General features: G+C 34.9%; 11 protein-coding genes, 1 long non-coding RNA gene, 2 other non-coding genes and 1 pseudogene across 24 annotated transcripts; 9 read left to right on the top strand and 6 right to left on the bottom strand.

Annotated features, from left to right (window-relative positions):
- The first annotated feature begins 933 nt into the window (after nucleotides 1-933).
- LOC113693893 (uncharacterized) lies at nucleotides 934-6,540 on the top strand. Of its 3 annotated transcripts, none has more exons than XR_011815966.1 (9): nucleotides 934-1,113; nucleotides 1,253-1,310; nucleotides 1,553-1,595; nucleotides 1,771-1,880; nucleotides 2,257-2,307; nucleotides 3,236-3,377; nucleotides 4,760-4,835; nucleotides 5,154-5,197; nucleotides 5,424-6,023. XR_011815966.1 is itself a non-coding variant. In XM_072053241.1 (9 exons), the coding sequence occupies exon 9, from the start codon at nucleotides 6,127-6,129 to the stop codon at nucleotides 6,271-6,273; it is 147 nt and encodes a 48-aa protein (XP_071909342.1). In that variant the 5' UTR covers nucleotides 961-1,113; nucleotides 1,253-1,310; nucleotides 1,553-1,595; nucleotides 1,771-1,880; nucleotides 2,257-2,307; nucleotides 3,236-3,377; nucleotides 4,760-4,835; nucleotides 5,154-5,197; nucleotides 5,413-6,126; the 3' UTR covers nucleotides 6,274-6,540. The 3 variants fall into 3 exon arrangements, 1 of the variants encoding a protein (XP_071909342.1); XM_072053241.1 differs by having other exon boundaries at nucleotides 961-1,113; nucleotides 5,413-6,540; XR_003449183.2 differs by lacking the exon at nucleotides 5,424-6,023 and having other exon boundaries at nucleotides 3,233-3,377; nucleotides 5,154-5,382.
- A 16,733-nt stretch (nucleotides 6,541-23,273) lies between these two features.
- Nucleotides 23,274-25,141, top strand: LOC113691399 (uncharacterized protein At3g28850-like). Its single transcript, XM_027209522.2, has one exon. The coding sequence runs from the start codon at nucleotides 23,721-23,723 to the stop codon at nucleotides 24,930-24,932; it is 1,212 nt and encodes a 403-aa protein (XP_027065323.2). The 5' UTR covers nucleotides 23,274-23,720; the 3' UTR covers nucleotides 24,933-25,141.
- Nucleotides 25,142-35,919: 10,778 nt separating this feature from the next.
- LOC113694167 (DNA-directed RNA polymerase V subunit 5A) lies at nucleotides 35,920-42,105 on the top strand. Its single transcript, XM_027213031.2, has 5 exons — nucleotides 35,920-35,953; nucleotides 36,455-36,778; nucleotides 39,566-39,742; nucleotides 40,944-41,057; nucleotides 41,823-42,105. Exons 2-5 carry the CDS (start codon nucleotides 36,509-36,511, stop codon nucleotides 41,946-41,948), a joined length of 687 nt encoding a protein of 228 aa, XP_027068832.1. The 5' UTR covers nucleotides 35,920-35,953; nucleotides 36,455-36,508; the 3' UTR covers nucleotides 41,949-42,105.
- A 1,180-nt stretch (nucleotides 42,106-43,285) lies between these two features.
- On the top strand, nucleotides 43,286-48,334 carry LOC113691276 (AUGMIN subunit 1). 2 transcript variants are annotated; one of them, XM_027209362.2, is made up of 7 exons: nucleotides 43,286-43,421; nucleotides 43,889-44,191; nucleotides 44,485-44,617; nucleotides 44,700-44,834; nucleotides 44,961-45,084; nucleotides 47,754-47,891; nucleotides 47,973-48,334. In XM_027209362.2, exons 2-7 carry the CDS (start codon nucleotides 43,912-43,914, stop codon nucleotides 48,078-48,080), a joined length of 918 nt encoding a protein of 305 aa, XP_027065163.1. In that variant the 5' UTR covers nucleotides 43,286-43,421; nucleotides 43,889-43,911; the 3' UTR covers nucleotides 48,081-48,334. The 2 variants fall into 2 exon arrangements, with proteins under 2 accessions (XP_027065163.1, XP_027065164.1); XM_027209363.2 differs by lacking the exon at nucleotides 43,286-43,421 and adding an exon at nucleotides 43,563-43,650.
- Nucleotides 48,335-49,951: 1,617 nt separating this feature from the next.
- On the top strand, nucleotides 49,952-51,577 carry LOC113691743 (uncharacterized). The gene is made up of 2 exons (XM_027210036.2): nucleotides 49,952-50,272; nucleotides 50,728-51,577. Exons 1-2 carry the CDS (start codon nucleotides 50,123-50,125, stop codon nucleotides 51,370-51,372), a joined length of 795 nt encoding a protein of 264 aa, XP_027065837.1. The 5' UTR covers nucleotides 49,952-50,122; the 3' UTR covers nucleotides 51,373-51,577.
- A 14,148-nt stretch (nucleotides 51,578-65,725) lies between these two features.
- On the bottom strand, nucleotides 65,726-66,894 carry LOC113692502 (uncharacterized). Its single transcript, XM_027210915.2, has 3 exons — nucleotides 66,324-66,894; nucleotides 66,139-66,189; nucleotides 65,726-66,044 (listed from the first exon to the last, which is right to left on the bottom strand). Exons 1-3 carry the CDS (start codon nucleotides 66,783-66,785, stop codon nucleotides 65,994-65,996), a joined length of 564 nt encoding a protein of 187 aa, XP_027066716.1. The 5' UTR covers nucleotides 66,786-66,894; the 3' UTR covers nucleotides 65,726-65,993.
- A 310-nt stretch (nucleotides 66,895-67,204) lies between these two features.
- On the top strand, nucleotides 67,205-67,278 carry TRNAI-AAU (transfer RNA isoleucine (anticodon AAU)). Its single transcript has one exon. It is a non-coding gene; the product is annotated as a tRNA-Ile (tRNA).
- A 2,735-nt stretch (nucleotides 67,279-70,013) lies between these two features.
- On the top strand, nucleotides 70,014-75,400 carry LOC113693103 (mitochondrial fission 1 protein A-like). Its single transcript, XM_027211682.2, has 5 exons — nucleotides 70,014-70,097; nucleotides 71,255-71,393; nucleotides 74,711-74,832; nucleotides 74,972-75,035; nucleotides 75,121-75,400. Exons 1-5 carry the CDS (start codon nucleotides 70,014-70,016, stop codon nucleotides 75,207-75,209), a joined length of 498 nt encoding a protein of 165 aa, XP_027067483.1. The 3' UTR covers nucleotides 75,210-75,400.
- Nucleotides 75,401-75,733: 333 nt separating this feature from the next.
- Nucleotides 75,734-77,127, bottom strand: LOC113692211 (uncharacterized). Its single transcript, XM_027210580.2, has 2 exons — nucleotides 76,721-77,127; nucleotides 75,734-76,618 (listed from the first exon to the last, which is right to left on the bottom strand). The coding sequence occupies exons 1-2, from the start codon at nucleotides 76,868-76,870 to the stop codon at nucleotides 75,968-75,970; spliced, it is 801 nt and encodes a 266-aa protein (XP_027066381.1). The 5' UTR covers nucleotides 76,871-77,127; the 3' UTR covers nucleotides 75,734-75,967.
- Nucleotides 77,128-77,642: 515 nt separating this feature from the next.
- On the bottom strand, nucleotides 77,643-78,785 carry LOC113693102 (uncharacterized; annotated as a pseudogene).
- An 867-nt stretch (nucleotides 78,786-79,652) lies between these two features.
- Nucleotides 79,653-82,320, top strand: LOC113717937 (uncharacterized). The gene is made up of 3 exons (XR_003454561.2): nucleotides 79,653-79,792; nucleotides 81,200-81,344; nucleotides 81,869-82,320. It is a non-coding gene; the product is annotated as an uncharacterized lncRNA (long non-coding RNA).
- A 1,344-nt stretch (nucleotides 82,321-83,664) lies between these two features.
- Nucleotides 83,665-87,153, bottom strand: LOC113692126 (uncharacterized). Of its 2 annotated transcripts, none has more exons than XM_027210493.2 (3): nucleotides 86,527-87,153; nucleotides 84,662-84,907; nucleotides 83,665-84,564 (listed from the first exon to the last, which is right to left on the bottom strand). In XM_027210493.2, exons 2-3 carry the CDS (start codon nucleotides 84,809-84,811, stop codon nucleotides 83,923-83,925), a joined length of 792 nt encoding a protein of 263 aa, XP_027066294.1. In that variant the 5' UTR covers nucleotides 84,812-84,907; nucleotides 86,527-87,153; the 3' UTR covers nucleotides 83,665-83,922. The 2 variants fall into 2 exon arrangements, with proteins under 2 accessions (XP_027066294.1, XP_071909341.1); XM_072053240.1 differs by having other exon boundaries at nucleotides 87,022-87,153.
- Nucleotides 87,154-90,081: 2,928 nt separating this feature from the next.
- LOC113691961 (uncharacterized) lies at nucleotides 90,082-91,898 on the bottom strand. The gene is made up of 2 exons (XM_027210292.2): nucleotides 91,484-91,898; nucleotides 90,082-90,861 (listed from the first exon to the last, which is right to left on the bottom strand). Exons 1-2 carry the CDS (start codon nucleotides 91,631-91,633, stop codon nucleotides 90,217-90,219), a joined length of 795 nt encoding a protein of 264 aa, XP_027066093.1. The 5' UTR covers nucleotides 91,634-91,898; the 3' UTR covers nucleotides 90,082-90,216.
- A 2,066-nt stretch (nucleotides 91,899-93,964) lies between these two features.
- On the bottom strand, nucleotides 93,965-105,919 carry LOC113693609 (protein FAR1-RELATED SEQUENCE 5). 7 transcript variants are annotated; one of them, XM_027212162.2, is made up of 8 exons: nucleotides 105,623-105,919; nucleotides 100,211-100,466; nucleotides 97,448-99,534; nucleotides 97,284-97,355; nucleotides 97,119-97,187; nucleotides 96,893-96,955; nucleotides 96,696-96,782; nucleotides 93,965-95,660 (listed from the first exon to the last, which is right to left on the bottom strand). In XM_027212162.2, the coding sequence occupies exons 2-8, from the start codon at nucleotides 100,233-100,235 to the stop codon at nucleotides 95,643-95,645; spliced, it is 2,421 nt and encodes an 806-aa protein (XP_027067963.1). In that variant the 5' UTR covers nucleotides 100,236-100,466; nucleotides 105,623-105,919; the 3' UTR covers nucleotides 93,965-95,642. The 7 variants fall into 7 exon arrangements, with proteins under 7 accessions (XP_027067963.1, XP_071909340.1, XP_027067957.1 ...); XM_072053239.1 differs by lacking the exon at nucleotides 93,965-95,660 and adding an exon at nucleotides 96,399-96,589 and having other exon boundaries at nucleotides 105,623-105,918; XM_027212156.2 differs by lacking the exon at nucleotides 93,965-95,660 and having other exon boundaries at nucleotides 96,399-96,782.
- A 35,904-nt stretch (nucleotides 105,920-141,823) lies between these two features.
- LOC113694363 (small nucleolar RNA R71) lies at nucleotides 141,824-141,930 on the top strand. Its single transcript, XR_003449320.1, has one exon. It is a non-coding gene; the product is annotated as a small nucleolar RNA R71 (small nucleolar RNA).
- The last annotated feature ends 377 nt before the right edge of the window (nucleotides 141,931-142,307 follow it).

Here is a 142,307-nt window from a genome sequence, read left to right as displayed (position 1 = left end):
CCACCTACACCAACAAACGGTAGTTAAACTCAATCTTTCCAGAAAAATTTTTGCAACTACGAAAAGGGCCGCAAATAGCAACAATTTCATTATTTTCTCTTTGCAACTTGTTTCTTCCACCTTTGCCTCCAACTTTCTTATCCTCTTCATCAATCTTCTTATGTGTCTCATTAATTTATCGCACCTCTTACAACTGCTTGTATCGTACCACTTGAAATAGCCACAGTTGCCGCCACTATTATGCTGTCGAACCTCAATCATTACTTATTCAAAATTTACATTTTTTGAAATAAAAAAGCAATAGAAATCAGGTAGACACTTACTTTGTAGTAAGCGCAACCATAGAATCTCTTTCTTGGATATTTAGCCGTCCACTTAGTCTTCACTCTCGCTGGTAAACCGCAATTACAAGTTGGTGGTTTTGCCATGGAGATGAAACTTAGGTTTAGGGTTTGCTTTTGATGAAGGAGAGACGGAGAATTTTGGGGATCATTCGTCCCTTATATTTTGATCAACAGATAAGTGGTTTAACTTTTTTATCCTTTATAAGTTGGGTACCTGATATGCGCGTGACACGTCCCAACCAAAAATCGTTCGAAAAAATGAAAAAGGACTTAAATTGATCCTTTTTTTTATTTGCTAAGAACTAAAAGTGATCATTTGCGATATCAATGACTAAATTTTCACATTTACAATATATGAGGGACTATTTGTGCAATTCTCCCTATCAATAATGACCCGAATCAGTAAAGTTATTAACATATCTAGTCTATTGGGGAATGTCATTGTTTTCAATTGGGTTGTGATTGCTGACGTGGCGCGCTGCTATTGGTTGATTGGTGGTCGTCCACCCGTGCGAATTTCCAATTGATGGTCGCCCGTTCTCACGCGTGAATTCTTTTGTTTGCTTGCTCTGGCGTTTAGCAATTCTTTTGTTTCCTTTTGTGCGGGTCTTTGACCACCGGGTAAACTAGCAAGGGAGAAGTCTCCCTCAATTCCTCAATTCTTGGCTTTTGCAACAAAGCTGTTGGTTGAAGAGTGGCAGAGCTGGTCAATCCACATCAATCACCTCAATCCGTCAATCTGTTGTACCAGAAGCTTCTTTCTCATATGGTTTCCTCCTGTTCTTCTCTCTTGAGTTTTCATCTTCCTCTCAAATCCACCGTTTTTCCATTTTTGTTCTGTATACATTTTCCCCCCCTTGATTAAATTTTCTCTCATTCTCTGATAAGTTTCATATTTTTTGTCACAGGTTGAGAGGTCAGACTATCAACTAAACCATGAAGAAATGTGGAGATTGTTCTCTAAAGGTGAACACTTTCTCTGTGATTTTTTGGACATTTTCTCCGGATTTTTTCCCTTATATCTCTGTAATAAATCTTTTCTGGCCAAGGTATTTGTTGGATAAATAAGAAAGGAAAAAAGGATGCAATCTTTCTGTGTTCAATGGCTGCTTTCTTTCCCGAGATTTGTTATCAACAGATGTGATTTTCTTAGATCTTCAAAAAATCACGTCTAATTATTTTTCGTTTGTGATGTTGCGATGTTGCAGGTATGAAATTTGGAGATTTTCTCCATCGTCGTCATGCTATTTTGTAAGTTTTTCCCCCCTTTTGAAGTCCCTTTTCCTTTCTTATCCTTCGTTTTCTCTGATCGACAACAACAAAACCAAAGATCTGGTTGGGATTTTTTGCTTCAATTCAAAATCTCCTTCGTTTTCTGTTTTTTTTGTCATTTTTCTGATATTTCTATTTTCTTGGCTAAAAGCAGCAAATCTCTTTTTCCCCATCTCCTTCGTGTCCTTTTGTGAAACAATGAGGAATGGGAAGGTCAATATTTCATCTCCACTATCTGATGTGAATTTCTAGAATGCATATATGGTACTTTTCTTCCCCTTTCATCTCTGTTTCATTTTTGTTTTATCATTGATTATTAATTTTTAATTAGAAGAAAAACTTTTAATATCGTATGAGATGATGAATAATTGAAGATTAGCTAGCTTTTAGATATTTATTTACTTAATTGTTTATACCTCTTTGGTGTTTTGTTCTTCCATTTTTGCCTTTCTTGGAGGAAAAATGGCCACCCATGAAAAACAACTGCTAAGGGAAAACATAAGTTTTGTTGCATCATTCTGATTTAATTTTTTTCCCTTCCACTCCCAGTTTAGGATTTGATGGACGATGTTTTTTTTTCTCTCTTTTTTTTGTTCTTTTGGTGTTACTTTTCTGAGTATATTATTGGTTGTTGTTACAGGAAGGAATATGAAGATTTGAAGTTGACATCTCGAAGAAGTAGTTAAAGCTGGTAATATTTATTTGTGTTATACTATTTATACTATAAACCATAGTCTGTTTCTATAAACAGTTTCTCTCACCTAATTTAGTTTATTTTTGTTTATTGAGATTTTTGTCAGAGAAAGGATAAAGGTGAAAGTGATTGGAAGAATGAGCAACTTTCTTCCAGTGTTTTGTGTTTTGGCCTTTATTGTGTTTGTCAAAGTAAATTAGATACGAGTATCTTTTTCTTCTCTATCTTCATTTTTTCCCTTGGCTGGTGAACATGATGAATTTGTTATTTAAACTACTTGGTATTCTTGGTAATGTCAAGATTTGGGAAGCTGCTTGATGAAATCTTTATTTCATAGTCGATTTTTCTGGTTTTGTGGTTTTGACTTGCAAAGTGAAATCATTATTATGTCTGACTTCCTTGAAGATGTTTTCATCAGTTCATGATTCATGAGATACATGGTTATATGAATTAGATAAATGGAGTTTCAAAAGCAAAATCCATGTTATCTACTATGAAGATACCATCTTTCCTCTTTTAAATTACTAAAGAAATTTGGCAAGATCTTTGGCTGGAAAAAATATGTTCAGAAAATAGTATCCCTGTGCTTCACTTTGACCTTTGATGTTGGACCCAATTTTACATTTTTAGAAAAAAAAGAAAAATTGGAAAATAATGCATAAAAACTTCTCTAGAATTTGCTTCCACATATATATACAGTATTTTGTTCCCTTTGGGGAAATTTCATTGGTGACATTATTTTATTGTTTGATTTAGGTTGGTAAGACTTGTTTTTATGCTCTCTCAATAGATTTCTCCTCTTGTTTCTGTTGTCGCCATTTTTTTTGTGAAATCTTCTTTCTTCTAAGCAACTTTAAAGGTTCTTTTCTTTATATGAATATGTTATTATTGGGGTACATCTAATCTTATCCTACTTTTGTAGCAGGAAATGACCATACTTTGGGTTTTGTTACCAGTGGATCTGCTCCATTGCATGGTGCTACTCAGACAAGTGCCTCACCCTGGTCTTCAGCATCAATGATATTTCCTCCAGCCCTAGGCATGCCTTTAAATGCTGAATGGAATGGGTATCAGATAGTTTGTTTCTGACATCACTTCTCTATTGTACACTGCATTTGTCTACTTGATGACATTTATTATAAGATTCATGTGTTGAATGTTCATCTGATGTTCAAATTGTGGGTAGTATTTGACAGATGGTGTTATCTTTGCTTGCTGAATACCGTATATGAATTTCATCTGATAAATTTGAAAATCTGTCACTGTTTCCAATTTGTGCTTGTCAATGTGTAAGGTTTAACGTATGAGGTAATAGTGTAGTGAACAAGTGCTTTCTTAGTTATAATTGAGATGAAGAAACTAATTCTTATCTTTTTGTGCCACGGTAGACTATCTTTTTACTCACCTTTACTGTGATAAAGATCTTCAGAGGCTGTGTTTCTTTTTTTTCAAGACTTTGAAGTTAATTGAAGTTAATAATGATTGTTGTACTCTGCATCTCTTTTGAAAATTGACAATAGGCTTGCTTTGCTGTTTCATAGGTAATTTTCTTTTATACGTATTTCATAGGTATTTTGTAGGTAATTTTCTTTTATTTTTTTTTGGATTTGGATTAATATCGTTTGATTAAAGTCTGAAATGTCATTCTTGCTTTGCTAAGCATGCTATCTATAGAACTTATTCAATGCTTGGCTTAAAACCTCAGGCTGTTAACAGTTGAAGTAGTTAATTTCAAACCATGTGAAATGTGTGAAGTATGTCCCAATAGACAATGATTAACAAACTAATGTTGACTGTGACAATCAGGGAATAGTGAACTTGATGAATCTGCTTTGAAACTTGTGTTCTTAATAATATTGAGATTAGCAAAACTTTATGACCAACGTTGGACTAATTTTGAGATTTTACAAAAAATGAAAAATTGGAAAGCAACTCAGAGAAACTTTTTTGTTATTTGCCTTCCCTATATATTTAGAGTTTTGTGTTCCATTTTAGGGATTTTTAATAGTCACATGTGCTTGTGTCTTCTTTCTATGGGAATAGAATAGATATCAAAAGTTTGATTAAATAAGTTGTTGCAAAAACTCAACAATCCATGTAAACCCTGCGAATATTCAATAGGAGCAACCTTGAAACATAATTGAATACCAATTTTTTAGATGAATATTGCCTTCACTATTTTTCTTTACACCTGAAAATTTTTATAGATTCTTGATGCTAGAGTAATATGAACTTTATTGGGAATAAAAGCTGAATTACATGACATTATTTAGAGTTGCATGTATTTTGGTTTTTGGATTGGAGTATGTCATTAGAATATAAAGATATCGTCTCTGGAGAAGTTTCTGCTTCATTTTTACATTTTAGGATCTTCTTGGCCTATTTGTTTGCATGATTTTATTTCCTTTTTCACCTTATCTTCCATTGGCATTTTGTGTAAATTGCGCAGCTGCATGATCAAGTTGTGGAAAAGTTTACTTGCATACCATCTCCAAGGATCTGGCACATCTAATAGTTTCACTTTGGTGAGCACTCGAGTTACCAAGCAAGACACTTTAGGTTACCTATAAGAATTTTTTCATTTCTTGACTTTGACAACTACTGTACCAAAAAAAAAAGAAAAAAGAAAAGTTTCTTGCTTGTGAAATGGGTTAAAAAAATACAAGGGGTAACAAATTTTTTATGAGAGTATTAGTAACCAAAAGTGCAAATGTTTGTTGAATTTGTCCTGTACTTGTTGGCATTATTCAAGTCCCTTGATTTATTTTTAACTTGGTTTTACAGCAGTAAACTAATTTCGACGGATTATATCTTACTTTCTTTTTTGTTATAATACATGGCAGGTTCTTCAGCAGTTTCTTTCGAAATTGCTCATTACACTTCTGGGGTGAGTACGAACTACAGAAAGTTTTTGTTTTTGGTTAAGTTAAAATATGTATTTATCGGAATCATGGAAGTTCAAGTTCATGTTTCGAGATTCTACAAGATTAATTTTATTGTTTTATCTATTTATTATGAATTCCTTGACTATGAACAATCTATATTTATTGTGTATATTATTGTACTTTTCAATGACATAGTTTCCCATTTTTTGATCCTTAGTTGCGTTGCAGGCATTTTGTAAACAGGGCATAACTGGGCACATAAATTTTAGAATTGTCCACCGCGCATTTGCGCGGTGATCTCCTCCCAGTCCTTTAATAAACACCAGAATCAAAAGAAGAAGACACATCCAAAAATGAGTCGTAACCCGTGAGTGCCAACCGGCCCAACACCAAGTCCCAATCAAGCATATCAATTAAACCACAGGCAGCCACAACCGAAATTGCCCGTAATTTCTGCGAGCGACCAGTGTCTTTCTTAAGAATGATCATTCCTTCAATTCTATCCATTACCAAATCAATATTGTTCCGCAGAGAGCTAGCGGTGTTTTTAGCTGAAAATATTTGCAGGGGACCAGCTTTTTCCTTGACAGAGTTCTGAATTGATATTTGGGAGTGGATATGAGATGGGTTTGCATTGTTTCATCTATCCAATGAAGGAAAAGTATAATTGAAGGTTGATGGTTTCGTGGGTTTTTCGTGAATTGGGGAAGAGTTGCTGAATTGTTGAGAACCTCTCGAATTCAACATATTTGAATTTCATTCGGGAATTAGGGTAGAGAAGAAAAGGGGTTCATGGGATTTTGATGAATTTTCATATAGAGAAGGAAATTGAAGGTGTCGGTTGGACGAGAAAGTTGGAATCTTGCGTTTTGGTTTACTTTCGAATTTCCAAATAATCGGGGATTTGAAGGAAGAGGACGACTTCAGAATTATGGCGGTGCCATGGAGTATCACATTTTGGTTAGCGAATCTAATATGGACAGCATTGAGTGGTTGGGTGATGTCTTGCTTGTCAGTTGCTGATGAGATTGCTAGCTCTCTCAGAAATGGAGATATTGGTCCTTTCCATGTTGGTTGATCAAAGAATTGTATATCCAAATCAAGTCCCTTTTCTGGTTTGTTTCCCCAGATGTTCATATTATATCTTTGTAATCAAATCAGCTTAGTCCAGTATGTCTTTTTGGGATTTGGGTGGGTCTAAGATAGTGACACTGGTTCTTCATTGCGCTTTCGATTGATGGAAGAGTCAGGGTGGGTTATTTTTGGTATATACTGTGAAATTGACTATGATCAGAGAGTACTGTACCTTATTTCATGCTAATCCAAATTTTGCTGATTCTAAATATACATGGCTTGTTCAAGGGTTTAAATTGTACGGAGAATATCTTTGATATTATGTTTGGTTTGGTGGTCTAAAATAGAGAAACTGGTTGCTGATTTGGTTTAATTGATAGACTAATGGTGTCAGGGTTGGTATTTGTATAAAATCTGAAAAACGCTTATGATCAAAGAGTTTTGCACCATGTTTGATGCTAATTAAAGCTTTGCTGTTTCTGAGTATATACGGCTTGTTCAAGGGTTTAATGTGTATCAAAAGTATCTTTGATACTCTGTTTGGTTTTCCTTGCATATAACCATTAGTTGTGCTTGTAATCATCTTCTTGGCTGAATAAGGTTTTGTGAATTATTTAAGAGACAGTTTGAATATTTGTCATTTGTTAATTGGCTTAGGGTCCTTAGCGATTGCTGGCTGTATCTCTCTCAATGGAATATAAATCATCCATTATTGCAATTTGGAGAGTGGAATGAGAAAACTTGAACACCACAACATCAATACATGGAGTTTGAACCCACACTCTCTTGTTTTGCTGGTAGTACTAGTGGTAGTTGTAGTTCTCTATATGTGAGCTGGTGATATTGGTCCTACAATCTTGTTGATTGGAGAATCTAATAGCAGGCTCAACCATCTATATTCTGAACTTGCTGATGTCAATCATTTGAAATTTTTAATCTTGTGATTCTGGTATTTGAATGTGAGCTTCAACTGGATTTTCCATAAATCTGGCTGAGAATCATTGGATTTGCTGATATCTTGAGTTAGAGGCGAAACTTAAAGAAGTAAATTTAGCATGAAGGCATAAAAGAATGCAGGTTGATTGCATTCTCGAGTCTGCTGTTGTTATTGAAAGGTAATAAAAACAAGAACCGTGAATGCCATGCTGTGCCATCATGCTTGGACACCAAACTAAAGTTTCCATCTTGCTTGGACATCGGGAGAGCTTGTTCCAGCTATTGTGGTTTCTTACAGAATGCATCTCAGAGCAAAACTGCTTGTTCAACTGTTTGCATTGGTTTTATCCGTAAATTGATTTTGTAGAGATTTTCACATAGACTGACTTCTGTAGAGCAGAAACTTGACGTTATGGTATTTATTGCCATGGAAATGCCAAATTTGTTGCAATTAGAGTGGCAGCTTTCGGGAATTGAGGCTTCTTTCTGGAAGATGATGATAGTACTAGTTAAGTTTCTCCCAATCTTCTAAGTAATCTTCTTCTGAAACTCTTTAAACAAGTAAGAGCCCATTTTATTCCTGCGTAAGCTAGCTAATCCAACCTGCTCACCTCAGACTTGCAATGCTCACCACACAAAATGCTTTTTGTCTGTTTGTGTCCACACAATGTGATCCAGATGGAATGGTTGTGTTTTATTGTGGCATTGTGCAGCATTTTATTATGAGGAAATCTTCTTTATGCTATACTGTGATTCTGATTATCAGTTGTTTCATTTTGTTTTCATTGTAATTATAACTTATTAGACAACTAATGCAATACTGGAAATGCTTTCTTTGATTCCTTAGTTGAACCTAAAAGTTGATTTCATTTTCTGGATAACCCCTTCTTTGGATGCAATAGTCTTGCAGATTGCAGAGCATGCACCTGAAGCGTGTGGCAATTATCTTTCAAGCGGTACCTGACTGACACTCTGTTATTTGACCCAAAAAATTAGACTGATACTCTGTTCAGGTAGCCTCATTTCTGTTGGACATGTACTCAGTGCAATCAGTATGTTTATCAATCTAGGCATGTCTGTGTTTGAGTTAAAAAATTACTGAGAGGTGGGGGATGGGCAAGGAATTTTTGGTAAGAAAAAAAAACCAAAGTGAAACAATAAAGACATCTGGGATGGATCTGCAAGTAGTTTAAGACTATTTACTTCAATATGTGGACAGCAGTCTCTGAAACTATAGGGTACTGCACATTCAAATACTGGCAGGCCATCTTAACACATGCCGCAGAAGTCACATTAAATCTTGTACTTAATCAATCTATTCTTGGAACAAAAGTGGGAGGATGCGGGTGCTTATTCATTTGAAGGATCGGTCCAAAATTGATATGTGAAAGGTTGTTGAGCAAGTATCTGGCTTGAAAAGATTTGGTTGCATTTTTGACGTTTGACAGTGGTTTTTACCACCAAAACCTCCAGGTATTCCATTCTCGTTGATTTCGTATTAGAATTCCTCTATATGAACTTGTAAGGGGCGGCCAATCAAGAAGAGGGAACATACAATCCCATTTATGATTCTAGGGAAACACGGCAAGAGAGCCGATCCCCAGTATAAATGGAAACTACAGCATGATTATCCTAATGGATTCCAACTTCTGGAGGATGAGTTTTGAGCATGGAAACAGGGGATGCCAGTTGGCTATCATGCAACGTTGAAGATCACAAAAAGACTAAGCACATGACAAAGGCAAATCTTCTTACGTGGAAAATCAGGTAAATTTCTTGCTTATTACCAGTTATGGTGCACTTGACATGGAGGAGGATTCTGCACCCCGCAAAGAAGTCAAGCCAGTTCAGTGTATAGATCATTGCGCGGCAGCAGTTACATTTGATCTGCATCAGTGGCCGTTAACCGTTCATCATTCTGGTAGGAAAGATGTTTGCTAGCGCAAAGCGCTTATGACCCCATATGGTTTGACTTGACATTCTTGCACTCGATAGGCACAGTTTGTTTTTTCTTTCTGGCATTTTTCAATAGTATGACCGATGATAGCACCTTAACAGTTAAACTTTCTGCCGGAATTTGCGGATTGGTTCAACAATTATGACAGACAATTGAAGCTTTTCCAAAGTGAGATGCTGCTTGAAACTTGGGGTGCCTCAATGGAAGTACTGGAGGGGTGTTAGAAGAAACACGGAAGCTTCGATCATAATTCTATTATGTTTATTAATTGCACTAAACCGTCCTCCAAACATTTTTAGAGTCTCTATGTTCCAAACCCTTATCTTGGACAAAATGCAATGAAGATGTGAACATAATGTTGGCTAGTATAGACTAAATCCTCCTAAATTATCATCTAGTCTTTACTTTGCTCTGCAGTTCTTTTGATTGTCACACTTAACCCCCTTCAATTTTCAATTTGATTCAAATGCAGTTCATTTCTTTGGTCGTCCATCAATTAATTGAAAAAAATTGATTCTTGCTATCAAAATCTCTCCTAGATTCAACATAATCTAGCATTAGCTTTGGCTTATTGGTCATTACAGGTCTAGTGCAGAATAGTGGAGTAGAAAACACCTAATCAGTTTCAAGCTAACAGTTCCATTTACCCTTTCACGAATGTCTTCAAGCTTGCTCTTTGTGTGTCTAGGTATTTTTAAGCAAATTAATCTTGCCAACTAAATGATACAAATTTGAATGACTAGTTAACAAGTAGCATTTTAAATTCTAATCCTTTTAAAAAGAAATTTAGACTTTGATTAACTATAAAGGATGCAAACGAAAAGGAAAATATTCTGTAAAAAATGATAAAATGTGTAAAGATTGAGATATTAGGAGACACCACAATTTACCTCAAAAAAGGTTTAATAGCAAGTTGCCCCTTGCAATGTGAGTTGAGTAGCAAAGTATCTCCTTTGATTAGAAATTGTACAAACTGCCTCCTGCACACAAATGGTCAAACATGTGGATTGAAATTTTTGTGTATGAGAGATGAGAAAAGACAATCACACCCTTGGATACGTGTTGTTTTATAGTTTTATCCTTAGAGAATGGTTTTATCATATTTTTTCTGCTAAACGACATAGTAGTGTTCAAAAATGGTAATACAATTGCAGAGGCATATAATATAAGAATCACATAAATTATTTTTTCTAAATTTTTTTTAGTTTATTATGATAATTCAAGATATTTAAATATTATCATAAAAATAATGGTATATATTTAAACATCAAACAGAATAATTGACAAGGAAAAAAAGAAAAAATGTATAAATATATAATTTTATTTTTTTGTGGTAAGAAATCTATTAATAAATAGATTAATTTTACTAATATTCAACAGTTGAATAATACCAATATTTTACATATACATAATAGCAGTGTTTAAAAATATACTGGTGTTTTCTAAGAAAAAATTTTTAATATCATAAATTATGATAAGTAACTAATATATGTATTTTCTAAAATTATTTATATAATTTCCCTGACTATTTACATCTAATTATATTTACATCTGTAAATATAATTTCCCTAACTATTTATATTATTTAATTATGGCCGAAGGCTCAAGACGTTGTAGGTAACTGTTAATCTTCCGATTACCTAGGATAAGCTCCCTTGATGAGTATCCTTCTCAGGAGTATTATCCATAACTATCGGATAATAAGGAAATTATTAGGTTGATTATTATCCAACACAAAGAGATAAATCCTAAGTTCCTAACTCTTTGTTAGTTATCTAAAAGAACTCTATCAATACTGAGCATGGACTCATAAAAGGTACATTCAGTAGGATCTACATTATAAATTTATCTCATTCTTAGACCACATTTGGGGTTGCAGTGATTTTGGTAAAAAAAAAAAAAAAACTTTTAGGTGTTAAAAGTACTTTTAAGGCGTTTGGTGAATATCATCCCATAAAATTAGGAGCAAAATTTTTGGTGTTAAGAGCACTTTTAGCAAAAGCTCAAATTTGATACTTTTAGAGTAACTTTTGTGATTTAAAATAAAATATTAAATTTAATCATTTTATCCTATATTATAAACTAAATAAAGAGATAAATACATTTAAAAATTTTCAAATCATGCATTATTCAATACTATAAATACTTATTAAATTATATCTCCAAATAGTATACTTAAAAGAATTTAAATACTTAAATAAGTACTTTTATTAAAAGCCCAATTGGGAAAATACTTCTCAATAAACTACTGCAACCTCAAATGGCTTTTATAATTCAGAATTAACTTGAGCATCAGAGTGATTTGGGAGAGTTAGTCCCAATCCTCTTCTTCCTTTGCAGGTCTTTAGGCTAGTTTGGACTGCCTTGCTGACATGATCTCCTAAGTCACATCAGTTTGGTACAATTGTTTTTTCAGCTTTTACAATAGGCAACGAATTAACCTAGGAGTAGTTGGCCACCAAGAAAGATTTAAAGCTCTTCTTGGGTGTATATCAAGAGATCAAATTTTCTTACCTACATTCTAAAAATTCAGGTTTCCCAAAAATGTTGTCAGTGGGTGCCTACGTACCCCCTTTGGACTGGTGGTGATTCATCCCCCTCCGAATTGTTCTTAGGCTTTTCCAGATCCCCCATCCCCTTAGTATAGACTAATATAGATCCGTCTGGGCCGGTGTGATTCAATCCCATTCGGATTGTCCTTGGATCTCTTCAAGTCCCCCTCCCCTTAGTATATAATAGTAGTGTAGATTTATCGTGTCAAGCAAAAAAAAGAGACAACCAATTTCCTAATAGGAGAATTGAATAGTCTAACTTAGGCATTTATTTTGCAAAGTTGATCAGTCATCACTTGGAAAAAAAATGCAAAAATTGATTACTGTGACATTATCTCTCCCCTCTTTGTCCATAGACTATTATCTATTTGGAAACTGATTACTGTGACACTATCACTTTGGAAAAAAATGCAATTTCTTTTTTCTTAAGGTTCAAGGGATGATTATATCTCCCCTCTTTGTCCATAGATTAACACAAGTTACAGAATCAAAATTTTGGGACTCTAAATTCTGTGATTTACTCTTAAAACAATTTTGCAATTATCCTTGGGTTAATAAAATACTAGAAGAAGTCATAGATTTTAGGCATACATTTTTCATTTATTCATGCATATATCCCTTTCTATACATATCTGTTTATCTGTTTCTTTTGCAGCTTCGTCTCCCTTTATTCTTTACTTTTCATTTTGAGAACGGCATGAAGGTTCTTTCTTGGGGATGATTTCAGAAACCTCCCTTAAGATTAGGCCTAATCTCACCTAGCACCCCTGTGGTTTCAAAATTAGCACTTAACTCCCTTGTCATATCGAGGGGACAAAATATCTCCATCAATTAGAGTTAAATGATGAAATTACTTTGCAAATTATCATGATAAAATGAATTGGAATAATGGGAAAAAAACTATGAAACAAAGTGTGTAAATAGTCACAAGAAATTGGTGATTGGCGCCAATTTTTGGTATTGTAGCAATTATCAGCGGGAAACTTTGGAACCATAAGAATGACATATCAAAAGGGAAGTGCAGAGGTGTTGGAGTTGAAACTTCACTTGTTGCTTCTTGCTCTCTATTCGAACAAAGAGAACAGGGATAAGAACCAAGAACACTACAACCTTACACATAGTGATTGAACTCCTTAATATCATACATGATCAACCCATGAGATTGTTCAAACATCTGCTTGTTGTATACACCCATCCTCTAGTAGGAAAATCAGTTACAAAATCCATCTCTATGTTTGTGTAATTTGTGTTATCAATAAGAGTAAACTTCCTGATTGCAGACTGATCCAAATGTCAATCTTTTGCTTAAGATGATATATGTTATTAGGAGTTTGGTTACTAGGATGTTACTTGTCTGAAAACTCTAGAAAAATATCAAACAAAGTTATGTTTGCTATTGTATATGCAACCTCTATAATGTTTTGTTTATGTGCTAAAGTCAGTGCAATACTTGTTTATGATATGCTTGACTTATTGTACATGCTTGCATTTCACAAAATCTGAACATTTGTATTAAATGTGGGATGGGATTTATCATCACACATGATATTGTTATCCATTATATGGATAGAAAATGCAGAATTTCTAATGTCAACCCTGATAAGTACTCTTATATTGAACTCCTTAATGATGTTGCTGAAAAGGCATTAAATCAGTTTCCTGGGAATCTAAATATGCTATGCATATATGGTGTGTAATCTCTAGAGATTTGGGTTTCTTGGATGTCATTGATGATGAGTCAGTGTTGGAAATGTTCAACCTACATGAAAATGACCTAATTATTAACCTTCACTTGTTGGACATAAATATATTTCCCCCTCCAGAAGTTAACAACATAGAAGGAAATAATTATGGGGCTGACCAAGAGAACTTGGGAATACAAGATAATGCAGTGGTACATTTGGATGACATGGTTAGCAATAGGGATGAATATGGGGAATATGGGGACTATGATTCAAGTTCTTATGACTCTTGGACATATCATTTGAAGAATGAGTTACATGACATTCAAGATGATGATGATGCTTCACTTTGTTTTGAAAATAATAGTGATGCAGGCTTTTCAGATTTTAGAAAATGAAGATAGAGGTGTTGTGACTGATACTAAATCTGATAAAGAACCAGATTATATGAAAGCTATAATGAAGTCCAAAATGTGAACTTATAATCCCAGAGATGAAATTGAATTTGAGAAGGGGATGCTTTTTATTGATCTTGATGGCTTTAGGGTTGTTCTAAAAGATTACGTCATACAAAAAAACTTTCCATTAGTGAGATTGAAGAATGAAAAAATCAGAATGACTACCAAATGTGGTGCACAAGGTTGCAATTAGAGAATACATGCATTCCAATTGCTGACTTTATCACTTTCATGATGAAATCTTACAATCCTGAGCACACATGTGTAATGAATAAAAAGAATGATGAAGTAATCTCTGATTGGATTGCAGTGAAATTAGCTGATGTATTGAGAGAGTATCCTCATATGACAACTGAGGGAGTATCTGCTGAGATGCTGAAATTTGGTATTAAACCAAGTAAGAACCAAGTGTATAGAGCAAAAAATAGAGCTTTAGAGATTGCTCAAGGATTACATGAAAAATCCTATAGCAAACTGCCAAAATATGCTGAGTTGGTTATGCAAAACAACCCTAAAAGTATTGTAAAAGTCCACTATGATAGGCTTAATTTATTAATAGAACCAAGGTTTGTTAGAATGTTCATCAGTTTCAAGGCACAAAAAGATGGTTTCTTGGCTGGTTGTAGGCTCTTTGTAGGCTTTGATGGTTGTCATCTGAAAAGAATGTTTAGTGGTGTTTTCTTGACTGCTGTGACATTAGATGGAAACAACAGCGTCCTTCCTATTGCTTATGCAGTTATTGAATGCAAGAACAAAGAGTGTTGGAGCTGATTTTTCTATTATTTTCATGAGCATTTTCGATCTTTTGGCAATGATATCCCATTGACTTTCATGAGTGATAGGCAGAAGGTACATTGAATATTTTTGCCATCATATTCTATCTTTATTTTATTACTTACATTAACAATCAACATGTAGTAACTCATTGATGGCTTTGTTAGTAGGAATTGAACATTGCTTATGAAGAACAAGTACTATCTACAGAAGCAAGATATTGCTGTTGGGCTTGGGTTTTATCCCATAAAACGGTTGGTGGGATAAAATCCAAACCTAATAATTGCTGTTGGCACATATATAACAATTTCAAGATTCGATTCCTTGATTTACTTCTTAGAACCTATTTTTGGCAAGCATCAAAAAGTTTTGATTTAGTGGGGTATAATGAGGCCATGGAAAGGATTCAAAACTTAAACATTGAAGTTTAAAGGTGCTTGAACCAGATTTCAAAGTCAAGTTGGGCAAGACATGCCTTCTTTCTCCAAATCAAATGTAACCATGTCACAAACAACTTCACTGAATCATTTAATTTTGGGTTGAAAAACTCAGTGGAACACCTATATTGACACTTGTTGATGGGTTGAGAAGCAAGGTAATGAAGAAACTTCATAAGAGGTATGAAAGAGCACGCACATGGTCCAAACTATTACCTCAAAGATACTGAAGAAACTGAAAAACACTGTTGAAAAAGCTCGAAAATATCAATTGATGACAGCTGGTGAGTTCATCTTTGAAGTGTCTGATCTGGGCAGGACATACATAGTTAAACTACAAGAGAGAACATGTGATTGTGGGGCCTTTCAAATCACTGAAATGCCATGCAAGCATGCTGCACTGGAAATAATGTATAGGAGAGATAACTTAGACAACTACTGTGATGCAGCATTTGGCTCTAGGAAGTACAAGAACACAAACTCATCAATGATCACGCTTAATCCCCATGAGAAAAATTGGCCTCCAATGGAAGAAATGACCCTTGTAACACTTGAGCTACCAATCATTAAAAGGGTACTAGGTAGACTAAGAAGAAATCAAAGAACGGGTCCTGATGAAGCTACTTCTCACTCTTCAACAAGAAGATTAGCTACTCTTAAATGTTCTAAGTGTCTACAATTTGGTCATAACAAAAGGACATGCAAAGGAGAGCATGTGACTGCAAATTCCAGCAACTCTACAAATCAGAATCAGGTATAACATATTAATGTAATATGCGCTTTGACATGTATGAATAATAACTAAAACACTAATATTCATTTTAGACTGCTACTAGGAGAGGAAAATTAGGAAGAGGCACAGCTAACACAGACTTATCAGGAGCTAGAGTTTGGGTAATAAATGTTGCAATTGTCATTCAATATGTTTGAGTCTTTGACATGCCTCATCTAAATGTTAAGTAATTTGTGTGTGACATATTTCAACAGGAACTTGCACAAGGAAGTGTGCCAATTTCTGTATCAAGTCAAGGAAGTAATCCCAGTCCTTCTAGTCAACCAATTTCACTGAATATACATTTCAGTGGTGCAACCAAAAAGGCAAGCACAGTTTTGATTCTAACATTTGAGTGTTTTACAATATGCCTAACATCTAAGTGGTTCGTATACTCATTTCAGAGAGGAAGACCTGTAAAGAAAAATAAGACAGCTGCATCGAATGACAATGCACAAAGCCGTGCAAATGCACCATATCCATCAGGAAATCAAGCTGTGATAGGTTTTAGAGCTATTCCCACTGGAGGATCACAATCTGAAACTTCCATGAGCATTAAGATTGCTACAGCTGTGGCCTTTGAGAGTTAAGTAGTAGCTTCAGTTTGAGGTTCTAAGTAGTGTTGTTTCCTCTACTTATTAATAGAGGAAAGTAGTAGTAATTATATGGTAAATTCAGGTTCTGACTTTTAGAATCTAATAGTGATGCTTTTGTCTAAGTGTTGCACTATGATATTACTGTAAATTTCTTGCACCACTTGTATCTTTTGTACATGCAAGTACATCTGACTGTGTGGCTTGTTGACATTGCAATATTCACCATCTAAACAACTAGTTGTAGATGGTGTTATAGACTAAACTGGATTGCAATGTGACCTAATATTGTTGTAAAGTTCAGTAAAAATCTGCAATCCTATCCATCTTTTAAGTGGTTAAAAGATGGCTATTTTCTTTTGTCATGGATTGCTACTTATTAGACTGTGTAATATATCCTTGATACTTTGATAACAAGGCTATAATGACAAGGTTATCTTTAGTAGTATTTTTCTATTATAGTTGGTTCTTATCTGATTGTTTGTGGTGTTTGAACTTGCACTTTGTTTTCTATTAACTAATTGAACAAAGAGGTTGGCTTGTGCTCTTGGACAGCAAAATTAATCTTTTTATTGCTTCTGTAATGGACGTGTTGTATGTACCATTTTTTGGCTTATTATATGGATATATGTTGTATACGTCAGGAAACATATATACATTGCTTCATTACCAACTATAAACAAGTCTTCTTTGTCACAACCTTGCTGTTTTACTGAATTTGTATTAACATAAAAGTATTGGCAGGCCATAGGTATGCAGTTTTTCACATAATGAGTCACTTAGTGTTCTCGGGTATTAAAATCTAATTAACTACACCCTGCTGCTGCATTTTTGTCCTACACATAGAGCAAGGATAATCCTACATTTCATAGTCCTATCTAATTGCTTGAAAAATGAGAATGAAAACATATGTAGTCAGGAGAACAAAATTTATCATCAGTAATATAGTGAACCAGGAATTCGGTTGCTCCAGCCTTCCATTTTGCACACATCTTCCATTATTGATTGTTGAATCGACTTGTCAGCATTGGCTAGAAACCTCATCAATTTCATTGCCTTCATACCACTAGAAATAATTGCATCTAGAGCAGCAAAAATATTGCTTGTTTGGATTTCTTTCACTTTCCGAAATCCTTATTGTCGCCTTCCTATTGTAACCATAATATCGATTCCTGATAGTAAAAGATGTTAGAGAATTATATGACAGCCCTTCTATGGTGGAACTTGCCATGAAAAATGCATCAAGTTCTTTTCCCAATTTCCTATTTCAATCTTCAAGAAAGCTAATAGACCTGTGTGGTTTTTTTGCTCTTTTGTTCTTGCCTTTATACTACAATTTGATAGAGGAAAGTAGTTGTTGCAGTAACGGCTACTTCACTATTTAACTTATGCAACCTGAAACTAAAATTTTGCCTTATTTCACTTACACCCCCTCATTTTTTTATTCTTTGTGTTTTCTACTAATTGTGGTAATTTTTTCATATAAGGGACATCATAAGAGTATATATGAAAGTAAATTCTTCTCTCTTATGTAAACTGAATTATTTATTGGTAAATTATACCTTAGGGGCTAACAAATTTACACAAAATATCAATCAAAGGGAGCTAAGTGCTAATTTTGATATCACCGTGGGGCTAGGTGAGATTAAGCCTAACCTCAGGGGAGGTTTCTGAAATTATCCCCTTTCTTGAGAAGAATGAAGTTTTGCAAGGATTTAGGGAATGAGAAATTCTGAGATGCGGCGATGAGCCTCTTGAGTCAAGTGGCCACTAGGGGTGGCAATAGGGTGGGGGTAGGGGAAATAACTCCCCTTGTCCCCAGCCCCTTGCCCCCCACCCCCCGCCCCGTTTCCCCCGCGGGGGAAATCAATTTATCATAAATGTTTATTTACAATAATATAATTGTAAACAATGTTAAATAAGATTAAAAAGCTATCAAGATGGAAGTAAAGCATAACAAGTCAAGTTACATTCAGTGCGGAGGAAGGGAACCGATCGAAATAAAAAATGGTTAGGAGCAAAATAGGTTGGAATTGGATAGCTTAGTCTTTGGCCAGGGGGGCGGGCGTTAGAAACAAATCAACAGTAGTCCAAGAAATTTCTTCAGTTGTTGCGGCGGCCGTTGACACTGACTAGCGTTGTACTTGTAAGTAAGGATGCAAATTTAGGAAATTTAGGATTGTATTATATATATATATATATATATATATTATTGTATACGGGGGATGGGGCTGGGGATGGGGCGGGTGTATGTTTCCCCACCCCTGCCCCATTTTAAGGCGGGGGGAAATATTTTACCCCCGCCCCATTTCTACCCCGCGAGCACCTGCCCCTATTGACATCCTTAGTGGTCACCATCCCACTGAATATACTGACGTGGATCAGGGCAAACCGACACTCCGGTAGATCCACAAGACCTATTCTTATCAAAGTTGTACTGGCCTCCAATTCCACAACAAGCCTTTAATAACGTTGTTCAATCGAACCTTTACATAGACAAGCAAGAAAAATCAATCTCATTAAAATCTGCTCAATTTGTTGTGAGGTTTAGAGTCACTCTGGACAAAGAAAAAAATCATTTTAAAAAGTCCGTTCTATTTGCATTCTTTTAGCTTCCATGTATACAGTGCAATTAAGAACCTAAATCAAATCTTTTTAATATTGAAATTGAAATGAATCTAAGCCCATTTGCATTGCTACTTTTTTGAGTTTTTGTAGAAAAAATATATTGTAATGATGTAATATATGTGAAGTAAAAGTTGATTAAGAAATATTTTCACGAAAAACGTAAAAAGTTTTTTAGTAGAAAATGGCAATCTAAATAAGTTTCTCACCAAGGGCGGGTCCATTGCGAAGAATGTATTCGAAGGCAGTGTAATAATCAGCACAGATGATGATTACACTTGGAAATTCCAACCTGAGCAAATTCAAAGCCTTTTTGAGAAGATTATTGAAGTATATGGAGAGCTCTTTATGTTCCTCAAGCAGCCCTGACCATCCTTGGCATCGTTATGGAATAAAACCAAGTTGATAGGGAGGCACCCCAGAGGAAATGCTCCAGGAACTACAATTTTTGTTGCACCAAGCCGTATTATCTCCTGTATTGCACCACATATACAGAAATAGAACGATCAATCATATGTACGGGGAAATATATGTGGAGTATGTGACACTAGGTAGACATAACCTCTTAGCATGATATGCCAGCGCCAGGTGTAAGGTGCTAGCAATGACAGAGCCAACGGAGACTGAGCGTCCCCTAAGTTTTGAAAATTTTAATTCATAGTTTGTAAATATATGTACAAAACAAAGTTAACCTCCCTAGTTTTTTACAATTTTATTTTATATTATAAGAGTTTATATATGTGTGTGTATGTGTGTGCGAATTAGCCACTTTTAAATTAAATTTTTCTTCAGAAAAAAGTTATTTATTTTTTATTGTGCTAGTTATTTAACTTTCAACAAAGTAAACATATAATTGATGATCCATAGTAAATTGACCTAATTTGATATATTATAATAAAAAGACTCAATTCATAATTATCAATGAGTTAAAACAAAAATATTTACTTTATTAGCTTATATACAAATATACAATTTAACCCAATTGATTAGACTCGTTTTGACTCTTCTTGTGCCAACTGCAACTACAGAATGGGTATTTTCAATTATAAAGACAATCAAGACAAAGTTCCGAAACGAGATAGAAGATAATTTTTAAAATGATTGCCTAATTGTGTGTATAGAAAAGAAAGGTGTTGAAAAATTTAGCACTGATTCGATCATAGATAAATTTACTTCTATAAAACAACATAAAACTCAATTTACATTTAAGAAAAGAGGTTGAAATTGCAAGGTATGTTAACATAAGTTTTATCTTTTTTAATTGAAAATAGTTATATTTGTATTGCATAGCTATATGTGTGTGTGTGTGTGTGTGTATTGCACAAGCGACATATTAGAGCATTTTCTCATAATGTGCAACTTGAATGGTTGTGATATTATAAGATATTTAATCAAAATTTATTTCTTGTCATAATTTTTGTTATAGTTATGATGCATATTTATGAAATAGACATATCTTTATAATCAAAGTTAATTTTTGACATTTTTGATGTTGTATATTTAAATAGATAAAAATTATTTTAAATATAACAAATTAAAATAATTTTATTAGAAAAAATTTTAGCCCCTATATTTAAATTAGAAAAATATCATGGCTCCGTCACTAGATGCTAGCTAGGCAAATGAAGAGGAACTTTATTGACACCTAACTCATGCGCACATGTACCTACAATTCTCCTCGTACCTGCACGCATGAGTTAGGTCTTGCATGTGATCATACTGTATACTACAATAAGAAAAATATTACACATTGCTAATTATTTGCACATATAAACCCGGCTAATTCTTTAAATTATAGCTAAAAAAATCAGTAAATTATTATTCTGACAAATGTATGTTCTCAAATTATACCTACCTTGCTGACTAAGCACGGCAGGTGTCTCACACCTTTTTTTTTTAAATGGCCAATAGTTGTCCAAGAATTGCAACAACCAGGCTGCCGTGCTTTGTTCTTGACAACAACCAGGCATGCCATGGTTACAAAGCACGGCAGCCTTAAGTTTTTTTTTTCCTTTTTATAACATACATATAAAAGGGCGAATGCCATGGCTCAAAACGGATTGTTGTTTTGCTGATGTGGCCAATCATTATTGGCTGGAGAGTGTTCGTCAAAAAATATGTGTGCGCGCGTGTTTTTTTATAAAATCAACCAAATAGACAAAGAGGCAAGATTTGCCAAGATTCTCCGGTGGCGTGCACGTTACTCATCTATCTTCTGCCATTTATTAATTTTTTTTTGCTTTCAGATTTGGTGAGGCGCTGGGCTCGGGAAAGAGAGACATCAGAACTCAGAAGAATGCCTTTCCTCCTTTCTTTCTTTCAATGTGTTGTCTCTCTTGCCCAAAAAACCCTCTTCATCTCTTTCTCGTTCCTATTATTTATCACTAAGGATGCCACGAAGGATTTGCTGTTTCCTCCTTTACAGCATTTTTTGTGATGTGATGTATGCAAAACAAAAAAATAGTTGAGAATATAAAAAAGATGAATTTGAAAATGTATTTATGATACAAACAGAGCATTATTTGAAAAAATTTAGCTATCCAAACACTTTTGGTGGAGTTTGTGGAGTGTCCAAACTTAGGAAGGAGAGCACCCTACGCCAAATTATCGGGGTGCTTTTACAACAATGTTTCAAGCTATTTCTTTTTTATATAAAATGTAATTTTTCCTTGCAAATTAGTTATGAATTATGATGAGAAGTTCATTCGCAAGTCTATCCTGAATATTGTAACAAAAGGCTTGGTGCTCGTTACAATAATCTAAGGTGATCCCTTGCTTTTTAAAAGGTTGATAGGAAAAATTAATATAAATTTTGCCTTGGATATATACAATAATGTTTTTCACTTCTAATACTTCATGAGATTTAGCTTTAAAATATTCCAAAGAGATTCTGCAAGAACATATTATCACACATGAGTTGAATTGAAAAAACAGCTAACGAAATCTGGTTAGAATATGCCTTTCGTAACATTTCTTTATTTCCTTTTCCTTAATGTATATTTCCAAAGTCTCATGAGTTCATGGTTTAAAAAATGGAGTTTGAAGATTGAAGAAATGAATGCTTGAACAAAAAAAACAAGATCTTAAAGCAGACGTTACTTTCTCAAAACTACCAAGCAGCAACTCATTTAGTAAGCTGTCTTCGTCAAGTCTTCTTGGGATCCTTGGGGCCTCCACTTGGCTCTTCAACTTCCCCAGCAAGTCCAGGGTATGACAGTGGTCACTTGGGTGCAAGCAGAAAAGCTTTTAATTTGTGTCAAAAGTGAGGCTCAAGGCAGGTCAACCGTCCTTAAACGATATAATTCTCGTAAAATTTCACAACATAGATACAATTATTATGCACGAGAGTCGTATGAACAATAATAAAATATTATACTTTTTTTTATAAAGATGTATAAATATTTAAAAAGGGATTATAGTTTATACAAATAATAATATTACACACTATTATTTAAGAATGGTTGACTTGACAACCGTCGCTATTTCAATTCCGTCGAAAGTGTCTATACTAAAGACTAAACAAAACAATATATATATATATATATATATATATATATATATATATATATTCCCACGCGTTGTTGGTGAATCATGATGATTGAACAAGTTCGGAGCCAATAATTTGTAGCTTCTTAACTATTCCAACAAATGAGTAAATTAAGAGCATAGAAATTTTCTTCTGAATAGAACATTAGATGGGTAAATGGTTTAGAAAAGGAGATCATTTTGAGAGCAAACTAAGAATTCGTTTGGGTTGCATTTTTCTAGATTTTTTTGTAGAAAAATTAATATAACGATTTGATATATGTGAGGTAAAAAGGTGATAGGAAAATGTGTTCATAGAAAACTGTGAGAAAAGGAACAAAAAAAGTAAGTTATTTTTTCTTTTATAGTATATGTTTGTTTAGCTAGAAAATTAGAAAGTTTTCCTGCACTTCCTCTTAAACTTCTTTTCCTTGGTAACCAACCGTGTACTGCCAAAATTTTTTTTTTTTTCCTTCATCTCATTTTTCTCACACGGGTTTGCCTCTATTCAAACAAAGTTAAAAACAAATTAGAGATATTCAAACATAATTTGATTTTACTACTTATTTACCATATCTTTTAGTCACATAATTATTTCAAACCAAAAAATGTTAATTAAGAAAAGGAGGAGTAATTGCGTAGCACAATGAAACTGGCAACTTGAAGAAGGAAGATGAGAAAAGCAACAAATGTAACCGGCGCAGACCCTAATCCAAAGTCCAAACCGCGTTTTCCTGATTTCATTCCTCCACGGTCTACAGTGCATTAATTTCTTTTGCTTCTTTCCATCATCTTCCCCACTGGTCTCCATTTCGTCCTTTCGATTCTTGACAATCTCCCCTCACCCACCTATACCCGTCCAAAACCCACATCTGAAAATCTCTCAATCCACCTTTTATCCACAGAAAATTACGTCAAAACCCCAAAAAGTAGGAGAGAGAAAAGCAATAATTGTGTTGTCTGGTAGCACTGGAGCAGCACTATAGGCAGAGAGGAAGAAGCACCGAAAGATACTGCTTTTGTTACTTTTTGTATACTTGTAAAACAGGCCAAATTTTATTGTCTCCATCTCTATTAATTCTTTGATTTCAAACTGAAAAATCCTATCCCTATTTGATTGGCAAGCAAGCTTTGAAAAATATGGGCTGTTCTGCTTCTATTCCCCAAGCTTTTATCTCAAGAGATCAGCCTCAGCAAAGTCAGTCCTCAAATTTTTCATCTTCCTCACTTTCTCAATCACCTCATTCTAATTTCTCTTCTTCAACCCCGGTTTCAAGAACTCTCTCCCTTCCCACCCCATTGGTCCACCATCTTCCTCTTTGCAAAGGGGATACTAACCATTTGGTTTCTCTCACATCAACCACCTATGGTTCTCTAGTCCTCGTTGACCCTCCAAAGCCTAATTTTGATGCTGAAGATTTTGTGAATTCGACGGTGACTGCCCAGATTGTTAAACCTCCAAATGTAAATGATTCTGGCGACCCTTTATCCCCTGACTCGGTTATCAACACTTGGGAGCTCATGGAAGGCCTCGACGAGTTAGATTTTGATGTGGTTGATCCTCCTGGTGAATCCCCTAAAAAGCCCATTCTGTGTAGCAAGTCTAAGACTTTTGATTTGGGGTCTATGACGAAAGATTTTGATGCAAATGAGTTGGAAAGGAGTTATGAGTTTGTTGAGCATTCGGATTCCAAGCCATTGTGGCAGCATTTGTCTGAGGAGTCTTTGCTGGCTAAGTTAGACCCCAATGTGGTTTCGAGTTATCGAAAAGCGTTATTGAGTAAACAATTTGGGGGAAAAGAAGCAAAAGAGTGGTTGAAATCTGGAAAGATTCAGCCTATTGGGTCACCTAATAGTACTTCATTCTGTTCCAAAAGGAGTGATATTTATTTGTCAGGAGCTGAGGATAGGGTTGTGTTGTACTATACTAGTTTGAGAGGGATTAGGAAGACTTATGAAGAATGCTGCACTGTTAGAATGATTTTTAGGGGGTTTAGAGTGTGTGTTGATGAAAGAGATATGTCAATGGATTCTTCGTATAGGAAGGAGTTGCAAAGTCTGCTGGGAGGGAAGACAGTGACCTTGCCCCAAGTGTTTATTAAGGGAATGTACATTGGTGGAGCAGAGGAAATTAAGGAACTTCATGAGGAAGGGGAACTGGCTGTACTTTTGGATGGTATTCCGGTGAAGGATTCTCGTTTTGTCTGCGAGAGCTGTGGAGATGCAAGATTTGTACCGTGTTCAACTTGTAATGGAAGTCGGAAGATCTTTGAAGAGGAGGAAGGAAAATTGAGAAGGTGTTTTGATTGTAATGAGAACGGGTTGGTTAGGTGCCCCAGCTGCTGTCCCTGAATGCTACATATGGCCGATGTTGCCTGTTTGTTATGAGGTCATTTAGACAATTGTCCTGCTAATGAATTGTATGTATATCTGTCATTGGAGGATTTGTTCTAGAATTGTTCTTTTTTAGCTGTCTATATTGTTTAGCTGTTGCGTATTCTTGTTCATTGCCTCTGTGAACTGTGTTATTTATTAAATAAAGACACAACCTTGTTCGCTTCTCTTTTCTCTCTTTTTTGGTTTATTGAGAAGGTTAATGTTGCTTGAAAATGTTCTCTGACATGCGGAATGAGTTTAGTTGGAGAAATTAGCAAGCAAATGAGCATTGGTATCATGCTGCAATTTCAAATGACATTTGGTTTAGACTGAGCTGTTAAATGAATTTCACAGGATATGAGTCACTTTAACTCCTATATCCTCCAAGTCATAACAAACATCAGAATACCACAATGCAATTTGAAAGGTCAAATTTCATCCTCATTCTCACCAAGGGATGCACAAATCTTGGTACAGATTGCTTACAATTTTGATCTGCAGTAATAAATTTGTTGAGTATATATTAAAACATCTACTGGTTGAAAGATTTACCAAGCTGACAGCACTGGCAGAAGCAAGAATGCGTGAGTTTCTGAAGGCAAAGTTTCTCGGTTCTCAGAGGTTTGCCTGGAAATCTTTTGAGGAATAATTGGACTATGGTGTAGTTTAAGATTTTGATTTTTTCTTCTAATTGGCCATTGTTAAGAGCCTGTAAATGGTTAGATTCATTTTCCACACACATAGAGTTGAATACCTTGCGCAAGAAGGTAAACTCCTTGCATTTCTTTTTTGGCTTTATTCTCTTTACCAAAGACGTGCTTTTGTTCAACATCTTTTACAGGTTTCACATATTTGTAAGTCTAATATCCTTTTGGGTCAATGAATGTCAAATTGTGCATGGAACATAACGCAAATCAATTACCACTGATGCAGAATGTTGTCATTACTGTCTGTCTGTTCTACATTCTATCCTGTTGCATATATGCTTTACTTCTCAAGTTTCAACTTTTCTGTTCTGTGAGGAGTTTAAACAAGCTAGGCTATACCTACACTTGGGCATGGCATACAGCATTTACATGAATCTTATTCCCCTTTTCTCAAAATTTGACCAGTGACTGTGCTTTCATCAAAAGCTTAATGAGCAAAGCAGGCTGCTGTTGGTGCTGCCCCATTCTTTATTCCTTCATCCTTGTGTCATGATTAGGTAGACAATGAGTAAAATTTTTCTTTGTTGTCTGTTGCATGGTGTCAAACTTACCAACTTATAGTGAAGGCCTTCTCACATATGTTGGCTGGTTTGCTTCAAGCACTTTTTACAGATGTTGGTTGCCAAATTTTGTTCTTGGCCTGTCTTTTTTCTGTATCATTTGCCTCTTGATGCCTTTTTTTAGGTACTTAATCCTTGTTTGACATGCATAGTAATTCTTGAATATTTTCATAATCTATGAGGCATTCCAATTTTTAGAAATTCTTTAATATGTTCGTAAACTTCGTTGATTGTTTTTTATTTAGCTTACTCTTCCTCACTTCTCCTGACATCAGCTATTATGTGAAAAATTGTTTATTTGTCATCAATAATGAAATTAAATTAGTTCTTTGAAAGCTTGCATTCAGATCGTTGTCCTTTTCCTTTGCCCTAATGTGGTAAAAGCTAAAGGTCCTTGGTATGATTGCATCCCTGATACTTGAAATCTTTTGAGTTGGCTGAAATGAAATGAGCTGTGAATTTTTACCTTTGGAAGTTGAGATTTCCAGGTTAGTTCTCTTACCTTTTCCTGTTTACGTTTTTCAATCTATGAATGTTTTGAGTCAATATTGGCCTCCAAGTTACTCCTATACGCATCTTTGCTTTTCATTACTCATTGCTCATGTACAACCAAGAAATTTTTGTAAATTTTACTTCAATTAAGTGTCATGTCTGTTAGATTTATCGTATTTTTCCCTTTTAGCTCCCAAAGCTTTTGGAATATATGACTTCTTATAAAAAAAACATGGCTGAATATGCATTGTATAACACCTCACTAACATCATTATGAAACCCAAAATCTCACCAACACGTTCATCTGGCTGCACTGAGTGTAGCCACTGCAACTCTTCTTTGCAAGACTCCGGTCTTTGTCCATGGCTACTCTGTTTGAGATCTGCTCTAAATTTCCTTTTTTCTCTAGCTTTTTTTTTTTTTTTTTTCTAATTGTTCCTCACCATATTGTAAAATGCATTTTATTGATGCCATATATATATATATATACGAACTGGACGTAAATTAAACAAATTAAAAGGCCAAAAACCTTTAAGTTGGTAAAAAAATTGGTGCATTAGCCACCTTATCATGAAATTTGACAGATCAAAAGCGCATACAAACAGAAGGGGTAACTTCCTAAAAGTCCCCCCTTCAACTGTGTTCCATGCTCACATTACCCTCTGGTCTTTCAAGTGAATCATTTCCTCCATTTTTCAATCTGGTGTTATCAGTCATTTTTATGATTTTCCAGACTGAAAAGATAGCCTAGATAAGATAACAATTGATCATTCTTCCAAAGATGCCCCTAATCAGTAACCACTGGATAGCGAATTTATTGTCTTATACACTCGGGAAAATCAAGCAAAACCAACAGTCAGCTTCTCCAAGGCAGTATAGGGTTGTCTCACCACTAGATTTATTGTTCATGCACGAGCTTGAACAGCTGGTAATCTGGAACTTCCAACGTTGGTTCTTTAGGTATGGTATTGCGTAGTTATAGTAACTGCTCTGGACATCTTAGACCTGGGTTTCCTTCCTCTTGGATTTTTTTTGTCTCACATAAATCCTTTTCTATTGAAAGCTGATGCAGCCCATCTTACAAGTAAAATGTCATAAAGCAATAGAAGAAACATAAGTGCACACATAACAGTTGCTTTACACTCATTCATATTGCAACACCATGTATTCACAAAGAAATTCATTTAAGTTGCAATACCATGCTTATGCTAAGATATAGGGATGGGATATTGGCATGGTGCTGGTTGTTAGATTGCATTGGAGGAGACATTATCAGTTGCATGGGGTTTAGCTGTGTACTCAGATTGGGAGAAGATGTGGTTGGCAATATGCATAGGCGGAGCTTGTGCTGTTCTGTATTTTGTCAAGGAGCAAGGCAGGGGTGGCCAACTAGAGTTGTTGAATCTTATGTTTGCGTTGGCTGGTTTACCTTTAAAAGGTGGAAGTTGCAGGATGATGGTTAAGCTGGGGATTTTGGGGCAAGAAGTTTGTTTTGGAGTCGAGATGGCACCCTGGTAGCTTGGCTTTGAGGAGAAAAATGGCCAACTGTTATTGGGGCAGCACAATGATTATATCATGGTGCCTTGGGAAGGTGTAAAAGGAGGAGGCTTGAGTGATGAAGATGCAGTGCATTCCAGGTGAAAATGCTTCGCTATATTCTTAGCTACAGAAAAATTTACTTGTCAGGCAGGCTTGCCTTTTTGGTTATAAACAGTCGTTTAGAGAAATGTCCACATCTCTGTTGCAGTTTATCATTAAGAACTCTGTATTTTTATTGATAAATAGCTCTTAGAAAAATCTTTGCATATTCTCTTTTGGTTAGTAAATCAGCAACTTTTTAAATTAGTCAACAAATAAGCAGTAAAACGTCTGTGTTAACAGGTATTTTGGGAGGAAAACATCTAGTCACTGTATTATGAGTGACCAACTAGTATTTATAGGAGTACAAACCTAACAAATTATTTACAAGAATACCCTTACTAATTTATTATCTACAAGAATACTTATATTCTCTTAACACTCCCCCTCAAGTTGGAGCATATATATCATAAGCACCCAACTTGTTACAAATGTATTTCACCCTAGAGCCCCCTAAACTCTTGGTAAACACATCAGCCAATTGATCTACAGACGGTACATGAGATGTCTTGATGATCCCGTCAAGTAATTTCTCTCGAATGAAATGACAATCAACTTCAATATGTTTTGTCCTTTGATGAAACACTGGATTAGACGCAATATGAACAGCCGCCTGATTATGACACACTAAATTCATAGGCTGTTTATGCTCAAACCCAAGTTCCAGTAACATGCTTTTCAACCAAACCAACTCACACACAGTGTGAGCCATAGCGCGGTATTCAGATTCTGCACTTGATCTGGATACAACTGTTTGCTTCTTACTCTTCCACGACACTAAATTACTACCAACAAACACACAATATCCTGTAGTCGATCTTCGATCTGAAGCAGAACCAGCCCAATCTGCATCACTACATCCTTCAATATCAGTGTGTCCATGATTTTGATACAGCAACCCTTTTTCAGGAGCACTCTTAAGATACCTGAGAATCTGTATAACAACATCCTAATGACTAGTACGAGGGGTATCAAGAAATTGACTCACAACACTCACTGCAAACGAAATGTCAGGTCTCGTTACAGTGAGATAATTTAATTTACCCACAAATTTTCGATATTGCTTAGGATCATCAAATAATGCACTTTGATCTCCTGCTAATTTCACATTGGAATTCATAGGAGTATCCACAGGTCGGCAACCTAACATCCCAACCTCACTCAACATATCGAGTACATATTTTCTTTGACATAAATAAATCCATATTTAGACCGAACTACCTCAATACCCAAAAAATACTGTAGATGACCTAAATCCTTTGTCTGAAAGTTTGCCTGCAGATTGGATTTAAGTTTCTGGATCCCCACAACATCATCACCTGTAATCACAATGTCATCCACATAAACAACTAATAAAATTTTACCAGCATTAGAATGTCGATAAAATACAGAGTGATCTACTCCACATCTTGTCAGACCGAACTCCATGACAACACTACTAAACCGGCCAAACCAAGCCCTCGGAGACTGTTTCAATCCATATAAGGATTTTTTCAAACGACAAACCAACCGCGGATTCTCCCCCTGAACAACAAATCCAGGAGGTTGTTCCATATATACCTCTTCTTCCAAATCTCCATGCAGAAATGCATTTTTCACATCTAACTGATGCAATGGCCAATTATAAGTTGCTACCAAAGAGATAAGAAGACGAACAGAGGTAATCTTTGCAACAGGAGAAAATGTTTCTAAGTAGTCTACTCCATACACCTGAGTAAATCCTCTAGCTACCAGCCGAGCCTTCAATCTATCAATAGAACTATTAGGCTGCACTTTTATAGTGTACACCCATTTACAACCAACAACAGGCTTACCTGAAGGACGAGGGACAAGATCCCAAGTACCATTTTGTTCCAAAGCAGACATCTCTTCTTGCATAGCTAATCTCCAATCAGGATGATTAAGAGCATATGTAATAGACTTAGGAATGGAGATAGAATCAAGAGAAGCAACAAAAGAAGAATATGACATAGAGAGACGAGAATAAGAAATAAAATTAGAAATAGGATGGGAAGTACAATGTCTCTTACCTTTGCGTAAAGCAATAGGAAGATCTAACTCAGAGGAGGGCGTCATACATGAATTTGAAGATTGAGAGTTAATTGGTGAAGTGCGTGGCATATCAGGAACTTTCTCAACCATGGAACGACGAGAGTAAACTTGAAAATGAGGACGAGATAATCGAGCTATGGAATCTAGTGGACTAGACAACTCAAGTAATAAAGGGGAAGGGACTGGTAAAACAGGAGAGAAAAAAGAGGGACACTGGTCTAATTCACAAGACATACTTTGTTTGATAAAATACGGAGTGGATTCAAAGAAAGTAACATCAGCACAAGTAAAAAATCGATTTAAAACTGGATTGTAACATCTATACCCTTTTTGCGCTCGTGCATAACCTAAGAAAATACACTTAATAGCACGAGAATCTAATTTATCCACCCCGGGAGCAAGCTGATGAACACACACATCCAAAAATATGAGGAGGCAATTTAAACACAGGTTCATGAGGAAAAAAAATGGAGTGAGGTAATTGACCTCCAAGAATATTAGATGGCATGCGATTAATTAAATAACATGCAGTTAGAACTGCATCACTCCAAAATTGTTTGGGTACATTCATGTGCAACAACAGTGCTCGAGCAATTTCGATTAAATGTCCAATTTTTCTTTCAGCAACTCCATTCTGTTGTGGAGTGTGAGGATAAGAGGACCGATGAATAATACCAGACTTAGTCATAAAGGTATTAAAAGGAGTGAAAAAATACTCTTTCGCATTATCATTGCGAAGTATACGTACAGGCACACCAAATTGATTCTTTATTTCTGTAACAAATGCACAAAAAATAGAATATAATTCTGAACGATCTTTCATTAAATAAAGCCATGTAACTCTGAAAAAATCATCAACAAAAACTACAAAATATTTAAAACCTAACTTTGAAGTGACTCGACTAGAATCCCAAACATCAGAATGAACTAACAAAAAGGGTTCAGAAACCCGTTTATTGACTCTAGGAGCAAAAGAAACACGATGATGCTTTCCTAACTGACAAGACTTACATTCTAACGAAGATAATTGATTCAAAGTAGGAACCAACTTTTTCAAATTTTGTAAAGACGGATGACCTAAACGACAGTGAATTTCAAGAGGAGAAACAGTAGCAGGACATGCTATCGGACCATTGAAATTGAGAAAATAAAGACCATTATGCTCATGCCCTCCACCAATCGTTCTCTTTGTTTTCAAATCCTGAATGACAACAGAATCAAGAGAAAAAGTAACTGTACACTGTAGAAATTTAGTGAGCTTACTAACAGACATTAGATTAAATGACAAATTGGATACGTAAAGAATAGAAGACAGCGGAAGTGATGGATTAATTTCTACAGTGTCTAGTCCTTTAACTTTAGTGGTAGATCCATCAGCTAAAGTAACATGAGAAAAGGGAGTAGACTCTTGAAAATTAGAAAAAATTTTAGAGGTACCTGACATATGATTAGTAGCTCCGGAATCAATAATCCATGAGTCATTACCTTTTTGTGCTAAAGAAGCAGAGGGAAGAGATGCGTGATTTGTAATTTGGTACTGTAAGAATTTAACATAATCTTCCTCGGATATAGTAACAGTTTTCTGGGACCCATGTGCTGAAGAACTTGATTCAACTTGATCAGTGGTAACCCCATTAGCAAAACTTTCAACCATAGCGAATAGTACTTCAAACAAAACAGCAATCAAAATTCGCGATGAACAGTGCGTCGTGAACAGTGCGCGTGAATAGTACCGCGTGAACAGTGCGCGATGAACAGTATGCGCGATGAACAGTACCGCGTGAACAGTGTACGATGAACAGTATCGCGTCAAAACTTTTGCTAGATATTTAACCCTAACCCTAGGACTTTTGCTCTGATACCATGTTAACAGGTATCTTGGGAAGAAAACATCTAGTCACTGTATTATGAGTGACCAACTAGTATTTATAGGAGTATAAACCTAACAAACTATTTATAAGAATACCCTTACTAATTTATTATCTACAAGAATACTTATATTCTCTTAACAGTCTGCATTTAGGTTTTGATTTGGTTCAAAGTAATGAATTTTCAATAAAAAGAACTTTTACTGTGTCTATCACATAAAATGTCTGATTTGGTCCCACTCATTTAATAATCTACCTTTCTGTGCTTTAAATTTTCTATAGCTTGTTTCTAAACATATCAAGTGATCCAATTGGTGCATTATTTGTAATCATTTGGCATGCTTCTTTGACTTATCAATGCAATGTCTTAATATTTGACGCGTCTTTAGATTATTGACTTGCTTCTTGAAGCCATGAAGTGCTGGCTTAATTAAGTGACCGAGTCAAACATAGGCTTCTTAAGAATTCCAACATAAAGGAGCAACTCATTGGTGTTATGATAAACAAATCTCTATCTCTTTTATGTGTCTTACAGATACTTTGGCTGAAAAACCTATGACAATTGTTAGATATGTCGAAACTTCATATTACCCTATTCTTCTTTCATGGTGAGGTAAGAAAAACCTAGCCCCTCTCTTGGTATGAAAAACTAGTTTCTTATAACTATGTATTAGGAGTTTGGTCCCTAAAAGCTTCTCCACTGAACTTTCTTTAAGTCTCATTCTACATTAAATGAAACAACATCACTTATTTTAAAGGAGCTGATTCTGATCTTCAACTTGATTTACATAATATCATTCATCGCCAAAAGTACATTCTTCAAAAGCCTCTGGTTGGTATGGCCCCTGTAATCTTTCTTCAAGCAATATTAAATGATTCACAGCAAATTTCCGCTAACCTTCAACACCATGAAAATTGTAATTCTGAATATCTTGGCTTCTATCTGCAACCTCCTGACCTGACCTGATATTATGATGCCCCTTTTCTTTGAAGCTAGTTAGTTGTATATGCATGCCTTGAGTCATCTTGAAGTTTGTGATTCAAAGATAGACTTTGGGAGTTTTAGGAATAGGGACCTCAATTTACCGGTCAGACATCTCACCTGAAACTTTTTTTCCAACTAATAAATATCTACACAACAATGCAATGGCTCGAGATTATCAACTCCAAAAGGAGCAGATCTTGAATGTAAATCTGCTTGTGAAATCACTAGGGGATTAGTTACATAATTATGTGTTTGCTCTCGTCTGTCAATATGAATGTCTCTTGTATTCTGTATATATCTATTCAGTGGTATCTGCAGTGTGCAAAATGCCTTATGTAGCTCAATGTTTTGGGCCTCTTTCCACAGCTAAATGTCTTTGAAATTTATTAGTTACATGCTTTTTTAACACAGAGCTACACATCTTAATGTGTTTTTCCACTTGCGCTTGTTCATTTCCAACATAATGTAGGAAAGTTCATGCAATTGCCATTGAAGTCAAGGTCTCATAACCATTGGAGATGCTGTCTTCGGATCAAATCTATGTATCGATGGCGACATTGTCGCCAAGGCGCTCCAAGTTAACAGGAAGATCATGCAAGAAATCCCAGTCCAGGTTATAGGGCAACAGTGTGGAAGTCAAATATGAAGTTCTTTTTACCACTTTTTTTGATCATTGATTGTCTGTTCTTCTATTTCTTGTTGCAGATAAATACTCCATCAATATGGAGAAGGTCAGATGTCTGGCCTTTGATTGTAGTGGTTACTTCTGTTGATGGGATTAGAATCCATGCTTTACCACTCCACCATTCCTGAACCAGTTTTTCTGTATATGTTACAGAGAAGTAAAAATAATTCCCATTCCCAACTGGTGGCAATTTCTCAAATGTTCATTTCTACATGTTTGCAAGGTGACTGATTTCAGAATTGGTTATATGGCTTGAAAATGGTTATGCATGATGCTATACTTGACCAAAATTGTTAATAAGGGCTGATATGGCTTATTTTTGAATTTAGAGGACGAAAATAGGGATTAAATCAAACTTCAAAATTTCTTTTTTTGGAGAAACATGGCAATAATAGTAAATTATTAATCATTTCAGCAACAAAAGGACAATGTTGACATAAGACTCTTTTTTTTTTATGCAAGATTTTGATTGTAATTAATTAAAATGAAGTCTGTTTGTTGTTGGATTTGAATGGAGGCATCTTTATTAGTATCATATTTATTTGCTACTTATGCTGACATTTTTTTTTTTTTTTGTCAACAAGCCTAAATTATATTTTGTGATCAACTTTTTCTGTGTCAACAAAAGCCAAGCACATGTATGTAAAAATAATAATAATAACAAAATGAATCGGTACACATTTGTCCCTCAATGAAAAGTGGGGTATGCGCTGGAAAAATAATTGGAGGGGGCCAAGTAAAAGTTGAGGGTAAAATTCGTTAAATGTTCTTTAAAAGGTTATATTATAGCCATATTCTAAAAAGGATAAAAAAAATAAGGTGCAAAGACAATTTTAAATAATCAACTCTATCGTACCTAATTAGAGGTGTCAATCGAGTCTTATGAGTCGGATTTTGAAAAGTTAAAACTCAACTCACAGACCAAAATATAATTTTCGGGCTTTTGAACTTGGGCTTCAAGTTTGTTGTGTGAAACTCATACATGGTTCATCAAAATACAAGAGTTTCAGGCCTAATTTGGGTCCGATACAAGCTCACAACTAATCTATAATTTTATACATGGCGTATACATAATATTTATTTTGTTTAATCAATATATATATATTATATAAATTATGTACATTATAATGTATAATTATTAAATAATATACATCACAGTGAATTAAAAAAATAAGTACTTATGTACTTAATTGGTTGGGTTGACATTTAATCGAATCGAGCCTCATTAAGTATAAAGTCAACTCACAATTTAATTTAATTGGGGCTCATTTTGAAGTTTAAACTCAACCAAACCTAATGAAGTGTAAGGCTTGATTTTAATTATTTCAAGTTGATTGTTGTTGATCTAACCCTATTGATAGCTCTATACTTAACCTTATTCCATCCTTTTGCCCAAAAAAAAAAAGAAATATTATCTCACTAGCTCTATACTTAACCTTATTCCATCCTTTTGCAAAAAGAAAAAAAGAAATATTATCTCACTTATCCTAAATGTTTAGGCACAGATAATTTTTAGATTTTATAGAAATATTTTTTATATTTATATATGTCTTTTATTATATAAACACATCGTTATAACATGTTGTTTCACTTTCATAGTTAATATCATTAAAAAAATTTTATTACTGTATTATAAATATATTTTTAATCATCATTTTATCTTTTCAATCAATTTTTTTAATCACACACCCACCTTATCAATAAAAATACTACAGTATTATTTTTACAAACAAAACAAAACTTGAATTTTTTTTCCAAATCATTCCAAACAAACTAGTATTGCGATGCTAGTAAGAGTAGTAAAAAAAAAAAAAAATCAAAATCACAATGTATATAATGCTAGTACGGTAGTACCTAGTGACAGTCTCAAAATGCTAGGTAAATTCTTTTTTTTTTTTTTTTTTTAACCTTTTGTCCATTTTCCGACCACGGTCTCTGGTTTTAACTTTTAAGGCCAAGGGCTTAAACCCTACGCTCAATTCTCATTACTGCAAGAGATCACCGGCACAGGCAAGCTCCCTCACTTTCTCCTTCTCCCAACATCTTTCGTTCTGCTTCTTTCTCTCCAATGTGTTGCCTTTTTGTGTATCATTTTATCTCCAGCAAGATAAAAGCATTTTTTTGTTTTGGTTTCTTGAAAGTTAGATATTAGTTGCTACAATCCCTTAATTGGTTGATTGTTTAGTTTCTAATCTGTTTTTGGTATGGAAATGCATTAGTTTAGTTTTGGGAAGAGAGTGTAATCTGCTTGAATATGTTTATGGTATTTGTGCCTGCGACAAAATTACTCTAATTCTTGATGATACACGGTCTAATGGCATAAAAATCTAAGAGGGTTTAGTGTGACTTCTGCTAATGGTAATTATTTATCTGGTTAAATGTTTACTTTATTTAGCTGTTAATTCGAAGAGGTTCATTGACAATTGAAATAAGGATAAGGTGGAAATCCCTATTATAATTGCCCTTGTCGAACTGCCCTGAGTTTAATGGTTAATGCTTTCTTGCATTCAGGAAGAAGAAAAAAAGAGCACAACTTGCCTAGCTGAAAACCCGGTGAGAAAAGCTATGGATGTCGGTGGGAAAATGGAAATGGATGTAGATGGGGAGAGTTACCCGAGGTGTTTGAGTAGCTATATCGATGAGGGTAGCATAGAGTCTCATAGGTACTACTTGTCACGCCGAACTGTGCTGGAAATGCTTAGGGACCGTGGTTTTCTCGTACCCAATTCGGAGATTGGACTCTCTCTTCAAGACTTCCGTAATAACTACGGCCAACAGCCTGACATTGATCGCCTGAGAATCTCTGCTCTTCACAAGGATGACCCTTCTAACAAGGTCAGATTTTGAGTTCTGGTATCTTTCAAGTTGTGAAACGTTTGCCTATTGTTAGGTTGCTAACATTCATGATGAAATGTCAATAATGAATTCCTAGTCTGTCTGTGACAAGTTATTAGTTCTTGATCTGTTATATTTCAAAAATCTAGAACTCAAGACTTGCGTGGTTTTTGTTTTTGTTAAAGTCTAGCACCTTTAGATGAAAATTGTTTCTTTTTTTTTTTTTTCCCTCATTGTTGTCCTATCAACTGTGCTTCTTTTCCTGTTATTTTCTCTGGCTCTAATCAACATGGCGAATAAAGCTCTTCATTTATCACATTCACCAATCTGTTATTGCTCCTTGTGAAAAGGTTACCCTGCTCGTAGATATTTGCGCCTGAGTTTTTCAATGTCAGATATTGATGTAGACCGATTCAGTCACCTCGGAATTGCATGAACAGCCATACTGGCATGATTTTTGTACATGATATTGTTTTGCTCTATGCTGTCTACACTACCAATTTAAATTGAAGGAAGTACTCAAAGTATTGCTTTGTTAGAGTTTAACAGTTTTTTTTTTTTTTTTTTTTGTAAAACCTATGTTACCAAGTCTCATTAAATGTCTTTCATAACGAGAAAGGTCTGACAGCCAAAATAATAAGAAGATGAAAAGGACTCATATTTTACAGAGATGGTTGGCTGGACATGAGAAATGCTCTTAAGACAGTTGCCAAGAAAGGAAAAGCAATTCTCTGAGCCTTGAGGAATCACCAATGCTGCTTAGGTTAGAATGGTTATGTAGGTTTTGATTTCTTAATGTATCTGAGAACATCAAAGTTGTGCTTGAGAACTATATTCTTCAAATTTTACTGGAATTAAAAGGGTTCACACATGTCATAGAAATTTTAGTGCCTTCAAGATAAGTTATAATTTTCTTCACCGTCTTTCTAATGGAATTCAAATTTGGCCCATCAAATGTCTGAAATATTGGATATATTCCATTTGCTGGAATGCTGGATATATCTGTTTAAATTATTATTATTATTTCCTTTGAAATCTTGGTCTTATGATTCTTTCCAATTTGTACAGTTTCAACTTTGCGTATACTCCTCCATCTGAATGAATTATGGTAGTGTTATCCCTGAATCTAGCCATCCAATTTGAGGACCTAATTGAGGTGGAATCTTGAGGGTTTATTTGAGATTCGATTGAATCTAAGCTCATTAATTTAAGCCCTAAACCTGCTGTCATAAAATAATAACAATGACATGCAGTAAATGGAATCCTGTGATGAATTTACCGGTATAGCAATTAAGCTATGCATGCAGGCTGAAGAGAGTTGGAAAAACTGGAGTTGGCACTCACAGAAAAAGATAGAAGTTAAACAGATAGCTGGGGATGTCTTGACTTAGTTTGATAGACCAGCTAAACCTCTAGAATCCTTCTTATTGGTTTCTGCAATAGAGTCCATGAAGACCTACTGTTGATACACTTGATGTTTGTGAGGTTAAAACATAGCCTGCAGCTCATGATCTTCCAGAAAAGATCATTGGTTCTTCCTCTATGAATTCTGAGATTGACAAGATGGGTGAATGGAAATGCTAAATGAAGGTTGCAATGAAATCACTGAAGAGATTGGAGATTTAGTAACTGATTTAAGATATGAATGCCCTGAAGATAACAAAGATGCATTACAAGATTGCAAATGCTCAATTAACAGCTCTCTGCGATTCAGACAGCACATTTTTCTTGTGACCTCGTACCCAAGTCACACTTGAAATATGTTTCAAGAAAAAGAATTGGAAGTAGCCACTGCAGAATCATGAGTGCAGCACTTTTAAGCAAGTTCTGTGTGTTTTATCTGTTCCAGAAATTTGTTCACTCATCCCACAGAAGTTCCATTCAGAAAATGACATGTTAAATGTTTCGAACTGTCTTTAACTACAGCATAGGAAAGCCTACCTCAGTTTTTCTACTTCTGGTTCTTTAACATCAGGTCTGATTCTTACTATTTTCAGAATTAGCATTTATCTGGAACTGGAGAAGAACATCTGTGGTCCTGATGCTTTGATATGTGACTGAAGCAGACAATGGCATCTATGTCAATGTGGCATGGTCTGAAATGGCTGATTGTCAGGAGTCAAATAGTACCATGGACATATTGCGAAGTCCCCCTAGTTACTTTGCACACGATGTCCGCCTAGTTACTTTGCACCTTTCTTTTCTTTTGATTATAGCCCTTTCTTGGTATTTTTTGTTCGAGTGATAGAAATCTCGACTTGGTTAATGGTTAGTGGAAATTGAAGTAATTATAAGGAATGTTTTTTCATGCATTTTCTTTTGTTTTTATTCATTTCAGTTGCTCTTTATGTGAGTTTAAAAAACAAAGTAGTTTTTGATATGTATCTGATTGCTAGTTTTAAATTCGAAATTCCTTTGCTTCTTCTTGTTGTTTCTTTAGCTCTTCACGTTTTATATGCTCAATCTTCAAGCCTCTTAGGAACTGAAATAGGAGGGATAATGTGGTTCCATGTGTGTGTGTCTATCTCTTTCTGATTTGGCTATTCTGCATTTGATGATAGGTCAAGATTGGGAGAAGTAGAAGTGTACTCCCCTTTTCTTGACATGCCTTGGACAAATTCTTGAATATGCCCTTAAACAGCACTGCCTCTGGTTTCTTTATAGATTTAAGATGCTGAAGTTAAGATTATTATTTGGTCGAATGTTGTCTGCTTCTTTTATATTTAGAAATTATGTACCATCATCAAATTGGGATACCTATTGAGATCTTTGAATTCTTGAATGCAGATTCTAGTCCTTTTCTGTGGGCCTAATGTGGTGAAAGTAAATGTAATTCGTGGTATTGCAAACCAAATCATGAACAAAGACACTCTAAGTAGGCTGATACTAATTGTGCAAAATCACATAACCAGCCAGGCTATGAAAGCTGTGGATCTCTTGCCTTTCAAAGTTGAGATTTTCCAGGTTGGTTGCCTTCTTTTCACTGTTTGCATTTACCATTTATGTTTGAATATATTGGTATTTGGGAATGCTTGGCCTTTGAGCTGCTGCTGTCAATATGCTTGCGTACCCTCTCCTCAAGGAACCTGTGAAATGAAGGAACTTTCCAGCAAAAAAATTTAGAGCACTTGGAGGTTTATGCTTTCCATGTGATTTATGATACTTTTCCATTTTACGTTAGAATGTACTAATTACTCAAGGAAGCTCTAAGCATGTTCAAAGCTGTTTTAAGACTATACATGATTTTGTCATTCATTTGGTGTAAGGTGAGTTTGGATTTTGTGGATAAAAATTGGAATATACAGGCTTGGAGAGGGAAAAAGAAAAAGAAACAGACCGTGCATTCATATCGTGAAAGTTGCTTGTGCCAATGAATCAGCATGCTATAGCCACTACAACTTTGCATTGCAATCATCTTCCAGTCTTTATTACTTGCTACTCTATTTGGTACTTGCCTATAATTCCAGTTTCCTCCATGCTCTCTTTGTCGTCTGCAACCATTTTTTCAACTCTAAGCCTCTGATAGAGCAGTGAGTAATATATGTCACTCCCTTTTTGTGATTTTAGAAAGTGCATCAAAGAATTCGGCAACCCTTGTATTTGTTCCTGAATGTTTTTTTTCCAAAATAATTGGGCTTTTAAATTATTAGGGCTGTTGTCAGTTCTTCGTTTTCATCCTCTACCTGTCTCTTTGTTCTGAAGCCAACAACTCTATTTGAACGGACCCAACCAGGTATAGTCAAAAATCGAACTTGTTGGGTAAGCTTATTTATATGTGCGAGTCTTGCATACTCTATTCTAGCATTGTTAATAGCTATAATTGGGAAAAGTATTTAAAACTTCTTAGAGTTGAATGTTACTTTGTTTTGGTGTGAATGACTTTCCAAGATGATAAAGAGGGAGATATTTCAGTGGCCACTGCTTTCTTATATTGATATCTAGAACTGACACTCTCCTATGACCAGATGTTCTTGCAAAAAGCTAAGTTGGTTATTTGAAAACAATACAAGATACACTTAAATGTGCTTCTTTCATCTCCCAAGAGTCCCAGACAAAGCAAGACGTTGATCAAAGTGGAAGCCTCATTTACTCAATGATTTGAATATGTATTATGATTTTTGACTAATAATCCATGTCATGCGGCTAATATCTTGCCATGCCTCAGATTACTGACTTGCTTGTCAATGTCACCAAGCACGTTTTGAAGCCAAAGCATCAACTGCTAACTGAAGAAGAGAAACAAAGGCTTCTTGAGAAGTATAACATAGAGGACAAACAGGTTGGTGTTATTATGGAAGTGATATAGAATTTGTTTTCTTATAGTTTTACATCTCTAGGTGCAGAACATGGTTCTTGCAGCATGTTGTGGCAGCAACATTTTCTTAAAGTTTCAGAAATGTGCTGCAACCTTTCAAGTTCTTTGATGGTATAGTGAGAAACCAATGTTTCTTGGTATTAATGTACCCCCGGGTTCTAATTTGTAAAATTATCTGGTTGACTTATCTTGATGTTCATTCTGAATAAATGATGTACTTCGTCATCAACCTAGAAATGCTGATTCTGCTCATACATATTTGATTGATAAGATTTATTGATCCCCAAGTCACATTTTCTGAGAGCTTCTCTGGAGACAATGTTTGTATCTTTCCATACATCTAAGTTGTTTATTATTCTCCACTTTTTATCATTTTGTGGATCTTTATTTGGTTTTCTGCCTATTCTTTTATCAGCATCTGCTTCTTTATTAAGTACTCTTATTGAAATATTCCAATCTTTTCAAAGGGCATATGGTTCATAACATCTGATATTCATTTCTTCTTTCCTCAGACAAGATTTTCGATTCCCGGACTAGTTGTATATGCTTTCTGAAAACGTTAAAAATACTTCCAATGTGAAGTTTTTGTCTGAGATTTCACCTGAGGCAGCTTCATCTTCCCCCACCCCCACCCCCCCAAAAAAACCAAAAAAAAAAAAAATCTGAGGCAGCTGTTATTTCATTCTTAAATCGGAATTTCTCTGACATATCCACTAAACCATTTTTCAGCTCCCGCGGATGTTGCAAAAAGATGCAATCGCTCGATACTATGGACTTGAAAAGGGGCAGGTGTTGAAGGTTACCTACAATAACGAGATCACTGAGACGCACGTTACCTACAGATGTGTTTGGTGATCATAGATGTTGAGCTCAATCTTGCCCTGAATGTTTGTAGAGATGCTATCTGTAGACTGCTAAATATTACTGTAATAGTCCTGTAAATTCTTCTAAGTGCTGCAGAAAGTTTATCAACTCTTATGTACTGTTAATGTTTTAATTGCAGATTCCTCTCTCTCTCTCTCTCTTTCTTTTAACTATGGATTGTTCTATTTGCTTTTGCTGCTTTTTTCTTTTTTATATCCATTCCTTTACTTCCATCAGGCGATTTAACTGGATGGCGATATCTTTCTGTTAACTATTAGCTGGTTAGTAAAGGCTGATTTGAGCATGTTGTTGCTAGGTTATATTTGGACTGGGAAGATTCATATGGAAGTTCCTTGTATTGTTTATGAGATTGAAAGGTATCGAAGTATTTGATCTTGTTAATGGTGATCAAAATCTTTTATCAGAAGTCTTAGCGAAAACGGCCATGCAGTACACAATTTCAATTTTTCTGCAGGACAGTTCAGAGGCGAAATGTGAGGATTGTTGCTCCAAGATGAAAGTCTGCAAAATTATGCCTGGTTAGGAGCTGCCTCAAACCAGTCCAACGGCCTAATCTGTAATGTATCTCCCATGAGCCTAATTTGTTTCCACACGTCCAACGGCCTTATCTGTTGTTGTACATGTAACTACAAACTGGCAACATTTTTCATACAGATTTACAATAAGAACTGAACAAACCAGTACTAGCTTCACTAAGGCTTTTGAGCTGTTAAATTAAAGAATGACGTTAACGGGAAAATCTATCCTTCAATAATGAACTGGACAAACCAATAATGCTTTGCTAATCCTTGGAGATGATTAATGTTAGAGATTTTTAACAATTGGTTGGACTAACTTGTGATTAAGAATTAAAGCTCATTGGTCTATGGTCTTAGCTAAAAAAAAAGAAGGATAAAAGAGTTAAATTTCTTGATTTGAAAGCTAGCAATCACTCTTTGTTCTTAAAAAGAAAATAAAAAGTTTAATTATCGCCCTAAATTGTAATAATAAAAGTAATTTTGTATTAGTCTATCTTAACAAACACCATATAATAATATAAATGTAACTGACTATAAAAATAACTTGTTCGGAACGTAAAATACAAATATTTTGAAAAATTCTTCAAATTATAGATAGGACAAGCGTACAACTCTCTTCCACTGTTATGAAAATAGCTTGGCATAAAATTTGAAGATAATACCTAAAAAAAAGAAACAAAATTCGTGATAAAATACGTTTTATGGATTCAAGACCAAAGTCTGATTTTTCAAAAAAATCAGAGACTATTTCAGCAATTTTCTCAAAAGCAAAGGTTGTGCTCTGTGAAAAGCCGTTTAAAATAATCTCTGAAGCCGGCATTTCTCACTTCAAATCCACTCAATAGACTTCTTCATCAAGTCGCTCCCTCTCCCTCTCGCTCTCTCCCTCTCTCTGTCTCTGCAAATGTGTGCAGATTTTCTTTTGGTCAGTAACTTTATGTATATTTGGGGTTCATATGATTAAGAACCCAAATTTCATCTTAAAAACTTCATTTTTACTCAAAATTTCCCGGACCCATTTGAGAAAACCTCAAAAGTAACCTTCCAAGTCCACCTCATTTCCCCATAGTTGGCCTCTTCTCATGAATTTTTTTTCTTTGATTAGTCATTTGTTACTGACTCAAAGTCCCTGCTTAAGGAATTCAACAGCATTAGTACTTACTTCTTTTTTTTTTTTTTTTGATATGTTAGATCGTATAATGTGGTTGTTCCATAGTAATTCAAAAGTTAAAACATGGTTTTTTCTTTTTTTTTTTTGGGAAAAAGCATTTCAGATAACTAATCCCAAAAATGGGTTTTTGCATCTTAACTTTTAAACAGCTATTTGTCCCATAAATTTCCGATCTTGATTTCTCTGATTTCTAATTTGTTAATTTTATTTTGTTCTTATAGGTCTGAGGGGAAAAAGAAGAGAAATGAGTGAAATTGTTGGTGGAGGAGATCCTTCGCCCTCTGTTACATCAGAAGCATCAAAGAATAGCAGTAGTGGGTTCGATGCGAATCGAATTGCTGAAGTGAAATCATGGCTTGAATCCCAATTCAGTGCAGTTGGAAAAGAAGTCCCTGAATTTGAGTACACCCCTAGAAGCATTGCTCATTTGCACAACATTGCCACCATTTCCCAAGCCAAAACTCAAGCTGCTTCTATTGTTGCCAATGACTTTCGCCAGAAAGCAACTGAATATCGCGCCCAAGGTCCTTGATTCTTCGACATATGCTTTTGTTATGCCTTCATTTAATTTCTTAAATTTCTATTCCATGTTTATATATAATTACAGTAAATTTTGTGTTCTTGTAGTTTTAGATATCATATTATAAACCAGTGTTGTTAATTTAACGATGATGTTTAACTGTGTGCAGCCATGCTTGTAATAGGAAGTATTGTTTACTGACCTTCACAGTCAGAAATAGAAGGAAAATGGCTGCATTAGTCTTTGGGACGTTGTTTCATTTTATTGGCTCTAATGTTTATTGTTCTGTGATTGTAGCTGCGAGGATACGAGAGATATTGGAGCATGTGGGTTTGGCTCAAGAGAGTTTACCATCAAATGTGGTGTCCTCTGCACAAGTTCTTGCCAGTGTAGCTAATTTACTGAATATCAGAGATACTGAATTAAGTAGGTGAGTTTTTTTTTCCCAATTTAATTCAATTATGTATTCCATTTTAAGTGCCAATGAGCTTATCTTGTGGGGGAAATTTTAGTTTCCTTGTAGCAATGGCAGATCTTTCCTTAAGGAAAACTGCTGTAGAAGAGAAGAGGTCTAAAGTGCAGCAGGAGTCAAAAGTACTCCTCGATTTTACTCGCAAGGCAATCTCAAGGTTGACTTATTTAAAAAGGTATATCTTCTTATGCACCATCTGGACAAAATTTAGGTTCCTTTGCTTGGATTTTCTCTAGGAGCAATAGTCAATGTTGAGCTTTGTGGTCAATTTGTACATTCCTAATCCTGTGTTTGTTTGTAGAATACTTGCACAACTGGAAGACGATATAGCTCCCTGTGAAGCAGAAATGGAAAGTCGCAGAACAAATTTGGCTATTATGGACTCGAAAGAGCGCCAGTATGAGAAACAGTTTTCTAACTGCAAGGTAGTATCTTCTTTAGGGAACTTTACCATTTCTAAATGTTAGATAAGTTTTCTTTTATGGTTAATAGATGAGATGATTATGTGATGCTTTTCCAATGTGGTTTCTACCTGGCTTATGAGACTGCATTTTCTAATTTCCTTTTTATTTATTAATGTATCTATTTGCTGGATGTCACAAAAATTTTCAATGGCGGTTGGCGAGCTATATCTCTGTGGAATGGCAGCTGATATTTTGGTTAATCCTACTTTGTGTACAAAGCCTCTATATTCGGAATAACGCCAGCATGTATTTTGCTTTTTAATTATTTTTGTACGAATACCTCTTTTCCTAATCTTGTCTGTACTTTTTAAATCACGTGAAATTGGAAAACGAGTTTAGGGTCGATGCAGTGGGATTTTTGAAATTTTAGCTATAAATTAAGGGGCAATGAAATTCTCACAGCCTTTTTAGCTTCTTGCACACCCCTACTAGGTGTTTTGCTTAGTTTACATGCTTGTCATTTGGTGTCAAAAATCACTTAAATGATGTGCAAGAAGCTAAAATGGGTGAGTGTTTGATACCTGCTGGAATCCAGAACTTTGGGCTTACTGGTGCATTTTGCGATGATATTGAATAATTCTGGTGAAACGCTCTTAGCCTTTTGTAGAAGGGGAATCAGGGAGCTGCTTGAATTATAGTTGTATATCTTTCCAGAAAGTAAGAGTGGATACAGGGCACCAAACACTGTTACCTTCTTTGATCAGCATATTTAAATGATTCTTAGTGTGCTTTATATTGGTCTTATAAGTTTGTAGTCTTCGTTGGGGGACAGAATGTAAATTGGTTAAAAAGGTGCATAGAAGTTATGTGGATTATGGGTTAGATGAGATTCACAGTTTTTTCAGGATCAAAATTCTTGGAATTTGTTGTGTATAGAGCAGGATATTTCTGATTTTCTGCTTGGAAAACTTTTGCTTGATATTTCTTAGGGTTATGATGTAATTGTTTCCATGTTCCAAGGATTTGCTCTTAGCATATAAATTACTCTGGCATATTCAATTAAAAGAGGCAAATAATCAGTGCTGTTTGGTAGAGCAGTGAAAAGAAATGGGAGATGATAAGATGAATAGCCTTCTATTGGGTGGGAGATGGAATCTGTTAAGGTTTTGGTATGGCATCAGGTGTAGTTGACCTAAGAATTTCAGAATTTTTGAGGATAAAGTGCCAATCCTGTCTGTTTTCATAGTAAGAGAGGGCGTCTTGTTGATTTTCAACAAGTTTTGTGGTAATGGCTGCTAACGTTGGTAGATAATGTCTGATATTACTTGGCTGCTTTGATTTGGAGCTTGGGGTTGGTACGAGTAGTTAGCTGTTAGCATTAGATTCTGTCTTCTTTGTTAAATCTTCTTTTCAAGCTGTTAGATGAGTAAAAGTAAATAGTTTATTTGACAGTCTTTGCCTAAATCTAAAGCTTCTGTAGTAGTTTCGTTATCCTTCCAAGTGAAGAACTCTAAAGGAACAAGAGATAAATGATGGCCAGGGATTTACTATAAAGCCGTTATTGATGATAGGAGAGGATATGGTAAGAACCATATGACATATTTAGGTGACAATCCTCTCATGGAAAGGTGGCCTTCTTGGCCTTGGAAGCTTCAGGTAACACTAATTTAAATGTTGCAACTGTCTGGTAACCAAAATGAATACTTGTGTTTTGCTTTAACCTACATAACTGATTTATAATATTTCTACGTGTTTTTGTCAACAGTTATTGTATCATAGTCTTTAATTTCATGAGTTCTTGCAAATTAAACTGAAAGTTTCAGGAAGCAAAAAGATATTTTCTTCATGTTAAAATCTAAATCTTCTTTTAAGATGTGTAAGAAACAGATCTTTTTGCTTAATCTTATAGGGCCTTTTAGGTATTTGTTTATGCTAAGCTGACACATGTCATCTCAATACTTTACTTCTGTAGCATAAGATCAACTGCATTGGCTTTTAGTGTTGAGTGACCTGCAACCATATAGTTGAGGTAGGCTATATTCAGTTGATTCATGATTTGTGCTTGAACTGTAGGTTTAGACATGTTTCTTTAGGTGCATTAATGTGGAAAATATTGCTGATTTTAGTACTCTTTGTTCTGTTCCTTTTTCCTCATTGATATGAACTGTAGTCAAGGCATACTCTATAGGCAAGTGAGTGCTGATAAGTTGATACATTTTAGGTGTTAGTGTAATTTATCGTTAACTGGTATGAAATACCAGTTTCTTGCTCTTACTCAAAGGTGTTAGAACCAAAAGATACACAAGTTTACGGTGTTTTGGTCAAACTATTATCTGTAATGTTTCATATTATATGTGTCATTGTTTGTAAATTTTGCCTTTGAGAATTTGGTATATGTCCTTCTGAGGTTTCATGTGTTATTGAGATAACGAACATCATCTTTGGATTTGGTTCTGTTTTGAAGTTGCATCCTTCCTAGTTGTCCAACAGTAAATAATATAAATGGAAAATATATGCTAATTTTGCTTTCTCTTAGTTCTTCTTTGCCTTCTTTGAGTGATTTCTTATTCTCACCTACCAATAAAAGTAACCTTGTAAGTACGACTAAGCACCAGACCAGAGACTTGACCAAATCATAGGATTTTGTGCAGGTGGTACTTTTATCTTAGAATTTTACATTTGTAATGCAGGCGATGCTCAATCGTGTGGGATACAGTCCAGAGATAAGTCATGGAGTTTTGGCCGAAATGGCAGAGCATAGAAAGGAATTGGAGAGAAAAACAAAACCTATACTTGACACCTTGAGAAGCTATCAAGACTTGCCGCCTGTAAGCTCATCTTTTTATCTAATGATTTTATATAGTTGCAATTATGCGTTCTCCTCTTACGTTTTGATTATTTTTTCACAGGATAAAGCATTGGCTGTATTAGCTATTGAGGATAAAAAGAGGCAATATGCTGCCGCCGAGAAGTACCTTGAAGAAGTCTTGCAGTCTGCCCTGGCTTCTAGCGGGTGACTTTTATGTGTATGTTCCCAAAGTAATTGCTTATTAAGTTCTATTTGTTTTTAAATAGAGGGAAAGGACTGCTGTTTTGTTCTGTAAAGGTGTTTTTAATCGTATTATGGGAGAAGCTGTGATTGAATGGAGATAATTCATGTCAAATGATTAGAAAGATGCACAGTATGAAAGTAAAGAAATCTTTACTGCAATGAAATTGTGTATGCTTCATGATTATCCAATTCGCCATGTTCGAAGTTTTTGGCAGACAATTCAACATCTTCCTCTTAAGTGAGGCTTTATTCTGTCTTGTTTACTGTGTTACTAATCTTTTGCTTTTGAATCTGATTCAAGTTTGGCTCGTGTTTCTGGGTTTGCAGCAAATAATAATTTGCTAGAATGTTATAAACATGGCAATGCCACCTTACCTTGTGTATTGTAGAGGCCATATTGGGTTCATTCGGAGCAAAGACTATTTGGAAAATTTTGTGGGATTATTTATTTTGGCATTTTTATGATATCATGTGTTGTGATGCATTATTATACATACATAAGAAGGACAGCATTTTGGCATATAATACAGCAGCAATCAAGAGAGTAAAAGAATGTTTTGTCTGTAAATAACCACTTGTCCATTTCTCTGTACCTCATTTAAACTGCATAGGTCTCAATATGAGTACTAACAGAAATCCTAAATCTGTGATACCTAACATAAGTTGTGATCAAGATGACTGAAAACTTTGAACCCGATGATTCTCACTCTGGTATTCTTATTGAAGACGTCATTTTTTTTGCTTGCACAATTTCTTGGCTTGGGAGATTTCTTGGGCTCTTAGAAATAACAGTAAGGTTGCTCGCCTTTTAGCTAAGTATGCATTATCAATCCCAGATTATTGTATGTGGACTGACTCTCCACCTTGTTTTATTATCTCTGTTCTTGAAGCAGATTTAGTTTGATATTAATAAAATGTTTCGCTCTTTCTATCCAAAAAAAAAAAGAAAAAAGGGTTGTGAAGAGTTCTTTGCAATCACAGAAACAGCAGTGACTTGTTCACGCGGAAAACTTTAGGATACAGACAAAGAGCCGCCATGACTTTGACCTACCAGGTGCCTTGAGACCTTTTAATTACCACTTCCACTAAACTTGCATCCTAACATTCAAGTCTAACCTTACTAATGCTCGCAATTGACAATAAGGTCCATTAGCAGTTAGTTTTATTTAGATTGTTACTGCTATTTATTATGAAATTAGTGGGTTTGACAATTTTTTTTTTTGGAAATATTTCTATCAGTCAAAAAATTAATTATTACACTTTTAATTGCCTATTTTTTTTTTCTTAGTCAACCGGCAACATCTACACTATCCCAACTCTACCACACTCATTGAATTTATTCAATTGTAGAGTGCAGGGTTTGAATCCTCCTCGACTCATAATCCAAAGAGGGATTTTAAATTCCTTGTAGTGGCCAACTTGTTTGAGGTTTGAAATCCCCAACCTATAGTTCAAAGAAAAATTTTAAATCAATTATCAGATACTTGAAAGGGATTAAATTACCACCGAATAAAATTAATGTATTATGCATCTTAAAAAAAAAAGCCACGTTAAGTAGCAATTTCAAGATGCAAGATTTGAAACCTTCATTTCCTATTTGGCTAGGTCTAAGAAAAAGTCACATTGTTATAAAAAAAAAAAAAGAAAAGAAAAAGTCACATTAAATAACAGTCATTAAAGATAAAATTTTGAACCATGACGTTCCACTTGCCTCTGTGGTGGTCAAGTCAGCTCGAAGGTTGCCTAAGCGAACTTTGCTTCGTTTTAGTACCCTTTGACCTCCAACTGCTTCGTACGACTATTTTGGATAGCGATGGCACCTGAAGAACATAAACCAATTGGTTAGGCCAATCAAATTCAAAGATCAACACGCGGTTAAGCAAGTCCGAATCTAGCGTTTGCCACTATAAAAGGGCCACAGAGGCTTGCAACTCATCTCACTCATCAGACAGCAAAAGAATACTAGCATTTGCATATAAGTTAACCCCCCACCACCGATCCACAGAGATGGCAGAGCGGTTTGTTAAGCAGGCGAAGGAGTACTCTGCCAGCCGGCCGATATATCCTGAGGAGCTCTTCCAGTTTGTTGCCTCCAAGACACCTTGTCACGACCTTGTCTGGGATGCTGGGACAGGAAGTGGCCAGGCTGCAACATCTGTAAGACCACTTTCCTCCCCTTATTTCTAATTTGTGTACGAGAATTAGCCTCATGGCTTCAAGGATTCCCAAGTTTTTAAACAAATTTCATATGTTAGAGATTTTGTTATTTGGACTCACTGATAATTTTTTTTTTTTAGATTCTTACGGCATTTCACCAGTTCAACCTATTGTTTTAGGGAAAAAATTTTGTTGAATTTCAATAGATACCTCATTGTTGATGGGCATGATTCTGGAAAACTCAATTTTAGAAGTAGACAAATTCCCCTAAAGTGGTCCTCCCGGTTACCTTCTTGAAAGCTCAATTTGAAGGTTTTGTCTGATGGGATTATAGAACCATATGAAATATGAACTGATATGGTAAACTAATTTCTAAGGTAATAATTCCCAAATTTGTGAACAAAACTTTAATCATGTGAATGTGGCTTTGAATAATATTGGTGAATTTTTATCAGTTGGCCAGGATATACAAGAATGTGGTAGCCACAGATACAAGCCCAACGCAACTGGAACATGCTGTGAAGCTTCCAAATATTAAATACCATTGCACCTCTCCGAAGATGTCTATAGCTGAGCTTAAGCAAAGTATTGCAGCAGAATCAAGTGTTGATCTAGTGACCATTGCTACGGCTATTCATTGGTTTGATCTTCCATCTTTCTACCAACAAGTCAAGTGCGTTCTGAAAAAGCCCAATGGAGTAATTGCAGCATGGTCCTATACTCTGCCACGGATCAACAAAAATCTTGACACCCTTTTAACTAAATTGTATTACGTTGGTGCTGCTCCATTTGGGGGGCCACCGGCCAAGTTGATAATGGAGGAAAATTACAGGACCATTGACTTCCCATTTGAGCCAGTGGATGGACTTGAAAACACAGGGCCACTTGAGCTTAAAATGGAAAAATTGATCGATTTGGATGGGTATTTTACTTTGATAAAATCATGGTCTGCATACCAAGCTGCAAAAGAAAATGGGGTTGAGCTCTTGGGTGAAGATTTGGTGAAAGATTTTACCCTTGCTTGGAATGAAGATGGCAAACAAGAAAAGATTGCTACTTGGCCTGTTTATATGAGGATCGGGAAAGTTGGGAACCAGTAGTATTGGATGACTAACTGGAAAGAAAGCTCTGAAAGGTTCTCTCTAATGCATGACACGTTCTTTTTTACTAATTGGATGCAGTACTAGTCTATTAGCTTGCGTTTTGCAATAACTCTGGAAAAGAGATTTGTTTTTCCTGTTCTTTGTAATGTTATTGTGTTTCCCTTTGTAATAAATTTTGCCTTTGTTATAGGCGGTTTACCTATTCATTTTCTTTTGTAAACCAGCATATAATATCTTGTTAGCCAATCAAAAGAGACGATTGATTTTCTAATGTGGTGAATTTTAGATCGATTCAGTTGGTAGAGGAATGAATAGTTCAAGAATTCAAAGCTTCCCAAGTTCCATCTGTGTATCGTTATATGTAAGCCCTCGAAGTTCAGGAAAATCCATACCCTCCTGTTCCTTCAAAAGTACAAGCAACAAACTGACTTCAATTTTCAATTCCGTCAAAGTTGAAAATCTTGATGATTTACTCAATTAATTCGGATTCATGAAATAGTAAGCAAAATCATGTGTAGAGTTCCAGACTTTGAAATATTAACTAAAAGCGATTTTGTTGCTCAAACTGCTTTGTATTGTTAGCATGGCCGGATGAATGAAATTATGTACCTAAAATGGCCCAAAATGCCAACGACTGCCATCCATTGTCATTCGAACAAAGTATGTAAATTTGTCACCAATAAAAATCGATACAGGATACCTGGAACAGATTAGATGACATAGGGTCTATTCTCGATTGATTATTTTAATTGATTATAGATTCTGTTTTTAGGTAATAAGTTTTTGTGATATTTTTAGTTACTTTTGTATTTTGATTATAAATTTTTTAATTACTAAAAATGGTTAATTCGAAAATCACCCATGATTAGATAACATAGGATCTGTTTTCGATTGATTGTTTTAACTGAATATAGATTCTGTTTTTAGATAATCGATTTTTGTGATATTTTTTGTGTTTTGATTATAAATTTTTTAATTACTAAAAAAGGTTAATTCCAAAATCACCCAAAGAGTAGCTTTTGCTGATTTTGATTTTGCTGTATAATTAGTTTCCATAATTAAGTGATATAATATATAAAGCAACCGAGAACAAGACCATAAAGTATTAAGGGGAAAAACAAAGCAAGAAGAGAATCTTCATTGTTTGCTAAGCAAAGCCTGACGGTACCAATACGAGTTGATGGAAAGCAAAGCCTATGAAGTTGCAATTACAGTTGAATGGAACATAATTTCCTTCATTATCTGCTAAGTAAAGACTTAGGCTTAGTTTGGGAGTTTAGGATAGAAAAGAAAAGAAGGGAAAGCTTAAGTTACGAAAGAAGAGAAGAGAAGGGAAGAGATTGTTATGTTGTTTGGGAGTTTTGAGAATTAGTGGAATGATTTTGGACATAAAAGTCATTAAATATTTATCAAAACCTTTTTATGGACAAAATAGGCATTTTAAAAAAAATATCAAGCTTTCTCCAAACTTTCTTCCCATTTCTTTCCGATTTGGGAGGAAGCATTTTCTTAACTATTCATCTTTCCATTTCTTTTCTTTTCTTTTCTATTTAAAACTAACAAATGAAGCAAAAGTAAACTTTCTCTTCTTTCCCTTTCTTTTCTATCCAAATCTTCCACTCCCAAACGAACCCTTAGAGTGGCATATTATAAATGCCAGTATCTGTAGTAATTGGGATTATCTTCCGAGATAACTCCCCCTTCCTTGAACCCTCTGTCTGGTGAAATATACTTATAGCTGAGGTTTTGGCCGTCGAGTATTTCTCTGACAAGAAGTGATTGACATGACACTTTATAGACTATGACAAGTCTATCCTCCTGCTATAATAGACCTAGAACCGACCTATCGCTACACTCTGTTCTATCCATAGTTATTAAACCCGACCCGAGGAGGAACCCGGTAAAAGAAGTGGATCAACGGGTTACTGGTTCAACTAGTGGGTGAGTGGTCCAACCAGTGGGTCACTAAATATACTTAAATATTATATTTTATAATTTTTAATATGGTTGAAACTATAATAAACTATGTCATGGTAAATACTCAGTTAGTCCAATTTATTATAAAATCATTAATTCTTATAAGAATTAACAAAATCTAAATTTAATTAGTAATCCACCAAATTTCAAGTATAACATTTTATCTAAGTGTAGTTATCTAGTTTATTTACGAATTTAAAGTGCAAAAAGTTATTAAGAATAATATTTGTCTTTAAAATGAATTGTGTAATATGCTATTTTAAATTCATTCATAACTTATAGAATTTGGGGAATAATAAAATTTTATTAAATGATTCTAAACAAATTTTGTTTTGAAGAAATAAAATAAGAATAAAGGTGTAATATATAATATAGAAGGGCTAAACAAGAACCCAATGACTTGCTGGTTCAGTGGTGAGCGCGTTTCATTCTTGTGGTTGAAGTCCAAGATTCGATTCTCCAGTGCAACATCTTCTAAAAATTTTTAATTCTCCAGTTCTCTAGTGCAACATCTTCTAAAAATTTTTAACACAACAACTGGAATCTTACAAAACCGTTTGGTTCAACCAAATTGATCGGTTGAATTGCCGGTCCGTTGACAAGTCAACTGGTTTCTTGCACAAACGATCCAATTAACAACCCAGCCCGATTTCATGGCCGGTTCATCGGGTTAATCGGTTAAACCGTCAGGCCGGGCCGGATTGATAACTATGGTCCTATCACAATAGCTCTTGTCCTAAGGGTGTTCCCCAGCTCTATTCTAAATATCCCCTCTACTTCATTTCCAAAGTTAACTACTACCAAACCTTCGAATTGATTTTATATTTTCGAATTGTAAACACTCGCTAACTTAAGTATCAGAATTGAACCGGAGAACCAGTCCTATCTTTATTGCTTACTATGCAGGAAACTCGCATTGAGATTAGCCGATCTTGAAAGATCTCGGGAATCTGGATCTAGACTCTACATTATCCATAAAAGCAATGACCATAAAACTAGACTAGGAGTTTGTGAAAACCATGTCAAAGTTCCACTCAAATTTATAACTCCTAAATTTCTAGTAAAAGTCTCCTCTCTTTTTCAGTATCTAGCCTGTGCAGACCAAGGATTTTACTCAACCAAAGAAGGAGCAATTGTGCTATCAAAAGTAGGGTGATTCTATCATCACTTTTGAGTATCGTACCTTCAAATTAAATTCATTGTTAAATATACCAAGAAGTATTTTTGGCCCTAGATTGTAACAATTTCTAATACTAATAGATGAACTATTTTTATCATCTAAATACACAAATTGAGGAAATGCTAGTTTGAAGGCACCACATAATTTTTTTCTTATGAAAACAATTTTTGTTTTCTAGCCAGTGATCCCTTTCGGACTTTTATTCTATCTAATTCAACCTCTCTAGACCACAAGGGACGGCTCAAATTTCAAATCTTACTGTTCTTGTACCCTTTTTTTTTTTAAAAAAAAATTTCCTTATTAACAAAACAGGATTTAAGAAAGGGTTAATCACAAAAACTCCCCCAAAGGTATGGCCACTTTTGTACTTTATCCCCTAACATTAATTTTTTCTCATTTTATCCCCTAAACCATTAGTCAATTCTAACATTGTGTAATGATGATTGCAAAAAGACATTTACGCTCCTAAGAGCTAACTACGACATATCTCCTTAAATTATAGCTTGTTTTGCACTTCATCCCCTAACATCATTTTTTTAAGGTTAATCGCACTTTATCTCCTTTACATATGGGTCATTTCTCAATTTACCTCCCATTGTTTGTCCTCAGTTTACCCTAAAGACTAACGGTCAACCTCAATGGAGATAAACCAAATAATGAAAAAATAGTAATATCCTTAAGAAAATAATGAACAACCCAAAATGCCCATATGTCTAGGTTTATAAAGGGATAAAGACAAGTTTCCAAAATTACCCTGGAATAATGGAGGAGGGAAATTTCCCTCCATCTGGCACATGGGACAAAAAAAAAGAAATTCGTAAGACAAAATGTTCCCTATCTTTTGTCATTGTCGGTCATCTTTTCTCTCTTCTCTATCAGCCATTTTTTCTTTGGCTGAATCCTTAGCAAAACCTCCATTAAAGAACTTGAAAATTCACCAGAATATTGAATGGAAAAATCGGTCAATCGATGAACTTGTGTAGCAGAGGTAGAATTGAATTTGAAATGGAAGTAGATTGTAGCAAGGGCAGCCCTTAAGGTTCGGCTTTGCTATTTTTTCTTGATCTTAGAAACTTTTAGTTTTTAACCAATTGTATTGTAGAGAAACAACAATAGCAAGGTAAGGGTTTTTTTAGTGGCTTCATGGCCTTTAATATGGTAGACAATTATTGTTTGAATCATCTGTTGCTGTGGTCCCTTGTTTTGTTGTTTTGTCATTGTCGGGTTATGATGAAAACGATGGATTTTTGGCAACTTTTGTCTTTTTTAATTATTAATTTGCTGGATTATTTGTTTACTTTGGTTGGTTATACGTCGACTGTTAAATAGACAAACTAGGATTTTTTTTATGGGGACAATAAAAGATGTATGCTTTATATTACCTGTGCATGCACTAAACAATTGCCTTTATCTGTGTGATTACAAAAAAATGGATTTTAAAACCTATGTTTTAGAGGTTCACTATGGGGGCCATTTTGCCCATGTCCCAAATTTACAATATGTGGGGGGAGAAGTTGCTAATTTTGATGATGTTGGCCCTGATTTGATGTCAATTTTTGAGTTAAGAGATGCTTTTAAAGAAGTTGGAATTTCACATGAAACATCAGTGTATTACAGGGTTGGGAATCTTGACCTTCAGTTTGGTCTTAGACTGTTAAACAGTGACCAAACAGTTCTAGAAATGTTTGTGACAAATAGAACTCAAACTATCATACAACTTTATGTTGGTGAGATCCCTGAAGAAGATATGCATACTGATGAAATTATTGTAGAAGATAATATTGAGATTGATGGTGAACAAAATCTAAATCCTAATACTGAACAACCCCAAAATAATGAGGCCGAAAGTGATACTTCAGATGCTTCACATGAAGCTGAAGGGGATAGTTGTAGGGAATTTGAATATGACTCTGACTTTGATTTTTTCCTAAATGGGGATGGTTTAAATGATGCATGTGATCCTATAGATGAGGTAAAGAGGGATGTTGGTGAAGTAGATTGTCACCTAAAACAACCTGATTATGCTAAGTACATGGAACTGATTAGTGAAGAATATAATACATACATTAACTCCAAAGTGAAAGGAAAAATGGTCGATAATGAAGATATTAGTGATGATGAAATGCTTAAACCAATTTATGATTCAAATGATGAAGCCATGGAGCATGAATTTCCTGAGTTTAACAGGGAAAGGGATCTAAAAAATCCTGAGTTGACTGTAGACAGAATTCTCACCAACATTTATGATTTTAGAGCTGCAGTTAGAATGTATTCAATTTTGAATGGATTTGAAGATACCTTCACTAAGAATGACAAAGATAAAGCTATAGTTATATGTGCAAATAATTGTCGATGGAGAATATATCCTAGTGGCTATAATAGAAGCAAAGTTACACTCCAAGTGAAGTCCATTAAAGGCCTACCTGATGAATGTCCATGGTCTTACAAGAACAAGAGTGCAAATTCTAGGTGGCTGTCTAAGATGTTTATGGAGGAGATTGCTGACCATCCGTGTATGAAAGTAAAAGGGTACAAGAAGAGCATAAAAAAGAAGTATAACCTCAATTGTACAAACTCTCAAATGAATAGAGCAAAGGAGAATGCAAAGGAAGCAGTCAAAGGGTCATGTGCAAAGCAGTATGCAAGATTAAGAGACTATTGTGCTATACTCCTTAGAAAAAATCCAGGTTTAGTGGCATTTATTGTAACTAAAAAATCCCAACTTTGTAAAAGCCCAATCTTCAAAAGAATGTTTGTGATGTTTACTGCACAAAAGGAAGGTTTTGTAAATGCATGTAGGGCTGTAATAGGGCTGGATGCATGTCACCTTAAGGGGATCATGGGAGGACAACTTATGTCTGCAATTGGTAGGAATGCTATTACCTAGATGTTCCCAATTGCAATTGCTCTTGTTGAGTCTGAGTGCCAAGATAGTTGGGGTGGTTTTTGGACAGCCTTACTGATGCCATTGGAACTCCACTTGAAAGAGGTTGGGTATTTTTGTCAGATAGACAAAAGGTCAGCACCACTGCAATCTATTTTATTTTCATTTATTCCTTGCTCACTCATGTCACTAATTATGTGATTTATTTTTTTATGTCAGGGATTAAATCCTGGAGTGGAGCATCGATTCTGTGTTAGACACATGTATGCTAACTTCAAGCTAAAATTCAAGGATAAGCATCTAAGAGATATAATGTGGGCAATAGTCAGGGCTTATTTGCCCAGTCACTATGAAAGCAAAATGAGAGAGTTTCAAACAGTAGCATCAAAAGAACATGCATGGCTTAGTTCCATACTAGCTAACCTGTGGGCCAGACTCACCTTGTCTCCAAGGGTAAAATGTGACATTTTAAGTCATAACATGTGAGAATTTCAATCAATACATTAAGGATGTTAGGGAGGAGCCGGTTTTGACTATGTTTGAAGCTCTTCGAAGGCAGATAATATGCAGGTTTCAAGAAAAAAAAGACTGGATTCAGAAGGTGAAGTCTCACATTTGTTCGAGAATTTGTTAGAAAATTGAAGAGAGGAAAAAACAATTAGCTCAGTTTGATGCACTTGTGTCTACAAGAGAGGTTTATGAGGTAACTAGTATAGCATGAACTTTTGTTGTTTATGCAGTTCAAAGGTCTTGCACATGCAATGAGTGGGATATGATAGAAATTCCATGTGTCCATACATGTGTTGGACTTATGCAAGACAACAAAAGTCCATAAGCATATGTTGATAGTTACTACTCAGTGGAAACATATAAAAAGGCATATGCTGGAGTTATTATGCCTATGCCAGACCAAGCAAATTGGATGAACACATGCAATTATTCATTACTCCCACCTCATAGGAGGATAGCCCTGGGTAGACCTAAGAAAGTTAGAAGAAAGGCTCCATTAGAGGACTTACATGTTGAAAAACTGTTTAAAATAGGGCTACCAATTCACTGTATTCATTGTGGTCATACTGACCACAATACCAGAAGTTTCAAGGTCACCGGCTATTCATTTGTAAGGCAAAGGAAACCAGCGAATGCACAAGTAACTTCAATCAATATATGCTTGTTGGGTTTTCTCTGCTTACATCTGACTGTCACTTTTTGGTGTGTTGTAAGGTATAAGGACCTACTAAACAAGGATGGAGAGCTGGTAGGGGCTACTCTAGAAATAATGTTGAGCCTGTTTTGATTCCAAGTATTAGGAGAAGTGCTGATATAACTAATTCTACTACTGTAAAAGGCCCAACTAGAGCTAAAATGAGAGATAAAGATACAGACAGAGGTAAGGGTAGGGGTTCGGATCACAACACTGGCCCACTATGTGGTATTGGACGTTGGAATGGCCAAAGGGTATCAACAAGTAAAACATATATCCCATTTGACTCTAAGGTAGTGAGTTCCTTTTTTATTTGCATTTATAATTGAATTGGTTACATTTGCACTGATTAAAGAATATTTTTATTATGCAGATTCCAAGTACTTCAAAGACTGGCCAATCCCCCCCAACCCAACTGGTAAGCCTACATTTTAAAATTTTGTATGCATGGCCATTTTATACGTGCTCACTTATTTATTGCTATTGATGATACAGTGGACAATAACACCAACATCTGGTGCCAATTTAAGTACAACTACTACTGTTGCTACCATCAACTTACCAAGTACAAGTTCAAAAGCAAAAACTACAGCAACAACTAAAGACCATGAACCAATTCGGGTGATGCTAAAACTGGAAGTTCAAAAAGCAATTCAGGTGATGCTAAAACTAGAATGGTGAGTTCAAATCTTTTGACCATGTTTACATGCTACCCCTAGTAGTAGTTTGATGCACTAAGATACCCCTTATCCATGACTATAGGTTCAAACCAAGAGTACTAGATTTGGAGAAGCTGTGTTCTCTAGCCAAGGATCTTCAATTGCAACTAGACGTTCAATAGTTGTGCACATACCTGGATGTGTAGTGCAGTGAAATCAAGTTACTGTTTTTGTCATTACTAGTACTTGATTGCTTGTTTTGCAACAATGTTAGAAATGAGCCTATGTTTTTTGCTTTTGCCATTATTTGGGCATGTTCTACTATCATGTTTTGGTTAGGTTCTACTAAAATGGCCTTTGTTTGGGTGCTTTTGTTTGGGTGGCCATGTGGACATATGCTAAGATGTAATCTGATGTGCAAAATGCTTTTAACCTAATATAATCTTTATATATATATATATATATATATATATATATATATATATATATATATTTAGATAAAACAAATTTTTCTTGCCTTTTGGTTCAAAAATAGAGTACATATACATAATGCTAGCAATCAAAAATGTAATGGCTAGTGTTTTTCTCCATGATAAAGATTGAGCAGCTTTGACAATCATGTATTGTTGCTGTAGCTGTTGGTTTTCAGCTTTTAATATATAGACTTCTATTGCTAAGGCTTCATATCTGCTTTTCAATTTTTCATGCTCATTTGCCAATTCTTCATGATCCCTTTACAAATACATAAGTTTCTCCTTTTGCCCCAACAGTCTAGATTGCAGCGCTGCACTTCTTTTGCTTTGCTAAAAACTTCAGGATCTACCCATGAAAAGTGCCCACATGCATCTAGTTCTAAATAAAAAGAAAATATAGCTGTCTAAAACTCTTTCTGACTTATTCATGTACAGAGCAAAATTAAAGACAATAATAACAGATTATTAATGAACAATTCTTACATTGTAATTTGAGCAGCTGTAAAATCTTCTTTCCGGATTTTCAAATGTCCAAGAGGTGTACAATGGTGCCTCTTTACCACATCCACACATTTTTTGGGGTGATCTTTCAACGTTATTTGAAACACTTTGTGACATTTTTATGATGCTTTCGGTTGACAAAGAAAAATTTTAGGAGTTGTTGGATCTGCTAAAATGAAAGAAAAAAAATAGGCTGCAACTGGATAAAAACATGAGAGGGAAAAAATAGGCTAAAAAGTATTAGACACCCCCTTTTATAACTCATTGAGGGACATTTTAGTCATCCAAAACAAACGGCTCTCTTCCAATGGCAATTTTGGCATCTTGAAGTTTTTAACGGTGTAATTGCTTAGCTAGACTGACGAAGGGGGTAAACTGAGGAAAAACAAATGTTGAGGGGGTAAATTGAGAAATGGCCCATACTTAAAGGGGATAAAGTGCAATTAACCCTTTTTTTTTATCAATTTGTTTATTTATTACTAAAATCATTAATGAACTCCAATATTTGATAACATCCAGAACAATTAATATCTAAAAAATAAATATTCCTAACACAATAATAAAATATAATAATTTATATATATATGGTCCTAGTTAAATTTCATTCCATAATTGCACTTTTTTTAGATTCATGAGAATATCTTGCTAGTATGATTCAATAGTAGGAAAAAAAATTTATTATTAAAAAATTAAAATATGAAAATTATTTTTAAAAGTCTAAAAATGATCCGCATATTGTTAGTTTTCCTTAGTAATGTGCATATGGCTAAACTTTTTTTTAATAGCTAGACCATTTTTATATGGAAGTATACATATTTTTTTATTGATAATACTAAAAAAGAGAAATATGGTTAATTTCCAGAGTTGTTATTTTAATATATACTTATATGCTATTAAAATTTATTTGAATTACTAAATTTTTCTTTTTTTTTTTTTGCATCTAAAAAGTTTATGTTGAGTGATACAAAATATTAGAGTTGACTAATGGTTTTAAGGACTAATAGACAAATTAAGAGAAAAATGATATAAGCCAATAAAGTACAAAATAGCTATAATTTAGGAGAATTTACTGTAGTTAGCCCTTAGGGTATGAATGTCTTTTTGACATTTCCGTTATGTAATGTTAGAGTTGACTAATGATTTATGGGGTAAAGTGAGAAAAAAATAACGCTAGGAGGTAAAGTGCAAACTGGTTAAATCGTACGGGGAGTTTTCATAATTAGCCCTTTAAAAAGCCGGCTGAGTAGCAAGCGGAAATGCAGACAGATGCATTCAAGTAAATTTCGAGTTCCCCACTCAAGAGCCAGAGTGATTTCAGATTGAGGGATTGAGTATAGGATTAATCACATTTTATCCCCTTTAAGAATACTCCATTTTTCAGTTTATCCCCTAACCTTTAATTTTGCTCACTTAACCCCCTTTAGGACAAAATTGCCCTTGTATTATTTTGGCTTTCCATTTACCTTGTTTTCCTTTCTTTTTTATTTAATTCTTCCTCTTTCCCACAAAAATCTTCACCTTAATGATTGAAATTAAAAAAGAGGAATTGCAGATATCTATATTCTCCTTAAATGATTAAAAAAATATTCAAATCACTTTCCTAAAATACAATTTTTTTAGTCTTTTAATTATTTTAATTTTGGATTTTTCTCTTTCTTTTCTAGGTTCTCATTTTATTCCCAAGAAAATATTTTAAGATGAAATTGTGACCTGATTAATAATCATCAATTGAAATTTGTGACACGTGGCATCATACAAAAAATCAAAATTTAGTTTTTGATGTCTCTTAAACTTTCACCTAAAAATATGCAATTACAAACTCAAAACAAAAATTTTCGTTGAAATGGAATTTTTATTGGAAAGGATGAAAAAGAGAAGCAAGAGAAAAAGAAATAAAAGAAAGGAAAACAATTTCATCTTATAATATTTTCTTAAGAATAAAATGAGAAATTAGAAAGAAAAGAGGAAAATCCAAAATTAAAAGAATTGAAAGACTAAAAAAATTGTATTTTAGGAAAGTGATTTGAATATTTTTTTAATCATTTAAGGAGAAAATAGATCTCTGCAATTCCTCTTTTTTAATTTCAATCATTAAGGTGAAAATTTTTGTGGGAAAGAGGAAGAATTAAATAAAGAAGAAAGAGCAAAAGAAATAAAAGAAAGGCAAACAAGATAAATGAAAAGTTAAAATAATGCAAGGGTAATTTTGTCCTAAAGGGGGTTAAGTGAGCAAAATTAAAGGTTAGGGGATAAATTGAGAAATGAGGTATTCTTTTAAGGGGATAAAATGTGATTAACCCTTGAGTATAATTGTGTCAAGTTTATGGAAGCAGAAAGAAATTGCAATTGCCCAAAGTGAGCATGGGCCAAAACTGTATAGGGCAAAATAAGAGAGGTCTTTTGCTGAAACACTCAAGCCCATAATCTGACGGCTATTTTTGAAATTTGCCGCCAGACACGAGCTCCTCTGTTTCTTCCACTTTCCTAAATCCAACCGGTTTCGTATAGTATTTAAGGATTCTGTTCATTGTTACTCTAAACTACAGGCCGCAACGAAATCAAGAACATAGTGATCATATCATCGAGGGTTACATTCCTTGATCTTGGAATAGCAAACTACCCGAAGGGAGCGATAAACTTCATCATTATTCATATCATCCAAAACTAGTTTCTTCTTCCTTCTTTGATCCCTAGCAAGTAGTAACAAAGTAGTTATATCTTGGTTTTCTTCAGAAAACTATCTGGTTTGATTCTTGGGTTTGGGAGATTTGGACCTCTAGAAGTACAATCATTCTTGGGTTGGTTGGTTTTTGTTGTTACCATCGCACATGGGAGTAGCTAAGAACGGCATGGTCGGGAAGAAGAACAATCCAGTGGGGAGAAAATCAACGTCGCAAATTAATGGGAGCAAGGATCAAAAAGTTGCTCAAGTACTTCTGGTTTCTAGATGGTCATGAAAGGGATGGAAAAAGAAAGAGAATATTGGATACTTTAAAAAGATGGAAACGCTGCAAGAAGAAGATTGGTGCAATCAGTAGTTGTAAAACCAAGCAGCAGGAAGGAATTTTGGTGTTTTTGGTGATCAAAACTGCAGCAAAAGTCGACCAAATCCTGATGACGAATACGTTTTGAAGAAGGCTTTAAGTGCAGTTAGGTTAATACCTCGCTTTTCTGAAATCATCTCTACAGCAAAAGCTGACAAAATTGATGTCCATGTCCATCAAGATTGGAACGATAACATGGCGCTATGGGAGGAGCTTAAAGCAGAAACAATAAGAGCAGCAGCGCAGCACTTAAAGAAGAAAGAAGCTGAATTGAGGCAAAAAGAAAGGGAAGCTGCCCTTTTTGCGTTGCAGATGATGGAAAGCACAGTTGACTTTGAGGACAATCTCATGATTCTCAGGAACTTGAGCAACTAAGTCAGTGTTCTCCCTCTTACGTTGTCCATGGAAGTAACAGATCGGCTATGATGGTATTGAAAGGCTTAAAGACCGATAAGGCTGTGCACCATTCAGAACAGTTTGGCTTGCACTTGAAGGAGGAATTCGTGGCAGCAGATGATGCTGAAGACACATATTTATGTTGGGAAGTAGAAGAAGGAGAGATAATCTAATACTAGTACTTTTGCACATCATGTTAACTTGTGTAGATCCCTAGTTGTTCAAATTGTTAACTTTTGTCTGCAACTTGATATGTTGAACTCAACCCTGAGTTGCAGCTCTGCTTTTTTATAGCCATTGAAAACCAGTTCTGTACATGAAATATGTTTATATTTAGAGACATACCTTGTTTTCTTTTACGAATCTCTACTATGATTTGTTTTTAGGATGCATATGCTGCATATATATTATATATGTAAACCAATTCTGTGGAAAAGTTCACATAGCTGAGATTAACCAAATGATGATTTAGTCATGACCATTGCTACAGCTATTCATTGGTTTGATCTTCCAACTTTCTACCAACAACAAGTCAAGCGGGTACTGAAAAAGTCCAATGGAGTAATTGCAGCATGGTCCTATACTCTGCCACAGATTAAAAAAAAAAAATCTTCACAACCATTTAACAATTTTTTTGTTTTGCTTTTATGCTGATTCATTTGGGAAGCCAGGGTTTATCAGACTATTACACAGCTAAGAGAGCGGGATCCACATCAAAAGATGAGCACGGATATTGAGTAGGACTGTTCCCATCCGTTATCCAGATCATAGTGAGGGAGAATCAAGTAGATCTCATCTCCTAGTACAAGATTTTGATTGAGATTGGAATATTCATCTGCAACTCCGAAGTCATCATCTGCCCTTTGATTAGTAGGTGCAGTATTTGCCTCTTGATCCCTCATTGCCTTGCATTGAGACATCCCTTCTTCATGCCTGATTTGCATCTGATCCTTCATTCAAACATGGCCTGCTCCACTTGTTATCTGCTCATATCCATGTATTTGTGCTCCATTGACCACAAAAATATCCCCTAATTCTGCAGCACTTGTCATGACATTCTGCAATCGGTCAATTTGTGCTCTGACGACCACAGAACTATCCCTTAATTCTCCAGCACTTGTTATAAGCTGCAATCCATCAATTTGTTCTCCATCCCCAAGAGGATTATGATCCAAAGATCATTTCTTTTTTTTCCGTTTTGGTACTCTTTTACTAGACTTGCACTTAAGCGTGTGATTTCCTATTTCATGCGTGTTTGTTTAGAACTTGGGATAATTTATGTGTTGGTTGCCTGACCATTTCAGTTAAGTTGGTAAGGATGTTGAGTTTAGGGGGGGCAAAAACAAAAAGGAACCAAAGTGCCCCACCTTAGTTGTACTAGGAAAGATAGGATTTATGTGGATTAAAACTACTTATTCTGTGTTTTCGGAAAATAAAATCATGGGTGGTTAAATGTGGGAAATAAAAGTGGAAGAGAAACCAGATTCAACAGCACCTTGAATCGAAGTTGGCAAGTCATGATACAGAACAAACAGAGGAGGATTTCAGGCGCTGTTATTCAGCTTTTCCTTATCAAAGAGGAAGGATTATATCATAGCATCATCAAGTAAGGAAATAAGTCAATCTACTTGCATTGTTTCCTCATATACGGAGGAAAATAACGGTCGAGAGGAAACATATCCTCTGACATCAAAATTGAACTATGCTAGACTGCTAGTAAGACAAGAAATTATCCAAGCAGAGAATTGAAGCAATATTTCTTGATTAGCACATCAAAGCAACTGCTTCTCACAAATGGAACACGATATATTTTGAACAAAACGACATCTCATCCAGCCCAGATAGGTGAACTAAAGGTACTGATTGTTGATTGATCTGTTAATACTTAATATGCTGTCAATGACATCCCAGTTAATCTTTTCTTTTCTTGGCCCTGCATCTTTCCATCAAGCTTTTATGATAATCTGCAACATATTATAATTTCTTTTCCTCCGTTGAGAGAGCCAATCTAAAGAGAAAATACACAGAGAAATAAACATAAACAGTAATTAGATAAACTTTTTGTTTTCCTTCTTTCTCTACAGTAGAGATAGTAGCTCTGTTAGAAACTATACAATGATGTATTGTGCCACCACTTAGCTGCCACACCAGTTTTCAGTTTTCACATCCCCTTTTGCTTCTTCCACTAGACAAAAATTGTTAAAAAGGAGCTATATATATAATTCGTGCCTGTCAAATTTCAATTTGCAGGCAATATTATGTTGCCAGTTGCATGTCTCTATTAATTTCTGATCTCAGCTTCACAGGCTTTCCTCCTGGTTAACTTCATCCCTGTAATCAGTTTTCGTTCCCTGAAAAATAAAGAACAGAGAACGCAGGTTTAGAAGACACGGGCCTTTCTATAAAGTTACAAGGACCAAACAAGTTTAACAACTGATCACTTGCCTCGCCCTTTTCTTTTGCCTTATTTCTCAGCGATCGGATTGGCGAAATGCCCTGTTCCCAAGAAAATTCAGACAGTTTACATTAGCATCATTGCTGGAAATATCAAATCTAACAAGTAACTCAGATAAAACGCAATGAAGGGAATCTTGAAAGATGTTCTGTTTTTTCCCTTAAATCCTTCTTACCATGCAAGATAACTTGAGCTGCTTCAATCGATACAGCCTATCAACCTCGATTTCGAGCATCTTCTGAGCTTCGCCTCTCTTGTGCAACTCATTCATCTGCAAATCAAGAACCAAATCCCTCTCACTGAGCATCTTCTCCGTCTTCTCCTTCTCTATCCTCAACCTCTCGAGCTTCTCGCGAATGGCACTCAGCTCCTCAGCCAGGGACGAATCGAATTGTTCGATCCTGAACTCTTCATTCTTCACCGGGGTGGCAAAAAGGGGATTCACATTCTCCTTGTTCGAGTCATTATCCAACACTGACACCTCAATCCGATCAGTTGCAGCATTTTGCTTCGGTTTTTGGTGGGGTGTGATGACAACAGGAGTGGCCGGAGAATTCTTTGGCTGCAGTGGCTTCCGGCCACTTTTCGGCCGTTGGATCTGGTGGTCGGATAATGGAGATTGGGCAGCCTTCAACATTTCTTCTGTTCTTTCTTGTCTTTATCAGATTTTTTTATCTGGAGGAAAGGAAGGGGCTGGGCGTTGGGACTGAATAGTAGAGTACAGTAGTATTTGATTAATGGGAAGAAAATACTAAATAGAGTCCTTGACCGAGTTCGAATTTGAACTGCATGAGGCGGACTAACCAACGGCTACTTTGGACATTGGGGTTGGAGCATCAGAATTCAGAATATCAGTTTTTTTTTTTTTTTTTGGTTCAATTTCTCAAGGGACTTTGGATTTTGGAGGGTATTTTGTCTGAATAAGAAGAGATTAAACTATATTTAATTTTCTCGAGTCCCGAAAGATGCCCCAATTTCCAAAGTTTACTTTGTAAAATGTATACTGTGGACGGCCGTTCCAATGTCATGGTTACTTTTTGCCATAGCAATCACACCGGCCTATTAGCTCAGTTGGTTAGAGCGTCGTGTTAATAACGCGAAGGTCGCAGGTTCGAGACCTGCATGGGCCATTGTTTGTTTTCTGAATGAATGCTTCGGTACAGTTTTTGTGCTTTTATCCGCCAACTAACTAAACTTCAAATGATACAACTAGTATTTAACTTCGAAAGATAATTAAAAAATAAATTCAAATAAGACATAAGACTTGGAAAATATCTGTTTGTTACAAATCCACACAACTAAAAATTAAACAAGTAACAAATCAAAATAATATATTCATCTAATATATAAAACTATTTCGGTATAAAGAAATTAATCTTCTTTTTAAGTTCAATATTTGATTGGAATTGATACAGATAAATCCTATGTTATAAATTATGTTTTTGTCAATCGGACATTCTTTTTAATCCTTTCTTTTGTATTCCTTAATGACCAATATAAAAATAACAATTAGATTTCTTAATAATGAAAACCAGCTAATTTCTGTCTTGTTTTTTGCCACTTTGATTATCGCAATCCCCTTCCCCAAATTATTTTATTCCTGATGGCTGTGGGCAATCAATACATTTTGTTTTGAAATATTAGATATTTTGATATTTGAGAGAAAAGGAGTATATTTCGTCTCAAAATTTAATAATATTACGCAAATATAATACCATTTTAATCAGTTTGTGTCTCCATGCAACCAATGTCCGCTTAAGTTGCTATAAATATTGAAGGTAAATGTCAAATCTTTTCTCTTTTGGGACCTTTCTTTCATTCAGTCCAAAGGAAAACAAGAAAGAATAAACTCTAACATGCTTTTGAGGTTTTATTTTTGGATTAATCTTTTCTACAGTATATACATTAACGAATTATAATGAATGGCATATCATTTCAATTTGACTTTAAATTATAAATTTTACACACTTTGACATTCACCCAAACTCGTTAGCATTTACAAATATACAATATCAGTATGGTAAAGATTTACACATTACTTTTATCCTAAAACATTAAGTTAATAGCTTGACCAAGTCCATCGGTCTTATGTATGTAGTATAGATTAGGGTTAATTACATTTACCTCTCCTGAGGTTTGACCATATTACCAATCAATCCCTGTAATTTGTCCAAATAATGGTCTCACCCTTTGAATGATCAAACATTTAACAAAAACCCCCTTAATGCCGAAAATACCCTTATTGAGGCCATGTTGCATTAAAAAAAGAACATATTTTTATTTTGAACCACAAGATTGGTTGTTGGAGGTTGCATCAATGCCCAAGAATTTGCTTTAATGTGCCCATTTTGCTGGTAGATGAAATTCGGGAAGCATACGGTTAGAATCCACAAAAACACGTAATGTGATGCTTATCCCGCATATTAAATATTGGGTGTGGACAACAATCTATTTATTCTTTTTACGCACGTTTGTCAATATCTTTTCTATTATTTTTTTATATTACGCACGTTTGTCAATATTATGTATGTATATCATCAAAAAGTACTATTCTAAATAATCATAAAATTACAAATAATCCTCAAGCGAAACAGCCCCATTTTACAAGATCCCATGAGATGGAGTCTTTTTTTTTTCCCCTTTCAAATACAATGAAGGGTTCTAAGGCATCTCCATTTTTTTTCTTGTTAGTGAGAGGATTGACTCCCTTTTAGGGCTGTCAACGGGCCGGGTCCGGGCCGGAATTCATTATTCCGGACCCGGACCCGAATTACTATGCCGGACCCGGATCCGACCCGTTTACCCGACGGATCTTTTATTCTATGTTCCGGATCCGGATCCGGCCGGTCCGGCGGGTCCCGGATCCGGATCCGGGTCTACCCGAACAAATTTAGCAAAATTTATAATTTCTAATAAAAATGAAAAAAAATATATTTGTAAACTAATTTTTAACTAATGCAAAGAAAAAATCAAATAAGAAAAGAAATCAAATTAACTTTATTAAAATACATCACTCTAATCAAATTATATTGATAAATATATATATTTAAAATTATTAATTCATTTATATCCGGATCCGGGTCTAATACGGGCCGGAATACTATATTCCGTATCCGACCCGTTTTTTTGTTTGACAAAACGGATCCGGATCCGGATCCGGAAAACGGAATTAAATCCCTACCCATACCCGGAAAAATTTCACGGATCCGGTCCGGATCCGGGTCTAGACCCGACCCGTTGACAGGCCTACTCCCTTTCACCTTACCATCTAATTCAATTCCTCCCCCCTCCCCCCTTTTCCAACACCCATTCTAAGGTCTCTAAACTATGGGAGATAAAAAAATCTTTAATTTTTTAAATTTCACCGTCCCCTTACTGAAAGACCAAAAAAAAAAAAACGGAGGCAAGATAAGAGCACCTTACAAAACTCAAAAGGAGACTTAGTATCCAATACGAAATCGAAATAAGTCCAACCCAATGAGTGTGGCCTTTATAATTGTTAGTGACAATTTCCCACCCCCCTCCCCCCTAACACACACACACACACACAGACAACCCATTCTAATGTGTCTAAGCTATGGGAAATAAAATAAAAATTTAACTTCTTAAATTTCATCGTCTTCTTACTAAAAGATTTAAAAAAAAGTCAAACAAGAGCACCATACAAAGCTCAAAAAGAGATTGGTGTTCAATATGATATCGATTGCGGCCTTTATAATTGTTAATAGCAATTTCAGCAGCTCTATATTCCCAATAGCCCAACTCTTACAAACGTGCAAGCCCAGAGTGCCCCAAAGGTATAAATACCTCGCCTATGTCTCCCCTTCAATGCCCAGGACATATATAGCGTGAAATTAACACTACAATGATTTCGCAATGGTTGGATTCTGTCACCTCCTTTTTCAACCCTGGACAGCACCTTCCCAAGTGCAATCGGGACATTATCCTTGTAAAGATCCAAGTTTTTTGCACCCCCTTTTTTCCCTGTTAAAATTTTGGCATTAATTTCCGACTTCTCTTGGTTGTATCCATATTTTTCTAAACTTTTTAAGCCTTGCATGATTGAGTATCTTAGAAACTTGACGTGGGTTTCTAGAATTTCTTCAATTCTCTAGAGTTTTGTGATTCTATAATTCTTTCATAAGTCTATTTGGTTGTTGTGGAAAAAAAAATGGTAGAAATCCTTTTTTGTAGATTATGTTCGTAATCTAGCCTTTGGATTTCTAGGTACGTCTGGAAACATGGAAAAAAGAGGTTTTTCTTTTTTTAAAGTAGCAATCGAAGCAATCATCCATAATCTGAATTGATGGTTTGCAGTCTATCTTTTTTTTATTTATTTATTTCTTGGATAAATGTTCATGTAAGATTAAAAGGTGCTTGGAAACGTGTTATGTAATTTTTCAGAAAATAATAGCCATTCAAACGTAAATGAGAAAAATATATGTGCATGTAGCAATGTACGCCTATAATCTACCAAAAAAAAAAGAAGCAATGTAGGCCTATTCGTGTTGCTTTTAGAAGTTGTACTAGGATAAGTTTTGGAAGTTGATAGTTTCCAGAGCAATGTCATTGCATAAAATACAACCCTTTGCCACAAAAGTTGATCTATTAGGGAGTTGTGGAAGCAGGATTCTTTCAAGAGGTGTTGTGAAGGTCTTTACGGGTTATTGATGGCTATGCTAGACAGTGGGGAAAATGTCATATAAAATTGTGTGGAAAAATGCAAATTATGTTAGTTTTGCAGATTGCTATTTGAGAAATTCACAATAATTTGGATTTTAAAGGATTACCAGATTTCTTATGTTCTATTTTTGGTTGATTCTTTTTCAGAATGGAGTAAAAAAAATGACAGTATGCACCGGTCAAAGATATGCACATCATATTGTCCAAAAACCCACCTTTTGGATAACTTGGAAGACTTTGGTGTTTTTGATTTAGGAGGGGAGAGTGCACTGTGGAATGTCTCTGAAGCTCATATTAAGTGCCTTCATGTAGGGATTGCTTTCTGAGTAGTGTATTAGTAACATATGCTGCTATATGTGCATAAGTTACATTTAGTATCTTATCCATTGGTGTTAGCCTTAAGTTTCTTCTATTCATCCGCAGGGCTGTGAGAAAGAAGTGGCAGAGGTAGAAAATAGTGGTACTGATGAACAAAAGAGTGAAAGCATTATGCGATTGTCATGGGCTCTTGTTCATTCTACACAGTTGGAAGATGTGCAGCGAGGGATTGCTATGCTCGAAGGTGATTTCTCAATACACCAAACATCTACTTTTATGTCAAAAAGGAGATTTTACATTCTCAATTCTCACCTGTCAATGTCCAAGTACTCTGAAATCTCTTTTTATATTTGTTCAACATCAAAATCTGGTTTTTTGCATAATTTGTGTCCCTTTATTTCCCTAATCACTATAGCTTACTGGATATTTTCAACATCTTGCAAATAATTGTCATTTCATTGTGTTGCTTTGTTACTTATATGCATGTTCAGTCACATTCAACTTATAAAAGGAAGCAGAGAAAACCACTTTATGCCTTATATTTTGATCCATGTTTAGTTCTCATACCTCCTCTTCTTCTCATTATTATTGGGCTTGTTTGGAAGTGAGTTTTTTGGCCAAGTTTTTTAGCTACAAGTTTTTTAACAACTTTAGCTACAGGAACCCAAAAAAACTTATCAAATTTTTTAACCTACACACTTCAAAATATCTAATACACAAAAAACTTCTATCTTTCTTCTTCTTTCTCCCCCACCCCATCCACCATACCTTCATCGCCGGCCACCACCTCTACCGCCGTTTCCGGCGCCGGCCACTTATTCCGACACCGGCGTACCCAAATTTTTTTTTTTCCTTCCTTTCTCCCTCCCTCCCCTCTCTGGCCAAACTCCCCCAACCTATGCAGCAACAGCGGTTACTTTCTTTTCTGCTCTGGTTTTTCTTTGTCCCTCCAGTAACAGCAATGCTACGGTTGACGGGGGAACAGAGGGGGTGGGGGTGGCGGGAAACGGGAAACGGGAAGGGGAACAGGGAAAGGGGAAACGAGAGGGGGGACGGCTGGTGGGAGGAGGGGGGTGGCGTGCCGGGGGAGGGGCTGGGGGGCAGCGGGGGCCGGGCTTGCAGAGGGGAGGGGGAAGGGGCAGAGGGGCTGGCGGGGGAAGGGGGCTGGCAGGGGGAGGAGGCAGCGGGGGAGGGGCTGGCCGGGGAAGGGGGAGGCGGGGGCCAGCGGGGGCCGGGCTTGCAGAGGGGAGGGGGAAGAGACAGAGGGGCTGGCGGGAGAAGGGGGCTGGCAGGGGGAGGAGGCAGCGGGGGACGGGCTGGCCGGGGGAGGGGGAGGCGGGGGGCAGCGGGGGCCGAGCTTGCAGAGGGGAGGGGGAAGGGGCAGAGGGGCTGGCAGGGGAAGGGGGGTGGCGGGGGGAAGGGCTGGCGGGGGGAGGGGGAGGCGGGGGCAGCGGGGGCTGGGCTTGCAGAGGGGAGAGGGAAGGGGCAGAGGGGCTGGCGGGGGAAGGGGGGTGGCGGGGGAAATGCAGAGCAGAGGAGAAGGGGGCTAGGAGAAGAGGGGTGGCGGGAGGGGGAAGGAAGAAGAAGAAGAAGAAGAAAGAGAGGAAAGAAAAGAAAAAGGAAAAAAAGAAAAAGAAAGAGAAAGAAAAAAAGAAAGAAAGAAAAAAAAGAAAAGGAAAAAAAATTCACCTCACAAAAATTTTTACAAAATTTTTTATCTTACAAAAACTTTTACAAAAAATTTTTCACCTTACAAAAACTTCTACAAAATTTTTCAAAAACTTCTACAGTACACTACAGTAAAGTTTTAGACAAACTCCCAAAAAACTCAGGTTCCAAACAGGCCCATAATTCCTTAATACGACATGGCATATGCTTATGACATGCAGTATTATTTAAAAAAAAGGAAAAAAATCTCTTAATGACATGATTACTTCTCTAGATAACAAACATCTACATTCCAGTAGGACAAGTGTCATTGAACAACCATAAACAAATAATGCATGTAGTTACTCCTGCACGGAGGGCACAGATGGTCAATGATTAGGAAATTTTTTTTGGCCAAAGAGTTTAAAACAATGGGCCTGTTTGGAACCTGAGTTTTTTGGGAGTTTGTCTAAAACTTTACTGTAGTGTACTGTAGAAGTTTTTGAAAAATTTTGTAGAAGTTTTTGTAAGGTGAAAAATTTTTTGTAAAAGTTTTTGTAAGATAAAAAATTTTGTAAAAATTTTTGTAAGGTGAATTTTTTTTCCTTTTCTTTTTTTTCTTTCTTTCTTTCTCTTTCTTTTTCTTTTTTTCCTTTTTCTTTTCTTTCCTCTCTTTCTTCTTCTTCTTCTTCTTCCTTCCCCCTCCCGCCACCCCTCTTCTCCTAGCCCCCTTCTCCTCTGCTCTGCATTTCCCCCGCCACCCCCCTTCCCCCGCCAGCCCCTCTGCCCCTTCCCTCTCCCCTCTGCAAGCCCAGCCCCCGCTGCCCCCGCCTCCCCCTCCCCCCGCCAGCCCTTCCCCCCGCCACCCCCTTCCCCTGCCAGCCCCTCTGCCCCTTCCCCCTCCCCTCTGCAAGCTCGGCCCCCGCTGCCCCCCGCCTCCCCCTCCCCCGGCCAGCCCGTCCCCCGCTGCCTCCTCCCCCTGCCAGCCCCCTTCTCCCGCCAGCCCCTCTGTCTCTTCCCCCTCCCCTCTGCAAGCCCGGCCCCCGCTGGCCCCCGCCTCCCCCTTCCCCGGCCAGCCCCTCCCCCGCTGCCTCCTCCCCCTGCCAGCCCCCTTCCCCCGCCAGCCCCTCTGCCCCTTCCCCCTCCCCTCTGCAAGCCCGGCCCCCGCTGCCCCCCAGCCCCTCCCCCGGCACGCCACCCCCTCCTCCCACCAGCCGTCCCCCCTCTCGTTTCCCCTTTCCCTGTTCCCCTTCCCGTTTCCCGTTTCCCGCCACCCCCACCCCCTCTGTTCCCCCGTCAACCGTAGCATTGCTGTTACTGGAGGGACAAAGAAAAACCAGAGCAGAAAAGAAAGTAACCGCTGTTGCTGCATAGGTTGGGGGAGTTTGGCCAGAGAGGGGAGGGAGGGAGAAAGGAAGGAAAAAAAAAAATTTGGGTACGCCGGTGTCGGAATAAGTGGCCGGCGCCGGAAACGGCGGTAGAGGTGGTGGCCGGCGATGAAGGTATGGTGGATGGGGTGGGGGAGAAAGAAGAAGAAAGATAGAAGTTTTTTGTGTATTAGATATTTTGAAGTGTGTAGGTTAAAAAATTTGATAAGTTTTTTTGGGTTCCTGTAGCTAAAGTTGTTAAAAAACTTGTAGCTAAAAAACTTGGCCAAAAAACTCACTTCCAAACAAGCCCTATGTCATTGCATGTGTTAGAGTTCGCTGAGTTTCACAAGTAGAAGAATTAAAATTTTACTTTATTGTAGTACTTGTTTTGCTATACTATGAAAAATACTGTTTTGAGAGTGTATGACCTTTTTAGAAAGCTGGAAGGAGAGAACTGCAATTGGAGTTTTGGCATTTAAATTCGATTTAAACATGAGTTGCAAACTACTCTCACTACTAAAGACTGACTATTGTTTGTGTGCAGCCTCTCTCTCTGGAACCAATAGTCCATCTCAGAAGAGTGAAAAGCTTTACCTTCTATCTGTTGGTTGTTATAGAAGTGGTGAGTATTCAAGGAGCCTGCAGCTTGTAGAGAAATGTTTGGAGGTTAGTTTTCTGCTCCCATTAGTGAAATTGCTCATAGTTTAACGTGACTATTACTTGTCAAAAGAAAGAAATTGTTGAACATTTTGGTTGCGTTCAAGAGTGGTGCTTTTATCCCCTTGGTTTTGTCTTTGTTTGCTAGATTAAACCTGATTGGAGGCAGGCTTTGTACCTTGAGAAGACAGTCATAGAACAAATTACAAAAGGTGATAGCCATATTGCTTTGAATCCTCAGGATTTTTTGTTCGAGTATAGCAATACATGGAATAAAAGTTTAACTTTATGGTGCAGATGGTGTCATTGGAGTTGGCATTTCAGTTACTACTGTGGGACTTATAGCTGGTGGAATTATAACTGCATTAGCTAGCAGAAAATCGTGATGACGGATTGTTGTCTTAAGAGTAATTTCCCTGATTTGCGGTTTACAATCTTCCCGGATATGCGATTTACAATCTTCGAAGATGATGCATTTTAACCCTGCTAACTATGAATTGATGGCCTGTCGATTACTTTTAGTCGAAGTCAAGACATTGTATGTATATATATATATTTCAATGGATTTCATTTGGTACCTCCGGACCAAAACATACTTTCTCAAACTATCCAGTTAGGCTTAGTCTTCTGGTCATCAATCCGTTGATTACATCAAGTAGTGTGCAGTTTTGACTATCAGCCATTCAATAAGTTAGGTGTAAACTTCTTCTTCTTTTCGTTTTTTACCTCTTATGTATCTTAATTCACCATTAGCTTTGTCTACTTATCTGATATAAAACTTATTATAATGAACAGGATAGCCAATTATGGAACTGTAGGCAAGTATAAGACCAACTTTTCTGAATTGACAAGCGCGGAGTTTGGTAAATTTGAGATTTTCTTGACAGGATAGCATTATTTGGACCATGTATTCTAAGCCTCTTTTCAGATTCGATGGATATTTATTAACTTCAACTAATTTTCCCAGCAAGTAGATAAATGTTTATCAAGAGAACATAGGTGGCTTACCTGGCTATTAAATGACTTTTTTTGAGAAATAATCACTCTAAAAGCTATGTACTTATTAGCTGGTGGCTTGATATCTGATACAGAACTCAAATCTGTAGGGAATGGAAACTTTCATCCATACGAAGCTGCAAAACCTTCACTTGCTCCCGTTCCCAACTTTTCCAATCCTTAGGTTAATACGAAAAGTAGCAATCTTTTTGGGATTGCCATCTTCATGCCAAGCACGAGTGAAGCCTTGAACAAAATCATCATGCAAGAGTTCAACTCCGGTATCTTTTGCAGCTTGGTAATGTGCCCATGACTTTATGAATGCGAAACAGTCATCTAAATCCATCAACCATTCCATTTTGAATTCGAATGGTCCAGTGTGGTCGAGTCCATCGACTGGCTGAAAGGGGAAGTCAATGGTTCTGTACTTGTCGTGTAGGAAAAATCTGGCTCGTGGATCTATGTAAGGATCACTATCATCATACAGTTTCTGGAGAAGAGCATTAGCGGCGCTAGCGTTGATCTCTGCCTTAGTATAGGACCATGCTGCAATTACACCGTCAGGCTCTTTTAGTATCCACTTCACTTGCTGGTAGAAGTTTGGAAGATCAAACCAATGCATAGCTGCAGCACTTGTCACTAAATCAACACTTGATTCTGCTGACACCGTTTGCTCAAGCTCGGAAATAGACATCTCAGGAGGGGTGCATTGATATGTAATGTTGGGAAGCTTGAGTGCAAATTCCAGTTGCTTTGGGCTCGTGTCTGTGGCTACCACGTTCTTGTATATCCCAGCCAACTGACAAAAGTCAGTAGTGATAAATCAGCAAAGCACAATTCGAGAAAATCTGTCCTGAAAAAGAAGAAATGCAGAGTTGAATTTTGGTTTAGAGATGCTTACAGTTCTCGCAGCCTGGCCACTGCCCGTGCCTACATCCCAAGCAAGGTCATGGCACGGTGTCTTGGATGCTATGAACTGGAACAGTTTCTCTGGGTAAGTTGGCCTGCTTTCTGAATACTGCTTGGCCTGCTTATCATACGATTCTGCCATCTCTGATCTGCCTATGAGACTGAATGGGTGGGTATGTATGTTCACCAGTTCCGAGAGGAGGTACTTGGTCTACTTAATTTGTTCTCCCAAATATGTTAGAGAACTTTAAGCTTGCAAGCAACCTTTTAATAATAATACAGTATCTTCGGGTGACCTACAGTTCACATTAATGCTTGAATAAAAGAACTTTAAGATTGCCAGCAATGGTTTCTGCAGTGTACTAGAAGTAAATTGGCATGGGTCCATCGAAAGAAGTTCAATGGATCCTTGCATTTTGTGGTCCATCATTGTCCCGAATAAATGTAAAGCAGTCAAAAAGTAGTACAAGCAGGCAGCGAAGTTTTCTTCTGCAACCTTGTTAGAATTTGGCATCTAACAAGATTCTGTCTTAACCTGCATCATAGCTGACGACATTTTCAATTACGAAATTTCTTGCCTACTCTTTCATCCAATTGATGTGGCTGATTACTTATCTCTCTTCTATCTCTTACAAGTTGACTTCTTTTCTTTTTAATCAAGAGTCCTGTTATTGTAATAGTGATCTGTCATGGTAATGCTAATGACTATGTATTTACATATTGGTATAGATTATCTCACTTGCATCAATCTAAACTTTTTTTTTTGGTATCAATCTAACCATAAATAAAGTAATGATCTCATCAGATATTAATAGCTGAAAGAGCATAGAAGGGTCAGTAAAGAAAAGTTTGCACAGCCTACATATAATACTATGAGCATTCAGGAAAAGAAGATTCTATAGTCCATATTAATACTAATTGCCAACTCTCCCAATCTTCAGATAGGTTGGAAAAGAAACAACTTTCTCTGGTTTGCCATCTTCAGTCCATGGAGCAGTGAAATCCTTGACCAAATCATCAGTCAAGAGTTCCACTTCCTTTTCTTTTGCAGTTTGGTAAGCTGGCAATGGCCCTATATATGTGAAGTAGCCATCCAAATCCATCGGATCCGGGGCTGGAATGGTTGTCAGATTAACCGTTCCGAAAGGTGTAACACCATTTGCATACAGTGTAACATCATCTGTACAAAATGTAACAATAGAACAACAGCGAGTAACACTACAACAATATTTTTGTGGGTCCCACACAGCGTGAAAATCGAGTTACAAGGAGTGATCTGAGCCGTACAAATTTTTTGGCCTAATCATGGTCGTGAACCTTCCGGAACGGTTGTCTCTGACAGCCGTCCCAGCCCCTCCTCCAAATCCATCCGAGTCTCTGACTTAAATTTGAATGGTCCAGTGTGATCAAGTCCATCCACAGGCTGAAATGGGAAATCAATGGTCTCATATCTATTGTCTACCAGCTTAATTGGTGCTTCCCAATAAGGTTGAGCATCACCATAGTATCCTTTCTGCATGAGAGGATCGATTTTTTGGTTAACTTCTGCCACAGTAAAGCACTACGCAGCAATTACTCCATTGGGTTTTTTCAGTATCCATTTTACTTGCTTGTAGAACTCTGGGAGATCAAACCAATGCATTGCTTGAGCAATGGTCACTAAATCAACACTGGATCCCGATCCAATTTTTCTTCAAGTTCTGCTGTGGATATTTTGGAAGAAGTACATTCATATCGAACATTTGGTACCTTGGCTGCGAATTCTAGCTGCTCTGGACTAGTGTCTGTCCCTATGACTTTCTTGAATGTCCTTGCCAACTGAAAAGATAAAATGACAAAAGAAAAACAACAATTATATTGATTAGAGCGATAAGCCGATGACACGATAATTAATTCTTCAATATTTTCTTCATTTTGTACATGTTATGAATGTAAAAACATGTTTTTTTTTTTGTGTTACTCGCGTGGATTCAAGAATTACACTTGATATGCATGAGTCCTACAGCAAGTGCAAACGATTCGTTCGAAATACTTTTCCGAAAAACAGCTGGAGACATTTTTGAGACATGAGTCCCTATGTCTTGTCACCACTCCATTACCTTTCTGTCATTCAACAAGTTATAATGCATAGAAACTGAATAAGGATATTGCTGGAACTTAGATTAAAACCATTTGAAATTTTGGCATTATTGAAAATAAGTGTGAGACTTGAAATGTGACAAATATTTCGGGACAGAGGGAGTACATGATATGGTGCATAGTATCGTTACTTTGTTATCGGCATTTTTGGGCTTCTCCAATCAGGAATGGACGGTGGCCTGAGTAGTTTGAGCTCTATGCTTCCTGTCCAGTGATCGGGGATTTGATTCCTATCTTTTGTTCTTTCAACAACTTGAGAAACCTCAAGTATTTGAGTTAAACAAACGAATCCCAGATCAATCGTAAAAAACCGGCAATTTGCAAGTATTGTCGCAATTTGACAGGACAGCCTGCAACAGACAGGTGCAGTTCCCAATTTAATGTCTTATCCAAAACTTGCATTGTTTTGATAATATAACAGGATTTCCTCTTCTCCCAAGACCCCTACTTGGAAGAGAATATGATTAAAAAAAAAAAAAGGAAATCACAACTCACGATTTAATGTCTACTCCAAAACTTGTATTGTTTTGAATTTCTTCTCAATTTGATTTAGGGTACGTTTGGTTCTCCATAGAATTGGAGTATAGAATTGGAATTGAAACCTCAATTTCAATTCTTGTGTTTGGGTATTATTTTTCCTATAGAATTAGAATTGAATTGCAATTCTAAATCCATCGAATTCCGTAGTTTCAATTCTTTGGCTGGACCAAAGAATTCCAATTCCAATTCCACGCTTGAACTCTTAAATCGGGTCAATACGCGGGTCTTTTACGGGTAAAATCTCAAAAATGGGTCAACTATAAAATTGATGGAAAAAACTCAAACGTCTCTCTTCTCTTCCCATTATCGATCGCCATATCTAATGCTCTGTTGGAGCATTCCTGCCGCCGCCTCCTCCACTTGTGCTAGCCACTGCATAACACAGGTTGAAATTATGGGGTTTTAATTAGTTTCTGTCAGTCTTCCCCTTCCCTTCCAGTGAATGAATTGAGAATTGATTCGATGAGTAAAGAATGAAATTTCATTACCAATTTGGCAAAATTCATTGATCATTACTTTTGTATTCCATTGTTGCTCTGATTGTCCACTGTCACTTGATTGATTATTTTCCCTTGAACTTTGATGAAAATTGGAGAGCTCATACTGTAAAAGTTGAAAGGATTAATCATGATATGAAAAGGGAACCTTTTTGTTAGTGTTTTCTTGTTGAATTTTTGGTGTTGTTTTGTCTTTAGACAAGTAAATTGTTGAATGAAATTCTGGTTGATCTGTATTTGAATGGAATTTTGTGATCCCTTTTGTTTCTTATGGTGGATGGTGTGTAATATGAAGAACATACCTAGATATTGATGAATAAAAGGTTGATCCTGGCAAAATTTTAAGTGAACAGCCTCTGCAACGACTAATTTTCTTATCAGAGAATTCATCGTCTTTGAGTTTGCTCAATATCAAGGGATGCTCATGACTGAAATGTTGGATCTCCTCCATTAATTCTCTCTTGTGTGTGTGTTGTGTGAGATTGAGGAGAGAAAATGAGGGAGTGTTGAATTTAGTTCTCTGAGCCTTAGAGCTTAATTATCAACTTTCCTGGCCAATGGCTGCTGAAATGTATATTAAGAAAAAAAGATGAAAAATGCTTTACTTAAAGATCAACATAGCTTAAACCTTTTAGACTGCATATTCTTTGCTCTTAGTAGTAGCTAACAAATTGGAACTCACTTTCTTACCGAGAAAGTAGTCTTCATATTCACAAAAGTTTTAACACATCCTAATAAAGCATAAACAGTTTGCGTGAAAAACAATGAAGGTTCGTTTCAGTAACACTATCTTCGTGCAGTCATAAGAAAATGAAAAATCAATTTTGCTTTTATCATATATGATAGAATTAATCTCTTTAAAACTTGTATTATATTAACAAAATCTATTTCACCAATACGCATAAATTTGTTGGCTGTTGGCTGTTATGATCAAGTATATAACGTCTCCAGTTCACACTCCAAGGCTGTTGGCTGTTATGACCAAGTGTCAGATTAAAAAATCTTCTTAAAACCAGTTCTACTCTTCTTAACTTAGTATCTAGAATCATAGAAGGAATCACAAATTTACTTTGACAGAGCGAATTTTTAGTTCTATACTGCAGTGGCTGTTGAAAAACTTGCTGTCAGGGCCTGAAAATATTTTATGTATCAGCTCAAGGCTGCTAAATTCTCGTCAATGGACATGGAATGTGATGAATGTTTGTTTTGGACTATTTAATGCTGTCATAAATTCTCTCACACACTCTCTCTTAGCGTATATTTAAATGTGTTTGATTGTTCCTAATATGTTACAGGAAGGCTTGTTTAACCTTGCCCTGCATTTAAGTGAAGTCGGTGCATTCTTCTTGATATCAAAGTTGTGGGCTGATATGAAGTTGGGCATGCTTAAAGGCTGAAGATCGTCACTTCAGTCTTCCTTGTATCTGTGGTTTTATAAAGGTATTTATTTTCAAGCACTTAGAATGCTGTGAATAGGTTTTTGATGTGAAAATTATAGCTCTATCTCTGGCTTTCATGTTTCAACTATTGAGCCTGGTAATAACGGTTCAATTTTGACACTAATTAGAACAGTTGTCCTACAGTTGTCCTACAGTTCCTACTACCCTGATGGTAGTAGATGCGGTATTCTTGTTGCAGAAATCTAGTTCCATTTCATAAATCAATTGCGACAATAAAAGGTAAAAGTAAACAAGAGGAGGCAGCCATGAGTTTTACCAGGATAAAAGCCTTGATGTTCTCTCTTGTCAATCTTATGTTTGAGCTTTCATCTTCAGATATGTCGAGCAATATATCAAGTAGATCCTTCATTTGTTGACTTGCATCATTGTTATGCCGACGCTTCGTCCTTGTCTCTTGATGTTCCTCTATGATCTCCTCAATCATTACATCAAACCTCTCAGCAATATACCTATGTTGTATCTGCTGCTTCATTGAAGTACTTTCTCTTGACCTCTGATCTGCAGAGTTATGCTTGAACATATACAATTCGTGGCTATCAACTCTCCTTACGGCTCAATGTGCAGCTACCTAAGTGAAGAATTGATATGAACAAACAAAGGGGTATTTGGAGATATGTGTTTTGGCTGGAATTTTTTTTGTTTTTAAGTTTCTATTTATTTACTGAAGAACATAAAACAGAGACAGAAACAAGACGAGGCGGTTGGAGTAGGGGTGGAAACGGGAGAAGCAGAAATTGGTTTATACAGTTGGCCTCTTGAGTTAGGATTTATTTGTAACTGATAGTTTTGAGCTTTTTGGTTTATGCAGTTGAAGCATTTGATCAAGTGTTTTTGTTGCATATGTAGGATTTATTTGTAACTGATTGTTTTCTTACCTTTTTTTCATGAAATATTGCTTCTTGATTTTGTAGTTATTGTCACATGAGTGAAAAATTGCTTCAACTTTTCCTCTCTCATATTTTTATCATGCCATTGGTACTTAATAGAGGAGTTTGAGTTTTAGTTGTGCATAGCTATTATGATTGATGAAATCTTTTTTGAATTTTGCATAAGTATTAGAAATAAGAAAGAATTTTGCTTTATGATAATATATCAAAACACAGTTGAAAATACCACGGCTGAGATGGGGAAATATTTCTTCACAAAAAGGGATAATGGATCAAAACATGCTAAAGGAAATGCTCACCAAAGAAATTGATATGAGAGTGAGAAAAAATAAATTATTAAAGGCACAAATTGGTTTTTTCTTTTAAATCTTTAGTAAAAATTAGCTAAATGTAAGAAAAAAAAAGAATTTATTATATAGAAAAAAGAAAAAAAGAAAAATTTTATGTAAGCATTTTCTTGAAAACAATTCTAATTCCTAATGAATTCTTCTCTCATACAAACAAAGAATTTGGAATTCCAAATAAATTCCGTATCAATTCTATGTATTTCCCAAACGAAAGAATTGAAATGACTTGAAATTCCTTGGAATTCCAATTCATAGAATTCCAATTCTATAGAATTTCGATTCTAATTCAATTCTAATTCTATAGAAGCAAACGCACCCTTAGCGTCAATTTACGAGGTGGGGGTTCCAAATCCCATTAATAGTGGGAAGGTTTACTTTGCTCAAGTTTTTTTGCTAAAACAAGACTCTTCTAAAAAAATATTTCTAATGTGATTCACTTTCAAATTTTATTCTCATAATGATATTATTGTTGCCATTTAAGTATTCTAATTGTCACGTAGGATAAAAAGAACTAAAAGTTTCAATTTAATCTATAGTTTTCAACGTGAACTACAAATTTAAATTTTTTTTTATTAGAGAGGCATAAGCATAAATTTGATAATTTCCTTATAATGATTCAAAACAAATTCTACCATTAGCCCCTTTGCCCGTTCATGATAGACGAACATGGATATGGCCTTGTCGTTCCTCGTCGGGTCACCATACCAGGAAGTGAGGAAGGAGGCAAAAGACAAACTAGCCTATACTAAAGAGGCATTCGAGGGAGCGACTAGTCGCTTCTGGTGAAGCTTGTAGAAGGCCGGCTGAAAAGGTCTTGAAAGAGAGATTACACCTCAACTAGAATAAACCGTAGCTAAGATTCTGGTACTGACACAACATCTGATCTGAGAGTAAGGCAGATTAATCGACCAATGACTATGGAAAGTAGGTACTAGCAGAGACAGAAGTCGAAGTGAGACAAGGAACGGAAGTTTTCATCTCAGCAGATTAAAGCGAAGATCTTTCATAAGGAGAGCGAGGAAAACAACCTGCCTTCCCGGAAAGCATGAGCATAAAGATTCTAGCGTTCGTTCAGAGACTTCCATCCGGCTGCATATTTTATTAACTTCAGCTCTAATAAGTTTCCCAGCAAATTAATATATGTAATGTTTGACAAAGAATATAGGTCGCTTAAGAGGCTATAAATTCACCTTCTTACAATAATTATTGCGAATTAAGCCTACATAATGTAATTATGAGCTAGTGGATTGATGTTTGATACAGAACTCAATCAGTAGGAAATGGGAAGTTTCATCCAAACGAACCTGCAAAGCCTTCACTTGTTCTAGTTCCCAACTTTTCCAACCTTTAGGCTGATAGGAAAAGTAGCAACTTTCTTGGGATTGGCATCTTCATGCCAAGCACGGGTGAAGTCCTGAACCACATCATCACTCAAGAGTTCAACTCCTGCATCTTTTGCAGTTTGGTATGGTGACCATGACTTTATGAATGTGAAGCAGTCATCTAAATCCATCAAGCGTTCCGTTTTGAATTCAAATGGTCCAGTGTGCTCAAGCCCATCAACTGGCTGAAATGGGAAATCAATGGTTCTATACCTGTCATGTACGAAATATCTGGCTCGTGGATCACAGTAAGGATCACAATTATCGTATAGCATTTGGAGAAGAGTGTTAGCACTGGCAGCGTTGATCTCCGCCTTAGCGTAGGACCATGCTGCAATTACTCCATCAGGCTTTTTCAGTATCCATTTCACTTGCTGGTAGAAAGTTGGAAGATCAAACCAGTGCATAGCTGCAGCACTTGTCACTAAATCAACACTTGATTCTACCGAGACATTTTGCTCAAGCTCAGCAATAGACATCTTAGGAGGCGTACATTGATATCTAATGTTGGGAAGCTTGAGTGCAAATTCCAGTTGCTTCGGGCTCGTGTCTGTGGCTACCACGTTCTTGTATATCCCAGCCAACTGACAAAAGTCAGTAGTGATTAATCAGTAAAGCACAATTCAACAAAAACTGTTCCAAAGAAAAATTTAGTGTCGGCTCTGGTTTAAAGATGCCTACAGTTCTTGCAGCCTGGCCACTGCCGGTGCCTACATCCCAAGCGAGGTCATGGCACGGTGTCTTGGATGCAATGAACTGGAACAGCTCCTCTGGGTAAGTTGGCCGGCTTTCCGAGTACTGTTTAGCCTGCTTATTAAACAATTCTGCCATCTCTGATCTGCCTATGAGACTGAATGTGACTTTATAGTTCTTTGAGGTACTTGGTCTACTTAATTTGTTTTCCCAAAGATGTTGAGAACTTTATGCCTGCAAGCAGCTCCTTTCAATAATAATATGATAAATTCGGATGATCTACCTTTCATTGATGTGAGACTTTGATTGGCCTAAACAAATAAACTTTCATTTGTCCACAACGAAAGGAGACAGCAGACAGGGAATGTAATTGAAGATACTTACAAGACAGAATGGTATAACCAATTTGAGTTGGCATGTGATGACCAACTTTAGTGATAAACGATTCCAAAGATCACTATCTTCTGCTTTTTCCAGGAAGGGAAATAGTTTTTTTTTTTTTTTTTACTTTTTTTTCTTTTTAATATTGGATCCAGGTAAATCTAGGAATGAAAATGTTCAAGGTCTTGAGTGAATCCAGAGTAATCTAATCTATGATTTTATTAAGGCTTAGTTTGGGAGTTTATGAAGGAGGAGAAAAGAAAAGAAAAGAAAAGATAACTTAGGAAAGAAAGGAAAAGAAGGGAAAATATGCATATTTCGTTTGGGAGTTCAATGAAAGAAAAGAAAAGAAACATCTTTCTCTTATTTGAGAGTTGAAGAAATGTGGAAAGAAATGATTTTATGAGAATACAACTTTACTTATTTGCCCTTTCAATTTTTAAATCAAAGTCCAAAGATTAGCTTTCATGTTCCAATAAATAGAATATTTAGGTAAGACAAATTTCTAAAACAATTGCATATGCATTCTCACGAGGTGAATAATAAAACAAATTTCTTGCTGGACATTGATTTTCTTTCATGCATGTAAATCGCCTCAAGTCCTCGTAGTATCTTTTAGGTATTCTTGACATATGATTTTGATGTTGACCGGAAATGCCATTATACATGTTTCAGCTAGTGTTTTTGCTAAGCTGAAACTCACTCCTCACCTTATTTTTTTTCCTCTAATTCTTTCCTGAATTAATTTCCTTTTATCATATGCTTTTGTGCTTTTTTTTTCATACTTGTGAGGGGGAGGGGAGATGGGAGAGGGAAAATGCTTTGAGCAGCTTTCAAGACATGTAACTTTCTGATTACATCCATTTCTTGCCTTCTTTGCATTAGCTTGTTCTTTTTTTTTCTTTTTTTTTTTTCCAACTGGAACTATTTGCCCTTTTTTACTCAAGTGTTAAATTTCAGCATTTCAGCTCGTTATTGGTACTTGTCATTTACATTTGCGTGTTATTATCAGCATTGGTACCTTCATGTACTGATCAGTTTAAATACTATAGAACACTTTTAACAACAAAAGACATCAAAAAAACAATACTTCTAGTATCATCATCTTTTTAATCATTTCAAAGAAAGATGCATTGTTACAATAAAAAGTGGCTAACATACTATTTATGGACTCTAGAATGATCATTTTACAATTGGAAGCTTACATAGGCAAATAAACAAACAGATTGTATGCATTCAAATTTCATATTCATTTATCACCATTGACGCTTACATGTACCATAACCATGCAATATATAATCACAAATCAATAATATAAAAATCAAGAGTTCATTAACAAGAATTTTATGACTGAAAATGAATAAAAAATTTAGAATATAAACAATAACAATCTACACAAAAGATGCTTTTACCACAATTCTCTAGAGAAGATTGAGCATAGAAAGAAAGGAGATTGAGTAAAAAAAAAATACCTTTTGTTATTGAATTGTGAGTGAAGAACGGAAGAAAGCCAAGTGAATTCAACTAGTTTGAAGTATTGAAAGTATAGGATTGAGAAAGCTTTGCACATCGGTGTTTTTACAAATCAACTTTAGGATATATTGGAAATAATGAATTTTTGTATCAACTTTTAAAGGATAAAATTGTCATATTAAAAATATTTTTTGGTGCCCAACAAGTTTCCGTCCTTTTCTTGCCAATTTTGGGTAGAAAAATTTTCACCAATTAGAGTGACTTTTATCTGTTCATTTCGCTTCTCTTCCATCCTTGTTAAAACTCCCAAAATGAAATGATAAGACTTTCCCTCATATATTTTCTTTTCTGTCCTTTTCTCCCCATCCAAATGAAGCCTTAGTATATGAAGAAAAGGACAAGGTTGAGCAATTTGCATTGAAACGGAAAAAAGTTGATCAAATTGTTTCCCAGTACGCCATCCTGCAAATGTGCAAGAGTACAGAGATCTGAACCTGAGGAATAAGTCATTGGTTGGACTTTTGAGTTTTGGCCTCACTTCAATAGCCTGTGAAAAGCAACAAACAAGAAAAAATGGACTGCGACGTGCTGTTAGACAAAGACTTGTCAAGTGCGGCCTCTCTGGTAGATATAAACCAAAAGATACGTTTGGCCATTGAGACGGGGAGTGTATATAGGCCTGTCAACGGTCCGGGTTTAGATCCGGATCAGGATCATATCCGTGAAATTATTATAAGTATGGGTAGGGATTTAATTTCATTATCCGGATCCGGATCCGGATCCGTTTTATCAAACAAAAAATGCGTCGGATATAGAATATAGTATTCCAACCCTTATTAGACCCGGATTCGAATATAAATGGATTAATAATTTAAAATATATATTTATCAATATAATATGATTAGGGTGATATATTTGAGTTAAGTCAATTTGATTTCTTTTCTTATTTGGTTTTTGTCTTGTACTAGTTAGAAATTAGTTTTCAAATATATTTTTTTCTCATTTTTATTAGAAATTGTAAGTTTTGTAAATTTTTTCGGGTAAACCTGACCCAGATCTGAGACCCGTTGAATCCGGATCCGGAACATGGAGTAAAAGACCCGTCGGATAAACGGGTCGGATCCGGGTCCAGAATAATGAATTTCGGCCCGTTGACAGGCCTAAGTGCATATGATGTGACGTGCATTTAAAAATATCTAGTAGCTCCATCTGGATTAACTATTTACGTGTAAAAATATATATGAAAAACTTTTACTATACATGTTTTTTATGATGTTTTTGAATGTGTTTTTAAAATATTTTTTGGAGTATTTTTAAAGTTTTAAAATTTTTAGAGTATTTAAAAAAAATTAAAACTACTATTCAGTACCATCACGTCCTCTCTCTTCCCCTCTCCCCATCCCTGTTCCTCCTCCTCCTTCCTTCTCCCCTTCCCCTTTCCCGCACCTCGCCCTTCTTGATAAGGTGTTAATTGTTAGTAATTTTATTGTTAATTTTTTCCTTTGTCCTTGTCAAATATTGTTTTAATCATTAATATCTACTTATATTTGATATTTGGACTCAATTTCAGGGAGTGGAGCGGAAAGGTGCAAAAAAAAAAAGGGAAACTTTCTTGAAAATTTTTCCACAGGTGGAAGGCTTCAAAAGGCTCCACAAACCTGGCCCACATGGAGAAGAAACGGACTTCCTTTCCCTTGGGCTGATGAAGAGTTGCTGAGTAGGAGTCTTCCTATCAAAGAGGAAACGAAAAAAGTGGAATTCGCAGGGCTCTCTTTTTGTACCCTTTCTCTCAATTCGGCAAAAAACACGTAGGGAGCACTAGTCATTGTTTAGAGATAGTTTTTTGATTATTCTTCCTTGTTCATGCGGGCCGACTGTTATTGATTGGGGTTAGATTTTTCTAATTCTTAATATAATTGGGGAATTAATTTCTACGGTCGTACTTAAGAGTATTTTCTGGTTAGGAAAATCAATGGTCGTACCTTGGTTATCAATAAATTAAGGAAAAATTGGTCGTCAGAGCTCGTTGGCGACTATAACTAACCTATTAATAAAATAAAGTGAACCTCCCTTGCATCAATGATCGGATGAATGGACTGTGTCTGAGTAGTTGTATCCTTGGTTAGAATTTATCTATTCTTGATTTAATTCCTGTTTACCTTCGTACTAGTTAATTATTCGTTTTAGTTGAATTGCTTAATTATTTTTTAGCTTTATTCCGATAAACCCCCCGTTTACCAATTGGAACCGCAAAGAGACAAATACCCCAATCCCTGAGGAGATGACCCTGCCTGCCACTGTCTACTAGTTAATAAATTTTGTCAACTAATTAATTCTGGTATATCGGATTAAGCAAACTCTTCAGGAATAGGGTGAATCAAGTAACTCATTGCACACCTAGAGTCCCTGTTCCAGTACCTAGAATTGATTATTCACTGCTTTTAGTGATAGTTAGGTTTTAATATTATTATTACACAGGTTCGGCACCTATCACTTCCTCTCCCCCTCCTCGATCTGGTCTCGACCAAATGGAGGCCTCTGGTCAGAACCTAGTCGCAATAAGATTTTGGGGGGGGGGGGGGCGGAGGGGGGGAGAGGTGGATGTGATGGGAAAGGGGAGGAGAAAGAGGGAGCGGGAATAGAGAGGGAAGGAGAGGATGGTGGTGGCGGTCAATAGTGGTGATAGTTGGAAGAAGAAGATGATGTAGATTTTTTTTTCTTTTTTTTTTGTATATTTGGAATTATTTTTGGTATATTGTATAGATGTGGTATTTTTGAAATTGTTTTTGTTTATATATTATTTTGAAATATTGTAAATGAAAAGCTTGTTTTTCAAAAAATGGAGAATCCAAACTTGTTGAGCTCAAACTGAGTATTTGAGATAATTCTTTGAAAAAATAATATTGCATTCTGTCTTAATATGATATATATGAGATAACAAAGGTGATTTAAAATATAAATAAATGGTTGATGAAATATTTATGATATAATCAAATAAATTTTTGCAAACTAGGACTGATCAAAAAAGGAAAAACTTGTCGATACACTTTCTATTGGTCCCCAAGATTATGCAAATAACACTTTACAAATTTTATAATATTATTTTGTGCTAATTACATTCTGTTTTAATTTGTATGGAATCACATTTCCTCTTGCACTATGGAAGTAGCACTTCCTTTTGATATTCGTGTCTTATGATATTCTTTTTTTTCTTATCATGTACTGCTAACGGTAATGCCTAAACCCACCTTCTTGTACTAATTAATTTTATTACTAATAAAATATAGATTGGCATCCCACCCGTGAACGAGATTTGCCTTTAAAGGAAAAATGGAATCACATTTAACGTTTAGGTAGCTTAAATCTAGTTTTTGCCACATCATTTAAAAAAAAAATTTTTTTTTTTGGCTGACTGTAGGTAGCATTTCTAGCCTTCCACTCAACTTGGAAACATAATACTATAAGACATTAGAAACGGGAACAAGAAGCCCCAAATCCGATGTTAGCCATCACCTAATAGTAACAATTAGATAACAGTTTCAAGTGACAGGAGATTCAATGCTGAAATACGCAAATTTATTTATCTTTGAGCCATCAACCATGGTCCATGGCCTATATCCAAGAATAATAGACCAACCAGTGGAAAATGATTGCCATAAGGGGCTTGCTGACTTGAACAGGCAGAGATTTCAATGCAAATTCCCAACTTTCCCAATCCTCAGATGAATAGGGGAAGTGACAACTTTTTTAGATATTCCATCTTCATTCCAAGCAGAGGTAAAATCCTTGACCACATTTTCATTCAAGAGTTCCACACCCTTCTGTTTAGCAGTTTGGTAGGAAGACCATGATCTTATGTATGTGAAGAAGCCTTCCAAATCCATCACATTCTCTGCTTTGAATTGGAATGGTCCGGTATGATCAACGCCATCCACAGGCTCAAATGGGAAATCGATGGTTTCATATTTATTATCCACCAATTTACGCTCTGGTTCCCAGTAAGGATCAGAATCAACTTTGTAGAATCTTTGGAAGACAGCATCCAAACTGGGGTTAATTTCTGGCACAGTGTAGCACCATGCAGCAATTACTCCATTGGGTTTTTTCAGTGCCCACTTCACTTGTTGGTAGAAGGTAGGAAAATCAAACCAATGCAAAGCCTGAGCAATGGTGACTAAATCGACAGTGGACTCTGCTGCAATGTTTTCTTCAAGCTCTGCAATGGACAACTTTGGGGAAGTACATTGGTATCGAATATTCGGAACCTTTGGTGCAAATTCCAGCTGCTTTGGGCTTGTGTCTGTGGCAATTACATTCTTGTAGATCTTTGCCAGCTGACAAGAATGAATTGCATGGATAAGATGATAAGACAATCTTGCCAGTTGAATTTAGGCAGGCATTCGATGTTAGTAATACAATTCAGTTTGTCCAATCCCTTTCTGATAAACCATATTCAGCTCCAAGGTATTGCTTGGTAAATATTGTGCAGCTTCAAAAATTTACTACTTAAAAGTAAGTTGGTCACCTTAAACAAACAGCTAACCAAGCCAGTAAACAAGCAAAGAAGTAAATTGGACTATTATTAGCCAATTTGACCTGAATTGTAGGGTTGGACTATTGGAACAAGGACCAAGTCACCAATGCTTATTCAAATGTTATCACCAAATCCGACAGTAACAAAAAACAATTACTGCTAATACTGTTTATTGTAAAATGTGAGACAAGCAAATCATAATTGCATAATCACAAGTCTTTTAAGTTAATTTATCCCCTTGAGATGCCTTCAATCTGTTATACATTCCTTTGAGTCCAAATCGTATTCAAAGAGATTCAAAAAGGAATAAAATAAAAGATGTCTGCGCCAGCTGACCTGCAACGTGCGAACTAGCAAACAGTAAAGCACACCATCCATAGTCAACATTCCAATGGAAGGGAGAGAGAAGTTGAGGGACTTACAGCAGCAGCAGCCTGGCCACTGCCAGTGCCCACATCCCACACAAGGTCATGGGAAGGGGTTTTGGATGCAATGAATTCAAAAAGTTGATCTGGGTATCTTGGCCTGCTGGCGGAGTACTGCTTAGCCTGATTCAAGAACAAATCTGCCATCTCTTTCTATCAAGCTGACTGAATCCTCTGATTCTTGGTACCTGCAGAGTTCTTGATTTTATCTTCGGAGTGTTTTAACTCTCTCTTTTGCCTCGTATTAAATGAGTGGTGAGATCGGACTGCAATTTATATGTCTGCAACCAAATCTTGATTTCATGTTAACCTGGATCCAAAAAGGCATGAAAGAAAAGGCCAAATTGCATTGGACTTCCAGGTGCTTGGGAAACAAGGAAGTTGACCAGACACGTAAGATCAAATTCGCGGAACCTTCATTGATGTGAAGACCTTTATTAATTAGCAACGGAGGGGAGGGTAATGACGCGTGTAATGCATGCTATGACACATAGCGTGTAATGACGCGGGTAATGACGCGTGTAATGGCTGTGTAATGCAATTACACATATCATCATTCCGAGGGTAATGATGCGTGGTGTAATGCATGTCGTGACACAAGTTTATTGTAACCGTGTAATGCTAATGTTAACAACAGACCAATTTTTTTGAAGTTGCAACGGACTAATTTTTTGAAGCTACAACAGACAAAATTTCGATCAGACTTGGTCGAGCATATTTGGGAACGATTCAAAGGCAATAACAGTGAAAACTAGTATTCATTTTGTTATTATTTGTATTTTATTTGATTTAAATTATGTAATATTATGTTATGGAGTTCAATTAATTATATAAAGAATTATTAATTAAGTATGGATTATTATGATATCTTCACATTTGAGGTATCACATATTTGTTTAATAATTGCATAATTATTTTTCAAAAAATAACAATATATTATTTTTGAGAGGTAGAAAAAGATATATTGTTCAAACTTAGAAATTAATAATGTTATTTTTAGAGAATAAAAAATCCAAAAGGTAAAATTTTTTTTGAAAGTTAATAATTTATTTTTTAAAAATAACAAAATTATTTTTAAAAAATTATTTTATTTATTTATGAGATATGAATTATGTATTATTAAAATAAATATTTGATTTAATTGTGAACCCATACTATTACACCTTATAGAGTCTAATCCATTGTGAGTGGAAATATAATAAAAGAAGAGAAAGTGAAATACTGTCATACCATACCATGTGAATTACATTCGATTGTGGATAATCTTAACAGAACATGATACACTTTGATGTCACCCATGAGGTAATTGTAGTGTCCTTAGGCAGTTGGGAATTGGGATCTACTTTTTCCGGGAAGACCTGCTGAGCCAATTGGAAGATGCCACCAACCAGCTACCAGCCGCAGGAGATGCACATTTTATAGGAGATTGTTAGTCTTTTTGTTCTAATTTATGCTAAAGTAATGGGGAAAATAGTTCAATTATTACCTGAAACAAAGTGCCCGTTCCTTGCCACCTCACTCGTCTTTTTGATGAGAAATGTCATTCTTGAAGGTAGAGGTGGCAAATCAACCCACTTAATTAGATTTATCCATACTCGTCTATGAATAGATGGGTATAAATATCTTAAATTTTTGTATATAGATATAAATGGGTTACCCAATAATACCAATTTATTAAATGGGTATTATTGGGTAACCCATCAAACCCAATTAACCCATTTAAAATTCTCTTCCCCCCAAGTCTCTTCTTTTCCCCTACCTTTTTTTTTTTTTTCAAATTTTTCATTTTGTCATGATGTTAACATTATTATTATTATTATTATTATTATTTGTTGGTTTTATCTTATTATTTTATTTTTTCTTAGTTTGTTAACTTGCTCATTTTTTAGCATTACCAATTTATGATAAATTTTAGCCTATTTTCTTATCTTTATAAAATGAAATTTTAAATTTATATATGAAAAAATGTTAGAGGTACAAAATTTTTGGATTAAGTTTTATATTAATTTTTATAGTACTTAATTCAAATTTTTATATTCGTATTATTCAATTATTAAATAATAGGTAATTTTGTGACATAGAGTATAAATGAAAAAAATTGGTAATTAAATTTATTGAACATTATAAGTAAATATTTAAAACTAATGATGGGTACAAAGAGTGGTATAAATTGATAACTTAGTTTGCAAAAATGAATTTAAATGAGTTTGTAAAAAGTTAAAATAAATGAGTTATAAATGGGTAATTGGGTTACCTAATTCATTTTTTGACTTACCCATTTATACCCATCTAATTAAATGGGTATAAATGAGTTGACTCACTTATACCCATTACCCATTTTACCCAACCCAAACCCGCTCAAGTCACCCATTTTGACATCTCTACTTGAAGGTACAGAGATGGAGACAATTCTTTTTTTTTTGGGGAATTGAATGTGCAACTCAGAAGAAAACTAATTACACCAAATCCAAAAGGATATAGCCAGCGAAAAGTCTCCAATTTACCACAAATGTTGTTATACGTTTTCGTTCTAAATATTGGAGACATCAAGACGAAGCCAAAATCTAAGGTGTCAAAAGCAAATGTATCTCATATTCTTTACATGTCAGCAAACTCCCAACAATCTTTACCTCACAAGAACAGTGCCAGCAAAACTTGAAAGATTCTTCCCAAAAACAGCAGGTGGCATTTCTTTGTCCAAGATTTAAGGATTCACAAGCTCTTTGCTCCTCATTTATGGATGAATATAGGGCAACAAATTCATGAAAAAGTTAGTCATCAGCACATGGAAATATTAGACCATACTCAAACTCAAGCATGAACATCAAGGAAAACCTTGTAGAAGAAAAGAGAGAATGCTGCTCCAAGAACCCACTTGGAGATACCTAGTACGAAGGTAAGTGAAACAAGAGTAGCAACAATGAGAGCATTAGAATAGGCATCTGAATTAATATGAAGTTGTTCCCAACAACTGAGCGTGAAAAAACATGCCCAGGACAAAGCTAAAGATCGAAAAGTTACAAACTCAACAATAAACCACGTTAGAATAAACCTTTCCTTCCTAACAGTACAATCAGGTGGGAAAAACAATTATCACCTCATCTTTGCAAAAGATTCGCAAGGTCTATCCTTTCTACATATTTCACAAATTTTCCAGCAGAAGAATGAGGCAATATTTTGATTCTTAAAATAAAATAAAATAAATTTATGGGAAAATTCAGCGAAAATCACAACATGCGAAACTTCTCAAATTGTGGATTTTCAGCACTCGGGGTGTATAGCTCTGTATTGCCTTTAATCCATAACAAGAGTTTCAAGAATTAAGTTCAAATTTTGTACATTCAAGTCAAATAAACTTTCTAACTATAGTTTAGCTATTCAACAATGAGCTTCAAACAATTCTGTCAAAAATGTAGAAAGTTACAAGAGTACTGAACTGACCACAAAGACAATGCACACAAACAAGTTTCTCATGTTGAGCAATAATGCTAACTCCCCTTTTGAGGAGCTCTTCCAAATGTCAGCATTAATGAACAAAAGGGCAAGAAGCTAGCTTGGGCAAAAAAGAATGGGACTTATCAGTAATCACATTGTCCATCACAAATGGCATGAAAATTGTTGGATCCAACTCTATCGTCACACCAAGCTTATCTAAGAGAATCCCACAAGCAACTCTACTTCACCTCTCCAAGATAAAACAGTAGCAGAAGACCAAGAAAGAACAAAAAAGGTCAGAAACCTTATGATCACGTAAATATTATTACATTCAATTCTCCAGGAAATCCTGTGTGTAGAATAAGTTCATACATTTTCACCAAATCTATACAAAATTAAGTTCAATGAAGCAACTTCACCATACAAAAGAATAGTTTTAACAATAACAACATTCTGAACAAAATTCATAAACTGAAAAAATACAATTAAACATTAGCATTCCCTTTGAAAATCAAGTGGTCAATAAACAGTTATAAACTCAAAAACTTAAACTTACTAGTGATTGATGTTCAGAAAAGACAAGGAGTTGCTGCCTTCTTCAACGTTGCTGATGATGAAATGAGACATGTTCTAGGGCTTTACCACCAAAAGTTAAGGGGGTATCAAGAACAGCTCTATTTGAGAAATCATTTTTAGCGGATTTGGCTGTGAAATTCTCATATCATCTTGTGAGACTTAACTTCAAAATCAGAAATCAATTATTACTCCAAAAGCCCAGGTAAAAGAAATTGATAACACGTGGAATCATGCAGCCAATAGGAATCCCTAAGAACTATTTATACGTAAAAAGACCCCTCTTAAGATACAGGAAACGAGCAGAAAATATCAAAAGGAGTGCTGCATGTTACATCAAGTTATCGGCATGGCATACATTTATATCTTATATGAAACTGTACAGAGTCTACTACGTGTATTTTATTGCCAGAGTGGTTAGGCTTAATCACTTTAACCCAAGGGTTAAAATGCAGCAGCATGTGAGACAGCAAATGAAGCGTAAATGACTGACAGGAAGCAATCATAGTCAGTGGAATTGCAACAAAATAGACTTTTTTTACAGTCCAAATGACAGCTGTACTCATTTGCTGAGATATTCTTTACCAATTTATTCACTGTGAAATAGCACGAGAACAAAGAAAGGAAAATCTGTATTTGGGTAATTGCACAAAAGTAACACTACTAGTAGGGTAATCATATGGTAAGGAAGGAAGATCAATCAAATCTAGTAATCAGCTTAGGTGTGTAACAAGTTACTTCCGATCATATGCTCAATTGACATTTTTCATTTATACCCTTGTACTTTCTTGTTACAACTACAACACCTAATCGCCTCAACAAATATTTTGTCCTGAGGTAGACATTATCATATATCAATACAGTTCTAAACCTTGTAAAACAAACACCAGCCAACAAAGTCAAAAGCTTCAAAAAGATATTATATTCCATAAAGAAGAGCTTAGTACTCCATTACAATTTGCATTAGCCACAAAAATACATCATATAACCTAGGAACTTTACATAAAATAGATTATCTTGCAAACCCCTCACAAGCAGGTATGTTGATGACAACTGATAGTTGATTTCTCAGCTCTGATTAGCAGCCCAATGTGGCTGTGCACCAGCAAAAGCACCCCAATATAAAAGGAATTAAAAATTAATCACACAAGTACAAACTCTGCAGATACGTATGGTGATAATAGAATATGGATTGCTTTACCATCAGAAACTGAGTTCCAGTGGGAGACATTGCAGTACCAAGCCCATTGAAGTTCATTAAGAAGTTCCTATTTTCCAATACAGCACCCTTATGTGGCACAAAACAGACCCGTTAACAATGTCACAGATATCATCACAAAATTTGGTGCCATATAGTGTCTCCAAAAATACAAATCCTTATTATATAAACAAACATACATTGTTCGCACGTTGGACCACTTCCACAGAAGATTGACCAATTAGGGAATTGCTATTGCTATCCTGAATCATTCAAAAAGTATTAGTATGGGCAAAAGTGCCTCCAGTTTTTCAGCACCAACCTACCATTCTCAGACATTTAGAAGCAATTTTTTGCATTATAGAGCAGGCGTAATTTGAGAGAGTGGTAAACTGCCAATTTAATTGCTCAATGATCAGTGTTTACCTGGGACGGATACGAAGTAGCTTGATGTAAATGCAAAAGGTCACCAGTAGATTGGGAGCAAGACCTAGCCTGAGCATCACATAACAGAACCAACAGTTCTTATTTAGCTAACAACCATGAAGGAAATGTTGTTCATTTAATAAAAGTATTTTCTATATCACTTACTGAAACAGAGTTATTAGCTGATTGAGGAGAAGACACATGGTCAACTGAAACTTCTTGGCTTTGATCAGCAATCTATCAAAAAAGGAAGTGTGATCAATCTCAAATGCTGCACATGAAGTCTACCACTAAACAAACTTGAAAAGATAATAGGTACTAGTTACAACTACCTGAACTTGGTTGTTATTTGACTCATACATACTCTTTTCACCGAACATGTCAGTCCAGCTTCCTGTCCGTTTATTGGACTTGCAGCCCTGTCCACTTTTTGAGCCTGATGGGTTTACACCCATGGAAATTACCAAAACATCTTCTTGGTCTGTTGCATTATAAGATGACTGGTGATTTGTGCTAGCTTGTTCAATTGACATCTGCTTATTACATATTTCTTCAACTTTTCTTGTCAACTTATCCACACATTGCACAAGGTAGTCTGTAGCTTCTTGACATTCTGCAGCCCTAATAGCAACCCTAACTAAAGTTGAACACAGCATTCTATACCGCCCTACAACTTTCAAATGGACATCCTCCTCCATATCATTCTCCTGGTTAGGTCCTTTCAAAATTCCTTTTTTTGCATCTCTTGTCCATCTCTTTTCTATTAAATCATTAGGCACTAACTTTATGTTAAGTAAATCTAGTACTTTGATTGCATGGGAGCACAAAATTCCTTCACATTCATACTTCTGACAACTACACAAGACTGATTGAGTAGATTTCTCACAAATGACTCTCTGATCATCTCCTCCATCATAGCGTGCCAACATATACTCATGCACATTATCATTTACTGTATGACCCTTCACTACCAAGGCAAGAGATACGTCAAACTCATCTTGGAACTCCTCAAATATAGTAGGAGTATATATCTCTGCAACCTGATTAAGCATGGGTGAGTACTTTATCTTCAAACTTGGTACCTTTTGCCTTGCCCCATATTCAGCAGTCAATTCTTTGTATCTTCTTTTCTCAACAGCCCTATGAAACTCGGTAAAGAATTCCACCAAATCTTGATCGGTCTTTAAATGATGCTTGAGGTCTGCATTGAAGCTTTTGCTGAGTTGCTTGCTTCGCATGCCTAATGTGAGCTTTGTCTTCATGTATGTCTTTGCCCATTTTTCTCTCAGCTCATAAATACTCTTAAGCCATGTATTAGAATCCAGGTTATGTTTCTGAAGCATCTCTCTCCAAGTTTCCTCAAATGCTACTTCATCTTCAATTTCAAGCATACACTTGCTAAACAATTGTACCAGACCCGTTTCAGTCCTCATCATGTGGCCAAGGTGTTTCAGGAAATTTTGACGAATATGATGCGTGCACAACCCATGGAAGGTGTTTGGCATCACTGAAGCTGAAGCTTTTGCCATGGCTGGTTCTTGATCCGTGAAGAATGTTCTCGGTGGCTTACCAGACATGGCTTCTAGAAAGGTTTGGAACAACCATTTGTAGGAGTCAACACTGTCATCATATAATAGTGCAGCACCAAATATTACCATCTGGCGGTGATGATTAAATCCCAGAAAAATGCCCAAGGGACGATATTCCTCGTTTTTTCTAAATGTCGTATCAAAAGTAACCACCTCTCCAAAATATTTGTAGTCTATAGTCATCCTTGCATCAGCCCAAAAGACATTAGTTAATTGTTCCTCACTATCCAATTGTACAGCAAAGTAAAATGATGGGTTTTCCAGAAGTTGCTGTTGAAAATATCTGAAAATGGTTCCAGCTTCCCCAAACCTTAAGCCTCTAGAGCGCTTGTTTGGAAGATACCCCAACTTATCTACAAGGTTATTGGACTGCTTCAATGATAACCCATATGCATCAACCAATTCAGAATTATCCTGTGTAATTGTTGTCCTTCTCTGTGAGGGGATCAAGTGTACGCATTGTGGAATATGCAATGGATGATTGTGCTCTGCCACAAATTGTGTCACCTTATACTTTTTTGTGTCCCTGTCAAGTAGTATAATGACACAAGCAAGACATCCTGTCTTAGTTTCTGCACGAGGTCTCTTTGTTTCCCTATCCCTTTTATCCTGACGCCGGAATCCTTCTTTATTACATGCAAACTTCCTTGAAGTTACTATTCCCAATTTATCTTTGTTACAATATTCTTTTCGAACACCAAATCCAATGGTTGCTGCATACATGTTGTAGAATTTGTAAGCTTTGTCGTCTGAATCAAACAATTGTCCATAATAGGGTATGAAACCCTTTTGCGTCATATCAAGCTGGTCTTCTTTGTCTCCCATTTCTGCATTCACACAAAGAAAAACACTGAAAAGAAATAAATAGAACAACAAATTCATGGTACTGAACATGCTTATAACTGATTGTATTCCAAAAAAAAAAACTAATCTACTAAAGAACATACATTTCAACTAGGGGTTTCAACAAACCTAATCTAGTCAAACAATACAATTTTCAAGCTTGGTATGATTTTTTTTCTTTGAAAAGATCTTGCTTTGATCTTAACTTGAGCTGAGCTAAAACAACCCAGTATTACTAAGCCATGCTCAAACTGATGTTGAATAGCTTGGTTTATACACATGTAAATTTCAAGTTTCATGCTTATGCAGCCGGGCTCAACTAATTTTGAAAACATAATTAAATAGAAAATTATGGTTGCATTAGTTGACGAACCAATGACAACTGAACACCACCTCTTGAGCAATACTGCACAAGTATCGAGTAGATTAGTTCGTCTATCACCTACTATACATGTAAACAATATGGAATGGAAAATCCAAAAAAAGAAAAATAAAAAAAACAGCTCATATGACAACCTAGTCATTAAACATGGTTTCAACAAGATAATGCCTGAGTTACATAATGAATTTCTCTAATTTAATCATCTTGTCAACTATGCTAGCACACACTTGCCCAATACATTATCAACCATATCGTATAAGCATGAACATCTCCCCTACCATGTATGAATGGTCGGCCGCCCATGTGGCACAAGGGGATTGGCTTCTTAGTGACGTGGCAAAAGGAGATTGGTGGCAAGTTTGGTCATCCTCACACGTGTCCGGCATGTGACATGTTTTTTTCCCATTTGGGACAGCGTTGGGCTCAAGGTCTTCACTGGAAACCAGGAACTGCCCTAGATCTACCCGCAACAGATCTTCTGTCCTACATCCTGTACCACTCACTGTCCCATTTTTTGTTATATTGCTATTTCTCCTACATAAACTTCATGTTTTAGTTCTTTTTTGTTTCCTTAAGATCCAATAACTATCAATTGACTAAAAAATAAATACAACAGCTTCAAAAAAGTAATATGTAATAGAAAATTAAAAATACAGCAGAAAATTCATAAAAAATCTCATTTTTATGCTTTTTGATTTTGTTAAATTTTTTGTATTATTTAGTTAATAGTTATTGGATCTTAAAGAAACAAAAAAGAACTAAAACATGATATTTATGTAAGAGAAATAGCAATATAATAAAAAGTGGGACAGAGAGTGGCACAGGGTGTGGGACAGAAGATCCGTTGTGAGATCTACCCACTCCAGACGTTCTCCTCTCCTCTTCTTTTCCCTTTTTCCTTTACTCGATCAATCAATATTCTTCCTCTGCTCTTCTTCCCTTTTCTTGTGTTCAGCATAAGTCAATATTCTTCTCTCCATCTCTCTCTTATTTATTTTTTGTTTGTCTCTCAAGTCCACTGCTTCCTCCATTTTAATATTGTGTATCCTTTTTTCCCCCTTGATTAAATTTTCTTTTATTCTCTAACAAGCTCCATACTTTTGCTACAGGTTGAGAGATCAAGACTACCATCAAGGATGAAGAATTGTAGAGATTCTTGTCTCAAGGTGAAGACTTGTTAGGCTTCTGTGTTTCTTTTTTCAATTTTTTAGGTCCAAAAATGAGTTAACCTCAGGTTTTTTTTCCTCGGAGTGTTTTTTAAAGTCTTTCTAACAAATCTGATTTGGTCAAAATTTTCTGATTCAAGGTATATGTCAGATAAAGTAAGAAAGAAAAAAAGATGGAACATTTTCTTCATTGAGCCTTGTGGGTATGTGCACTGGCTTATGTTTCAAATTTTCTGTGTTCTGCAGCTGTTTTTGCTTTGAGAGATTTGTTATCAACAGCTGTTTGTTTAATCTCTTTACCACTATTATTAGGTCTTCAAGAAATGGAGGATAAATGACTGAAGATATGTTATTTTTCTCAGGTATTTTGTTATTCTTTTTTATTATGTAATTTTGCCTATTATATGGTTACCTTGTCTATTTCTTTCTTCTTTTTTTTTTTTTTGTTTTCCTGACAGTATACGGTTATCAAAGAGAAACTTGTGCTGCATGTTGAATTGTTCCCTAAAATTTCAGTGAAGTCATGAATAAGAGGAGGTTCTAAGGTCTCTATCCAGTGATGATCCTTGAGGTCCATTATTTTATGTTTCCACTCTTTTGCATTGAAAATTATGATAATTTCATTAGAAATGGTCTTATCTTTTTTTTCCCTGTGCTCTCAAAGTTTAATTCTCCAGTTGATATTTTTAGCAACTCTATCTAGGTGGGAAACTTAGAATAAAAGGATGTGGATTGACTGTTTCTACTAACCACCCGTTTGGTTGGGAGGTTTTGTACCCCTCAATGGGAATAAGAGGGTAATCACTCCCACTGATGGTGCTTGGTAGACTACTATGACTTTTTTGATTACCCACTTTTAGGTCTTCAAATACCAATTTGGGCACTTTCACTTCTCATTCCTCCACCTTTTAGAACAAAATAAAAATAATCAAAATTAAAGTTGAAGAAAAAGTAAAAAGAAGGAGAATGCATCTCCTCTTCCCCTTCTACTCCATCCCTGTAACCTCTCTTCCTTTCCTCTCTCCCACCACCCTCCATATTGCCGCCTCTTGCCTTCCCTTTCTACTCCATCTCTGCAACCTTTGTTCCCTCCCTTTCCCTCACACCATTGATTAAGGATTACTGTCTTGTATATTATATCTTCAGTTTACATCCCAATGCAGTAGCACTGAAAGCGTTTGGCAGCGACACGCAGTTTGGCAGTTGTCAAAAGATGGAGAAGAATTACAAAAGAAAAAAAATGGAATTGTGCTAGCAGTGGGTCTTTACAAAATGGAAGCAGGAAACAAAACTAAAGTGGCCAAGGGAGGTGGTTTGGCAGTGTCTCAAAATCAAAGAGCAAGCAACATAAGAACAAATAATAAAGAAAAGAGGTTGCGGTGGGAGGTGGCTGCGAATTGGGAAGAAGATGAACAGCAAGGAAGAAAAGGAAAGGAAATTGAAGAAATTTAACGGATTTTTTTTTTATTTTTAAAATATATCATTCCCATTACACAATGGCACTTCCAAACACCAGATTTCATTACAAAGAATTTTCAGAAACTCGTTGCCACTGAGGGGGTCTTTCATAGTGATTCTCATTGCCATTCCTCAGCAGCAACCAAACAGCTGGTAAATTCTTTTAGTTAGTTACTCATAACTTTATAATTTTCTGTCTTGTTGCAGCAAGCTATTTCATAATGTCTGGACGACTTTTTATAGCTTAAGTGAGAGAAATTCCATCCTGGGGCCTTTTTGCTTTGTTCTGGATCAATAACATTTGATTTAATCCTCGAATGTCATGTTTGCTTTGGATAGATGTTTAGCATGCCATCTACTACATCATGTTTGATTTATGCCTACAAAGTGATATATACTTTGCTAAGATGTTTAGCATGCTATTAGTTAATTTGTTCGATGTTTGGCTTAAAAATATTTGTTGCTAGTTGAAGTAGTAGAGTTTTAAAGTATATGAGGTGTCTGATTGTTTGCCTCAATTGATCATGATCAGCAAACCAATGTCAAATGTAAAAAGTCAAGGTTGGTGGACTCGATAAGTCTGTTAACGAAGTTACCTGGTATTCTTGCTAATGTTGATATTGGACAACTCTCTTCTAGATGCTAATTTCTTTTGCAATTTTCCTTTGACCACCTAATTTTGATGCTGATTTTTTCCTCATCTCCCAATTATCAGCTTCTCCCATTTCCTCATTGTCTTCTTTTTCATCTCCCTCTTCTCTTCCTCCCTCAGGTAGTAATGGCTGATATCTTCTGTTTATCTGCCATTTTTTTCCTGATATTGCCTTGGCTAAAAAGCATCAAATCCTTTCCCTCTCCTTCATGCAAGGAAGATGAAGGTTGGTATCTCATCCTCACTATCTGATGTGAAACTCACTATCAGTATTCTAGAAGTCATTTTCCTTGGCTAGATCTTCATCTCCACCATATAACTTGAATTCCTAGAAAGAAGTCGAGTTTTTCTCTTTTAGAGATTTTTTTCCTTTTTAAATTGTGAACTCTTTAAAGCTGATCTAATGGGACTTTTTTTGTTCTTTTGGATTGTTCTATGCACGTGTATGTGCAACTATTGACTCACAAAAGGCAATCTGTAGGATAACCAACTCAAAATCTCCGTTTATTGAGATCAAATTCCTTGATGTTCTAGCTTTAGTTCTTTGGCCCAGGAAAATGATAGGAAAAACAAGTGGAAGTTAAAGCCTCTAGCTCTTAGAATTCTCTAGGTATTACTTCTATCTACCACATTTTTTTTCCAGTACAGTCATGTGATCTGTAATTTTGTGATTTTGCAAGTGCAAAGAGAATTGAGAAACCAGAAAAACCAGAAATAGATTTCAGATCACGAAATCCATCTATCTGTCATCTGATCTTTTTCCTAACACACTACTGTTCTCTCAACATTTCAGGATTAAAGAGAAATAGCTTCTCGGTCCACAAAGCAGAGGAAATGCTAAGAATATTCTCTGCTGTCTTTCAGGTTATCATTTTTCTTTTGTTAGGGCTAATTTCTTATTTAAAGTTTTGTATTCGTATCATTAAATTTAGTGATTACTTTCTTAGTTGAAAAAGGTCAGGAAAAAGGCTCATCTTCAAAAAGAATATTAAGAAATTTTATAACTGAAGTTGGCTTCATCTGTTTTGAAGTTATTTTTGTTTGTTCTCTGAATATTAGATCTTATTTTTGCCGCTCTGTCATGGTTTTTGCTACTAAGGCTCATATTTTGATTATGAATTATGTCTAAACAAGTTGAATATGATGTCAATGAGCTTCCTAAGAAAGAGAAGAGAAAGTTTTGTTTTAGGTAAATTAATGTCCTATCATTCACTTGTGGTATATTGATTCGTATCAGAGATTTCTTTTATCTACTTAGTTGAATTCTTACCGAGTACTATATAATTGTGACCCCTATCAATTATTTTTGGCATTTTTCAGCATGGTGGAATGGTCAAAGTTTGGCTTAAAACAGGATATGGTCTATCTATGTGATTTACACGCTAGAATACCATGTGATTTTTCTGCCTGTTAAGAGTATGATTTAACTATGATGGTTGCTCATGTGTCCTTTTTATGCCTTAATTAAAATTTAGCAGCCTTTTCCTGAGTCATGTAGAACGCGGATACTGGAACTTCAAAAGTAATGGAGTTTTGATCTTGATTGTATTTTATTTGCTTCTTTAAGGACTTGCATAAATTATTGCGACTTTGTAATTAATAAGGTACTTGTTTTTGAATGCAGAATATGAGAAGCCGAGAATAGTTAATTTTGACAAAATGATATAGAATTAATCTTTTTTCATCATTTTTATAGTTATTGGTTAGTTTCTGAATTTGGGACAAAAGAGAGGACTGAAGTTGGCATGACCTCTTAGGTGAAGCATGATACACCTCTTCACTCAAGCTCCATTGCCCATGTATAGTATAAGTGGCAAGAACATTGATGAAGTCCTTTTATTGTATCTTGCAGTATTATGATTGGAGTGCTATTCTAGCATTTGGATTAAGATTTAAGTAATTTTAATAGCTCCATTTAATGTGGAATTGTATGAAGCTAATTTCCATTTTTTTGGTTAATGGATATTTTTTTAATAATAGCATCTTTGCATTTCATTTATGAGACTAGTTTTTAAATACTGATGAGGATACTGAGAACACTACAGCACAATGTGACTATTGGCCAGTTGGATAGATACTAATTATGTAGTTGTGGTTTCTTACCTTTCTGAAAGGCATATTGTATTACAATTTTCACCTCTTTTGTTCTTTATGACACAGTTTTTGATCAATTATATACATTCCAATCATGCAATCCTAAATCTGTAGTTTATCATTTAACATCCATCAAGATTACAAAAATAATTAGAAATTAACTGGGCATAATTGGGCACCCTAATCCATCTCCTAGTTTTACACTAAAATGTGAAACCAGAAAAAACACATCCCACTAAAAGTTTCACAAAAACGCGAGAGATAAGAACAGCAAAACGGCCAATCAGGATCAAATTCTTTCAAAAGATAAAAGGGTTTACCAGGAATCTATCTGCTGATTAACCCGCCGCTGACCCTGTTATGATTCGCCGAGACTCGAAAACGGCGGCGTTAACATGGAATCTGATCACTCAATTTGCAGCGGTTGTACGGGATTTGAATGGTCTGAAAATTCCTTTCTGGGTTTTGATTTCGGGAGGGAAAACTGAAATGGAGAGTTCAGTAGTCGGTGGGGAAGTTACAGATTCAACACCATTCTTTTGTTAAATTTTGCCGCTGCAAATTCAGGTGATCAGTTCGAGGTCTTGCCTGGTTCGTTGATGAAAAGCTGCAGTGCTAAAACGACAGCGTTTGGTTAGGGAAAGCAGGGCCCAAGTTAAACGACGTTGTCTTGATTTGATTTTGGCGAAGTTACTTTTCTAGCCATTGAATTTTCTTAAATGTCACATTTTGGTCGCTGACTTTGAGTTGTTAAATTTGTTGTAGAGTTAAAAAGCTGATTTTTGTTTACGTTTTATGAACGCGGTAACAGTTGCATCGTCTCACATTTGATAAAGTTAAAATAGATGTATTTTGTTCTTAGTAAATTAACTATCTAATGCAAAACTTGAGGGTAGTTATGAAATTAAATTATTTTCTCTCTCTCGTAACACCAATTTTATATTATTTTTGTATTTAAATTGGGCTGATTTGTTACTAGCTAATTAGTTTTTGGGGAGGTTTCCCATATTGTGAAAATTTCAGGGGAAGGCAGTGAGACTATAAAAAACCCTAGGGGAGGTTTCCAAAATTATCCCTTTATTCTGTAAATGGGACCGTCCTTACTGTCCCATGAAAGATTGGTCCAGAAATGTACGGACGCCAGCTCTCTGAGTCTTTTCCCATAAAGATATGTAGCTGAAAATCAGTAAGCATTGGATTTTGATTCTTTTAGATCATATCTTTCTTGTGCATTTCAATCATTGCAATTTAATAATTGTTTTGTAGATTGGATTTACATGTTTAGTTTTGGAGAGGCCCCTGATCTGGACACGAGGCCTGACATGTTTAGTAAGTCACCGGTTGAATTGATGGAATTTTATAAAGTAATAAAATAGCGTAATGGTCCCGTGTGAATGGTCCAGCGGCAGTGCCTCTCACCAGTGAATCTTGAGGTCACAAGTTCGAGTCTCCGCTCCGCTGGATTCCTCCGCGCATTTAACGTGTTCGGACCGGGTTGAGGCGTCGGACCCGGACCGCAGGGGATTAGTCGGGTCTCGTAAGGATTGATCCGGACACCCCTGTGTCGACAAAAAATAATAATAATAATAAAATAAAATAGCGTAACGAAGTTATTGAAAATTAAAAGTATGAAAAAGTAAAAAAGATAAAAGCTAATATGTAGATAACCCCAACTTGTTTTAGCTTGAATAGTTTTAACTTTTAAATCACATTGTACCCGTCCCAATAATGTCATCTTTTTGCATTTATATTTTAATAGGTTCAAACCATAGTGTAGTAGAAGTAGGCTGCAAACGAATCGAGCCGAGTCGAGCTTTAAGCTAATCGAGCCGAGCCTTGGCTAAATTTTATCAAGCTCGAGCTCGAGCTCGAGCTCGACGAGCTGGCAATTTTCGAGCTCGAGCTCGACTCGAATCAAGTCGAGCCGAGCTCGAAAAAAATAAAAAAAATTATTTTATTTTTAAAAAAAATAAATAAAATAATTTTTTTTTCTGAATAAATAATAAAATATTAAGGATATATCCGTAATTTCACTATGAAAATAAAAAATAAAAAAATATATATATAATATAAGTAATTTTATTATTAAATAAAAATAAAAAATATATATATATATACTCAAACTCGCGAGCCGGCTCGCGAGCTAACGAGTTTAATATTCTGAACTCGAGTTCGAGCTCGAGTTTGACTCGAGCTCGATTAATGTCGAGCTCGACTCGAGCTTGACTCGAGCGGCTCGCGAGCGGCTCGATTCGTTTGCAGCCCAAAGTAGAAGTATATTTGGTAGTTAATTTTGAAATAATTGACTTTAAATCCCAAAAGAGAGGGATGCATCCAAAGTACTCGATTGCTACATTACACATAAATTTTAACAGTTTTTTTTTTTTTTTTTTTTACCAAAAAAGCATTTCTGATTGGAGATCGAAGCAGAAATTCACGTTAAATACTTCTTTAGAGCTAAGAAAGAAAATAAAACTTTCAGCTCATGATAAAAAGGACCATTTTGAATTGAAGCACCAAATTCGACACCCAAAAGGATATGCAAAGGATAGTCAACTTGGGAAGGATCTGAGCAGTAGTTGTTGTAGGCATATAGGCAACAGAAAAAAAAAAAAAAAAAAAAGGCAGCACTTTTTTTTTTGGTCTTTCCTTTTCTTTCTCATTTTTAAGTAGTTTTACTTTTGCTTTAACTTTCTTCACACTGGTTTTACGGGTTCTTTATAAATATTTGGGTATTTAAAAAGGTTAGATTACAAATTGGTCAAATTACAAGATTAGTAATGTAAATTGTACAAGCCTGAAGCAATGTGAATATATATTGAGCATAGACTTTTTCTTCCTTTTTTTTTTTTTTGAGCAATTATAGGCAATTTCTGCAGTTGATAATCTAGGTTTAGTTCGTGAATACCTTGGAAAAAGAAATGGTTTAATTCTTTTTCAACGTATTTATTTTCTTTCCTAGTGAAACATGCCCCTTATAATTTCTAGTTTTTCTCCTCTCCAGCTTGGCCATTTTTTGGTTTCATTCCTTTGTAGTGGTTAACTAACCGCCGTTGTCTATCTTGAAATAATATGTAGAGGATCCATCTAAGAAACGAAGAAACATACTTGATGTTGGATGCGGCATTGGTGGCAGCACCAGGTACGTAGCTAGCAAGTAAATATGGTGCTCAAGCTAAAGGCATCACCCTAAGCCCTGCTGAGGCCGAAAGAGCTCGTGTTCTAACTGCTGCCCAAGGATTGGAATGTCAGGTTTGCATGAACTATATGCATTACAATTTCCTTTTCTTAAGGGTTGAAAATATTTGTGGGCGTTGATAGTAGATGATTATTTCATGTAGACGACACCTTTTCAAGATTTTGCGTATAAAATATACTTGTATTGACTTCTGGATATCATGCAGAGCTTTTTGTAAACATTTTGCGCTGGGTTTTGTTAAAAAGTTACTACAATTAATGTTCTTAGTAAATATTTTAAATCATTATAATTTTTCACAAGTTAGACATCCGATTGTGCTTTTTTTTTTTTTTTTTTTGACAAATTTTCTCCAATATTTTCATCCATAGAAAGCAAGAGATGCATTTTCATAGAATGCTAGATGCTAACCCGTGCACGTACACAGATTTGTTTTGTTTTTTTTTTTTCTATGAGAAATGTTATAGACAGACTGAAGTAACATACGAACTATACTCATTTAGTTTTATTTTGATTATTCATCCTCACCTTCATTTTTACACACTAATAATTTCAAATTTTTAAATCCTAAAAATTAGGGGATAAAATTATCCCATGATAGAATCGAATTCAGATACGTATTATCAATGATCTTAGGTGTAGAAGATAACTCTTGAATTTGGCTAAAATTATTTGAAACCACCTATGTTTTGGATTTATGTTTCAAATTAAGAGACCAATCCAATTATGACTGAACTTTATCAAATTTATATACAAAAATAGGTTTAACTTGAGTTCCAAATGATCCATAAATAACTATTATTTGGAAAGAGAAAAACTCTATATATAGAGCAAATGGCAAAAAATATTACTAAACTATTAACTTTTACGTCATTTACTCACTAAACTATTTTTTTAGCCAAAAGTATCAGTCAACTAACAAAATTGTTGCTTTTTTTGTGTTTTGTCAAATTTTGGAGTTAGAACAAATGGAAAGGCAGTCCCGTGACAAGCAATAGCGTGCTTATAGGGGTAAAAATATCCAATTGAGGGTAAAAATACATGAATCACAGAATTAGGGACTTTAACTGAATTATGTTAAAATCCTAAACTAAAAAATAGTCTAGTGACCAGAAGACATAAAAGGTTAATTGTTTAGTCACACTTTTTGCCATTTACTCTATTAATATATATGACTAATCTCTATAGACTAACCAACAACTTAGACACTATTGGATTTGAATGCATATCATATGTGCAAAGCATAAGTTTCAAAGTCAAATTAAGATTAGTCGTCAAATATGTTAGTGTATAGAAATTTTTTTTATATATACATATGTTGATTATGTCAAGTCTTAAATTCAGATGAAGTCTTTATTTCAAATAAATTTAGTAAAATGACTCGGAACTTGCTTGCAAGTTCCAAGTAATATATATATATATATATATTATGAAGATCGATCAGTAGTGTTGCTTCCTTTTCCTAACAGCTGCTATAACATACGTAGCAGATATCCTTTGAAGTGGCTGATGCATTGAATCAGCCATTTGAAGATGGTTCATTCGATTTAATTTGGTGTATTGAATGTGAAAATCACATAAGCGATAAAACAAAGGTTATTTTTCTTCTTCCATCCTTGACAATTACTATTTCTCTTTATTTTTTTTGTTTTTATCATTCTTTAAAAAAGATTATATATCTACTTGTTGAACGTAGATACCACATATATGTAATAATATAAGATTCTGCTGATGCTATTTTCTTCTTGATGAAGTTTGTTCATGAGTTGAATCGGGTGGCTGCCCCTGGTGCTACTATCATTTTACTCACTTGGTGTCATAGGCAGGGTTACAAACGAATCAAGCAACTCGCGAGCGGCTCGAGTCAAGCTTGAGTCGAACTCGATCAATATCGAACTCGAGTCGAGCTCAAGCTGGCTCGAGTCGAAATCGAACTCAAAATATTAAGCTCGTTAGGCTCGCGAGCTCGAGTATATATATATATATATATATATATATATATATATATATATATATATATATATAATATTTTTTATTTTTTTAATTTTAAATATATTATATATTTTTTATTTTAAGTATATATATATTTTTTATTTTCTTATTTTAATAGTAAAATTACATATATATCCTTAATATTTTATTATTTATTAAGAAAAAATATTATTTTATTATTTTTTTAAAAATAAAATAATTATTTTTTATTTTTTTTCGAGCTCGAGCTTTAAATTGCCGGCTCATCGAGCTCGAGCTCAAATTCGAGCTTGATAAAATTTAGTCGAGAATCGACTCGATTAGCCCAAAACTCGACTCGACTCGACTCGTTTGCAGTTCTAGTCATTGGGATCTTTCGCCCCTTGAACATGATCTGCTTCCAGATGAGAAAAAGTTACCGAGTCAACTGGAGAGCAGAAATCGTGCTAAATGGATTTCTGCTGCTGATTATATGAATTTATTCAAGTCCTGCATTTTTGAGGTATTCAATTGCGGTTCCTTTTCGCTACTTATTTATTCGACCAGTATCATTATTTTTCTTCATCACAAAGTTTTCCTTTTCCCTATTATCCAAGTCTCCTGTTGTTAATTAGGAGATCAAGTATGCAGACTGGTCTCCACACTTTGCTCCATATTATGCAGAAACGAGGAAGATAACGTTATGATGGAAGGGAATCATGTCGTATGTTAGACATGGTGGTAAGCATTGTGTGTTTCACTAGCATAGCCAATTCATTACCATTATCTATCTTGCAATTTTATGCTATAATTATTAACCATTTCTCCATCTTTTCTCAATTTCAATTAATAGGATGGAGGCAATTGAACATCAGGGCGCTGACGATAGGGGTGAGCAAACGGTACAAATTTGGTAATTCGATTAGTTGAATTCGATGAATTCGGTTATTTGACTTATAGAAATCTAAACCGCTTTCAATTTTGAATTAGCTATGACCAAATTCATTTCGCAACCGATTTCGAATTCGGAAATGGTAATGAATTCGGTTATTAAAAAAAAAACTGATGAGATAACCCTGTTATGGTCCCGAAGGAAGTGATTGTGTAATTTTTAATTTACAAATTGGGGCTTCTAAATTATAATACATTCATTATACTCCTCAATGATTTAAAAATTATTACTGATTTGATCCCCAAATTTATTCATAATTTAACACATTACTTATGTTCTAATCATTTTGTGGTTTAATTGGCATTTATTTAATCACTTATACATAGAATACTTAGTCTATGATTTAAGGAATACATAAAAAGTGATTAATTTAAACTAGAATAAATCTTAGGCTGTACAATGATTAGTGATGATTTATGAATTTATAATTTGCAATGATTAATAATAAGTAATATTAGTTACAAACTCACAAATTACAATGATTAGTGATAAGTTATATTAGTTACAAACTTATAATTTATTTCAAATCAAAATAAAACTTATTTACTTACATATGTTATTGTGAAAACCAATACACTAATGCATTGATTTGCAATTGATATGCGTTCACGTACACTGTTTAGTTGTCTTGTCTATACTTAAAACCTTAAGATTAGTGAATAGAGAATATGAATTTTTATGTTAAATAAGTAATGTAAATTTAGAGCATACTAATACTTGCAAGTTACAAGTTACGCATTCAAATATTCAATAATTCAAACATGAATGATGCATCAAATTACCAATATCTAAATTCTAATTACTAATTATGTTTATTGTTTAATATTTAGTATTATACATATATGTATTAATTATTATCTAATTCTAGCCATGTTACTCATGTATAAAATAATAAGTATTATAGTTATGTTATATTGTTATGTATTACTATATATTTGTATTATTATAGTCATATAACAATTAACAAATACTAAAATATATTGTACATTATTATATATTATTATTATGATAAGTACATGATAATACCATGTACTAACTATTATTAATAGCATTTACCTATATAATATAATAATATATTAGTAGTATATACTAATACTAAATAGCATTTATCTATATATTATATAATTTTATAAACTAATTTGGTATTCGAATACGGTAATGCGGCACCCTATTTCATTTACCGAATTTGAATGCGAAACTGGTTATTACCAAATTCATAATCTCATTACCTATTTCATACCATATTAGAATTCGGTGAAATCGATACGTACCGAATTTATACCAAATTACCAAATATCTGATTTCAAATTACCAAATTGAATTTGATTTCGGTTATGAATTCAGTATGTACTGAATTTGCTCACCCCTAGCTGACGATGCCGTCAGTGTCGACAGATACAAAAATGGTCTGCTTAAGTATTGCATTCTTACGTGCCAGAAGCCTCAATAGTTTAGTTCTAATGATGTTTAATGTCATTGTATAAATATCACTCTACCGTCGATAATTTGCACTTATGTTTTTGGCCCTCAAAAGCCAATTTGTGCTTGTATTGTTTCTCACAACGCGTGAATCTTCTTGATTTTGAGATTTACCATTAGAATTTTTTCCCCTTTTTTTGGGGAAGATCTTCTACTATTTGTGCAAATGCGTTGCACAAGATCTTGGTATTTGACAAGAGTTTTGAATATTAGAACTCGTGTCATCTACAAAATAGCAGAGCAAAAACTCACAATGGCACGTAACTTGGTAGGATGACATAATTTGCGTGACTTGGGGCCTCTGAACGGTGTAACACTGTTTATACAATTTGTAACTTCTTCTTAACTACTTATCACAAATTGTTCAAAAAGAGTTAAATCGTTCATGAACAGTTGACTTGACAACTGTCCCTGCTCCAAGTTCTAATTTGTGAGTACTTCAAAGTTCCTGGGTAATAAGAGAGTAAGTGAAGTCCTATTTTCCATCCTCTTCAAGGACAAAAAATGAATTAAAATATCATTGTTGGTCAAAAAATTAAAAAGAAAAAAAAAGAAAAACTCATCATTTGCTAATTTCAAGAGACAATTTTGCCAATTAGAAACAACCCACTTGTAGCTTTAATTCCTGATGGGTTCTCAATATAAGTGCAAGTTTAATAAAAAAATATACCTGTTTGACTACAAGTATATATGTCAAATAGTAGTTCAGAGCATATTGATAAGTGACTAATTTACATAATAATTGTATGACATTTTATATTATTTTTAGTCACTTTGGTTATATTATTGGAAGAATATGAATCATTTTGGCTATAATTGATGAAAAATGCTTTTAAATAATTAAATGAGGTTTTTATTACTTTTTACTTGGATTTTATGTATTTTGACAGTTTTGACACATTTTCATATTTCGGCTATAACTTGAGCTACAATGATTGGATTGGGATGATCCTTGAATCCATTTGAAGATAAGAGATAGATCTACAACTTTGATGAAAATATCTGAATCCAGTTTGAAGGTTTTCCGAGTCAAAAAACCGAATTACAGTAGCCAATTTCTACTGGTCGAAGCTGAAACAGGGCAATGAGTAGTCAAGGGTATTTCGGTTATTTATCAGCCCACACAAATCCAAATGAAGTGATTCTTGATGCATTAGAAAGCTAACTCAAAGGGCTACAACTTTCATGTTTTGATCAAGAGTTAAATCAGCTGTTATCATCAAGAAAAGTTCAGTTGAAGTTGATACAAAATTGGAGCAGAGCTGGAAATTGAGCAGAAAGTGACCAAAAGGTCACTGTAGCAATCCGACCGGAAATTGGCCGGATTTCTGGCCGAATTGTGGTCAGAGAAGGCTGCTCTTTATGCGAAAAACTCAATTTCACCTCCACCAACTCACATGTGATGCTAGACATGTGAGAAACATTCCCAGCTGTAAAAGGGGGGGTGTAAATCTCACTTCTTGACCAACTTTCATCATTATATAGCAAAAGCTTGCAAGATTGAAGAGGAGAGGGAGAGACATACGGGAGAACTTGGAGAGTGCAGAAATGTAGCTCCTTTATCTTCTAAGTGTTAGTTTAGCTTAGTGTAGAGTAGTATAGATCATCCATTCTTGTATCTTGGCTACATTAGGATGAAGATGGAGATGAAGATGGAGGAGTTGAAGCTCAAGTGACATAGGTTATCTCTTCTCCAACTCTTTATCTTTTGTATCAGATTCTTAAGTTTGGTTAATATACATGTTCTGGATTTTGTGTTTATTATGTGTTTTTAAAGTTTATACCTTGGGTTTAGTTGAACTTTCTATGATTGTTAGTGTTTATTATTTGGTTATTGATTACTATGATTTGAGCAAATTATTTAGCACTTTGGCTCTTTAAATCATGATTAATCTGGTACCATTAATTGCGATTATCTAAAGTGTTGTTTTTGCAATGAAAATTGAGATTTAACACTGGTTCAAGAAGTGCTAAACATAGGGAGTACACTCACAAAAGTAGAGGTGCACCTATGTGGTTTTTAGTGATTAATTTCATGTAATTTCACTGAAGAAATGAACTTGTAGCTAATTTCATAACCATGAGAATAGGTATGAATTAGTTATGAGTATAGTTGATTCACTACGAAAGTAGGTTTCACATGTTTAAGGAAATTACACCATAACTAACCTAGATAGTAGTACTCAATTATCCAAAAATGGCAATTGCATGAGTAGTTAGAGATACTATAATCTAAGGAGCTTTCATTTGTTATTTTATATAATTTCAGTAGATTTAACTTGTTATAATTCATTTTATAGTCTAAATAATAGAGAAGTTTTAGTAGTGCCGGTAATTGCAATCTTCCTAGTAGAATCGACTCTTAATACCCTATACTCGCTCATGATTCGTATAATTGCGATAAATCGCGTGTGGGGTATTTAGGAGTTTATAAATGTAAAACTTGATTAGGATGAGCTTAATGTTATATGTATACCCGCGCTCATCAAGTTTTTGGCGCTGTTGCCGGGAAAGATTTGGCAATATCGGTGTGAAGAGCAACTTTATTAGTTTAGACATTTCATTAGTTATAGTGTGAATGTTATTTTCTGTTATTTTTGTGTTTTATGTGTGTATGTGTTTTATTACCTATTTTTCTTACTAATTTTTCTTTTGAGGTTGTTTAAAAGCAATTTTAAGTGATGAGAAAGGTAGGTCAATTTGGAGGACAATGCTTGAGAAATGGAAGTTTGGCAATGGATGGTTACCAATTGCAAAGCTCCTTCAACAGAGGTAACCAAGAATTTACTGAATGTATGTCTTTTGAAGATCGTATAAGGTGCTTAAAGACTAAATTTGATGTTATGATGTTACAAGTTCAAATGGACACAATTATGCATGAAATTGAGCAAGGGAGGAATGTTAATGCTTTTAATTCTTATCATGTGATTTGTGACTTGTGTGGAGGTTATCATGCTTCTAATACATGTAGACAAGCACAAAATGTGGATTATTATGATGAATTAGAGCATTACAATCTTTGTTTTGATCGATATAGTGCTAATTGGAGCAATTCTCCTGCTTATGGTTGGGATGATCAATGTACTTATAGTGATTATTCATATTTTTATGATTACCAACCTGAAAGTGTCCAATATGAATCAAAATCATTTTGGGAGTTGGCAATAGAGAAGTTAAATAATACACCTCTACCTTGGGAGTTAGAAAGTGAACCATTAACTAATGATTCTAATGCATCTTGGGAGCTAGCTGTAGAAAATTTTTCTAATCAATTTGATTTAGCAATAGAAAAACTAGCAAATGCAACTTCCGATCATTTTGATAGGTTCGAGGAAAGAATAGATGAATCAGCTTCTCACTTTGGTCGAATACATGAGCAATTGAGTGCATTATGTGAAGTTATTTCCTCTAATAATGTGCAAAATGATCCTAGCATGAATAGTGGGAATATTGTATGTGAAAATGGGTTGCATTTTGATCAAAATGATGATTCTAACTTGTGTTTCAATGAGAAAATGTCCATTTCACATGATAATATCTTTAGAATTAACTTTGAGCCTCAAAAGGTGAGTTTTAAGGACTCAATTTTCACCCCTCTTGAGGAGTGTATAAAAAGTACAGGTTTTAAAGATATTCCTGACCAAGATACTTTCATGGTATTTCCTTTGGTAAGTTCTCAAGTGGTGCATATTCAAGGTAATATCTATGAAACACTTGGAATATGTAAATCACTTCCATCTCTCACATCATTAGATCATGTGGCTTTTTCTATTAAGTCACCTTACAATGATACACCAAGGCCTAAAATGGTGGATTATTCATTAACTAAACCTCATTGATAATGAGGTAATATAGTCAAGCTAATGACTATAAAGAAGCGCTCGTTGGGAGGCAACCCAACGATTTCTTGTTTTTAGCAAGTTTTAGTTGTTTAACCAGTGTTTTTGTGTGTTTTGTAGGTGGTAATGGCAAGGGTTCATGCAAATGATTTCAATTGCAAAAGTGCCTATATTGAGGCAAAAAGGAAGTTTTCATGTTCAATTGCTACATTTCATGCATTTAAAGTGTTCCATGTTAAAGTTTTATTCGTGCATGATCATGTATCTTCACGTGTATTTGGGTTAGAAAGATACATTTCTAATGTTAAATTTGGATTTTATTCAAAGAACATGAAAGAAGGTGGAATGTGGAAGGTTGGCCAAGCAAATTTGGAGGAAAAACTGCAGAAAATATCTTTTTCTGCAGCAAATCCGGCCATAAATCCGGCCAAATATTGGCCGGATTGAAGGCCGGATAGTCAGGGGAGAAAGAAAAATATTTTCGGGCTCACTAGCCAGAATCCGGCCGGAAATCCGGCCAAAAATTTTCGGCCAAAAACTGGCCGGATAGTTAAAAAAAAATACTGTAGCAATCCGGCCAAGAATTCGGCCGGAAATCCGGCCAGAAACTGGCCCGATATGCAACAGCAAAAAAAAAAAAAAATTTGCTCAGAATCCCTCCAACAATCCCTCCACGAATCCCTCCAATTTCTGGCCGGATTGTGAACAGTAACCAGCGTAAGATTAATCCGTTTCACGAATTCCTCACAATTTTTCTCCCTTCTTCTTCAACCCAACTCACACACTAACATCTCAAACACATACCACTCACTAAAACACCACTTTTCACCATTGAATCTTCAAATAACTTTCACCAAATCACTTTCTCCCATCTTTTAGAGTGAATTTCATAGTTCGTATTCTTTCAAAAACAACTCTAAAGTGGTTTCAAGCTTACCAATAGTTAGGGTTGTACTTTCTTGAATCACTCAATTGAGGTCAAATTGGAGTAAGTTTCTTGGGGGTTTTCACATCATATTCATCACTTAACATCACCAAACCAATTTGAGGTAACAATTTTTCACCTAACTTTGTTATTTGAATTTTGCCATGATTGAATATTTTCTATGTTTAGGCAAATTTTAATATGTGAACTTAGGTGCATTTATTTGAGCTTATTGATGCTATTGGTGATTGTTAGTGATGAATAAATTTTGTGATTTGTATTTATTATATTTATTTGGTGAATTCTTGCTAGTTTTATGCTTAATTTGGCTTGGTGACAAAGTTGCATATTAAGTGGTCAATGTAGCATTTTAATTAGTTTAGTGGGAGTTTATGATATTTATGTGAGTAATTTAGATTACCTAACGAATGAAAAGGTGCTTAATTGAATGATTTCTTGAATTCTTAGGTAATTCTAAAAGAAGAGGTGAATTGAAGATGGCCTTAATTGATGAAATTCATAAATGCACTTACAATTTTTGTGGTACAATAGTTTTTAGTATTTCATGAATTTTCACGAAGGTCATTTATATTTTGATTTGGTGTGTTTGCCTCCATTTTGAGATTATTTTTGTACTTGAGAGGATTTGATCATTGATGACAAAATGTATAAATGGAACTTACTTTGTTCGTGATGGCGCATTTATTGTGTGAAATTAGCTTCCCTTTGCTTTGGATACTAATGCATATATTTGATTAGCAAAGATTAGCTTATTTCATGTTTTTATCTCATGAACATTGTATGGTTCCACATGCTTGATCATTTTTCTTTTTTCCTTGACTTGCATGTTTTCTTCTTGTTGATTGCAACCTTTTATTTTTAAGAAATTTATTTGTTTTGATTTTGTCTTTTTCAGGGTGCGATAAGTGAACTCTCCATTCTTTCTCAAATACGGTTGGAAATTCATCACATTGCCATAAGGAGAGTATTTTCTTTTACTCTTTATTTATTTTCCTTTTCTCACATTGAGGACAATGTGAAGTTTAAGTGTGGGGAAGGAAATATTTGAACTTGCATTTTAATGCCATGTGATGATATTTTAAAGATTTAAATCCTTAGAAATGTTGGAATTGTGTTTGAATTATTTGCCATGTGGATAATTTGCTTGAAATTGGGTTTGTTGGTAGGGAGTTTTCATCCATTTATAAGGGGAAACTCTGTCAAAATTTTTCTAAAATCTTTTCTAATATTTCACTATGGCCCAAAATTCTTCAAATTTTTGCATTTTTATTTAAAAGGGGCCAAATTGTTCCAATCTTAAGTGTCTAATTCTTCCAATTGTTGAAACTTTATGTGTATTTTGGAGGGTTTAGTTCTCATTTAACTTGGAAATGGTTATTATGCAATTAGGATTTTTACATTTTAGAAAGTATATTCGGTAAAGTGAGGAAAATTAGGCCTATAATTTTACATGTTTAATGAAATTTCTTCTCTTTACTTAATTTTGCAAGTGATTGATATAGTCGATAAAGGTTATACTCCTCTTTTGATTATTCTTATATATTTTCTAAGAGGGAATATCTATTTATTGTCCTTTATTTTTGATAACAAAAAGAGAGAAATAAAAATAAAAAAAGAAAGAAAAAAAGAAAATAAAATAAATAAAAATTGTTCTACTCCAATGATTCTTGTACCAAGTAACCGGGGGTTGGCATCTACAAATGTCAACTTTCGCGTAAAAAGGCATTTGAATTAAGAGTATGCATAGCAACTTGAATAGGTGAAATGTTGAGTAACCGGGAATTTTCACCTAAAAGTGTCGATTTTCGCGTAAAAAAGCATTCTCACTATTTAAGTAAAATTAGTATGAATAAATCCCTCTTAGTTGTAAAATTTTGAGAAAAAGATGATTATAGGAGGAGGAAGGCTATAAATCGACTATGTGATTTGCTTATTTGTGAAATTAGGTTAGGGTGAAGATTTAGTTTAACTTGTTAAATTAGGGTATAATTATCTTTCCTTTACTTGATATTATGAGTATTTAGTGTAATTTGAACAATTGTATAATGATTATATTCCAAGTCTTGAGAAATTAAATTTGACAAAAGTGCATATATTGTTTCACTTCTTGAATCATTGCAGTTGATTATGTATGGATTGCTTGAGAACAAACAATGATTTAAGTGTGGGGGAGTTTGATAAGTGACTAATTTACGTAATAATTGTATGACATTTTATATTATTTTTAGTCACTTTGGTTATATTATTGGAAGAATATGAGTCATTTTGGTTATAATTGGTGAAAAATGCTTTTAAATAATTAAATGAGGTTTTCATCACTTTTTACTTGGATTTTGTGTATTTTGACAGTTTTGATATATTTTTGTATTTCGGCTATAACTTGAGCTACAATGATCGGATTGAGATGATTTTTGAATCCATTTGAAGATAAGAGATAGATCTACAACTTTGGTGAAAACATGTGAATCCAGTTTGAAGGTTTTCCAAGTCAAAAAGCCGAATTACAGTAGCCAATTTCTACTGGTCGAAGCTGAAACAGGGCAGTGAGCAGTTAAGTGTATTTCGATCATTTATCAGCCCTCACAAATTCAAATGAGGTGATTCTTGATGCATTAGAAAGCTAAGTCAAAGGGCTACAACTTTCATGTTTTGGTCAAGAGCTAAATCAGCTGTTATCATCAAGAAAAGTTCAGTTGAAATTGATGCAAAATTGGATCAGAGCTGGAAATTGAGCAGAAAGTTACCAAAGGTCACTGTAGCAATCCGGCCGGAACTTGGCCGGATTTGTGGCTGGATTGTGGTCAGAGAAGGCTGCTCTTTTCATAGAAAACTCAATTTCACCTCCACCAACTTACATGTGATGCTAGACATGTGAGAAACATTCCCAACTGTAAAAATGAGGTGTAAACCTCACTTCTTGACTAACTTTCATCATTATATAGCAAAAGCTTGCAAGATTGAAGAGGAGAGGGAGAGACATACGGGAGAACTTGAAGAGTGCAAAAATGTAGCTCATTCGTCTTCTAAGTGTTAGTTTAGCTTAGTGTAGAGTAGTATAGATCATCCATTCTTGTATCTTGGCTACATTAGGATGAAGATGGAGATGAAGATGGAGGAGTTGAAGCTCAAGTGACATGGGTTATCTCTTCTCCAACTCTTTATCTTTTGTATCAGATTCTTAAGTTTGGTTAATATACATGTTCTGGATTTTGTGTTTATTATGTGTTTTTAAAAGTTTATACCTTGGGTTTAGTTGAACTTTCTATGATTGTTAGTGTTTATTATTTGGTTATTTGATTGCTATGATTTGAGCAAGTTATTTAGCACTTTGGCTCTTAAATCATGATTAGTCTGGTACCATTAATCGTGATTATTTAAGGTGTTGTTTTTGCAATGAAAATTGTGATTTAACACTGGTTCAAGAAGTGCTAAACATAGGGAGTACACTCACGAAAGTAGGGGTGCATCTATATGGTTTTTAGTGATTAATTTCATGTAATTTCACTGAAGAAATGAACTTGTAGCTTATTTCATAACCATAAGAATAGGTATGGATTAGTTATGAGTATAGTTGATTCACTACGGAAGTAGGTTTCATATGTTTAAGGAAATTACACCATAATTAGCCTAGATGGTAGTACTCAATGATCCAAAAATGGCAAATGCATGAGTAGTTAGGGATACCATAACCTAAGGAGTTTTCATTTGTTATTTTGTATAATTTCAATAGATTTAACTTGTTATAATTCATTTTATAGTCTAAATAATAGAGAAACTTTAGTAGTGCCGGTAATTGCAATCTTCCTTGTGGGATCGACCCTTAATACACTATACTCGCTCATGATTCATATACTTGCAATAAATCGCGTGTGGGGCATTTAGGAGTTTATAAATGTAAAACTTGATTAGGATGATCTTAATGTTGTATGTATACCGCGCACTCATCACATATATCAGATCGATTGTACGAAGAGCAACTATTACAAGTACTAGGTCATTTACTTACTCTATTATTTAGACTATCTATCGAATAAAGGTCATAGAAATAATAATAGTTACTAATTAACTATTTTAACTAAATAACTTGCAAGATAACAATAGAGAAATGTCACTAAATACTTGAGTTTAGGGAAATGGAGTCCACTTATGGTACAAAAGATACAAGTGAATAGATTTACCTTTTATTATTACTCTTGTTTAACTAGAGATTCATTTCCAAATTTATCAAAACTTACTCTCATAATGTAGTGGTTTAGAATAGTTTAGTTTTCCCTATTCTCATGGCAAATCACAAAATATACATTTTCTTGCTTCTTTTCTGCTCCAGTTGATCACTAAAGCCCTGTTCAGGTGTTTGCTCATGTATTTCACCAATAATACTTGTATTTGATGCTTTTCTACTTCCCGAATTGCCGCTGAATCAAACACTAATGAGTTCGAATTAAATCCATCTCGATTCAACGTTGATAATTCACCTCAATTTCTACAAATATAACCAACTTTGCACATTAAATTGCTCAATTGAAACTCACAAAATTTAGAAACTTAGGGAGCAAGTTACATCTTAAAACATCATAATTTGTGCCAAAAATAAGCACAAAATGCTACTTAAAAGCACTTATCAAATTCTCCCACACTTGAATCATTACTTGTCCTCAAACAATAGGAAAAATGATCCAACAATGATTTAAGAAATGAAACGAATCAAGTGAATTTGAACATCAATCTTTCTCAACTCGGCAAGCTTTCATTATGCAACCATTCATATCATCCTGAATACTCATCATATCGTGCAAAAGAGAGATATTTATATCCAAAATTCAACTTAACAAAAATCAATCTCTCTATATCACCTAGTCTTACAAATAACGAACCTATATAGTCACTTTAGAATTTCTTCCTTTGAAATGAATTGTTAAATTTACGAATCTAAAAAGGGAATTGTTCACTTTATTTCTCTTTTATTCATTTTTAAAAAAGAGAAAGTGTCTTTTTACACAAAAATTGATATTTTTAGATGAAAATCCCTGGTTACTCAACACTTTACGTATTTCTCCTTAATTCAAATACCTTTTTACGCGAAAGTCGACATTTTTAGATGAAAACTCTCAGTTATTTAGTACAAGAATTTATTGGACCTCTTTTTTTTTATGAACAATTCCCTTAATAATATAGATACAAGGAAGAAAATGCCTTAGCAACTATATAAATCAATTACATGTAAAAGCAAATAAGATGAGAGATTTCATTTATCATACAAAATTATAGGCATAATTTTTTCTATTTTACAAGATATTCTTTCTCACATGCAATAGTAGTAATCATATAATAATTGCTTTCAAGTCAAGTGAACATTGACTTCTCAAATTACTTACTTCATCTCACTAATATAGGAGAATTTGAAACAAAAAAGAAACTTAATTGTCATGCATTTGTGGACTTAAATGAATGACGTATGAAAATTTTGGGGCAAATTTTGAATTGTGGACAAGATTTTGGAAAAATTTTGATGGAATTTCCTCTTAAAACTAGACTAAACTTCTGCCAACAATACCCAAGAATCAACAATTTAGAGCATAAAACAATTTTCTAATAACATGTCCAAATATTTAATTGCAAAAGTAACTTCTACTTAGGACATTCCTTTCCCCACGCTTAACATACACATTGTCCTCAATGTATAGGGAAAGAAAATAAAGAAAATAAGAATAAGTTACTCTCCAATCAATGGCTGAGATCCAGTTCAATTAGAACCAAAATCAATTAGAATTGCCACAAGTTCCAAGTGCAAAATGATAAGTGCAAATTAAATATTTTATAGGGAAAAGATAAAAAGAAAACTACTAAGAAACACAGAAGCAAAAGCAAAAGGCATCAAGAGGTCGGCATGTCTTCAATCATCGACGTCATCATCATCATCACGGTGAGGTGGAGGTATGCCCAAATGCTCTTCAATCTATTGCATGCGAATGTCCATTGAACCCAATTGATATCCAATTGTATCTAATCGACTAAAAAGTCTCTGCCAATTTAATTGAGGTGGTGGAGGAGATGGAGTAGCAGTTGAGGGTCCAATTTCGTCTTGGCTGTGATGTGCTTTCTGTCGTCGTTCTTGAGTAGGCAAAGGAATATGTTCTATAGCAATTCCCACGACACAAAGTGAAAAAACTGGTAACTTTGTACTAGGGCGAATAGCTACTTGAGGTACTCCATTCAAATTCACTCCCATCCGCTCAAACACTAGCGATAGGAGACGGGAAAATGCAAACTTGAAAGAAGTAGTAAGCCGTCTTGTCATCGACCTGATATAACTGATGATTATATTCAGTAGCAGAATGCGGGCATAGGAGGATTCTCGATTATAAAACATATAGTCCAAAAATAGATGTCACTTTTTCGGACCTCTCCGTGACCACTCTTCTTTGGGATCACGTTGTGTGCCATCATATAGATAATGAGGTGTAGCAAGTGTCGAAGACGTTAACAATCATCGTCTCTTTCCTTGAGAAGTAGAAAGGTTGGTATTCAAGACCAAATCGAGACAGTGCGTGTGATGGATCCCATCTCTTATTGGGAGCAACAAGCCCTTTCTTCAAATCAACAATTGGACCAATGTTGTTGTAACCCAAAATGCATGCGATAAGATCACGAGTCAAGTAAATCTGAATACCACGCCTCTGAGCGTCTAGATGTACTCCCCCTTTGACGCCTCGTCATAGGTTGGGGCGAAGAAGAATTCTCTTCTTCACTTTTTTCAATCTCCTCATTCACATTATCGCGCCCTATTTTTTGAAAAACAATAAAATAATAAGTTTATAAGTAGGTTATTGCAAAAATTTGAGTTTATTTGAGTGAACAATGAATTTTTGAGTTTATAAAAGAAAAGGACCTAAAATGGGACTTAAAAAGTGATTTTGGCCCAAAATAATAATCTAAAGAGGGGTTTTATGAAAAAGTAGAAGTCGTCACTTAGTATTGAGTTTAGGTGTACCAAATCACCAAAAACTGTATTTTTAATAAAAAAAAAACAGATAAAACCCTTAGTTTACATGACTCTAGGTCTTTGAGAACAAGAGAAAAGGGTTCGGGAGTCATAGTCATAGAAAGCATGCATGAAATGCAAAAATGTCGAGCAAAGTATGCATCTAGCACAAAAATGGCCTAAAGGGTCTAACATTAGACTAACCCATTTCTACCAATTTTCACTAGCATTGGACTAGTAAGAAATCAGGAAGAAAGGGCAACAACTAGCGTTGGATTAATGTGGTGACATCATGCATTTATTATAACTAAATAAATCATATAAACATAATTAAAACAAGTAAACACATAATACACATAGAGCACATAACACATAAGCATAATTTCTAGATGCAAAGCCCTAATGAAAGCGAATAAACACGTACGCACACAAGCAAATCAACGTAAATAAAAACCTAACTATTACATTTGGAACCCTAACTACAATCTAAGGGAAATTTTAAAAATAATTACCTAACTATTACATTTATCTAACTAATTACATTTTGGCAAAATTAAGATCTATCAATTACATAAGCTAGCTAAAGACATGTCTTGAGCTCCTATATATTACAATTTGACATTTAAATGCCTCACAAATAATCATCAAAATTAAATAAAATAAATGAAACTTAAAAAAAATGAAAGGAATAATTAAAAGAAAAAAAACTCAAAACATGCAATTACACATAAAAACACATTGGAGCACATAGAAGAATTTAAAATAAGAAAAGAAGGTTACCTTCCTTGAAGTTGTGATTAAATAGGGTGAAAATTGCCCTACTTATACTCCAAAATCAACAAAATGATCAAGGAACCAATTTAATTATAAAGAAATGGAAATAATCATGAAATCGACCAATTAAAATACTTAAATGAAGTATAATTAACAATTAAAGAAGATAAACAACTTGTGTTAAGAAATCAAAACTGTTAGAGACCGAATTGCAAAAATTAAGAAAGTTTTTGGGGTCAAATTATCATTATTACAAAAATAAGGGGTCAAAATAAAATAAAAATAAAATTTAGGGATCAAATTGAAATTAAATTAGGGACCTAATTGAAAAAAAATCAAAGTTTTTAGGACATGAGTGAAATTACTTGAAAGTACAGGGACTAATATGCAATTTCATTTTCTGGTTTCTTAAGAGCATCAGGCAATTGGGCCATTTTTTTTTTATTTCTTTGTGCCAAAGCTTCCTAAGCCCAATCAAAAGTCTAAGGCAAATACACACAGGCCAACTCATAGATTTATCCAAACAAACCAACAGAAAAAGCATGGGCTTTGGCCTCCTAACCCAAGACAAAACCCAATCAGAAATAACTAAAATCCATTTCCAGAAAACCAAACAAATAACATTACCCAAACTCCTAAACTAATTACTAAACCCAACAAGACAATAAATCAATAAAAAATATTAAGATGTAATTATACTCTTAAAAACCAGAAATAGTTAACTGAAAACCATGCTTAAAACATATCAAAGAAGATTAAAGCTTAAAGGGGTAAAAATGATTTATTTGCAGAAGTTTTGGGCTATAATGAAATTATTTAAAAAGTCAGGGGTGAAAACGTAGTTTCAAAAATCTTCACGCATCTTGCTCGATGGCTTCTGCAACTTTCTGGGTTAATTTCCAGCAACATTTTCCGTCCAAATAGCCAAGTTCAGAAACAAAATGGGACCATAATGCAACCTCCAACGACATCCAAATCTCATTTACTCAAATACCACATACAATCACAAGAAGACAGGGAGGAAATCTAATAATTCCTGAATGAAAACAGCAAGAAAAATGCAAACGGCAAAAACAAATGAAGCAACATTTTGGCATATTTGTTGCATATTCAGGTATATATGAGAGAAAAGAGAAGAATGGGATACCTTTTGACACCTTTTGGCATCAAATGAACATGGAAAAAATTCAAGAAAAGTCTGTTTCGATGTTGGAAACTAATGATCAAGCTAGCTGCAGAAAACTTCAAGAACTACGGATACCAAGGTTGGTTCTCTTCTAAATTTGGCATCGGATTTGGTGGCTTTAAAGTTATTTTTGTTAGGGCGGTTATTTATATTTAACCTTTGGTGAAAACTATCACCTATGAAACCCAAGATCTTTATGATGATTATTAAGAAGTAATTAACACAAAATTGCGGAAGCGTACCTTGATCTATATTGACAAACTTGATACTGGAATTCTTAGAGAATTTGGGGTGGTTTTCCAGGTCAACACGTATTCTCTGATCCTTGAGAGAGCTCTTTAATATCTCTCTGGTATTTTTTCTGACGATGGGATATCAGGCAAGGGCTGTATATTGTGGTACTAGAAAATACGACAAAATAATGATGATCCGTGTGACTTAAGGACCATAACCCTATTTATATGTAACATCCCTGTTACCTTTTGGAGCCCTATTTCAGCCCATTATAGAAATAGGAGCTCTTAACTTTCTACACATTAAAGACCCACATCCTCTTAGATACATTAAGTCCAAACCACATTTGATCACTTTAATTGAATTTAACTTTATTTGACAGTTTGCAACCCATAATTATTCACATATAAGTCCAATGTTGGATTAAGGATCCAACAATCTTCCACTTGAACTATATGTGTAACCTTATAATTATGTTTCGCAATTAACCGTATAAGCTCAACTTTACTATCATTACTAAAATGTATCTTTAGCCAATTCGATCCATCAATCACACAAATGTAGGATCAAAGTGGCCTTTGTCACAATTTCGTAACTCGACCCATCAATGGTCACATATATCGATGCAATTGAATGACATGAATCATGATGTGGATGTGTAGTATGAAAATTTCATGTAATATGATCAAAACATGCCTATTTTCAACTGGTCCACCTTAAATTTTCATGAGATCAAACCATACCAAAGTCAGAGTGTAAATAAATCCAACCTTTATTTATGCATAAAATATCCTTAAATCCTCAATAACTGAAAAATATCATAAGAGCGTTTAAAATAATAAACTCCCACTAAAACTATACATCATTTAATAACACGACATCCATACTAGCAGTATGCTCATGAAATATTTTGGGTGGCAATCCCTTAGTAAGCGGATCCGCAACCATGGAGTTTGTCCCGATATGCTTTATCGATAATTGTCCACTCTGTATTTTTTCTTTAACAGCCAGGAACTTGATATCTATATGTTTAGATTTCGTCGAGTTCCTGTTATTATTGGAATATAGAACTGCTGACTTATTGTCACAAAATAATTTGAGTGATCTTTCAATACTATCCACTACACGTAATCTTGTGACAAAATTTCACAACCAAATTTCTTGATTGGATGTCTCATAACAAGTTATAAATTCTGCAGCTATAATAGAAGATGCTATGAGGGACTGTTTAGCACTCTTCCAGTATATGGCACCTCCAGCCAACAAGTAGATATAGCCTGACATCGATTTCATAGTATCTTGACATCCAGTATAATCGGAATCAGTATACCCAATGATCTCTAACTCATCTGATTTTCGATATGTGAGCATGTAATCATTTATTTTCTGTAGATATTGTAAGACCCGTTTGGTTGTTTTTCAATGATCTAATCCATAATTATTTAAATATCTACCCAACAATCTAGTAATGTACGCAATATCCGGACGCGTACATATTTGAACATATATTAGACTCCCTACTGCTGACACATAAGGAATCTTTTACATTTTTTTTCCTCAAAAGCATTCTTAGGATACTGTTCAAAACTAAATTTATCTCCTTTAGCCACAAGAGTGTCATCTGATTTACAATTTTGTATGTCATACCTTTTGAAAACCTTTTCGATATAGCCCTTTTGTGATAGTTCTAAAATACCCTGAAATCGATCTCGATGTATTTGTATGCTTAACACAAAAGATGCATCATCAAGATCTTTCATTTCAAAATTTTTAATCAGAAATTTTTTGATTTCATGCAATTGACCAATATCGTTGTTGGCAAGTAAACTGTCATCAACATACAATACCAGAAAAATATATTTACTCTCACAGAACTTATGGTATATGCAATCATCTGTTAAATTCATTTCAAAATCAAATGAGATGATCACTTGATGAAATTTGAAATACCATTGTCGAGACGGTTATTTGATCCCATAGATAGATTTTTTAAGTTTGCAAACCATATTTTTGGATCTCCTGATACAAAATTTTATGGTTGCACCATATAAATCGTCTCATCAATGTTACCATTGAGAAACGCTGTCTTTACATCTATCTGATGTAACTCAAGATCGAAATACACCACTACTGCTATGATAATTCTAAAAGAGTCCTTTGAAGAGACCGGAGAGAAGGTTTCTTTATAGTCGATACATTCCTTTTGTGTAAATCCCTTAGTCACAAGACGAGATTTGTATCTTTCCACATTGCCTTTCGAACCTCTCTTGATATTAAATATTCATTTACAACCAATGGGTTTCGCTCTTTTTGGCAATGGGACAAGATTCCAAACGTCATTGTCCTTCATGGATTTAATCTCCTCATTTATGGCATCGATCCACTTTTGAAAATTTGAATTTTCCTTGACTTGACGTAAGTTGATTGGATCATCTTCTATCAATCCAAAGTCATCCTCATGTTCTTGGAGAAAAATAATGTAATCATCTGACACTGCACTTCTCCTTTCTCTAGTGGATCTTCTTAATGGCACTGGTTCTTGGAGAGGAAGAGTTTGTTCTTCTATAACAGTTTGCTCTTCGACATTGTCTTGATTTGTCATATCATGATCAAGTTCAAGAATAGAGTCCTCAGCAAGAGGAATGACACCTGTGAAAATATTAATATATTCCTCTTTAAAGACAATGTCCCTTACTGTATTTTCTCCCCCAAACTCGACATTCTCAAAGAACCGGGTATTTCCTGTCTCAAAAATTGATTTAGTTGTGGGATCATAAAACTTGTAACCTCTGGATCTTTCAGAATATCCAATAAAATGACAACTAATTGTTCTTGAATCCAATTTCTTTTCATTTGGCCTGTAAGGCCTTACCTCAATTGGACACCCCCAAACATGCAGATACTTTAAATTGAGCTTTTTTCCTGTCCAAAACTCATAAGGGATTTTGATAGTTACTTTAGTTGAAACTCTATTAAGACTATATGTTGCAGTCTTAAGTATTTCACCCCAGAATGACTCTGGTAAAGTAGAATGACATATCATACTCCTTACCATGTCTTTAAGCGTTCTATTTTGTCTTTCAGCTACACCATTCATAATGGGTGAACCCGACATAGTGTACTGTGGCATGATACCACATTTCTCTAGGTATTTAGCAAATGATCCTGGACGTTGTTCACCTAAACCGTCATATCTACCATAGTATTCACCACTACTGTCAGATCTGACGCTTTTAATTCTTTTATTGAATTAATTCTCAAGTTCAATCTTAAAATTTTTGAACACGTCCAGTGACTGTGACTTTTCTGAAATGAGATATATGTAGTCATATCTTGAAAAATTGTCTATGAACGTTATAAAATATTGTTGACCATTCCAAACAGATGTAGGAAATGGTCTACAAATATCTGTATGTATAAGTTCTAAGACATCTAAACACCTATTGTTTTCAAATCTCCTTTTATTAGTTTGTTTTCCCTTTATACAGTTAATACAATCATCAAAATCTATGAAATGCAAGGGGTTGAGAATTTCATTTGACACAAGTCTTTCTATTCTCCGTTTGGAGATATGTCCCAATCTCTTGTGCCATAATGCGGCTGAATTCTCATTGGTTAATTTTCTCTTTACTCCTCTAGTACTCAAATGCAGAGATTCATTAAATGAGGCAATCGTATCAATTAAATATAGATTATCGTAATGCATTAAAGAATCAGAACCAACCAATTTTGAATCATGAAACAACTCAAAATTTTCATTTCCAAATGAACAAAAATAACCAAATTTATCTAAAGCAGAAATAGAAATTAAATTCCATCTAAAAGACGGTACAACAAATGTCTCATTGAGATCCAAATAAAATTCGATCTTTAACAATAATTTAAAAATTCCAATTGTCTCAACTTGAACGGTATTGCCATCGCCCATGTAGATATATCTTTCATTATCATTAGACTTTCGGCAATTCAGGCAAACCTGCATAGATACACTGATGTGAGTTGTTGCACCAGAATCTAACCACCATGTGTGTCTAGGTACCGAAATTAAATTAATCTCAGAACAAACCAAATTAAGAAACATACCTTTTTTAGCACGCTAAGCATGATAGTTGGTGCAATGTTTCTTTTGATGCTCTTCAACTCCACAGAAGAAACAACTATTCTTTCCCTGATCATTTGATTTCTTTTGTTGTTTCTTTTATGGCGCTGTACCTGCAGCTCCTTTTTCCTTCTTTCTTTTAAATCCCTTACTTTTATTATTAGTGGTTGACATCAGATAGGCACTTTCTACCTGCTCTTGTTTCAACCTTTCCTCTTCCACTACACAGTGTGAGATGAGTTCATTTAGAAACCAAGTCTTCTTTTGACAGTTGTAACTTACCTTAAACTGGCTAAACTGTGTAGGAAGAGATATTAAAATCAAATGCACCAGTAACTCTTCAGAGAGTTTCAACTTAAGTGCATTTAATTTCGAAGCAAAATGAGACATCTCCATGATGTACTCTCTGATATTGTCTTTACTACTATATTTCATTGAAACTAGGCGTGTCAAGAGCGTACCAACTTCAGCCTTTTCGTTCTTGACAAACCTTTTTTCAATGTTCTGAAGGAACTCTTTAGCGGTTACAGTCGTTTCTGACATTGTTCTCCTGAATGCTTCTGGAACGGCCTTTTTAATGATCATCAGACACAAGCGATTTGATCTCTCCCACCTCTCATTATTTTTCTTTTCATCAGAGGTACTCTGATCTGTAAGAGGTGGGGGAGAATCATCCCTTAACGCAAGGTCGAGATCTATTACTCCAAGTACTATCAAGAGATTTTCTTTCCAGAACTTAAAATTTGTGCCATTCAACATAGGAATATTATTGATGTTGGAAGTGATATTTGTAAGATCATTCGCAACTGAACAGAAAATATAATATAATTAAAACTATACTCACAAAAATCAAAATAATAATAAATTCAAATAAAGGTAACCTATCTCAAGATACCGATATTCTATTAATATTTTATTTTTGGACAAAAATATTAATTTCTGAGTGATATCTTGGTGCAGTAATAAATACTGATAATAATAACATGTCGAAAATAAATTTTCCTTTGGGCCAATTTACAAATCACATGTAAAATCCAAATAATTATCACGTATTTATTACTACAAGTGCACATGAAATTTCATTAAATATTGACCTTCCTTTAGGCCGATCAATATTCATAAAATTATAAGTACTCAACTAGTTATATTTTAAAATAAATTAATTTCCATAATAGAGGTCACTTTAGTGACATATTATTTCAATTAATTTATTTCAAAATATATATAATCATACCTATATTCAAATTTAAAGATTATCCGAATTAAATGAAAATTTGATCAAAGTCAACTTTGGTTAACTTTGGTCAAAATGTGGTCAAACATGGTCATATCAATCAAATTAAATCATGACTTATTGGACCAAGGTCCATATCCATAATTTGACCCAAAATTAATATTTAAACCCAAAAATTTTCTTGAAATCCATAAGTACTTTATAAAAAAAATTGGGTTAAATACCAAAAACCCCCCTGTGGTTTGCCTAATGTTCACTTTACCTCCTTATAGTTTGAAAACCTACAATTTGACTCCCTGTCATTTCAAAACCATGTCATGACTTAAATAGCATAAGAAGGTAACAGATCGGCCAACCCACTAAATTCCATATAACCAAATCTATGAATCAATAGCATGAATAACATCATAAAAATCAATCTGAACATAACGACAAAACCATGTCATGACTTATTCATCATGCGGCGGATCCATGTATTCATAATCAAAATTCAAGACTGTCTCGATTACCAAGAACTTTCTTGTTTAATGGCCTATGTGCAAAAAACTGAATTCATGAGACAGAAATATATACATATATATATGTTTACATATAAATTACTAAATCCAAATTATTTCCTAATAATCAACCATATGGGCTCTGATATCACTTGTTAGGGTGGTTATTTAAATTTAACCTGTGGTGAAAACCATCACTTATTAAACCCAAAATCTATATGGCGATTATTAAAAAATAAATTAACAGTAAAAATAGCGAAAGCGTACTTGAATCCATATCGATAAACTGATAAATGAATCTCCAAAAATATTGGGGTGGCCTTCTAGGTCAACACGTATTTACCGATCCTTCGAGAGAACCCTTTAGTTTCTCTCTGATATCTTTCCTGACGATAGGATATCAGGGAAGAGTTATTTTGTGGTATTAGGAAATATGGCAACTAGAATGATGATCCGTGTGACCTGGGGACCATAACTCTATTTATAGGTAACATTCCTGTTATCTTTTGGAACCCTATTTCAGCCCATCATAGAAATAGGAGCCCTTAAGTTTCTACACATTAAAGGCCCACATTCTCTTAGATACATTAAGTCCAAACCACATTTGATCACTTTAATTGGACTTAATTTTATTTGACAGTTTGCAACCCATAATTATTCACATATAAGTCCAATGTTGGATTAAGGATCCAACAATTTTATCCCTAGACCTTCAACACAAAATTTCTCCGCCTATCTCTATAGAGTATGCAGAAAAATAATTGATGAAAAAGAAGCTAAAAAGAAAGAGAAAATGGCGTTAGAAGACGACTGCTCGGTCAGCCTTGCTTTTTCTGCAGAAAATTTTCTTCTCCTTCCTCTCTCTCTCTCTCTCTCTCTCTCTTTTCTCTCTCTTTTTCTGTTTTCTTTCCCTACCGCTCTTTCTTGTTCTCCCTTCTTTCTCAGACCTCGTTTTTATCTATTTATATGGAATCAAAGCTCCCTCCAACCCTAATGTCAATAGGTGTGATGAAACAGATTTTTGGGGATGATTTTGAGCCTTTAGATGGCTGATTTGGGATAAGAATTGGAAGATGATCTGTCACTTGTACTAGGGGACATAAATGGAAAATTGAAAATACAACAAAAATGAGTGGAAACCGAACCCAAATGCAGCTGAAATTCTACTGTACTATTTTTGCACTTCTTCTTCGTACGAAGAAGAAGAGAAACCCAGTGCGCGTGCACTTGGGCTAACCCCCCCTTTTATTAAAATTGCATTTTCATTTCTTTTTTTTTTCTTTCTTTTCCTTTCTTTTCTAATTAAAAAATAATTTTTCTCAAGAAATAGAAATGAAACAAAATAAATTAAAATAAATAAAATTTAACTAAAATGAACAAAAATAGGAATAAAATGAAGAAAATAAAATGATAAAATTTTAGTGTCTACATCCATCTTTTTGCTTCCTTCACCATCCTCGGTGCTCGAAGAGGAAGGCTCGCGAATAGCAGGTCCTTTTCCTCTTGTTATCGTATCTAAGAAAGAAAGTACAATTAGTTTTTTATACCAGGTCAAAATTTTTGCACACCTCACATATTATATAAGAAATAATTCTTATAAAATGGCTAAAGAAAAATTTTGCCACTTATAGTAGCCCTAGGTAGGGTATAGAATTATCATTCATAAATAGGGACTAAAATTGGCTCTATTAACCACAAATATACATCTCGGTATCATAAAGAATCAATTAAATATTCAACAATGCACACTATTATGATATGAGAGATATACCATTAAAATTGTCAAAAATTTATCAAAAATTATCAAAATCACTAATTTATTAAAATACACAACAAATATGTTCCAATTCATGAATTTGGCTATAACCAAATTTATAGCAAGTATTAATTAACAACAATAATCCACATTTAGTCATAAACATAATTAAGCAAAAATTACTCCAAAAATCATAAAATTCATCAAAATTACTCTCTATATACAATGTACATGTTAAAATATCATAAACCAACCATTCTTAGTCACAATCAATAATAAAAGGGGCTCAAATCACAATCTAACATACTTTTTTGATTTTATCCAAATATAGCAACTTTAAAATTTAAACAAACAATAAAACATCAAATTACTACATTTGAATATGTAAACATGTTTAAGCAACCTTAATAAACATATTAGAGGCCAAAAACATCAATAAATATCATCAAAAATTTGAAATTATAATATGTCAAAAAGGTCAGGAAATTGAAAAATATCAACTTCTAAAATACAAAGATTTGATGAAAAAACTTACCTCAATCACGTAGAAGAAGATTATGCAAAAAATCTTATGAAAAACATCCCAATTGATCTCCAATTAATGAATTTAAAAACTAAGAACCTAACTCTCAATCTCTTAAAAATCAAATTTTTTGATGTTTTTCTTGGATTTCAATTGGTTAAAGTGGCTCTATGAGGGATAAAAGGTGTTAGGTTGATGATTTCTAACAAAGAAATGGAGTAAAAATGAGTGTGTGTTGGTGTATGGAAAACACGAGGAGAAGAAGAAGAAGAAAAGAGGTGAAGAATCCTACGTTTCTTCCTTTAAAAACCATCCCCAGAAAACGCAAGATGAATACACGGCCTTGAGTCTGCGTTTTTTCTCCCGTATTCCGTTGAAAATTTACAGAATAGAATATGCAGGCATTGAAAATCTGACCTCAAGGTCGCGTATTATAGCCCGCATTTTCTTCTTTTAACTTGCATAACAGAATATGCAAGCCTTGAAAGCACAACTTCAGATCACGTATTTTTGAGCTTGTGTTTTCTATTCTGCAGAAATTTTTTTAACTCTCTAAAAATTGCACTTGTTACCCCAATTACTCAAAATGCAATTTAGATTATTCTTTTGTTAAAATAATCAATGCGCACACATGTAAACTGATCAAAACATGCATTTAATCCTTTTTAACGAATCGAAAATAACATTTGCTCAAATCAAGGGATTGAATTCTTTGATTAAAGTTCGTCTTTTTCACCTCAAATGGTCATCTTTGCTTTCATTTTCAAGACCTATAATACAAAAACAACAAAATAACTTAAATACATAATTTTGACACAAATTTATACCAAATTAATATATATTACAAAAATATTGGATTGCCTTTCAATTAGCGTTTTTGCTTATAGTCGTTGGCTCGACTCAAAAGCATTGACTTCTTAGGTTGAAGAAGAATCATTCAAAGGACATATAAGTCCCTTGGGGATGATTTCATTAGCCAAATAGGGTTTTAATATTTGTTCATTGATCTTGAAGCTTTCATTTCTGGCATTAATCGCTTCAACCACTTCATAAGGAAATACTTGAGTCACTTCAAATAGTCTCGACCATATTGACTAGAATGTTTTCGAAAATAATCTAAGGCGTGAGTTGTATAAAAGCACTTTTTGCCTCACCTCAAATTGTTTAGTGATAATATACTTATCATGCCAATATTTGATCTTATTTTTATAAATTTTGGCATTTTCATAAGCATGTAGTCAGTGTTTTTCTAATTCACTTAATTCAAGCAATCTTTTTTCACCCACAAGATTAAAATTCATATTAATTACTTTAATCACCCAATATGTTTTATGTTCAATCTCCACAGGTAAATGACAAACTTTTTCATAAACCAAAGGATACGGCGATATCCCCAAAAGTGTCTCAAATACCGTCCAATAAGATCAAAGTGCATCATTGAGTTTTTTTGCCCAATCTTTTCATGATTTGTTCACCATTTTCTCCAAGATGAGATTGATTTTACGATTTGCTAACTCCGCTTGTCCATTTGCTTGGGGATGATATGAAAGTGATGTCTTGTGCCTATAACCATACTTAAATAATAAAGAATCAAATTGTTTATTATAAAAATGCTTTTCTTCATCATTTATTATGGTTTTAGATATATCAAATTTACTAAAAATATTCTTTTTAAGGAGTCAAAATACTACCTTAGTGTCATTAGTTGGTGAAACGATTGCCTCCATCCATTTGGAGACACAATTTACAGCTATTAAGATGTACTTATTATTAAAAAAAATTAGGAAACGGTCCCATAAAATTTATCCCCCAAATATCAAATAATTCAATTTTTAAGAAAGTGGTAATGGGCATTTCATTATTTTCTTGATATGTTCCCAGTTTTTTGACAAGTATCACAACTTTTAACGTATTTCCTAGCATTCCAGTACATTGTTGGCCAATAAAATTTTGATTTTCATACCTTTACTATGGTTTTTGAAGTATTAAAATGACCACCCGTTTTTAGGTTATGACAATGACATAAAATATCACATACCTCGCTTTTGGGAATACATCTACGTATTATACCATCGACACAATACTTATAAAGTAGTGGATCTTTTCAAAAGTAATTTTTGACATCATGCAATAATTTCTTCTTTTAGTAATAATTAAAACCCTTTGGCATTACTTCACTTACCAAATAATTGGCAAAATCTACATACCATGGAGAATTAATAATTGTTAGAACAAATTCGTCTGAAAAATTCTCTTTAATTGGAAGTTAATCATTGGTAGGAACGTACTCTAGTCGCGATAGGTGATCCGCCACAAGATTTTCTGATCCCTCTTTATCTTTTATTTTCACATCAAATTCCTGTAAGGGGAAAAAGTCCCAGTGGCCCTCAAACTATTAGTCGGATGAACTTTTGGCCCCCAAACGATTAAAAGTAAACTTTTGGCCCCTGATCTATCCAAAGTGCAAAATGTTAGACTTTTTGTCAAATTCAGCAGTTAATACTGACGGAAACTACGACCACGTGAGATGCACGCCAAAATACGAATGACATTTTTGTCCACAATGAGCTGTGTTCCACTCGGTAAAATGAGAGTTCTTCTGATAAGCCACCATCACTGCTAAGGTGCCCTGGGATTACATCTTTACCCAATGTATCGGATTCTGGTTGACTTTCAGTTCTTTGCTACTGTGCTTGTTCCATTAACAAAGAGATATGGATGTCTTGTAAGAACCTATGCCAACTGTATCAGATGCGATTTTTTTTTCCTTATTTTTCTATTTTTGCATTTAAGCTCTGGATAGACAGATATCCAACAATTGGATAAAAAAAAGACATTTACAACCATTAGCATGTAAATTAAAATTACATGGCAGTTTCTAGAAAATTGATTGGAGAAAACTCTATGGCTCTGCTGTACAGGAAAAAGCAATGGGCACATTTACCTGATTTATTAAAGTGCAAGTGCTACACTGCCACGACAATTGAAGATCTTTAATACCACTGCTTTGAGCATTGCCAAGAATTTGACATCAGATCAGATTCATTATCGCACACAGTAGAGGATTGAGAACTTTCAAAAGATCCTTCACTTTCTGTAGATTTGGAACCACATCATCATGTAATGTCCTTTCTGCGACCATAGCAGCAGCTTGTTTTGCGCTCAGGGCGGCCTTAATGCTATTGTCACCACCAAGTCGCATTGGTCCAGATGGCAAAATAGCTGCACTCTGAGCTCTATTTTCTGTAGCTGCCAATGCAGACTGCCGGAGTGATGACAAAGGGGGCTGCCGGGAAAAGCCACCCAGTCGTCTACTAGGGAGATCAAATCCTTGCCCAGTGCCTGTAATTCCCTTGCCATAAGATCTTCACATTCCTGAAAATTTTACTGAGTGGAACACAGCTCATTGTGGACAAAAATGCCCTTCGTATTTCGGCGTGTGTCTCACGTGGTCGTAGTTTCGGTCGATATTAACTGCTGAATTTGATAGAAGGTCTAACATTTTGTACTTTAGATAGATCGGGGGCCAAAAATTTACTTTTAATTATTTGAGGGCAAAAAGTTCATCCAGCTAATAGTTTGAGGGCCAATGGGAACTTTTTCCCCTTCTTGTAATAAGAGAATCCATCAGATTAGACGAGTTTTTTTCCATCTTTCTTATGGAACAAATATTCAAAAGCTGAATAGTCCGTATAAATGATCACTTTAGATCCTACTAAATAGAATTTAAATTTATCTAAAGCAAATATCACCACCAATAACTCTTTCTCTGTTGTTGCATAATTGAGTTGTGTTTCATTAAATAACTTGCTTGCATTATAAATGACATGCAACCTTTCTTCCTTCTTTTGATGTAAAACAGCTCCAACAGAGTAGTCAGTTGCATCACACATCAATTCAAATGGTAGCGACCAATCCGGTGAAATTATAATGGGTGCAAAAGTTAACTCCTTCTTCAACCTATCAAAAGTAGTTAAATATTTATCATCAAAATGAAAAGGAGTATCTTTACATAATAAATCACACAACGGTTTAACTATTTTAAAATTTTTTTAATAAATCTTCTATAAAAGTTAATGTGTCCAAGAAAACTTCTTATCCTCTTGATATTGTTTGGAGGTGATATTTGTTCGATGACTTCTATTTTTGCCTTATTCACCTTAATTCCCTTAGAGAAAATTTTATGCTCTAAGGCAATTCCTTCTCTAACCATAAAATGGCATTTCTCTCAATTTAGCATAAGATTTGTCTCTTCACACCATTACAAAATCAAATCTAAATTATGAAAATAATGGTCAAAAGAAGAACCAAATATTGAATAATCGTCCATAAATATCTCCATATTTTTCTCAATATAATTAGAAAATATGGCCATCATGAAATGTTGGAATGTAACAGGGGTATTGAAAAGGCCCAATGGCATCCTCCTAAAAGTAAAGGTGCCATAAGAACAAGTAAATGTGACCTTCTCTTGATCCTCCGAAACTATAGCTATTTGGTTATAATATGAAAAAGTATCAAGAAAATAATAAAATTTATAACTTGTTATTCGCTCCAAAAGTTGATCAAGAAAGGATAAGGGAAAGTGGTCTTTTCTAGTAACAACATTTAATTTTCGATAATCAATATACACTTTCCATCCGACCACGAGTCGAAATGGAATCATTTCATCATTTTTACCCATGACTATAGTAATTCCACTTTTTTTAGGGACAACATGAATTGGACTAATTCAAATACTGTCAGAGATAGGAAAGATTATACCTGCATCGGACCATTTGAGAATTTCATTTTTTACTACCTCTTTCATATTTGGATTGAGTCTTCTTTGTATTTTCACCATCGGTTTGCAATTGTTTTCTAATAATATGTGATACATACATATAAAAGGACTCATACTCTTGATATCTGAGATTGTCCACCCAATTACCTTCTTATGCTTTCTTAGAATCTTTAGCAATTTCGCACATTGTTTCTCATCTGGGTGAGCACTTATAATTACAGGTAGAGTGTTATTTTCTCCAAAAAAATTCATACCTTAGATGATTTGGAATTGGCTTGAGTTCTATTTTGGATTTTCAATTTTCGAGGGTGGTGGGAGCCCTTTTTCTTGACCAAAATTTTCATAGATATTACCCAATTTGTAAGGTGTTTGATAATTCAAATATTTGGCCAATTCTTCAACTTCTTTACAATCTCCCTCTTGCATCGCTAAACTCATTAAACAAAACTCAAGAGGATTGAAGTCAAAGTTGACTTGACTCAACTCTTGGGTTAGCTTATCAATAATACCAATAGAACATGCATGATTAGTAAAAGAAGGTTATTTTTATCATTCATTCAAATTAAATTTTATCTCTTCTTCATCTATTTGAAACTTAAATTTGACATTTTTAATATCGATAATAGTACCTATAGTTGCTAAAAATGGTTTTTCAAGAATAATTGGTATAGACATATCTTCTTCCATATCTAATATCACAAAATTCACAGAAATGATAAATTTTTGCACTTTAATCAATACATTTTCCAACATCCCCAATGGATATCTAATAAACTTATCGGCTAACTACAAAGTAATATTAGTGCGTTTATACTCATACAAACTTAGTTGTCTAGTCACCGTTAAAGGAATTAATAATACATTCACACCAAGGTCACATAATGTTTTAAAAAATTCGATGTTACCGATAGTATATGGTATAGAGAAACTCTTTATATCTTTCAATTTTGGTGACAGTTTGTTTTGTATGATGGCACTACACTCTTCCGTTAATGCTATTATTTCACAATCCTCTAATTTCTCTTTTGAATCATGATCTCCTTGAAAAATTTCGCATATGAAGGAATCTGCAAAATAGCATCAGCAAAAGGGATATTAATATGCAATTGTTTAAAGATTTTAACAAACTTCTCAAATTCTTTATCAAGCTTATTTGCTTTGAACCTTTGAGGGAATGGAACCGTCGAAGGTATCGGAATGGTAGTGGTAGATGAGAGTTGATCTACACTTTGTTTTTCTCTGCTATTCTTCCCCACACTTGACTCTTGGTTCTCCCTCTCATTTTTTTTTTCACTCTAATTTTTTCTCTTACTTTCAACCACTGTAGAATCTTCTAATTGTCTACCACTATGAAGGGTAATGGCTTTAATATACTCCCTCGAATTCACCTCCATTTTATTCAGCAATTCTCCTTTGTTTCTATTATTGATAGAATTGGCAATTTGACCTATTTGGACCTCCACATTTCTATACATCATGGTAAATTGATCCAATCTTCCCTTTAATCACTCAAATCTTTTCGAAGTGCCCTTGGCCAACTTTTCTACCGCAATCTCCCAATCCTGTGTAGTGTCTGTCTGTGGTTTCCTTGGTTGGAATTTCTATGGGTTAGTCGGCCTTTGAGAATTGCTTTGATCCTTCTATCTAAATTTTGGATGATTTCTCCACCCCAAATTTTCTGTGTTTGAATAGGGGTTAATTTGAGTATTTTTATTAAAATTATTGACAAATTCAGCCTACTTAAAATCAACACACTTATTAGTATTAAGTTAACCCCAACAAGTAGAATAACATGCAACATGTACATTAGACAAAGAACTCGGACCAACTCCGATTTGTCTACTTAGCAATTTCACTACATTGTTCATTGAGCACTTAACATATTTAGAGCATCCATTTCAATCATACCTGATTGCCGTCTAGAATTGCCTGGCTCATTCGCCCATGTTGTTTGCCGCCATTTTCTCTATTAAGTTTTGAGTTTCTTTGGGCGATTTACCCATTAACGCTCTACCTGCATGCGCATCAATTGTAGTTTTAGTCAAAAGTGATAAACAATTATGGAAGGTTTGGACTATGAGCCAATCGAAAAATCCATGATGAGGACATTTTCGTATCAAATTTCTAAATCTTTTCCAACCTTCATGCAATGATTTACATTCTTGTTGACTAAAACTAGTTACTTCCATTTTAAACTTAACTATTTTACCGGGTGGAAAGTATTTGTCCAAAAATGGTCTAGATAAATTATGCCAAGTGGTGAAAGTATTTGGAGTATGAGAATATAAGCAAACTTTAGCATTATCTTGCAAAGAAAACGGGAACAACCTTAGCGTTATGACATCTTCACTAATTCCATTCATTTTAATGGTATTACATATTTTAAAAAATGTGGCTAAGTGCGCATTTGGATCCTCTACGGCATTACCTTCAAATTGAAATTGTTGAACAATTTGAATGAATGATGGTTTAATTTCAAAATTGTTAACATTTACTGTTGGCCATGCTATGCTCGTTTGTGATCCTTGAGTCCCTGGAAGAGCAAAATCTCTAAGAGCTTGCCTATTTGTTTCGT

Source organism: Coffea arabica, chromosome 6c (assembly GCF_036785885.1).
Source record: "Coffea arabica cultivar ET-39 chromosome 6c, Coffea Arabica ET-39 HiFi, whole genome shotgun sequence".
NCBI classification, from domain to species: Eukaryota; Viridiplantae; Streptophyta; class Magnoliopsida; order Gentianales; family Rubiaceae; genus Coffea; species Coffea arabica.
Note: the sequence above shows the minus strand (reverse complement) of the source record. Positions and strands in the feature narration are given on the sequence as shown.

What these genes read in the sequence shown, in the direction of transcription:
- LOC113693893 (XM_072053241.1), top strand. Translation starts at nt 6,127, where the DNA reads ATGGCGGTGCCATGGAGTATCACATTTTGGTTAGCGAATCTAATATGG.
- LOC113691399 (XM_027209522.2), top strand. Translation starts at nt 23,721, where the DNA reads ATGGGCTGTTCTGCTTCTATTCCCCAAGCTTTTATCTCAAGAGATCAG.
- LOC113694167 (XM_027213031.2), top strand. Translation starts at nt 36,509, where the DNA reads ATGGATGTCGGTGGGAAAATGGAAATGGATGTAGATGGGGAGAGTTAC. An exon ending in AGGATGACCCTTCTAACAAG is followed by an intron (nt 36,779 to 39,565) that starts GTCAGATTTTGA and finishes TCTTGAATGCAG; the next exon opens with ATTCTAGTCCTTTTCTGTGG. An exon ending in TCAAAGTTGAGATTTTCCAG is followed by an intron (nt 39,743 to 40,943) that starts GTTGGTTGCCTT and finishes GCCATGCCTCAG; the next exon opens with ATTACTGACTTGCTTGTCAA.
- LOC113691276 (XM_027209362.2), top strand. Translation starts at nt 43,912, where the DNA reads ATGAGTGAAATTGTTGGTGGAGGAGATCCTTCGCCCTCTGTTACATCA. An exon ending in AACTGAATATCGCGCCCAAG is followed by an intron (nt 44,192 to 44,484) that starts GTCCTTGATTCT and finishes CTGTGATTGTAG; the next exon opens with CTGCGAGGATACGAGAGATA. An exon ending in AGGTTGACTTATTTAAAAAG is followed by an intron (nt 44,835 to 44,960) that starts GTATATCTTCTT and finishes GTTTGTTTGTAG; the next exon opens with AATACTTGCACAACTGGAAG.
- LOC113691743 (XM_027210036.2), top strand. Translation starts at nt 50,123, where the DNA reads ATGGCAGAGCGGTTTGTTAAGCAGGCGAAGGAGTACTCTGCCAGCCGG. An exon ending in GTGGCCAGGCTGCAACATCT is followed by an intron (nt 50,273 to 50,727) that starts GTAAGACCACTT and finishes AATTTTTATCAG; the next exon opens with TTGGCCAGGATATACAAGAA.
- LOC113692502 (XM_027210915.2), bottom strand. Translation starts at nt 66,785, where the DNA reads ATGTTGAAGGCTGCCCAATCTCCATTATCCGACCACCAGATCCAACGG. An exon ending in AGCTCAAGTTATCTTGCATG is followed by an intron (nt 66,190 to 66,323) that starts GTAAGAAGGATT and finishes TCTTGGGAACAG; the next exon opens with GGCATTTCGCCAATCCGATC. An exon ending in AGGCAAAAGAAAAGGGCGAG is followed by an intron (nt 66,045 to 66,138) that starts GCAAGTGATCAG and finishes TTTATTTTTCAG; the next exon opens with GGAACGAAAACTGATTACAG.
- LOC113693103 (XM_027211682.2), top strand. Translation starts at nt 70,014, where the DNA reads ATGATTTCGCAATGGTTGGATTCTGTCACCTCCTTTTTCAACCCTGGA. An exon ending in AGGGATTGCTATGCTCGAAG is followed by an intron (nt 71,394 to 74,710) that starts GTGATTTCTCAA and finishes GTTTGTGTGCAG; the next exon opens with CCTCTCTCTCTGGAACCAAT. An exon ending in CATAGAACAAATTACAAAAG is followed by an intron (nt 75,036 to 75,120) that starts GTGATAGCCATA and finishes TTTATGGTGCAG; the next exon opens with ATGGTGTCATTGGAGTTGGC.
- LOC113692211 (XM_027210580.2), bottom strand. Translation starts at nt 76,870, where the DNA reads ATGGCAGAATCGTATGATAAGCAGGCCAAGCAGTATTCAGAAAGCAGG. An exon ending in GTGGCCAGGCTGCGAGAACT is followed by an intron (nt 76,619 to 76,720) that starts GTAAGCATCTCT and finishes GACTTTTGTCAG; the next exon opens with TTGGCTGGGATATACAAGAA.
- LOC113692126 (XM_027210493.2), bottom strand. Translation starts at nt 84,811, where the DNA reads ATGGCAGAATTGTTTAATAAGCAGGCTAAACAGTACTCGGAAAGCCGG. An exon ending in GTGGCCAGGCTGCAAGAACT is followed by an intron (nt 84,565 to 84,661) that starts GTAGGCATCTTT and finishes GACTTTTGTCAG; the next exon opens with TTGGCTGGGATATACAAGAA.
- LOC113691961 (XM_027210292.2), bottom strand. Translation starts at nt 91,633, where the DNA reads ATGGCAGATTTGTTCTTGAATCAGGCTAAGCAGTACTCCGCCAGCAGG. An exon ending in GTGGCCAGGCTGCTGCTGCT is followed by an intron (nt 90,862 to 91,483) that starts GTAAGTCCCTCA and finishes CATTCTTGTCAG; the next exon opens with CTGGCAAAGATCTACAAGAA.
- LOC113693609 (XM_027212156.2), bottom strand. Translation starts at nt 100,235, where the DNA reads ATGGGCGGCCGACCATTCATACATG. An exon ending in CAGCTAATAACTCTGTTTCA is followed by an intron (nt 97,188 to 97,283) that starts GTAAGTGATATA and finishes TGTGATGCTCAG; the next exon opens with GCTAGGTCTTGCTCCCAATC. An exon ending in CTACTTCGTATCCGTCCCAG is followed by an intron (nt 96,956 to 97,118) that starts GTAAACACTGAT and finishes TGAATGATTCAG; the next exon opens with GATAGCAATAGCAATTCCCT.